This window comes from Dipodomys spectabilis, unplaced genomic scaffold (genome assembly GCF_019054845.1).
Source record: "Dipodomys spectabilis isolate Male_0828 unplaced genomic scaffold, ASM1905484v1 ptg000071l, whole genome shotgun sequence".
Lineage (NCBI taxonomy): Eukaryota > Metazoa > Chordata > Mammalia > Rodentia > Heteromyidae > Dipodomys > Dipodomys spectabilis.
Window position 1 is genome coordinate 391,367 of NW_024870748.1, and position 144,179 is coordinate 535,545.

The following is a 144,179-nucleotide window of genomic DNA, read 5'->3' on the forward strand; positions in this document are numbered from 1 at the left end:
TGGCTTATTTAACTTAATAGAATTTTTTTCCAAATTTTTCCATTTCCTAATGAATGGGGCAATGCCATTCTGTCTGATAGAGACATAGAATTCCATTGTGTATATATACCAGAGTTTCTTGATCCATTCATCTACTGAGGGGCATCTGTGTTGCTTCCATTTTTAGCTATGGTAAATAATGCTGCAATAAACATAGTTGTGCTGGTAGCATTGGTATAACCTTGTTTGTGATCATTTGGGTAAATGCCCAAAAGTGGGATTGCTGGGTCATAGGGAAGCTCTATGTGGAGTCTTTTGAGGAACCTCCATACTGCTTTCCAAAGTAGTTGAACAAGTATACACTCCCACCAATAATGCAGTAAGGTTCCCTTCTATCCACATCCCCTCCAGCATATGTTGTTATTAGAGTTCTTGATTACAGCCATTCTAACTGGGGTGAGGTGGTATCTCAATGTTGTTTTGATTTGCATTTGTTTTATGGCTAGGGAGGTTGAGCATTTCTTCATGTGTCTATTGGCCATTTTCTTTCTTCTTCAGAGAAGTTTTGCTTTTAAGTCTTTAGCCCACTTATTTATTGGGCAGTTTTTTCTTTGAGGATTTGTTGTTGGGGGATTTAATTTTTTGAGTTCCAGGTATATTTTAGATATGAGACTTTTGTCTGTTGTATGGCTAGTGAAGATCTCCCAATCCGTGGGCTTTCTATTGATCTTGCTAGCTATATCCTTTGCTATGCAGAAGCTCTGCAGCTTCATGCAATCCCATTTGTCCAACCTTTGTTTGATTTGTTGTGTTTCTGGGTCTCTATTAAGAAAATTTCGGTCCCTGCCAAGGAGACCTAGGGTTTCTCTTATTCCATTCTGTAATGTCATCAGGATGTCTGCTTTGTCTTCAAGGTCTTTGATCCATTTGGAGTTGATTCTGGTAGAGGGTGATATATAAGGATCTAGCTTTAGTTTTCTACAAGTAGTTAACCAATTTTGCCAGCACCATTTACTGAAGAGGCTGTCTTTCTTCCATTCTATTTTTGTAGCTCCCTTAGCAAAAATTAGCTGTCTAAAGGTCTGTAGGTTCATTTCTGGGTTTTCAATTCTGTTCCATTGGTCCTGAGGTCTGCTCTTGTGCCAGTACCAAGATGCTTTGATTACTATAGCTTTGTAGTAGAGTTTGAAATTTGACATTGATATTCCTCAAGCACTGCTTTTTGTTAAAGATCGTTTTTGCTATTAGGGGTCTTTTATTGTTCCATATGGATTTTTGGATTGCCTCTTTTATTTCCTTGAAGAATGAGGTTGGAATATTGATAGGTATCACATTGAATTTGTAGATAGCCTTGGGAAGTATTGCCATTTTCACAATGTTGATCTTTGCAATCCAGGAGCATGGGAGTTTTTGCCACTTTCTAAGTTCTGTTTTGATTTCCTTTTTCAGGTTTTTAAAGTTTTCATCATAGAGGGTCTTCACTTCTTTAATTACGTTAATTCCTAGGTATTTTATTATTGGTGGGGCTATTATAAATGGAGTTGCTTTCCTAATTTTAGCTATGCTTTTCTCACTGTTGGCATACAGAAAAGCCATTGATTTTTGAGGCTTAATTTTATACCCTGTGACTTTGTCAATGTTTTGAATCAGCTTGAGTAATTTGGGAGTGGAGTTTGTGGGATTCTTTAAATACAAGATCTTGTCATCTGCAAAGAGGGAGAGTTTTACTTCTTCTTTCCCTATTTGGATCCCCTTTATGTTTGCATCTTTTCTTATTGCTGTATCTAGGCATTCTAATACTAAATTGAAGAGAAGTGGAGAGATTCGACATCCTTGGCTCATTCCTGAGTTAAGAGGAAATGGCTTTTGTTTTTCACTGTTAAGTATAATGCTGGCTGTAGGTTTGTCATATACTGCTTTTATTGTATTGAGGAATGTACCCTGGATTCCTAATTTTTCCAGAACCTTCATCATAATGGGGTGTTGGATCTTGTCAAATGCTTTTTCTGCATCTATTGAGATGACTTCGTGGTTCTTATCCTTGCTCTTGTTAATGTGATGAATTTTATTGATTTGTATATATTGAAAAAGCTTTGCATCCCTGAAATGAATCATGTTTGATTGTGGTGTATGTTTTTTTGGATGAATTTTTGAATTCGATTGGCCAAAATTTTGCTCAGAAGTTTTGCATCAATGTTCATCCAAGAAATGGGTCTATAGTTCTCTTTCTTTGATGAGTCCCTGCCTGCTTTTGGGATGAGGGTTATGGTGGCTTCATAGAATGAGTTTGATAGTGAACTTTCTCTTTCAATTTTATTGAAGATTTCGAGGAGTATTGATGTGAGCTCTCCTTTGAAGGCCTTGTAGAATTCCACCATTTACCCATCTTGTCCTGGGCTTGTCTTAGATGGGAGGTCTTTTATTGCTGTTTCTATTTCAGTGCTTGATATGTGCCTGTTAAGATGGTTTAACTCATCTTGGTTTAATTTCGGCATCTGGATATTTGCTAGGAAAAGGTCCATTTCTGCCAGGTTCTCAAACTTATTAGCATGAAGGTTTGAGAAGTGTTCCCTTATAATGTTCTGAATCTTGATTTTTTCTGTGGTGATGTTTCCATTTTCATGTCTGAGTTTATTTATTTGGGTGTGTTCTCTTCTTTTTCTGATAAGATTTGCTAAGGGTCTTTCAATTTTGTCAATTTTTTTTGAAGAACCAACTCTTTGTTTTGTTGATTCTTTCTATTTTTTTGGGGGGGGGGTTCTAATTCATTTCATTATAATTATTTCATTCCATCTGCTGGATTGGGTTTTACCTTACTGCTCTTTTTCAAGGAGGCTCAGATGTCTCATTTAATAGATGGTTCAGATCTCTCCAATTTGTTGATGTAGGAACTCAGAGCTGTAAACTTGCCTCCTCTGAGTACTGCCTTTGCTGTGTCCCAGAGGAGCTGGTAATTTGTGTGTTCATTTTTGTTGAATATCGTGTTCACATTATTCAATGCTCATGAACATTTGAATTTCCTTTCTAATCTCTTCCATGACCCACTGCTGATTCAACAGTCTGTTGTTCAGCCTTCATATGTTACAGGGCTTTTTTGTGGCTTTTAGTGTTGAGTTCCAATTGTATTCCCTTGTGGTCTGAGAGAATGCAAGGTGTAACTTCAATGTTTCTGAATTTGGACAAGTTTGCTTTGTGATCTAAAATGTGGTCTATTTTGGAAAATGTTCCCTGTGCTGCTGAGAAAATCGTGTATTCTGATGCTGCTGGGTGAAATATTCGGTAAATGTCTGTTACATCTAGTTGATCGATGCAGTTATTTAGATCTGTGTTTTCTGTGTTGAGATTTTGCCGAATTGATCTATCTAGTGGGGATAGTCGTGTGTTAAAATCCCCAACAATTAATGTCTTTGGATAAATGTGAGATTTGAGGGAAAGTAGTGTTTCTTGTATAAATTTGGGTGTTCTGTTGTTTAGGGAATAGATAGTTTGAATTGTAATATCCTCCTGAAGGAGAGATTCCTTAATTAATATGTAGCACCCTTCTTTATCTCTTCTCACTAATTTTAATTTGAAGTCTATTTTATCTGATACTTGGATTGCAACTCTTACCTGTTTATGGGGGCTGTTTGCTTGGTAGATTTTGTTCCAGCCTTTCAGTTTCTAAATGTATTTGTTTTTATGGGCAAGGTGTGACTCCTGAATGCATCAGTTAGAAGAATCTTGCTTTTTAATCCAACTAGACAGACTATGTCGCTTAATTAGAGATTTAAGCCCATTAATGTTTTTGGTTTTTTGGGGGGTCCGGTTGTGGGGCCTGAACTCTGGGCCTGGGCGCTGTCCCTCAGCTCTTCAGCTCAAGGCTAGTGCTCTACCGTTTGAGCCACAGCACCACTTCTTGCTTTTTTTTATGGGGCGGTGAGGAATCAGACCCAGGGTCTCATGCATGCAAGGCAAGCACTCTACCACTGTGCCACTTTCCCAGCCCAAGCCCGTTAATGTTGAGAGATAGGATTTAGAGGTATTTGGGTGTTCCTTTCGTTTTATCCACATTCTTGGGGGCTGGGACAACTGGGTTCTTCCTATGGTTCTTTGATTCTCAGTTTAGGTGTGGTTTCTTGGCCTTTATTGTGGTCTTTTTGGTTTTCTATGTGTAGCACATCTTTAAGTATCTTTTGTAGAGCTGGTTTTGTGGAGATATATTGTTTCAGTTTTTCTTTGCTATGGAAGGTTTTTATTTGACCTTCAGTTATGAAGGAGAGTTTAGCTGGGTACAGTATTCTTGGTTGATAGTTGTTTGGTTTTAGGGCATGGCATACATCATTCCAGGCTCTTCTTGCTTTAATTGTCTGAGCTGAGAAATCTGAGGTAATTCTAATTGGTTTCCCTTTATAGGTGATTGATCTTTTCTCCTTGACAGCTTTAAGGATCTTTTCCTTGGTCTGAACTGATCCTGTGCGGATTATAATGTGATGGTGGGATGTCCTGTTCTGGTCTGATCTATTTGGGTTTCTAACATCTTCTTGTATCTGAAAATGCCTATCTTTTCGTGTGTTTTGGAATTTCTGTGTTAGGATCCTGTTAAAGACATTTCCTAGAACATTAACTTCTGTCTCTAGGTGTTCCTCTTTCTCATACCACTCTCGCAATTCCTGTATTACTCTTTGATAAGCTTCCTCACATTCACGCAATTCCTGTAGTTCTCTCTGACTGTTCTCAGCCTGCTCATGCCATTCCTGACTTTCTCTTTGTCTGTTCTCAGCCTGCTCACACAATTCCTATCTCTTTGACTGTTCTCAGCCTGCTCACGCAATTCCGTTATTTCTCTTTGAGTGTTCTCAACCTGCTCATGCAATTCCTGTATCAATCTTTGAGTAGCTTCCTCACACTCATGAGATTCCTGTATTGATCTTTGGTTTGCCTCCTCTCTCTCCCTATCATGCTCACACTGAGTCCTTTGCAGGTTTTCAATCTTTTCATTCACCTTGCTAACCAGTGGTGTTTCTAGAGGTTTTTGGGAACTCTCTTCTGGATTATTCATTATCTGTTCTGTCACCTTATTATCACGAGTGGGAGTTAAGATACCCAGACTTGCCATTTTTCTTGTTTTTTTTTTTTTCCGGCTTGTTCTGCCCATTTGGTATGAAAGTAACACTAGTTTTGTGCTCAAACACTATTTTAAGGCAAGCATCAACCAAAGTCCTGTAATTGCACAGTCAAAAGTCTGCACTCTAGTTCAACAGATATATCTATTTCAACATCAAACAACTATGTATTAATGGGGTATGAACAGCTAAGAAGAATTTGACAAACCAGAAATTATTAGGTTTAGGAAGAAATGTGGGGAAAAATAGGATTAAGGGATGTGGAAAGGTAAAAGGAGAGTGAAATAAACCAAGTCCTTATCTCAAAGAAGGAAATGGATTGGACAGAATGATAGGGGAGAAAGAAAGGGAAAAAAAGACACAAGAAAAAATGGAAGAACAAAAATTTAAATTTAAAAAGTGAAACACTTAAAAATTATGCAATTTAAAAAAGTAATATTGAGAGAAAACTGGGATTGGATGAGAGGAAGGGATGTCTAGAAAGGAAACATGAAAAACTAAAAAATAAATATACTTAAAATATTATATAGGTATAAAGAGATAATACTGCTATTAAGGAATTTAAGCCTAAGACTTTTTGAATGGAGTAATAAATTTCTGGATTAAGTGTGTACACAATAGGGGATAAGGTCTAATAATTGATGACGGGTATATCTGAGGATGAGTAGAACAGCAATTAAGTCATGTAGAAAAGAACGTAAGGGAAGAAAAAGTGAACAGAATAAGAAAGAAAAAAAAGACCAAAAGTTCAGTAGAGATAAAAGAAAAAGCACTCACACATATATACACCTAAAATAAAAATTATAAGAGGAAGAGAAAAAAGATTAAAAGAAACTATTTTTTGAATTGAAAATTTTAAAAATAGGTACAAAAAAAGAGTTCTTTGATTTTTTTGGGGGGGAGTGGGGGGGTGGATGGGAAGATCCTGTATCTCCATTGTGTCCGTAACCAGTCTTTTGGTGGAGTCTCTGGTCTGCTTGTGGTGTTTGGTTTTCCTGTGGCTTGATTGGTTACATAAGTCGGTTTGTTTTCGCAGGCAGAAAAACGCTCTGCTTTACCCAGGACTTTGTGATCCTCCTCCCAGGCTAATTCAGTAGAAGTGAGATCTGCTTTGAGTATCACAAAAGAGGGAGATGGCTGTTTCCTCTATTTTGGAGATGCTGTGATGAGGCTAGGTTCTGGGTAGGATTGAGGCCTTTCAGCAAGCAGTAGCTTTTCCCTGAGGGGCTAGCTTCTGAGACACTCACAGAGCCCAGCCTGGAGCCATTCTCAGGTTTATGTTTACTGAATTTCAATTGATTGTCTAGGCTGCTGTAGGGAGGGGCAGCCTCTGGCTCTGTTTACCCAGTGAAGAAAGTCACTCCTGGGGGTGTAGAGCTTTCACCGCCTAGTCTGAGTGACTTTTCCCTGGGTGGAGCTGAGCCTGGCAGGTCAGGTTAGGTTCCTGTGACCTGCTAAATGACTCTTTTGATTTCTTCCAAGGCCTGAGTTGGAGCTAGCTGCTCAGCTGGGCCTTTGTCAGTATCAAACATGGAAATCTCCTGTGGTGTGTGTGGGGGGGAGGGGAGGCCTTCCCTGCTCTGCTCCCTGAGAAGGAGTGAGGATGTCAGGGTTCTACTCCTGCCTGAGTGTTGGTTCCTGGATTGTCTCTGGTCTGCGACTTGCAGGATGAAGATATCTGCTCCTTGTCAGTTCTTGCTGGTGTTGGGTAGAATCCACTTGCCCGCTTCATCTCACACCTTTTTCCTGGACTTTCTTCTTGCAGGTATGATGGCTATGGCCGCTGCCGCCATTGCAGCAGCGGTGGCTGCTGGCAAGTGCTCAGATCTGTCTCTTTGCCTGGATTTTCCTTCTCTGGCCAAACTCTCTGTACTGTGATGGCCAACTTGTTGTATCTATCTGGCCTAGGACTGTTCACTGGAGCACTAAAACTCCTTTCTATGCGAGAACTTGTTTAGCCTCTAGCTTCTCTTCTGCCATCTTTCCAGTACTGTCTATCTTCTTTTTTTAAATCAAGTTTTCTAAGGTTCTGTCAATTTTGTTTATTTTTCTAAAGAACCAGCTTTCTGTGTGGTGGGTTCTTTCATTTATTTCTGATATAAATTTTGTTATTTTTCTACCTAGTTTTTGTGTTTGGTTTGTTCCTGCTTTTTCAGAACCTTAAGGTGCATGCAATTTCTTGATGTGAGTGCTCAGAGCTATAAATTTTCCTTTAAGCACTGCCTTTGCTATGTCCTAGTGGAGACGATCATTTGTGTGTTCATTTTTATTAAATTCTATAAACATTTGAATTTCCCTTGTAATCTCCTCAATGATCTGACCATTGAATATTGGAGTATTCAGTCTCCATAAGTTAAATAGGTTTTCTGTGTTGTATTCTGCTGTTGCACTCTAATTTTTTTTTCATTGTGGTCTTATAGGATTCAGGGAATAATTTCAATGTTTTTAAATTTGCACAGGTTTGCTTTGTAACAGAACATGTGAACTGTTTTGGAGAATGTGCCATGGGTTGTTCAGACAAATACATATTCTCATGCTGTTGTGTGAAAGAGTCTGCTGATATCTATTATATCTAGCTGGTGGAAGTAGTCATTTAGGTCTTAGGTTTGTTTGGTGAGGTTTTGCCTAGATGATCTATTCAGAGGTGACAAGGATATCACCTTCAACCATCAATGTGCTTTGATCTCTGTGTACTTTTAAGTCAAGTAGTATGTCTTTGATGAATTTGGGTGCTTCAGCATTTGGTGGGTAGATATTTAGAATTGTCATATCTTCTTGTAGTATAGTTCCCTGTATTATAATATTATAACCTCTTTCTTTACTAATTTTAATTTGATATTAGCATTGACACTCTGGCCTGTTTATTGGGGCCATTTGCTTGAAAATTTTATTCCATGCTTTCACTTTGAGAATGTGTCTGCTTTTGTCGTAAGATGTGTCTCTTGTAGACATTGGATGGGTTTTGCTTTTGATTGAAGTAGTTAACCTATGTCTTTAAATTGAAGTGTTAAGTCTATTAATATTGAAGGTAGAACTAAGAGTTGTCTGGTGACACCTGCTATGTTATCTACCTCTTAAAGGGCTCTGGATCCTCTATTCTCACTATGTTTATTTTATTCTCTGATTAGGAGCATTTTCTCTGACAACATAGTTTTCTTTTTGATTTTCTGCATGAAGGACATCTTAAGTATTTTTGGAGTGCTGATTTGGTGGATATAAATTGTCCCAATTTTTCTTTGTTATGGAATGTTTTAATTTGTCCTTCAGTTAGGAAGGAGAGTTTTGGTGGATGCAATATTCTGTGTTGATAATTGTTTGATTTTAGGGTTTGGAAAATATCATGGCAGGCTCTTGGTTTCATGGTCTCAACTGAGAATTCTGTGGTTATTCAGATACATTTTCCTTTGTAAGTAATCAATCTTTTCTGTCTGACAGCTTTTATGATCCTCTTCTTGGTTTTGATCCTGTACAAATTATCATTTGGCAGAAGGATTTTCTGTTCTGTTCCAATCTGTTGGGTAACCTGAATGCCTCTTGTATTTGTATAGGCCTTTGTGGACGTTTGGCAAGTTCTCTGCTAGGATTTTGTGAAATGTTTCCTATCCCTTTGACTATCTCTTCTTCCCCTTCCTGGATGCCTATTAGCCTAAAATTCCCTTTAAGTCTTGTAATTCCTGAAGGGTTCTTGCTCATATCTTGGATTTGTTTGGTATAATAAGCCCCCATCATTTGATTTGATTTGCTCTCTCTTCAGATCTCAGACTCTGCCTTCTGCTTCATCTATTCTGCCACAGAGGCTTTCCACTTTATTTGTTAATTTTCTATTTTCTTTTTGCTCATTTCTAAGAGATTCTACCTCTTTGTTGCAGTCTTGTTTTAGGTATTCTAATGACCTCTTTACATCACTGATTTGTTTCTTCGTATTTTCCTCAATCTCTTTAACTGGATGCCTGATTTTTCATTGGACTCCTTTGTCAACTGTTGGACTTCTTTTAGCTTCTTGTTTGTGGTCTCTATGAATTCTTCCATTATTCTCTGGTTAGCCTCATCCCGCTCACGAATTGACTTGTATATAATTTCAAATTTTTTATTCATTAGATTTATCAGCAATTCTTTAAACACATATTGTAAAATATCTTCTAGGTCCTTATTTTCCTGCTCTCCTGTTTTATTGTTTTCTTTGAGCATTGTATTTCCTTGGATTTGCATATCTCTAGTATTTCTGTGATGTGTTCTGCACATTTAAAGGCCCTTTTGGTTTTATCTTTTGGGAATCTGGGAACTTCCAAATAAGCTGTTTCTTGTTTTTGGTTGACTAGGCAGTAGGTATTCTTATCTGGGTTCAGGTCTTGTAGGGATTGTTGAGTGGAGATGTAGGATTCAGTTGTGCTGTGAAATTGTACTGTGAAAATACGGCTATCATATGAAAGTATTGAAGTTGTGAAGTAAGGTTAGGATGGGGAGGGGTATTTTTCCAGGGTTTGTTTGAGTGGGAAGTTTGCTAGTTTTGGGGGACTTAGAAGAGAAAAGAATAAGAGGACAGGAAACAAGTATGGTAGGGGAAGGAGGAGAAAAGGAAGAAAAGAGAAAGGGGAAAGGAAAGAAAAAGGAAGAAATGAAGAAAACCTTGTATTCTATATTGAGGAAGGAAGTTAAGTAAATAGGTATTGGGTTAAGCTCTCTGAATCCTAATTCTGCCTTCTCAAAAGGGCCTAAAGTAATTGCTGTCTCCTGTCAAATTTCAGCTCTACTTTTGAAGAGAGAAAAATCAATATAAAAAATGAAGGATAGGGCTGGGAAGGTGGCTCAGTGGTAGAGCACTTGCCTTGCATGCATGAGGCCCTGGGTTCCATTCCCCAGCACCACATAAGCAAAAAGAAAAAAGCCACAAGTGGCGCTGTGGCTCAAGTGGTAGAGCGCTAGTCTTGAGCTGAAGAGCTGAGGGACAGTGCCCAGACCCAGAGTTCAGGCCCCATGACCGGACCCAAAAAAAAAACAAACTGAAGGATATTATATGTGTATATATTACCAACAACAAATTATAAATTGTATGAGTACAAATTTCATGTCATTATGTCAGTATACCCAGACTGCAGTTTCTATGGGAATAGCTCAAGTTAGGGCCTTTTCAGAGGAAAATACCCATTTGTGATTTATAATTTGACTGTAGTTGGTACCAGAGTTGTATTCAGTTCTTCCCATCAGAGATGCTGGATTGGGGAATGTAATCGTTTTCAGCCTCTTTTCCTGTGTAGAGCAGTGTCCTGGTGTTGATTTCCCAGGCGTCTCCCTGGTTGCAGATTCTCCAAGAGCCTTGGCTGTGAATGGGTGAGAGTTTTTAGAAAAGTTAAATGTTGTGGTTGGCTGGTGCGTGGGCAGGTCTTGATGTTGCTTTCCCAGGTGTCTCACCGGTTGCCTGCCTCTCCCAGAGGCTTGTTGTCTGCTAGCAATATTTTAGGAAAATTTGGGAATTGTAATTTGCTGACAAGGTCGGTTCTGGTACTGTTTTCCTAGGTGCCCTCCTGCCTGTTGTCCTTTCCTGGGACCTGCTGACTGCTGGTGGGGGTAATGGGAAGAGATGGGAGTTGTAATTTGCTGGCACAGGGGTGGAGCTGTGACCTAGAGTCTTTCTGGGTAACCGCAGAGGGTGCCAGAACACTGTTTGGATCTTTGCCCTCTTCAAATATGTTACCTCCCTCTTAGGCAGGGGATCAAGTCAGAGCACTTTGGGTCACCACAGGGAGCTGGTCCCCCAAGGGAGCGGTCCTGGATGGGCTACTCACAAATTCTCGAACCAGTGTTGAGCTGGCCAGCAGAGTCCTGGTGAGGGGTCTCTACATCTGGATATGGTGCTTTCCAACACCTCTTCCTATTTGTTTCTCCTGGTTGTGTGACTCTTCTGGTGCTTCTCTCCTCTTCCATGCTGTAAGGCAGTGGTAGCAGGCTTGCAGTTGGGGTTCACACACTTATTCTTGCATTCCCATGGATCCCGAGGTGCTCTGTGATTTCTTCAATATTAGAATGGTCTTCTGCTTAAAGTTTGATTGGTTGTGGTTCAGGTGTATCTTTCTGGATTTCTCCTCCCCTCCCCAGCCTGAGCCCCTGCCCGTCCTATGCTGGGATCTGAACACTTTCTCCTTGTTTTCTGTTTTAGTGTTTCCCCAGTGAGATTTCTTCTGTGTTAGGATGAGTCTCTGTTTAAAGTTTGATTGGTGTATATATCTCAGTGGAAAGTGTGTGCTGGGGCTTTAAATCTTTGTTCAGAGACACCTAGGGAATTTGCCTGTGTCAAGACCACCATCGTCCTAGAGTTCTCCTCTGCTCTGTTTTGTTGTTGTTGTTGTTGGTGGTGGTGGTGGTGGTGGTGGTGGGACTTGAACTCTGGGCCTGGGCACTGTCACTGAGCTCTTCAATTCAAGGTGAGAACTCTACCACTTGAACCACAGAGACACTTCTGATTTTCTGGTGATCATTTGGCAATAAGAGACTTGTGGATTTTTCTGCCTGGACTGGCTTTGAACCTCTATTCTCAGATCTCAGCCTCTTGAGTAGCTTGGATTATAGGCGTGAGCCACCAGTGCCCAGTTTGCTGTCTTTTATTCTTTCCTTTTCCTACTTTTTTTTTTTTTTTTGGTCAGTCATGGGGCTTGAGCTCTGAGCTTGGGTGCTGTCCCTGTGCTCTTCAGCTCAAGGTGAGTGCTCTACCACTTGAGCCACAACACCACTTCTGGTTTTCCAGTGGTTTAATGGAGATAAGAGTCTCATGGACTTTCCTGCCCGGGTGGCTTTGAACTGTGATCCTCAGATCTCAGCCTCCTGAGTAGATAGGATTACAGGTGTGAGCCATTAACACCTGGCTTCCTTTTCCTACTTTTTCTAGCTCCCAAAGTTCATTATTAGTTTTTTTATTTGACATTTTTTTTCAATGTATTTAATGTTGTAAGCCTTTCTCTTGACAGTCTTTTCTATATACTATAGATTGTGGATTTTTGTATCCTACTTTTATTTGTTGAAATACATTTAAATTAAAAGAATTCCTCATGGATCCATTGAGTACTCATGAATCATATTGCTAATACGTTGGGTAGTTTGCAAGTGTATACAAATGTATTAGATGAAATACATTAGATTCAAGGCAAAATTCAAACAGTATAATTCCTTAGAAAGTAAAAATCAAATATCAGCAAATTAAACACAAGGAATTGTAGGGTGGGTTGAGGAGAAAGTGATACAAAAATGAAGAGTAGAAGAGGGGGACAATATAGTCAGGTATTCAATATATATCCTACAAAATTGAGAAGAGTGAGGGAAGAAGTAGATAGTCGAGGGATGAATGAGAATGTGGAAAGGAGTGACACTCACCAACATACATTGTATCCATAAACCACTTTGTTAAATGGCAACTCTGTTTTACAAGTAAAAATAATTTTTAAATTGGAGAAAGAAAAGGAAGCATGTCTGTGAGTTATGGTAGTTGCAGTGGACATATTTGTTCAGAAAGAGGATTGTTTTCATGCAGTGCCTTGCTTTCTTCATCTTCTACTCATTTTATCCAGACCCCCAGCCTATTGAATGTTTCTACTTATATTAATGGAGGATGATTTCTCCTCCATTCCGGGCCTGGGTGTTGTCCCTGAGCTCTTTTGCTCAAGGCTAGTGCTCTAACACTTTGAGCCACAGTACCACTTCTGTTTTTTTTCTGGCCTGGCTCATGATTGTCAGATCTCAGCCTCCAGAATAGCTAGAATTATAGGTATGAGTCACCAGTGCCTGACTCTTTTAATCTTTTGGTGCAAAGTCAGTTCTATCTGGTTTAAGTGTGGCTGATTCTGCTTCTGTTCTATTTTAGATTCAATATGCATGGAATTTTTTCCATATCTTTCTTTTCATTTATCCATATCAAAGAAATGAAATGAATTTCATGTAAGCAGCATGCAATTGGGTTTTCTTTATTTTTGTCCAATCAGTGACTCTATGTCTTTTAATGTGAGATTTAAAATCAATTTGCATTTAACGTAATTATTGATAGGGAAGGTCTTACTGCTATAATTTTCTTGTTTCTGGCAGTATGGCTCTTTATTTTATCTCATGATTTTCCTTTGTATTCAATGGATTTTCTCCAGTAGTGTGTTTTGATTACTTGCTTGTTTTTGATGTTTCTATTTCAGGTGTTTGTTTTATGGTTGCTATAAGACTTAAAAAATATCTCTGGAAGCTAGCAACTCACTATTAATTATACTCTTCCTCCCTATATTTTGAATATTTTAGTTGCTACTGTATTATTTGTATTGCCTATTTGTTAATATCATATTTCATTATTTTAATTGCTTGGGTTTTTGTCTTCATTCTAAAAATACAAATGATAAACTAGGCAAGTGATTTATTTTTTAATCAGTCTGCTTAATAGTGAATTATATCCTTCCATTGTCTTTTTTACATGTTTCTATTTATTCATTTCTGCTTGAAAAACTCTAGCATTCCTTTTTTCTTTTTTTTTTTTTTTTGGGTCCGGTCGTGGGGCCTGAACTCTGGGCCTGGGTGCTGCCCCTCAGCTCTTCAGCTCAGGGCTAGCACTCTACCACTTGATCCACAGCACCACTTCTGGCTTTTTTCTTTTTGCTTATGTGGTGCTGAGTAATCAAACCCAGAGCCTCAGGCATGCAAGGCAAGCATTCTACCACTGAGCCAACTTCCCAGCCCTCGAGGATTTCTTTTATGAGAGGTTTATATTTTTATTATCTTGCACTGTCTTTCTGGATTCTTCATTTCTGAGTTATGACTGAGTTCAGTATTGTTAGTTGGCAGTGCTTTTATTTTTTTTCTTTCGCATTGTGAAAATTCCATGCTGCTTTCTTCTAGCCTTTAAATCTTAAGAAGCTTATTACATTGAATTAAGACATCATTTTTATTTTGCACTTTCCTCTTACACTCTTGAAAATCATTTATCTTTCTGAAAAAATTTACAATTAAGCAGTTATACAAAGAAGTTCCATCTCGATAGGTCAGGTTAAGAGTACAGTGCTTCTTGGACAATGCCATCCCTTCTCTTGTTTTCTTCCATTTTCTCCCTATCCTCCCTTCCCACAAGTTACATATTTCACTTTTACATACTGTATTTATTGAATAGGATGATCTCATTTTCTCACCCTTCCTCCCTACATTCTTGTTCTCCATCCTTTATCCCCTCCCAACAAACATGTTTCTATTTCCTGGTGTTGCTTTTGATAAACAGTACTTCAGTTGTTCAGAGGAGTTAAATCTTTATATTACTCCCCCACATATACCTTCCTGTAGCCAGTTTGGTTTTGGTGTATGTGCATTGAGCCCTGTATAAGTTGTAATGCCTAGTTGTACTTTAATCTAGCTTCCACATATAACAGAAAACATGCACTCTTTGTCTCTTTGTGCTTGGCTTACTTCACTTAATGTGATTTGCTCTGAGTCCATACATTTCCCTACAATAATAGCATTCTTTCTAATGGGCAAGTAAAATTCCATTACATATATATATATAGATAGATAGATAGATAGATAGATAGATAGATAGATAGATAGATAGATAGATTGATAGATAGATATATCAAACATATATATATCTATATATATATTATCTTTTACATTTGAGTTTCTGTTATTTCTCTTGTCAGACTTGTTTCACTTAAATGACCAGGGTGATTTTTTGATCTTTGATTACCTAAATATTTGTAGCCTAGGCTTAGGATATTTTCTAGGATTGTTGTTTTGAATAAGCATTCTATTTTCTTGACATTCTCAGTCCCTCTCTAACAACAATGACTCAAATATTTGTTCTCTTAATGATGCCTAAAATTGACTGTAAGACTTCTTTATTTTTATTTTGTAATTCCTTTCTACTCTGTGTATTTTTGAATAACTTCTTTTCATTAATAACTAAAACTTCTCTGATATATACTGTTACTGATATTTTGTACATGCTTAAAATTGCACATTATTATTTATATCAATAATTTCAGTATGATTTTCATTAGTTGCTATAATCCCTTTCCTAAGATTCTCTGTTAAATAATTGAATTGTTTCTCTTTGTTGTCTTTAGGCCTGTTGAGTTACCCTAAAGCAGTGTTTTAAATATTCTCTGAGCATTCACCCATACTGATTACTGGCTGATCTGTTTCTGGCATGTCATTTCAGTTTATATGAGGACATGTTTCCCTCATTGTTCTTCATATGACTAAGTCTACATGTTGAAGGTTCCAGCATTTATTCCAGTCTTTGTAATCATACTTAGTGTGTGCCCAGTCATCCAAACTTTCTATGCAATACGTTTCTTTATTCTAAACCTATGCTCACTGCCTCTATTTCAGCACTAGATGGTCCACTAAATCTATGTTTGCAGCATTTCTACAGTTGGCATATTGTTACTTTTTAATCACCAAAGTGCTGTAAGTTCAAATTTGTTGCAGATCCCTAGCTAACTTGTGGGGTTTTTTTTGAGGGGGGGAGGAGATAAACCCTTGGAATGCTTGAAAATGGCATGTGGTTCCCAAATATCTCATTTGAATTTGCCAGCCTCTGGTCAGGGAGCTCTTTTCTTCTACCCATCTTTAAGTCTCCTTATGAAATATCCAGAATCATGCTCTGTAGCAAAGATTTAGACCTAACTACCACATCTTTGTGTATGTAGATAATGACTATCTTCAGGTTGTAATGCTTGGGGTTGGAGAGAGGATAGGAAGGAAAATATTTGCCTATGACCATATGACTTGCACAATACTAGGATTTTCCTAGAACTCACCACCCAAAGTCTAGTATGATACATGAAGACCAAGGCCACATTGGTGTGGGCTAACTACTGCCAGCATTTCACTATGAGTAGTCAAGTATAATGCAGAATGAGATACAAATCCACCCCACATGGTTGTTCCTAGACAGAAACTCTATCCTTAGCTAGAAATTGGAAGATAACATCCATCATGTTTCGCATGGCTTTCACTATAGTAAGATCCACTTGGACATTGAAGGTTAACTTTTTTTTTTTTTTTTTTTTTTGAGTCCGGTTGTGGGGCCTGAACGCTGGGCCTGGGCACTGTCCCTCAGCTCTTCAGCTCAAGGCTAGTGCTCTACCATTTGAGCCACAGCGCCACTTCCGGCTTTTTTCTTTTTGCTTATGTGGTGCTGAGGAATCGAACTCAGGGCCTCATGCATGCAAGGCAAGCGCTCTACCACTGAGCCACCTTCCCAGCCCGAAGGTTAACTTTTGTATTTACTTCTCTGTCATACCCTTAGTGAATGGCTTCTGTATCCTGGGCTGCCCAAGTTTGGGGAATGTGTGGAGTCAATTTCTTGATCACTACGGCTGATACCACACTAAGTTCATTGAAAGCTGCATTTTTTTTTATTATTTTAGGTCCAGAGTCTAAATTTAATTTCTTCTGCTTACTGAACTGTCTCTCTCTCTCTCTGCATAGCTTAAATTTGGGAGAGGATTGATGCACAAAACTGCTTCTAGTTCTGACTTCTTCAATGCAGACTTTCTTATTGTTATGCAAAAGCAGATAATTTGATCTCACCACATAATTCCTTAGATTTTTGTGACAACAATTTCATGCTTGAATAGCTGTTCAAATTGTTTTCTGGGAAGATAACCCAAGTTCCTACTCTTCTGTCATTGCACAGTCATTTTAAATTAACCTTTTCATCTTCTGCTCCGTTACAACTATTGACAGATTAAATTGATCAATTTTCAAATATTCTGCCAGCTTTGTATTCCAGGAATAAATCCAACCAGTTTGTGGTATATAATCCACTTTCCATATTGTTAGCTTAATTTGCTAGTATTTACTTGAACATTTTCTTCAGTTATATTCAACTAAAATACTATTTGTAATTTTCTTTCATGGAATAACTTTAATTTTCCTTTGCAACTAGAGTAATATGGTCTCATGCAACAGAGTGTAAAGTATTCCATTTGCTTTCATTTTGTGGAAGGAGCTGTAGATAATTGTTATTATTTCATCACTATTATGTAGAATTCACTAGTAAAACCATCTGGGCCTTGTACTTTCTTTTGAAAAGGTTATTTTATTTACAGTGTCTATTTCTTCTTCTATGAGTTTTGATAGTTTGATCTCTCAAGAAATACATCCACCTCATATAAATTATCAAACTTTTAAGTATGGGATTATTCATAAAATTTTGGTTTGAAAATTTTTCAGTCTCAGAAATGTAAGGAATTTTTAATCTGTTTAGATTTTTCTCATAAAATATAAAAGAGACTTAAAGGTCTATTTTGAAGTCTTTATGACTACCTTTAGAAAATTAACTTGTGACATTTTTAATATCATAACAATCTGATGATAAAAATATATCCTCAATAAAATACAAAAGCAAATAACATTTTAATCCAAGTGTTGATAAACATCATGTAAGCATTTTTAAAAAGTCTAAATTTTGGAGGCTTTTGGATTTCATATTTTCCAATTATGCTTCAGTTATTTTATAATACTAGGCTTTTAAAATAGAAATTACACTTTGAGCTGAATATCAAGAATACCTCCATGTGGGACATTGGGGGTGGGAAAGTGAGAGATAGAAGGGAGGGGGTAACAATGTTTGACAAGAAATGTACTCACTCCCTTATGTATGTAACTGTAACCCCTCTGGACATCACCTTGACAATAAAATTAAATAAAAAGAAAGAATACTTCGACATGATCTTTTGAAATCTATCACCTATCATCTCATACACATTGTAAAACAGGTAAAATAATCTTAGCAATGTATTACCTCACATAGTTAAATATTGTGATAAAAATCTATCTTTTACTTGAAAATTTTCAAGAATGAATTGAGATGTCATGAATGTAGTAACAATACTGTACTATATAGCTCTTGAACATCTTTATAATTCTTGTTTTTCATTTTATAGTAAGAAATCTTTGAGTGCTGAGATCATGCACAATGTTTGGAAGGTTAACATTTGAATTTCAGAATTCTCTCATTTCCTACAGCTCCAAATATAGACTTGGAGTAAGTAGGACAAGCACAAAACAATATTGAATAACATTTAGCTGGATATTTAACTATAAGCTTTCTGTAGTTCTATTTACAATGTTTTGGCGCTGAGCCAAAACCATCATCTTTAGCTCAACTACATGGCAGGATATAAATTAATTTTTGTAGTGTTAAGCTAACTTAGTTGTGATTTATTTATTTATTTATTTATTATTGTGAAAATACCATACAAAGGTGTTACAATTACATAGGCAAGATAATGAGTACATTTCTTATCAAGCATTGTTGTCTCCTCCTTTGTTTCCCCATACCATCCCTTCCCCTCCCAACCCCCTATACCCCCTATACCTCCTCCTCCCACCTACCCCCCCCAATGTTGTAAACTTCATTTTTCGATATAACGTCTTGTACATCTCATTGTTGTAATGGGTCCACCTGTAACCCTATTTAAAGTTTGTTTTTTCCCTTCCCATCCACAAATTATATCAACATCAAATACAGTGAAAGTAGGGCTTATACCTTGGCGGAGGGACATACAAAGCAACAAAGAAATCATCTTATAAATATGTTGGAAACAATCACAAGAAAGAAAAAAACATTTGAATCCTTATCTTGGGTTTCATTTCGCCTAACATCAACTTGTATGACAGTTTCTTTTTGTCTCAGACATATACTAGTTATTGCAAATAAGGGAAACCATGGGACCTATATTTCTTTGGGCCTGGCTTACTTCACTTAATATAATATTTTTCCCAAGTCTTTCCATTTCCTAACAAATGGGCAGAAAGAATGACATTGATTGATTTATTTTTGACAATATCTGAAGGATATTCAGGATTCCTGAATGTTTCCAAAATTGCAGCAGTTTAAGACTAAGCTCACGCTCCACTGTGGGAAAAACCTAAATTTCAGGTTAAATACCGTAGTATGTAGTAGACTGAATATTAATGACTACTTTGCATAGAAAGTATGCTCAGTAAAACCTACTTTAAGAAAATATTTCTAAGAACACATAGTGCCTAAAATGTGTGAAGCAATATATCAAGTGGGAAAATATCATCAATGGTAGGATTCAGCAAGGGAACCAATGTATTCCAATCTTATAGCCATAAAATATATTAGAATTGAAGTTCATGGTTTGGTACAATAGAAGAGAATCTATATAGAGGAGGGAAAGCAGAAAGAAATTAGAGATCATATAGGGTGAGAAAACCAGTTCAGAAGCATATAAATTATGTAAACTACTAAGTTTCGTATTTTATGGGCTTTTTCAAATGGAAGTACTTCTAATTGTAAAAGAAACTTGGTAAAGGGAAACAAAGGTGGAGGCAACAATGCTTGATAAGAAATGCACTCATTACCTTGCCCATGTAATTGTAACCCCTCTGTATGATATTTTCACAATAAAAAAATTAGAAACATTATTGCCATAGTGAAAATGCTCTGATCCCAGAAATCTTCAAATGTCTCAGAAGCAAATAATAAGGAACTCCTTTATATGAAGAAATTAGCAGTAAATGCAGGAAAGTCAAATGAGAGGAAATGGCCCCAGGGATATGTCAGAAAAGGTAGGTCTTTTCTTTTGTCAACTGAACTTAAGATAAATTGAAAAGGGCCTATTTTCAGATTTGTGTTTTTTGCTTTGGCTTGAGGACCGGCTGCTTTAATGGACATATAGGGAAAGTCGAAATGAGTAAAATCTGATTAGAAAAGCAAAACATAAGAAATGGGCAATTGTGAATAGTTAGTCAAGATCCAACCATATACTGGGATGTTCTGTTACTAAATGGATTTAATGAACAATAAATAGTCTCCTTTTAGGTCAGCAATAGAGCAAATGTATTTTTATTCTGGTGGGAATTTGGCCTGATAACCCCCAAAATTTCTTCTAACTTGAAGAATAGTGGTTTATATAATTCAGTAAAAGTTAAATATTTCTTTCTTAATATTTTGTTAACTTTAAAGTAGATGTATGAAGGAGTTGCCATTCAACAAATTGGTTTATGAATACAATGCTTTTTGATCATTGTGTCACCCTTTTCATCATTCTAACCCATCCCTCCCAACTAACCCCTTCTCTCATTTTTCTTAATTTTGTAGGATATACATGAGTTCTTGAATGAATTCTCCACCACCCCACCTTCTCTTCATTCATCTACCTCCTTTCCCTTAACCCAGCCAAACGCCTTCCAAGTACCCATTTCCTGGTGATTACTTGTTGACCTTTGATTTAACCTTTCTATGGAATTACATTGTTCTCCCTTAAACCAACCGTATTTCGGTTCATACATGTATTTAGGATTTATGCTTTAAAAATTTTCAGTTTAGTGCACATTCGAGATAAAAAGATTTGCTACATCATCTAGTCTTTTTATATATTGTATTTCAATGATATTTTGTAAAAAAATCTTTTCAAAGAAAACTTTGTAATCATTAGTTGGTAGATTTTGAAAATGAATTATTTAGGATTAAGTATTCCAGAGTATTATTTCAGAATGACCAGAATTGCTGAGTATGGATATCCACAATTTCCCTAGGAATGTAATAATGACACAGAAAGGATGTTCAGTATTAACATTTAGATAGGTATCATAGGAAAGGCAAAACTTAAAAATAACCTAGTGTGGAGAAAAGGGAGGAAAGGTTTTGGTTAAATATTATCAGCGTCATCACTACTTCATCAATTTGAAGTCAGCTTAAGGAATGATGTTGCTTTTCAAGCTCTCAGGAAAATACTTCCTGATTTGTAAAGAAGGCAAATTTATTTATGTAAATTGACTATTTGGCAGTACTTTTGCTTCTTTTAGTGTGTTGACTATTCCTACCTCTGATAAGACAGATCCAATTTCATTTCCATTAAAATGCAATGAAAGCGTATTTATGAATTCAATAATTTCTTGCCAGAGTTTGATAGCAGAATTAAAGTTGCTAGCTATCAAGTGTTATTAATAAATTTTGCTTTTGTTTTAATTAAAATAGACTAAGAGACAACTAGCTGGCCAAGGATGTTTTTCTATAGATTATGAAAAAATTATGAATTGCTGAAAGAAATAGTAATTTGCCCAAGGGTTTGTTTAATTGGACACTCTTGCTTATCTCATTGTCAAATTATTTTCAAACCGAAGCTTTCCCATGCAATTTAAATGTTGTTATGCTCTATTTTGCATAACTTATTCATCTTTGTGAAAGGAACATGAAGCAAATATAAATTTAGGCCTCATAAGAAAACATGCACAGAGAAAACTGACACTGAATATTTTTGCTAAATTTTGTTTCAAAAAGCACTCTTAAAATTTTATATTTTGTTTTACTTATACTTTTATGTATATTTAGATTATAGGCATCATTGTTTCTGATAATATATTTTCTTGATCTATCCATTTTTCTGATGAAGTAGCATTTGGTTTTTTTTATATAATCTGTATACTAAATAACAATTTGCTGTTTAATAGGAAGTGTAAAAATTGTGTGAAAATGTATGAGAAGAGTTTGTAATTTTCTACTTCATCAAAAGTCCCAGTTTCCCCTTCCTAGAAAGAAAAACAAAGCTTATGTTTTTTTGTCAATTGATAGAATTGATAGGTCAGATAGAACAACTTTTTTGGTATTCTGAGACTTATTTATTGAGACAAAATATTGAGAAAATGTTCATACAAACCAGAAACTTGGTTGCATGGAAGCAGAGTTATGAAATTATCTGTTTACCTTTTAATATTTTTGTAAGCATAATTATTCAAAAATCAAATGCTGGCATTATTAACTCTTAATTTCCTTGAGAGTACTGTTACAAATATTAGTTTCAGCCTATACCTTATTAAATGGCCAATAGAGAAATATGAAAGAAAAGGTAAATTATAACAAACTATTTCAGAAGACTTACTATGACTAGAACTTTTAAGTTAAAAATATTTAGAACTATTCATTGGAATTTATACTCTAGATTTTCTTTTTATTATATATTTATTTTTAAATTTGAAATTATGTTTTTACCATCTTTCAACTACAGTGAAAATTTACCATGCTAGTTAAATGTTTTTATCGATTCAGGTTCATACTCAGCTGATGTTCTGTACATTGAATGAGCATCTATTTTAACAACAATGTTGTCACACTTCTTACAAAATTAGTTTAAAATAATATGATATAAACAGATAAAATTAACTAATTGAGTCAGAAATCAGTGGCTCAGGCTTGCAATCATAGCTACAGGAAACCAACACATGAGGATAACTGATTGAAGGCAGCCCAGGCAGGGATGACACTTATCTTCAATTAACTAGCAAAAAAAACCTGAAAATGAAACTGTGACTTAAGTGAAGTTCCAGCTTTGAGTAAAGACTCAGTGCTCAGTCACTGAGTTCAAGGCTTAGTACCAATCCGAAAAAAGAAAGTCAAAGAATGAAGATATCAAGGATAGGATATGGACTTCTTGAGCGAATTACAAGGTAATAACCTTGCAAAACTTCAAGAAAAAAACAGCAGACTTTAGGATGAGGATGAGGGTTATGATTAGCCAAGTCTTTCTATAGACCATGATTTAAATTAGAATTCTTATAGTGTCACTTCTTACCATCTCCTTGAGTGGAGGAGTGGGAAGATTAGTTTGATAGTCGAGACTGGCACAGTATTTTAATAGACAATTGTTCAAATTAATACTTTTTAGCTGCCTGTACATGTTGTCTTCAGGAATAGATCTTCACTGTATTCTTCTCTTTAAAAATCAGTTCCTAATACTCTGTGTAAAATATTTAAAACCGTGTTAGATAAAGAGGAACCTGAAACAAGATAAATGAATTAGATAATCCAATATCAAAACCACACATATTAAAGTTTATAAAGATTATACTGCAACTTCTATTACTTAGCATTAGACACTGAGACCCACAATCATAATCAAACTTTCTTGTGCATTAATATTTTAGGATAAAGTTTTTCTACTTCATATGGCCTGTCCTCAAATGTGTGCAAATAATGAAATACTTTTGTGTGTTACCAACACTGTTTCAGGGGTTTAGGAACATTTGGGTGCATTATGTAATAGGAAATTCAAATTAACTTGTTCTATATTTTCCTTAAGATAGCATGAATTCAATATATTCTTGCTTAACAAAGTAGTATTTCCCTGTCAGTGCCAAGCATTCCTCTCCTTGTATTTATGTTCCAAATTTTATATTTGGAGGAAGGGAGACAAATCTACATGATATTCATAACTGTGGCAAACGCAGCTGAGAAAAAATTTGATACATTTAGGAAGTCATATTCCTTTAAAATGTGCACATATGTAGATCATATGCGTAAGTGTGATGTCAGTTCTTCACATTTCCAATTGGATGCACAATAAAGAATCAAACTTCAAGCACTTTGAGGTTAATATAATTCTGTATATTTAAAGACATTTTCAAAATTTTCTTGTTTTAAGATTATCAATTTAAAACATTGTAATTTTCATTAACTTTTAAAATTAATACTTATTCAATAAACCTTCTATATGGCCTTTTAACTTAATAATTTTGAATAGTATAGAAGAAGAAAACTTCTGAAAGCATATATGAAAATAACTGTATTTTGATATATTAGTTTATATTTATGATCATAAAGTTAAGATACATTTTGGACATGATTATATTTTGTTTTTAATATTTTATGACTATCAATAATAAACTCCTGATGTAAAAAATATTTATTGCATCAATATAAAAGGCAAAGAAGAATAGATTTTATAGAATGAATATTTAATATGTTCATATTTTATTATTCATTGAATTGCTACAAGTTAATCAACAGTAAACAGAGTACTCTTTAATCATTAATTAATTTTCTATACTTTCCAAAATTTTAGTAATGTAAAACAGTTCTATCATCCATATTTTAAAACAGGAAAATATACATATATACATTTTTGTTTAAGCAGTTGTTAACTTATGAGAAATTTTTACATGCTTCCTAAGCCCTTAAATTATTACATTTTTATACAGACTCATTTAAATTATAGTTTATGAAATGTGTTCAAATCTCTTTGATCTTTTGTTTTCAATTCAGATATTTTATTGTTACTTTTGAAAATGTCATGTAAAGATAAAATTACCCAGTCTTCTGTACTACTTTTTTACCTGAAAGTGAATTCTTTTTACCTTTGTTGAATATTTGCCTGCGTTCAGACCTCTTGGCAATTATTGAGGTCAAGATTTCTTGTGTAAGACTTAGGGCTGAGGTCAGTTATAAGGTCATATTACTGAGAGTTTAAAGTAGAATTAAAAGCTCTCTATGGTATTGTTGGCTGAGAATATCACCTGATTCAGATGCCAAGAAAGAAGTAATAGCCAAGTAAGTACTGAGTCTTTGTCTAAAATCAGCTTAATTTTTATTTTTTATTTATCTTTTATTTTTTGTCAGTCATGGGGCTTAAACTCAGGGCCTGGGCACTGTCCCAGAGCTCTTTAGCTCAAGGCTAATGCTCTATCACTTTGAACCACAGCCTTACTTCCAGTTTTTAAGTAGCTACTTGGAGGTAAGATTCTCACAGGGACTTTTCTCTGTGGACTGGCTTCAGTAAATTGTGATCCTCAAATTTCAGCCTTCTGAGTAGCTAAGATTACAGATGTGAGCCATGAACACCCAACTGTAAATAAACTTAATTTAGTGCTTGTCATGCACATAACTTGTGGTAAAGAAATATAAATACTGTTTGTAGTCATGTTGAGCAAAGACCAATATAATCTACTGATATCAAGGAATTCACATTTTGGAAGAAAAATATATTCTATAAAGAGTAAAGTTTCTATAAAAGCTCTAGGAGTTTGGACACTATATTAACATGCAATTCAGAGAACTCAGAAAGGAGTTTGAGGAAGAAGATATGATCACATTTATTGGTGTTTAAAAAAGCAAGAATGTTATACTAAAAGTAAAAGTGCGCACACACAAACACACACACACACAGACACACACACAGAAAGCAAACAACAAAAAAGGAAGAACCTAGTCTGTAAGACCAGACCTAACGGATAACTTATAAGAAGAAAAATCTCCTTTCCTTTTATATTTTGCCCTGAGCTCCTTATTAGCACTGGAGAATAAAAGTCAGTGATAATTCGTATTTTATTTAGGCTCATCAGTGCTATATTCTGTTCGTCTGACCTAAATAAAAGTGTTATCCTCCAATAGTTTTCATTTAGTTCAGGCAACTTGTGGGAAAATCTTTTTGAACTTTCTAGCATTGATGCCATGGTATATTTTAATTTTATTTCTTTTTTTGTCAGTCATGGGGGCTGACTCTGGGCCTGGGCACTATCCCTCAGCTCTTCAGTTCAAGGCTAGCACCCTACCACTTGAGTCATAGTGCCACTTCCGGCTTTTTTCTGCTTATGTGGTGCTGAGGAATCAAACCTAGGGCCTCATGCATATGAGGTAAGCACTCTACCACTGAGCCAACTTCCCAGCCCACTTTTCCTATAATATGTTACCATCTCAATGAAATCCTGGAAGATATCTTTCTTTGTTCTTTGCTTATAATTATATTTTCTGATGTATTCTATAGTTTTGCATGAATAGTTTATGAGATCACTGACAATATAAAATGTATAGCCTAGAGCTCTTTTGATAATATATCCAAATATACACTCTAATGTTCAAGTCATTTCTTAATAACAACTTTGTTAGGGAACCTAGGATTGACAAAGCATCCTAGCATACAGTATATATGTGAAGTAAAAAAAATGTATACATATAAAAAAGTGAACAAGTCATTTTTTCCCCGTAAGAGATACAGAGAATATTTTTCAAATATTTATTAAACAAAGCTATATCTAATTTTGTTTTGGCTTTCTGGAACTTTATCTTCTAGAACTTGATTCAAAATTTGAATAAAAATGTGTCTCATCTTCACAGACATTTGTAGATACTGAGGGAGAATGATCGGACATTACAATAATAACAGTCTGTTAAAAAATACCAGAACTGATACACAACTTCATCTTCATAAAGAACAAATAATAACTAACAAACACAAATATATCCCTAGGAAGACAGCAATAGTAGCACACTGAGTCTCGAAAGACCCTACTCATCTTTCTTTAGTTCCTCTTCTCATGGTAGTTGGAAACAACCAGAATTTGAAAAGTTTAAACCTCCCCAGGATCTGTCAGTTCTGTCATCCATTGGGGTCCTTCTACAGAACTTCTATGAATGTCTCTCCTGGAAACACACAGTCTCCTCATCCCACTTGTAGACTGTAAAAGAGGCCTACATGTCTTTCAGGTTATTGTGGATGAATTGGAATTCTGTATGGACTTGAGAACCTCAGAAGAGGTGGGAATGCTTTTTATGATGTGTGTAGCATAGGAGAGTCGTAGCCTTCCTTGACAGACTTTGTCTGGTAGCTCTGTGCTCAATGGCTACTAAGAAAGCAAAAGAAGGAGTTCATATGGATGCTTTGGATGCCATTGGTGGCTGTTAGAAACATGATCCTCCCCAGTGCAGGACAGAAGATATTGTTGTCCTTGTGTATTGGGGATACAAACACTGTAACTAATATAGACCTGACTTCTATGTATTTCTCACCATTCCTCATCCTCTATGTGGAGCATCTGGGGTCTTATGAAGGTAAGTTGTAGGAGGCTTGGAGTAGATAGATCACATGACTTATGCACAGGTTGATGGTTGATGATATCTTTACAGGCTGTCTAGCTTAGGTGCATTCTTCTGCCTATTCTTGGCAGTTAATACGTATGTATATATTCATATTTTTATTTATTTTGCCACAGGAGTCAACTTGTTCATTTTGATCTAGTACCAAATAGTGAGAAGGGTCTCATTTCTTCACTTGTCTAAATCTTACATGCCAGCATACATTTTCTAGCCTCTCTAGTACTTGTATGCCAAATACTGTGTAGAATCTGTTCTTGGTCCTTGATCTTCTGGTAGGTACTACATATGTGGAATGTAGCTGGCCTTTTCATCTGTTCTTGGTGGGAAATAAGGAGTGGAATCCTAGAAATTGATGAGGTAGTTGACCTCTCCTAGATTCTTCTCTGAGATTCTAGGAGGCTATGAGTGGTGGGAGGAGCTCTAAATCCTTAATATTGCATCTGTTTGTGTCATTGAATCTAAATGGGTATCTTATGTATAGGAGGTTTTTAAAATTTATTTTTCTAATCTACATTATGATTAACAAGATGTATCCATTTAATACTGAAAATAATTACTGATGAAGAATTGGTTACATGTTTTTCATGTCTGTTAATGGTTTTGTGACTTTCCCAATAAATCTTACTTTTATATTTTATTTTAATGGAAATTTAATGGCCATTTTGTTCTCTTGTTATTTCCATTTTTGAATATATACTTTCTGGTTGCCACAGAAAATGTACGAAACGTTCTACTTTATATCAATCCTGTTTCAACTATTATAAACTTTATTTATCCTCAATGGTAAACAAATTGTCTGCTCTGTCTCATTCCTATAAATTCTTTCCATAAAACATTTTATTCATAAGTAATCTCAATAGTAATATTTTATGCATTCAACTTTAAACCCTGTAGGAAACAAGAGATAAAGATAAAAAATAATATATAATAATTAGCTTTTATATTCTTCCTTGTGTTAGCCCTTATTTTTATCATGGTACTGAGTTCTTATTTACTGTCCTTTAGTTTTTACCTGACAGATTCTCTTTCATATTTCATATAGAGTATTTCTCATGATACAGACTCCCACATATTTTTTTCTCTTCATTTTTTTATTGTCACTTATATAATTTAATTTTAAGTAATTGAAACAATGGGTTAACAAAACACCTGATTCCTACCACTGAATGCTTGTGAGCTACTTTGAAAGAGTTTCAGCACACATCTGATGCTAAATTCATTTTAGCATATATTAATTTTTGGATTAGACATCATTATCCAAGAAATACTATAATTCTTGCCCACAGATAATTTATATTTTTAAGAGGATTTATTCCAGGTAGGATAATGTGCTATATTTCCTGGTGTTTTTAATATTTTAATAGTATGCTCATGATCACAGCATTCTTACCCTTGGGTACATAATAATACTTCCTTTCTAAATAAAACGATTCTTCTATCTCTCATCATGACCTTTCCTTGGCATATGAGAATTTCAGTGGCATCTTGGGTCTTGCCTCAATATTCTGCTAAACTCATTGAGTTCTTTTGAGCATATTAATGTCCTTCCTCCCTTTGGTGCACTCTCATAACCTAGTAGCACTTGTTTTATATTAACTTTAGCCATTCTTAAGAAGCTAAGATATACCTCAGTGTAATTTTGATTTAACAGAATGTTTGAGCAAGTATGTCATATATTTTAGGATTGGCTCATTTGTGTTTGTTTTGTTGTAGGGATTTATATTGATACTTCATGTATTGTTGATTGGAAAAAAGTTTTCCTTGAATTTTAAAATAAAATTTCTTAACTATTTTACAAAATCTTCAGCTTTGGACAAATGAAGGAAAAGAAAAGTTGTCCCTTCAACACTGTTCTTATTTTCAGTGAAAAGTGTTAAATTAATAGAAAAAAAATGATCAGGGTTTGAAACAGGGGCAACAAACATTTATTGGATATGTGAAGCGTAGTGAAGCTTATCATTTCTTAGATTGCTATAAAATTAAAAGTTAATATTATATAAGAACAAAGCTGTTTAATAACATATAACCAAATTTAGGCTTTCATATGATACCAAAACTTAGACTATGTCGTCTACGCTATTAACTGACTTGAAAATTCTACTACACTCTACTTTATTAGCATGTCAAAGGAGAATACAATGCAGACACTCTCCAAGCTACAATGCATGAATTACCTCCCTGTGAAATAACTTGTATTTAAACATGGGCGAACATACGTCCCAGGTAGAGAGTTAGTGCTAGAATGTATTATTTTTATTATTCTGCAATATTTCCAAAACTTCTTCAGTATCCTCTTAAAGAAGCAAGACATTTGTCATAGAGCTAACATATATCAGTATGTCCATGTCTACACAATCACCTCCAAATGACTTGGAAAATTATACATATGCACATCACACACACACACACACACACACACACACACACACACTCACTCACTCACACACACAGAGTGTTCTGGTGTGAGATAATAGAACAAAAATAACACTTAAAAAAACTTAAATACTATTGACTTACTTCAACATGTAACTTCTCAATAGTAAAATGAGTGTGTTCTTGTCATTCTTGTATATAATTAAATTACCCAGTATATACTTATTAAGTTATGAATATGGAAATAAAGATTTCTTTTTATTGTCCAGCCTAGTTGAGGATCTGTTCCCCATGAAGAATGTGTAATTTTCTTCTTCAGGATTTTTGTTTGTAAGTCTACAGAAACAGATTAATATAAATGAAATTTGCTCACTTTCTAAAATATTATTTTACAGAACTATTTTATGTGAATAGAATTAAAATACATTTACTTGCTATTATTTTGGTTTGAGTAGGAACACTCAAATATCTGTCTCATGCATAGATAGTTCTTTTTCAAAAGTCTTCTGAACAACATTTGATCAAGAGAGGAGCTGTAAATATACTGATCTCATTTCCTTGTGATCTGAAATATTTTTGGATTCCTAAAGGATCATCAAGGTTGACTATATGATAGATATGATCATCAATACATATGGTACAAAGCGTGCCTATTCCAATGTGAGATAATTCTAGGTATCCAAATGTATTATATTCACGAATTTAGGCTAAAATGGAGTGAGTGTTAGTATGAATACAAGCATTGAGGGTTAGTATGAATAATAACGGTATTAAAATAAAAAACAATCGGACATGAGTAAAAACATAGATAACTATTTGATTCGTTAACAAAATTAAAATTATTCATCTTTTTCTTTTTTTTATTAAAATATTTTATTTTAAACATATAAATCTGTTTTAACTTTTTTAGATATACTTAATATCTTTAAGTAGTTGTACACATGAGTTGTCATTCACTGAAGTAGTTCATGACAAAATTATAAATATCATTCTATTGCCTGATTTACCTTTAAACTCTTTCTGTCACCTGTTAAAGCATATATTAGTGACAGTATCTAAAACAAACTAGATGACATGGACCACAGTTACCCAAAACATTGTCACATAATAGGGATAGGTGCTACACAACTGAAATATAAAACCTGTGGGGGAGTAGTGTATAGGAATATCATAATTTTATCACTAAAGATGGAGAGCTGAATAACAAAACCACCAGAATGAAAGATATAGAGTTTGATCTGCCATTTGGAAATTGTTACTAGAGAGTTTATCTACAGCTTTGAATCAACTTAATGTATTTATACTTACATATATATGCATGCATAGACATGTACATATACATAAACAGACATTCCAAAGACAATAAATTATGTGGGAATATGATGAAGATCCTCAAGTACTATCTATGTGACTAATAACACCACTGCCCTGGACTTTTTCTCTTGTGATTCAATTCTAAAGAACTGAGTTTCACCCTATCTATAAATGGACTGTAGCTTTGTGTTCTAGTGACATTTAGCTGTATTTTTTGTCTTTTTTTGGTACTGGGGATCAAACCCAGGATGTTGCACTTGCTAGACAAGTGCTTTGACACTGAGCTACATCCCAACTCTGTTGTTACATTTTAAGTGGAGAATATTTGAACTGTTTTCTTTGAGTTGTAGCCAGTGTATAGGTAGCTTACTATTCTGAAGACAGGTATTTTATTCCTTTTTAATAATTAATAAGAAAAAATCACAGTTTAAAAACTTGACCTTTGCTATGATTGCCATTATGTGTTTCCAAAGGTGTCCCCTATGGTGTAACAAAATTAGCATTAAATTGAATAACATGCTTTCTTTTTCAAATTGTATGACATGACCTTTAAATAAAATAGCACTTGTTTCAGAAATAAATGAATATTTTTTTCATTTATTGAAAGTATACATTGAATGCTTTATAGTTGTCAAGCACTGTGCTAAATCCTTTCACACTGATCACTTTATATATTTTTTAAAATTTTATCATCAAGTTTATGTACAGAGGGGTTACAGTTACATAAGTAAGATAATAATTTTCCAAAAAAGTATTTGTAAGAGGAAACTAAGTTTTAGACTGATTTTGTAACCTATTTAAATCCTTAAATTTAGTATAAAGCAGAGCAATTATATGAGCATACTATATGAACACTTAAGCTTGAAATTTTGCTACTATTTTCAGTGATTTTCCTCATCATAAAATCCTATCCTGTCTGGGTGCTGGTGGCTTATGCTTGTAACCATAGCTACACAGGAGACTGATATTTGGAGGATCGTAGTTCCAAGCTAGCCCTGACAGAAAAGTCTGACAGATTGCATCTCCAAAATTAGCAACAAAAAGGCAGGTTCGAGCAATAGTTCAAGCAGAGTGCCATCCACGGTCTAGAAAGTTGAGAGTGAAAGACTCTGAGTTCAAGTACCAGTACTATCAAAAACAGACAAAATCTATACCAACTGTAACTCAGTATTTTAATGCATTGTTATGTATAAGAAGTTACAGTAATGCAAGAACCTATATTCCAAGTTCTGTCAACTTGAGAACTCTTGATCTATCGGGCCATGTATAGGTTGATGTTGCTTTTGTTGTCAGCTAAGGAATGTCCCGTAGATTGTAAAATGTTTAGTAGCATCCTTAGTGTGTAACAATTAGGTACCATTGTAATGTCTCAACCATTTTTAATTGTGATAAACTAAAAAGTCTTGAAACAGTGCTTAATGTTCCAGGAGAGGAAAAAAATATAATACCTACTGTTAAGTGCATTGTTGTTGTAGAAAATGAATGCCACATTTCCCCTTTATAATCAAACATAGTATTGTTTTATAGTTCTCCATAGCCTAGTAAAACCAGAAATCCATTATGAATACACTTATTTTCATTGTTGCTATTGTTATAAAACCTAGAATAAGGTCATTTTTATATTGCTTTACATTCCTGGCTGAAATTTTAAGCTACAATAAACCTGTTTAATTAGAAGTATTTTAATACTCAATATCCTTTACATTACAATATCTTAATTTTGTGGCACAATTCGAATTTCTTTTGAAAAAATCAAATACAGTCATGTTCTTGTAAGTGATCAATGTAATCTTAGGCAAAGGTTATGTCACTGTTGAAGTTTTCTTCAAAAATGGAATCTGAGCGGAAGTATGTAGAATTCTTTTCTTTAAAATTGACTTGAAGTCTATTATTTAATGGTATTTAATAAATTGAAATAGTATGCTATTTCATGAGGTATCAATTCAAATATACCAAGTTATAAACTAATTGAATGTGTATTAAAAATCAGCCTGAGCCGTCTGCCAGTAGCTCACACCTGTAACCCTAGCTACTCAGGAGGCTGAGATCTGCTAGCCCAGGCAAGAAAATCCGTGAACTCTTATCTTCAATAAACCACTCAGAAAACTAGAAGTGGCACTGTGGCTCAAGTGGTAGAGTGCTCGCTATGAGCTGAAATGCTGAGGGACTGTGCCCAGGCCCAGAGTTCAATCCCTATGACAGACAAAAAAAATCTACCTGGGTATTACAATTTTTGTTATTTTTATGTAAAGGTGATATACAGAGGAGTTACAGGTACATAAGTAAGGTAATGAGTACATTTCTATTCAAACAATCTTAACCTCTCTCTCATTTTCTCCTGCTTACCCTCCTCCTTATTCTCCTGCCCCTAGTTGCAAAGTTCATTTCCAACATAGTGTCTTGTGAATATCACTGTTACATTGGTTCACGCTCTGTCCTTTGTCTCACCATTTCTGTATTCCCCTTCAAATCCACAAATCAAATAAACTTGTGACAACAAGAAGTAAACTAAAGGGATGAGGAAATGAAAGGAAAAAAATGCACACAGTACACTTTAAAAAATCCCGTATCTCTTGTTTCCATATCCTGGAGTTCATTTTGCTTAGCATCATTTTATATGGTCATATGTATATAGCTATTGAGCTATTGTGATCCTCTGCTCAAACTATCCTAGACATATGCTAATTATTACAAATAAGGGAAACGAGGCATCCTATGTTTCTTTAGGTCTGCTTGCTTCACTTATATGATTTTTTCCAAGTCCCTTATCATTTAAGTATCTTATTAGGATTGCCATCTACTAGTCTTAATTAAAATTCACAGAGTAATTCCACTCTATTCACTCTAGCTTCACTTTGAAAGTTATTCTCATCCTAACACTTAGTAGATAAGTCCTTTGTCCCAGGGAGTAGAGTCTGTTAACAGTTTTCCAAATGTTTTCAAGAATACCTCACTGGACTAAATGGCAAATCAATCCTTATGAAGTATAATATCAGTTTACTCATGTTTACTACATGTCTCGTTTTCAGTGACGTGTACATTTCTAGTGCTATGGTGCACAGAGCCATTTCATTTGCTTTCTAATTTATACATTGAAAATAAAAAGTTTGGTGTACTGAATTAAGATACTATCAATAGTGTACTTTTGAAGCATTAGCTTTGTGTATAAATAGTCAAACTTGAATGTATCCAAGCTTTGCCACCAGAGAATGCAGCCACTTTCCTTACCAGTCTTTGTCTGGAAGGCTCCATTTTATTTTGATAACAGTGTTAATTATTCCCGATTACTGTGTCATTATGCTTCTTTCCCAAATAATATTTATGAAACACTGGAACAAATAAATAAACTGTGTGTTTATTATGTTTATTCAACACTGAGACTTCCTTTCCAAATTGCATGGCTCAGCTCTGACTGCTGCTCAAGCAGAGCCATGGTGCTTTCCAAACTGCCTTGCCAACTTGTTTGTCTTTGCATACACAGGTTTTTTTCTTTGAGACTTGGAGAATAGCAATTAGGCAATTCCAGGTGGTGTGGTTACCAGAAGATAATCACATCTTGAAGCCATTAGAAGCTTCACACATACACAGGCTTTGCAATTCTCAGGGGTATGATTATCTCATTCCTGTTTCTCTTTATGCCATATCAATATCCCCTTCTGTTTTCACAGTACTAAGTTACACATTCTTCAATCCCTTCTCCCCAATTAGGTCCATTCAACCATGTAATCATTCTAAGAACAGTGTCAGAAAACAGCAACTACAAAAACCAAGACAGCATTATACTGAGTCAACATTCTAGGATTTTTTTCAACATTTAATTGCAGTATGTTTTCTATTTCTCAGCAAAGTATTGTTATGAAAATTTAGCAGGGAAATTTGCAGATATCTAAAATCTAGAAAATTAAAATTGTGGTAAACAGTGGCCAAATCTCATTCACCTCCATAGTCCCATATGATCCCCTTCCATTTTCATATGATATACACACAGAGCATGGACAAGAGAGAGATGCAGTAACTGTAAACCAATGAAACACAGGAAAGTCTGAAATAGCTATGAATGTTTCCTTCAAAAATATTTCCAAATTAATCTCTATTTTAGTGAATATAATCCATGACACCAGAGTGTGCCATAACATGTTCACAGCCTATAAAAATCACCAGTTACTCGAATTTTAAAATATCTGGGTTAATAAATTTCATTAATGTTTATAGGTTCTGAGAAATCCTGTTTTCTAGCACATTGAGACTTTACAGTGAGATAATTTTCCAATGAGTGTTTATTAAAATTTATTTTTTGCAATAGAACCTCCTCTTTTTTGCTATTTTCATGGTAGATTATAAAAATAAAACTTCCAAGAAAAAATTCTCATGAACACAACAAAATTTAATAGTTAAAATATGTTTAATTTAAAAGTTTAGACCTTGATGTTTATTCATAAACTTCAAGAGATCAGTGTTGGCATCATTAACTACTGATTACTCTCAGAGGATTTATAACGCCTATTAGTAAGGTATTCATTTCACCAGGAAAGGACTAACTGGAGAAGGTAGCATTTTTATTTTCATTATTTCAGAAATCAGAGATCATAAGGAAAGGTTATTCCAGTGAAAGAACATGGATTAAATAAATGAATAGAGAAAGGTAAAAATGCTTGTTGTTTTAGGCAAGATGCAATGTCTCATTAGGCTTGACATTAGGATGAATTTGATTTTATTAAAATTTATGAGCATGAGCATTACAATGGGAAGTAACATTAAGAAAATAAGTTGGAATCAGATTGAGAAGACTGAACTAATCACCATGATTTGGGCTTTTAACTATTCCACATTTTCTTAATTGTTCATTGCATTCTTTTTAGATGTAATTTCCCACATTAGAAAGTCACAACAATTCAATAGCTATATACATACACATTATATACATATATAAAATGATGATGCCATTTGAAATGAACTCCATGACATAGAAACAAGAGTTTACTGTTTTGCTCTTTTAATATACTGTATAAAGTTACTTCTTTTTGTCTTTCATTTTTCCCCCTTTGGTTTATCCCCTGCTTTTGATTTTCGTACTCTGTGTATTGTATATATGTTTATCTGATTTGGGAAAGAAAGGGGAAATAACAAATAGTAAGACAAGGGACAAAGGGTGAACCAATACGACATCCATACTCACAAGACATTACATTGGAAATGGAATTTTACAACTTGGGAGGGAACGGAGCCAGAGGGGAGTATATGTGGGAGAAAACAAGCAAGGGGTAACACTGTTCGACAAGAAGTGTACTCATTACCTTCTTATGTAACTGTTAACAACTGTGTACATCACATTTGCAACTATATTCATTTAAACTAAAAAGAGGAAGCTGATCATACTGTGTTATCCCAGTACCAATCACTCATACCTGTAATCCTAAGTACTCAAGAAGCTGAGATCTGAGGATCACAGTTCAAAGCCAGACCATGCAGGAAACTTCTTGAGACTCATCTCCAATTAACCACCAGAAAACCAGAAGTGGCACTGTGGCTGAAAGTGGTAGAGTGCTAGCCTTGAGTGAAAAAAGCTCAGGGATAGTGCCCAGGCACTGAGTTTTAACCCTATAACTGACAAAGAAAGAAAGAAAGAAAGAAGGAAGGAAGGAAGGAAAGAAAGAAAGGAAGGAAGGAAGAAAGAAAGAAAGAAAGAAAGAAAGAAGGAAGGAAGGAAGGAAGGAAGGAAGGAAGGAAGGAAGGAAAGAAAGAAAGAAAGAGAAAGAAAGAGAGGCAGGAAGAGAGGGAGAGAGAAAGGAAGGAAGGAAGGAAAAAAGAAAGAAAAATGATAAAAGAATGGTCCAATAAATAAACTTGGGAAGCTTGGATGTAATGCGATGACGATACTAAATTTGGCAGTAGCGGTAAGAATACAGAAACTTTAGGTTTTGCTATAGCAAATATAATTTCACTGATACTTAAAAGTGTTTGAGTTGGAATGGACCTTAGAGAACAGTAAGTTCAAGTTCCTTTTATTATACAAAGGAGACTGCTATTTGTATGTATTATATAAAGGAGGAATGACTGTACCATCAAATACTCCTACTTGATTGAAGTCTTTCTACAGCTGTGCACCTGTGGTTAGGTTTGCAAGTCTGTTGTCATCACGTTTGTCCTACTTACTTTGTAGTTATGTCTTCAGCTTCTTGGGAAGCTAGAGATGGAGCTAGAGACTATTTTCTACTTTTCTCCATATTGCTTTGGAAATGGAACAGGAAGTGGAGGAGGGGAGAGTGGTTAAGAAGGAGTGATGTGGTAAATATGATCTAAGAGCATTATACGCATGTGTGGAAATGTTATGATGAAATTTCTTGCTATGTCAATTTAATATATGCCAGTTTTAAAAAGAGAAAGCAATCACTCATGATTCTGTTATTTAAATGTAACCACAATTGAAAAATTCAAAGCCTGCTACAAATTAGTTATCAGCCATTGAAAAATAATTTTTTTTGTGACAGTCCTGGGACTTGAATACAGGACCTAGATGCTCTGTCAGTTGAACCAAATCCACATTTATATATTGTGATGATAAGAGTCTCATGGATTTTCTTGCCTGGGCTGGATTCAAACTGCAATCCTCAGATCTCAGTCTCCTGAGTAGATAGGATTACAGGCAAAAGCCACTTGTACCCAACCTAAAGTATTTTTAACTTGGAAGTAAAAAGATTGAAATACAAGCAAATGAACCTGTAGCATTATAGATTTTAAGTAACCTTCTGCTGTAAAAAAATTTTAAGATCATATAACAACTCTGAAAAATATAGTATAAGATCATATAACAACTCTGAAAAATATAGTATAAATAATGCTATATGCCTGCTTCTAAAGACTAATACTTTATTCATTTGTCAAATATTTACTGAGCATCTACTATGTGTCTGACTTGGTTATTGACATGAAGACACATTGATGATTTTAAAAAGCATACGTTTTTTTTAACTTTTAGTGTTCAAAATTTATTTAAAAAGAATTAACCTTAACCTATATAGTCAACTTTGTGCCTAGTTAGGATGTACGTACCATTCACCTTCTCATCTTTAAGCATATACTGTATAGGCATGTGCTATCCAGTATGTTAACCCATTCTTCATGTGTGGCTATTTATATTTAAATTAATTAAAAGTGCATATACAGAGTTCATTTCCAGTTTTGAAGGCAATTCTATTGGAAAGTTCCAATCAAGGCTCTGATCAAACTCATTCAGAAATGTAACAACCTGAAATGAGTGGACATATATAGCATGCTTTCTGCCAGTATTGGCCTTCATTTAGTATTGGCTTGGGAAATGAATTTGAAGTTTCCAAGCTTGTACTTTCTGCCAAGTCAGTGCTTTCTTCTGATACCAGGTTTTTGAAACCTCATGCTACATGACTCTTTCTTCATTTCCACAACACTCTGTGCCTATCTCTGCCAGGCACTTACTGCATATTAGAAGCAGTGGTTTACTTGTTCTTCTCTATATTATCTCTCCATTACTTAGCACAGAAGATTATGGAGTAGTTTATCAATGAATAAGTCTTAATGAATATTCAAATGAGATATCAAAATAGCATCCCAAGTTGGTCATTAATAGGGAGATGGCATGAAATATTTGGGATTATGGGAGTTTATTAATTCTACTTCTCCAAACATTTTTGTGTGAGAAACTTCTTATACTTAAAAGTTTATGTTAAATTCATGCTTTTAGAATTGAGTTTGAGTGGAGTGGCAGTGTGTAGTAGATGCAGTGTTCATCCTGAAAGACTATAGAGTCATAAACACAAAGAAGGTGAAATCTCCTGGAGTAAGTACAGAAGGAGGGACAAATGATTTGGTATTTGAGAAGAGAAATGTAGTCTATTCTTTTCCTAAGTAGGTGGATATGAAAATGTATCAGACTTAATTTACTAGTTGAGTCTGAGGTGGAGCTCCCAAGGCAATGCATTGTAGCCAGGCATCCACAATGCATTGTGTTAGTTACCTAAGATTATTGATTTTGATTTTCTTTGTAATGAAATAAATGCACAGAGATTAAGTTGGTAAATAAAACGGATCACAAGCTTGGTCTCAGTGAAATCTTTGGCCTTTCATAAAAACAGAGCTGGCTGACATATACGATACTGGAACACTTGGGATTGCAGATTGAACAACACAGCAAGTATATAGACAAGAAAGCAGCTTTTGGTAATTAACACTGGTCTGCTTGGTTCTGGGAGGTAACAAAGATGGTCTGCTCAGATTTTTTCATGTTTGCCTAAAACATTAAAAACTTTCAACTTTTGTTTCCCAGTTATATCAGTATTTTCCCTGACAAATGAAGCCATGTCTTTAGGTAATGTCTGAATGTAGCTTCACGATCTGATAGAATAATAGTTCTTCACTTTGTCACTATGTTTCCTAAAATCCTTCCCAATTTTAAATCTCCAGTCCTTGCATTTCCATTTCCCTTGTGAAAGCTCAATTCTCACTGTTGTCAGCAGAAACAGTTGCTCAGTGTGGTGCAACAAGGCTGATGGATGGCTTTAATTCACTAGTCCCAGACTGTCTTTACAATTGCTCAGGTCCTGGAGAGAGCTAGCCACCCAAGACAGTAATCACTGCCTCTATGTTTCAACACCTGCCTCAATAGCCTGAAGGCATTGGAATTGGTGCCAAGGAGAAGATAAAGAAACATACATTTGTGATGAGTTCTTCATTACTGAAGTTTAGTGGGGTAGGACAAGTCTTAGAACTGACCACAATTTCCCCTTTGCCCCCATTGAACTCATAGTCATTATAGGGACTGTCGCCTTATCATGAGAATTAAACCTGGCAAAACAGAAGACTTTTCGCTCACTTTAACTTAAGAACATTGTTTAATTTGATACCAACATGCTATCTCTTCTAAAAATGTTTCTATTCTTTTCATTTCAATACTATCTTCTTTCTCATATTTATTCTCTTCATTTTTATTTCCCTTTATTAGTTTTCATATGTTATATTATTTCTGCACACACCCTTACTGTTACACATTTACAAAGATTCTAGGAAACTGACAAACTTGTTTAACCATCTCTATCTCCTTCTAGTTTGCTCACAGCAATTAATGTCAGCTGTATTGAAATAATTTGGGGGACATACATTCTAGTCCTTTAGGGGAGCGATTAGTAAAGATAAAAATTTACAGACAAATTTTTCTCTCAGTATTACAGTTTCTCCAGTGACAGCTCCATAAGTCAGCCTCATTATGGCTTGAGAAAATGAGAGATGTAGTTATGGTTACCTCAACATAATTCAGTTACAATTAAGCTGTGAATTCATAGAGACCTGAAGATCATAAATAGTAGGCATGAATGCTTTCCATTTTGACTTGTAGTTGGGGATTAAATCAGGTTCCACACTACAATGTCCACCGGGGTCTTAATACTTACACAGGATCACTCAGGGGAGCTTAAAGCTCCTCACTTAAAAAAAGAAAAAGTGAAAACAAAAACCAGAAGTTCTAAGGTTTATAATTCAAAGCCTGATATATTTTATTACTAGCTTTCCTCAAAGTTAAATATTAGTAATTCTGATGAAGTACATTTGTATTCAAGTAAATTCTGACAACTCATAAAACATTTATACAGTAGTTAATTGTACATTAATCAGAAATAAAAATCTTTCCCATGCTTTCAAATCAAAATGATTTGAAAAACTAATGAATGTTTCTCATTGTCCCACTAGGAATAACTATGTAGTTTACTTCCATCTTCAAAAGCCTCACACTGCAGTGATTTTTCCTGCTGCCATCATCACTTGAGTAGTTGACAAGTTTTCTTGATGTGCAAAGTGGTTTTACCAAAGTAACTATATTTTATCTCCTTTGTGTACTTAATTGCCAGGTGTATAATCCTTTGTTTTCCTTATCACAGACTTATAAGTAAATTTAGATTTATTTCCAAACTTCTTTATGGTTTTCAACAGAATTAGAATTTAGAAATATTGCTTCTTCCACATATAATATTATCTGTTTTGTTTTGCTTTGTTTTATTAGGGGAAAATTTTGCTGCTCCATAAATCAAAATAATATAGTTGAAGTAAGAAAGATGTTTCAATTCTATTTCCAAATTCCGAAGAAAATGTAGGCAAATTGAAAGTAGGTTGAAATATCTTCATAAAGAATTGACCAAGAGTTCCGGGAAGATGGCGGAGGAGAAGCTGGAGACAAAACAAGCTCTCGCATAGAAAGCAGTTTTAGAGTTCCAGTGAACAGTCCTAAGCCAGAGAATCACACCAACTGTACCATCACAGAACAGAGTTAGCCCAGAGAGGGAAAATCCAGGCAAGGAGACAGATTGGAGCTCTTGCCAGCAGCTGTTGCTGCCGCTGCAGCAGCAGCAGTGGTGATTCTACTCAACACCAGCAAGAACCAACAAGGAGCAGACATCTTCCTGCAGTTCGCAGACCAGAGATGACCCAGGAACCAAGAGGCGTGAGTAGAAGCCTGACATCCTCACTCCTTCTCAGGGAGCAGACGAGGGAAGGCCACCCCTCCGCCCCCCAGTACTGGAGATCTCCATCTTAGATACCAATAAAGCTCGGCGGAGCTGCTAGCTCCAACTCAGGCCATGGAATAAAACTAGGGTCATTTAGCAGGTCACAAGAACTTAACGGCGTGGCCTGCCAGACTAAGCTGCACCCAGGGAAAAGTCACCCAGTTCGGGCGCCAGCCCTAGGAGTGGCTTTCTTCACCAGGTAATCAGAGACAGAGGCTGCCCCTCCCTTTAGCAGCCTCGACATCAGTAAACAGAAACCCTGAGAGTGGCTCCAGGCTGGACTCTGAGTTTCTCAAAAACTAGCCCCCGGGAAAAGCTACTGTTTGCTGAAAGGCCTCAACTCTACCCAGAACCTAGCCTCATCACAGCATCTCCAAACTTGAGGAAAAAGCCATCTCCCTCTTTTGTGATACTCAAAGCACACTGCCCTCCCATTGAACTAACTTGGGAGGAGAATCGCAAAATCCTGGGAAAAGCAGAGCATTTTTCTGCCTGTCCAAACAAACTGACTTAAAAAACCAACCAAGCCACAGGACCACAAGTAGACCAGAGACTCTAACCAAAGGCTGATTACAGACACAAGGGAGATACAGGATTTTTCCCAACCCTCCCAAAAAAATCGAAGAACTTTGTTTTCCTCTTCTTATTCTTTTTTTTAAATACCTTTTACAAAAATTTTTTTTTTCTTTTCTAAAACTTTTTTTAATTTTTACCTTTTTTGAAAAAAATTGTTTTCTAGTTACCTTTTTTTCCCCTTTATAATCTTTATTTAAGGGATACATGCGTGTGTGCATTTTTCTCTTTTTTTTTCTTCTTTTTAAAAAAAATTTCTTTTTGTTTTCTGCTTAGCTCGACTGAACTTCTGATCTTTTTTTTCTTTCTTTTTCATCCTTCTCACCTTTTCCTCTCTTTTGTTCTTCTTTATGGGACTTAATTGTTGTTCTGCACATCCTCAGATAAACCTGTAGTTGACTATTAGACCCTATCCCACATTGTGTACACACTTAATCCACAAATTTATTACTCAATTCAAAACTTCTGAGACTTAAATTCCTTAATAGCAGTACTACCTCTTTATACCTATATATATTTTAAGTATTTTTATTTTTAAGTTTTTCAATCTCCTTTATATCCCTCCCCTTCTCTCATTATATTCACGTTCTTTGAATAGTTTGTTCTTGATATGTATATTATTAATTTTTATTTTTCTATTTTTTCGGGTCTCTTTTTTTTTCCTTTCTCTTTCTTCTTGTTTTCTCTCTCTCCACTTACATCCTATCCAACCTATTTCCTGCTTTGAGACTAGGACTTAGTTAAGTTAACTCTCCCTGTACCTTCCCACATCACTCTATTCCTATTTTTTAACCACATCTCTCCCTAACCCTAATAATTTCTGGTTTACCAAATTCTTCTTTGCGATTTGTAGCCCATTAATATATAGTTGTTTGATGTTGAATAGAGGTATCTGTTGAACTAGATTGTATCTGCAGACTATTGACTGTGCAAATTCAGACTTGGGTTGATGCTTGCCTTAAGTTAGTGTTCTAGCACAAAACTGGTGTTACTTTCATCCCAAATGGGCAGAGTAAGCCGGAAAAACACAAGAAAAATTGCAAGTCCAGGTATCTCAACTCCCACTCATGATAATCAGGGGACAGAACAGATAATGAATAATCCAGAGGAGAGTTCCCAAATAGCTCTACAAAAACTGCTGGCAAACATGATAAATGAAAAGATTGAAAACATACAAAAAACTCTGTATGAGTGTGACAGGGAGAGAGAGGAGGCAAACAAAAGGTCAATGCAGGAAAAGATTGAAAACCTACAAACGACTCTGTATGAGCATGAGAGGGAGAGAGAGGAGGCAATCTAAAGGTTTATACAGGAATATCATGAGCGTGAGGAAGCTACTCAAAAATTGATACAGGATTTGTGTGAGCAGCTTGAGAATAAACAAAGAGAAAGGCAGGAATGGAGTGAACAGGCTGAGAACACTCAAAGAGAACTACAAGAATGGCATGAACAGGATTAAGCTAAACAAAGAGTAATACAGGAATTGAGAGAGCAGGATGAGAATACACAAAGATCACTAAAGGCATTCATGGGATCCATTAACAAAGAGCTGAAGGAAGTTAGGGAGACCAAAAAGGAATGCAGAATGGAACCCAACAGAAGAAATGGGAGTCCAAGGAAACAATAACCAATCAACTAAGTGATTTGAGAATAAACACTGAACACCAAATTAAGGAAATAAAGAAGTCCATACAAGATCTAAAACAAAGCTTCAACAAAGAATTTGAAGCCATCAAAGCTGAACAATTAGAGGGAAAAGAAATAAAAAACAAAGTAGAAAGTCTTGACAGCAGGTCAGTCCATGCAGAAGATCGAATCTCAGGGATTGAAGATAGCCTAGATATTATAGAGAAAGAACACACAACCATCCAAGGCAAGTCCAAGAAAGATGATAGATCTATCCAACACTTGGAAGACACCATCAGAAGGCCTAATCTAAGGATAATGGGTGTAGAGGAGCACCTAGAAATAGAAGTTAATGGTCTAGGAAATTTGTTTAACAGGATCCTAGCAGAGAACTTCCCAAACATACAAAAAGATAGGCCTATTCAGATACAAGAAGCTTTTAGAACTACAAATGGACCAGATCAGAATAGGACATCCCACCGTCACATTATACTCCACACAGGATCAACTCAGACCAAAGAAAAGATCCTTAAAGCTGTGAAGGAGAAAAGATTAATCACCTATAAAGGGAAACCAATTAGAATCACCTCAGATTTCTCAGCAGAGACAATCAAAGCAAGAAGAGTCTGGAATGATGTATGCCATGCCCTAAACACAAACAACTATCAACCAAGAATACTGTACCCAGCTAAACTCTCCTTCATAACTGAAGGTCAAATAAAAACCTTTCATATCAAAGAAAAATTGAAACAATGCATCTCCACCAAACTAGCCCTACAAAAGAATCTTAAAGATGTCCTACACATAGAAAACCAACAAGACCACAATAAAGGCCAAGAAACTGCACCCAAACTGAGAATCCAAGAACCATAGGAAGAACCCAGTGTTCGCAACCTCCAAGAAGATGGATAACATGGCAGGAACTCCCAAATACCTCTCAGTCCTATCTCTTAACATTAACGGACTTAACTCTCCAATTAAGTGACATAGACTGTCTAGTTGGATTAAAAAACAAGATCCTTCTAGCTGCTGCCTTCAGGAGTCACATTTTGCCCATAAAAACAAACACATTTTCAATGTTAAAAGCTGGAGCAAAATCTACCAAGCAAACGGCCCCCTTAAACAGGCGGGAGTTGCACTCCTAATATCAGATAAAATAGACTTCAAATTAAAATTCATGAGAAGAGATAAAGAAGGTCCCTACATACTAGTTAAGCGATCTCTCCTTCAGGAGGATATTACAATTCTAAATATCTATTCGCCAAACAATGGAGCACCCAAATTTATCCAAGAAACACTACTTTCCCTCAAATGCCACATAGATCCAAAGACATTAATTGTTGGGGATTTTAACCCACCAATCTCCCCACTAGATAGATCAACTGGGCAAAAACTCAACAGAGAAACCGCAGATCTAAACAGCTGCATAGATCAACTAGATTTAACAAACATCTACCGAATATTTCACCCAGCAGCATCAGAATACACGTTGTTGTCAGCAGCACACGGAAAATTTTCTAAAATAGACCACATTTTAGGCCACAAAGCCAACTTGTCCAAGTTCAGAAACATTGAAGTTATACCTTGAATTCTCTCAGACCACAAGGGAATAAAATTAGAACTCAACACCAAAAGCCACCAAAGAAAGTCCGGTAATACATGGAGGCTGAACCACACACTGCTGAATCATGAGTGGGTCATGGAAGAGATTAGAAAGGAAATTCAAATGTTCATGCTATTCAACAAAAATGAGCACAAAAATTACCAGCTCCTCTGGGACACAGCAAAGGCAGTACTCAGAGGCAAGTTTATAGCTCTGAGCTCCTACATCAACAAATTGGAGAGATCTGAAACCAACAATATAATGAGACATCTGAAACTCCTTGAAAAAGAGCAGCAAGATAAACCCCAATCCAGTAGACAGAAAGAAATAATTAAAATTAAATCAGAATTAAATGAATTAGAATCGAAAAAAACTATAGAAAGAATCAACAAAACAAAGAGTTGGTTCTTCGAAAAAATTAACATAATTGACAGACCCTTAGCAAATCTTATCAGAACAAGAAGAGAACACACACAAATAAACTCAGAGATGAGAATGGAAACATCACCACGGAAGCAACCAAGATTCAGAACAATATAAGGGAATAAGTCTCAAAACTTTATGCTAATAAATTTGAGAACTTGACAGAAATGGACCTTTTCCTAGCAAATATTGACATGCCAAAACTAAACCAAAATGAGTTAAACCACCTTAACAGGCCCATATCAAGCATTGAAATAGAAACAGCAATAAGAGACCTCCCATCTAAGAAAAGTCCAGGACCAGATGGTTTTACAGCAGAATTCTACAAGGCTTTCAAAGCAGAGCTCACACCAATATTCCTCCAACTCTTCAATGAAATTGAAAGAGAAAGTTTATTATCGAACACATGAAAAAAGAAGCCATCATAAACCTCATCCCAAAACCAGGCAGGGAATCATAAAAGAAAGAACTAAAGACTAATTTCTTTGATGAAAATTGATGCAAACTTTTCAAAAAAATTTTGGCCAATCGACTTCAACAATTCATCCAAAAAATCATACACCACGATCAAACAGGATTCATTTCAGGGATGCAAAGCTGGTTCAATATTCGGAAATCCATTAATATTATTCACGACATCAAAGGAGCAAGGATAAGAACCATATGGTTATCTCAATAGATGCAGAAAAAGCATTCGACAAGATCCAACACCCCTGTATGATGAGGGTTTTGGAAAAATTAGGAATCCATGGAACATTCTTCAATACAATAAAGGCTGTATATGACAAACCTACAGCCAGCATTATACTTAATGGTGAAAAACTAAAACCATTTCCACTTAACTCAGGAAGGAGACAAGGATGTCCACTTTTTCTACTTATCTTCAATCTAGTATTAGAATGCCTAGATACAACAATAAGACAAGATGCAAACATAAAGGGGATCCAAATAGGGAAAGAAGAAATAAAACTCTCCCTCTTTGCAGATGATATAATCTTGTATTTAAAGAATCCCATAGACGCCACTCCCAAATTAGTCGAGCTGATTCGAAACTTTGGCAAAGTAGCAGAGTATAAAATTAACCCCCCCAAACCAATGGCCTTTCTGTATGCCAACAATGAGTAAAGTGTGGTTGAAATTAGGAAAGTAACTCCATTTGTAATAGCCCCACAAAAAATAAAATACATAGGAATTAACTTAACCAAAGAAGTGAAGGACCTCTATGATGAAAACTTTAAAAACTTGAAAATGGAAATCAAAACAGAACTTAGAAAATGGCAAAAACCTCCCATGCTCCTGGATTGGAAAGATTAACATCTTGAAAATGGCAATACTTCCCAAGGCTATCTACAAATTCAATGCGATACCTTTCAAAATTCCAAGCTCATTCTTCAAGGAAATAGAAGAGGCAATCCAAAAATTCATATGGAATAATAAAAGACCCCAAATAGCAAAAACGCTTCTCAACAGAAAGAACACTGCTGGTGCAATATCAATACGAAATTTCAAACTCTACTTTAAAGCCATAGTAATCAAAACAGCTTGGTACTGGCATAAGAACAGACCTCAGGACCAATGGAATAGAATTGAAAACCCAGAAATGAACCCACAGACCTATAGCCGTCTAATCTTCCATAAGGGAGCTAAAATAATAGAATGGAAGAAGGACAGCCTCTTCAGTAAATGGTGCTGGCAAAATTGGTTAACTACTCGTAGAAAACTAAAACTAGATCTTTATATATCACTCTGCACCAGAATCAACTCCAAATGGATCAAAGACCTCGGAGTCAAAGCAGACACTCTGAAAACATTACAGGATGGAATAGGAGAAACCCTAGGTCTCCTTGGCTCAGGCCGAAATTATCTTAATAGAGACCTGGAAACACAGCAAATCAAAGAAAGGTTGGACAAATGGGATTGCATGAAGTTGCAGAGCTTCTGCATGGCAAAGGACATAGCTAGCAAGATCAATAGAAAGCCCACGGATAGGGAGAAGATCTTCACTAGCCATACAACGGACAAGGGTCTCATATCTAAAATATACTTGGAACTCAAAAAATTAAATCTCTCAACAACAAATCCTCAAAGAAATAACTGCCCAATAAATAAGTGGGCTAAAGACTTGAAGAGAAACTTCTCTGAAGAAGAAAGAAGGATGGCCAATAGACACATGAAGAAATGCTCAACCTCCCTAGCCATAAAAGAAATGCAAATCAAAACAACATTGAGATACTTCCTCACCCCAGTTAGAATGGCTATAATCAAGAACTCTAACAACAACAGATGCTGGAGGGGATGTGGACAGAAGGGAACCTTCCTTCATTGTTGGTGGGAGTTTAAACTTGTTCAACCATTTTGGAAAGCAGTATGGAGGTTCCTCAAAAGACTTCACATAGAGCTCCCCTATGGCCCAGCAATCCCACTTTTGGGCATTTACCCAAATGTTTACAAACAACACCACACTAAATCTACCAGCACAACTATATTTATTGCAGCATTATTTACCATAGCTAAGATATGGAACCAGCCTAGATGCCCCTCAGTAGATGAATGGATCAAGAAAATGTGGTATATATACACATATGCCTCCATCAGAAAGAATGACATTGCCCCATTTGTTAGGAAATGGAAAGGCTTGGAAAAAATTATATTAAGTGAAGTAAGCCAAGCCCAAAGAAACATAGGTCCCATGGTTTCCCTTATTTGCAATATCTAGTATAGGTATGAGTCAAGCAGGAAAGGTCAGATAATGTCATGTTAGGAAAATAAACCCTTACATATATAGTTAAATGTTTTTTTCTTTCATGCATTTGTTTCTAACTCATTTATAACATAATTTCTTTGTAGCTTTGTATGTCCCTCCCCCACAGTACAACCCCTGCTTTCACTATATTTGATGTCGGTATAATTTGTGGAGGAGATGGGGAAAAGTAAGTCATTTAAGGATACAGGTGGACCCGATGCAACTATGAGAAGTACAAGTTCTCACGTGAAAAACGAACTTTACAACTTTGGTGCAGGAGGGGGGGATTGGGTTGGGGGGCGGGGGGAGTCTGGGAAGGGATGTGAAGGGTAAACAAAGCAGGAGGCTGCAATGCTTGATACGAAATTTACTCATTATCTTGCCTATGTAATTGTAACCCCTCTGTACAGTATGTTCACAAAAAATAAAAATAAAATTAAATAGAAAAAAAAGAAAATCAAAAAAATGAATAGAAGAGTAATAAGACTCTATACTTAAAATAAGCAGCTCTTTTACTGTACTATTCGTAAATACCATGGGTAAGCTGCAATACATATTTTAATACCTCTATATAAAAATAAATATTCTAAATAAAATAAGGCCTATCTGAGATTAAGTCAATCGATTTTCAAATAATACAATAATAAAATGTCAAGTATGATGTAAAATATAGAGTCTAGAATTGTCAAGCAATCTCACTTATATTTTAATTGACATATGAATATTAAATAGAGAGCATAATTGGCCAATGATAGATAAGTTGTTATTCTCCTTTACTTTGTTTTTCCTTGCTTTCTTTTTTTTCTAAATCTTATTTTTATTTTATTTTATTTTTTTTTGTCGGTCGTGGGGCTTGAACTCTGGGCCTGGGCGCTGTCCCTTAGCTCTTCAGCTCAAGGCGAGCGCTCTACCACTTGAGCTACAGCGCCACTTCCATCCTTGCTTTCTTTACTTTACTTCATACTTACAGTATTTTGTATATATGAGTCTGAAAAGTTTTTAGGGACATTGTCCGCATGCAGTCACTGTTTTCCTAATAAAGACTCCTGTTTTACCTCTCAAGAAATAACTGAAAAAATAAAGAGGTAATTCCAAATTGTTAATATATAAATAATATCATCAATTAAATTTCAAATAAGAGGGAAATGGAATTTTCAATTAATTAATTTTAAGTTATATGTTTATAAGATTGACAAAAATTAATGGATCCTAATAGCAATTACTGGTGAATACTACTGATAATATCAAATGTTATATGTAGTTAGAGAATAATTTGCCAAAATCTAGGATATTTCAAATTTAGATTTCCTATAAAGTTTATGAAGTTTACATAGAATTATCCACACTAGAGAAACATCAAATGTGTAGAGCATATTCATAACACTGCAATGTACTTGTAAAAGTGTAAGTAAATGTGTCCTTATAATATTGTTGTGTTCATTTATAACATAGACACTGCTCTGTTATAAAATTTCTTAAGTCAGTTAAAATTATTCATGTGTTATTTGTTGAGTTGCATTTCATGAAATATGATATTAAGTATATTAAAATATTAAGAATAAATGAAATTTATAAAAGTGCTCTCCAAGTATATTAGAGTCCGATATAAATTTTACAAATTTTGTACTACCACAAACAATTATATATGGATAGATATTTTACCTTTTTGAATGTATAGAAATGACAAAAAAAGAAACCTATAAATCTGAATAATAGTTACTTGCACTAAAAATGTGTCTGTTCATAAATGCAACTATTTAATTAATGTAAAAATTTTAAAGCAGTAAAATTGGAAAACGTTAGTATTTATTGAGTATAATTTACATACATTCAATTTCTTATTAATAAATAAAAATAAATGGAAAATGAAAAAAAAAAAGAATTGACCATGCCTGTAATCCTTGCAATCAGGATGCTGAGATCTGAGGATCATGGTCCAAAGCCAGCCCAGGAAAAAAAGTCCATGAAACTCTTATCTCCAATAAACCACAAGAAAACCTGAAGTGACACTGTAGATCAAGTGGTAGAGTGCTAGCCTTGAACTGAATAGCCGAGGAACAGCACTCAGGCCAGAGTTTAAGCCCCATGACCGACAAAAAACAAAAACAAAAGAATTGACCAAGATGATTGGCACCTTTATGACTCTTTAAAATTCGTCCAGCTTTTAAAATCATAGTATAGTCCAGAGGAAGATGGCAGAGGAGAAGCTGGAGGCTAAACAAGCTCTCACATAGAAAGCAGTTTTAGTGTTCCACTGAACAGTCCTAGGCTAGAGAATCACACCAAGTGTGATAGTTTGGCCAGAGAGGCAAAATCCAGGCAGCTTGGTCAAGGAGAGAGATCTGAGCACTAGCCCTAGCTGGTGTGGCGGCAACGGTGGCAGCGGTTGCTGCTGTTGTGGCCACCATATCAACAGAGAGAGTCTGGGACAAAGGCACCAGATGTGGTGTGCAAGCAGATTCTACTGACCACCAGCAAAAACTGAGAAGGAGCAAAAATCTTCATCCTGCTGATCACAGACCAGAGATGCCTCAGAAACCATGAGGGTTGCATGAGGACCCTCAAGACATCCTCACTCCTTCTCATGGAGCAGCAGTAGGAAGATAGCCCCTCCTCCACCACCAGAGAATATCTTCATCTTTGATACTCGCAATGGCCTAGACTAGCAGCTAGCTCCAACTCAGGCCTTGGAATAAAACAATGGGAACCATTCCATAAGTCACAGGAATCTAAACTGACCTGCCGGACTCAGCTCCGCCCAGGAGAAAATTACCCTTCCCAGGCAGAGAAAGCTCCTCTCCCAAGGGAAAGACTTTCTTCACTGTGTAAACAGAGCCAGAAGCTGTCCCACTCTACAGCAGCCTAGACAGCAGGAGGGTAAAAGACAAACAATTGAAACTCAGTAATCAAAAATCCTGAGAATGACTCTAGGCTGGGTTCTATGAGTGTCTCAAGACCTAGCCCCTCAGGGAAAAGCAAGTGACTGCTAATAGGCCTCAACCTTACCCACAACCTAGCCTCATCACAGCAACTCTAAGCTAGAGAAAACAGCCATCTCCCTCTTTTGTGATACTCAAATCAGATTTCCCTCCTACTGAACTAGCCTGGGAGGAGGATCACAAAGTCCTGGGAAAGGCACCCTTTTTTTTGCCTCAAACAAACTGACTTAAGGAACCAATCAAGCCACAAGAAAACCAAACACCACAAGCAGACAGAGACTCCACTAAGAGACGGGTTACAGACACAGAGGAGCTACAAGATCTCTCCCCATCCCCCCAAAAACAAAGAACTCTTTCTTCTAGCTAATATTTTTTAATTTTTTTAAAAAATGCTTTCTATTTTTTCTATTTTATTCTTTCATAATTTTTATTTTAGAAGTGTGTGTATGTATTTTTTTAATCTCTTAACTTTTTGGTCCCTTCCTTTTGTTTTTTAGGTTTTTGGGGAGGTGACTTAATTGCGGTTCTGCTCATCCCCAGATATACACCCATCGTGTTGAGTATTAGACCTTATCCTTCATTGTGTACCTATGTAATTCATAAATTGACTACTAAATTCACAGCCTCTTAAGCTTAACTTCTTTAATAGTACTATTATTTCTTTATACTATATAAGTTTTAAGTAATCTATTTTTTAATTTTTATTTTTTTCCTTTTTCCTTCTTAATCTCTGTCCTCCTCTCATCCTTTCCTTTTCTTCTCTCAATATCATTTCTTTATACTTGCATAATTTTTAAGTATACCATTTTTTAAGTTTAAATTTTTTATTTTCATTTTTTCTTGTTGCTTTAACACTTTCCTTTCATTCTGTTCTATCCATTTCTTCTGTGAGATTAGGACTTGGTTAAATTCAAGTTTCCTTTTATCTCTCCACATCCCTCTAATATTATTTTCCACCACAATTCTCCCTGTTCCTATTAATTGCTGGTCTGCTGAATCCCACTTTGATGTACTTATCCCTTTAATCCATAGTTGTTTGATGTTGAATAGATTGCATCTGGTGAACTAGATTGTATCTGCAGCCATTTTGACTGTGAAACTACAGGACTCTGGTTAATGCTTGCCTTAAAATAGTGTCCTAGCATGAAATTGGTCTTACTTTCATACCGAATGGACAGAACAAGCCAGAGAAACACAAAAAATGGCAAGTCCAGGTATCTCAAATCCCACTCATGATAATCAGATAAAAGGACAGTTAGTGAATAATCCAGAGGAGAGATCCCAAAAACTCTGCAAACACTACTGATAAAAATAGTGAATGAAAAGATTGAAAGCTGACAAAGAACTCAGTGTGAGATTGATAGGGAGCGAGAGGCAGCAAACCAAAGATTAATACAGGTACATCGTGAACATGATTAGGCTAACCAAAAGTTAATACAGGTATCCCATGAGCATGAGGAAGCTAATCAAAGATTAATACAGGAAATGTGTGAGCAGGCAGAGAATAATCAAAGAGAAATACAGGAATCACGTGAGCATGAGGAACCTAATCAAAGGGTAATACAGGAATTGTGAGAGCAGAATGAGAATAGACAAAGATCAATAGAAGAATACATGGGATCCATAAACAGACAGCTGAAGGAATCCCAGGAGACCACAAAGGGAATGCTGAATGGAGCCAGTCAGAAGAAAAGGGAATCCAATGAAACCATAACCAATCAACTAAGTGATTTGAGAATAAACACTGAACACCAAATTAAGGAAGAAATTCATACAAGATCTAAAACAAAGTTCCAACAAAGAATTTGAAGCCATCAAAGCTGACCAATTAGAAGGAAAGAAAATTAAAAAAAAAAAAAGTAGAAAGTATTGACAGTAGGTTAGAGCATGCAGAAGATCCAATCTCTGGCATTGAAGCAGCCTAGATACTATAGAGAAAGAACATACAACTATCCAAGACAAATCCAAGAAATATAATAGATCTATTCAGCATTTGGAAGACACCATCAGAAGGCCTAATCTGAGGATAATAGGTGTAGAGGAGAACCTAGAGACAGAAGTTAGTGGTCTATGAAATTTCTTTAACAGGATCCTAGCAGAGAACTTCCCAAACATGCAAAAAGATAGGCCTATTCAGGCACAAGACGCTTTTAGAACCCGAATAGACCAGACCAGAACAGGACATCCCATCGTCACATTCTAATCCTCACAGGATCAATTCAGGCCAATGAAAGGATCCTTAAAGGTGGCAAGGAGAAAAGACCATCATACACAAGTGGGAGTTGCAATCCTAATATCACATAAAACAGACTTCAAATTAAAATTACTGAGAAGAGATCAAGAAGATCAAGGGATCTGTCCTTCAGGAGGATATTACAATTCTAAACATCTATTCACCAAAAAACAGAGCACCCAAATTTATCCAAGAAACACTACTTTCCCTCAAATCTCACATAGATCAAAAGACAATAATTGTTGGGGACTTTAACACACCACCATCACAACTAGATAGATCAATTCAGAAAAAACTCAACAGAGAAACCACAGATCTAAACAACTGCATAGATCAACTAGATTTAACAGACATCTACCTAATATTTCAGCCAGGAGCATCAGAACACATGTTCTTCTCAGCAGCACAAGGAATATTTTCCAAAATAGACTACATTTTAGGTCACAAAGCAAACTTGTCCAAATTCAGAAACATCAAACTTGTCCAAATTCAGAAACATTGAAGTTATGCCCAGCATTCTCTCAGATCACAAGGGGATAAAATTAGAACTCAATACCAAAGTCACCAAGGAAAGTCCTGTAACACAAGGAGGTTGAACAACACACTGTTGAATCACCAGTGGGTCATGGAAGAGATTAGAAAAGAAATTTAAATAATCATGATATAAAAAAAATGAACACACAAATACAAGCTCCTCTGGGACACAGCAAAGGCAGTACTCAGAGGCAAGTTTATAGCTCTGAGTTTCTACATCAACAAATTGGAGAGACCTGAAACCAACAATTTAATGAGACATCTGAACCTCCTTGAAAAAGAGCAGCAAGCTAAATCCCAATCAAGTAGATGGAAAGAAATAATTAAAATTAATTCAGAATTAAATGAACTTGAATAAAAAAACATAGAAAGAATCAACAAAACAAAGAGTTGGTTCTTTGCAAGAATTTAAAAAAGTGACGCAATAGCAAGCAAGAAAAAAAAACATTTGAGTCCTTAACTTGGGGTTCATTTCACTTAACATCAGCTTATCTGACCATTTCTGTTTGTCTCAGACATATACTAGTTATTGCAAATAATGGAAACCATGGGAACTATGTTTCTCTGGGCCTGGCTTACTTCACTTAATATAATTTTTTCCATGTCTTTCCATTTCCTAAAAAATGTGGCAATGAAAAGATGTTATGTCGAAAATGAACTTTACAACTTTGGCACTGGGGTAGGGGGGTTAAGGGGGAGATGGGATGGGATGGGAACGGGAAACAAAGGAGGAGGCAACAATGCTTGATAAGAAAGGTACTCATTACCTTGCCCATGTAAATGTAACCTCTCTATATGGTATTTTCACAATAAAAAAATTGACAGACCCTTAGGAAATCTTATCAGAAAAAGAGAACCCACCCCAATAAACAAGTTCAAAGATGAGAATGGAAACATCACCATAGAATCAACTAAGATTCAGATGTTTAAGGGAATACATCTCAAATCTTCATGCTAATAAGGCAGAGAATCTGGAAGAAATGGGCAAATTCTTAGCAAATATGGACATGTCAAAACTAAACCAAGATGAGTTAAACCAACTTCACAGGCCCATATCAAGCATCGAAATAGAAACAGCAATAGGAGACCTCCCATCTAACAAAAGCCCAGGATAGGATGAATTTACAGCAGAATTGTACAAGGCCTTCAAAGAAAAACTCACACTCCTCCAACTCTTCAATGTAACTGGAAGAGAACCTTCACTACTAACTCTTGCTATGAAGCTATCATAACCCTCATCCCCAAACCAGGCAGGCAATCCTCAAAGAAAGAGATCTATAGACCCATTTCTTTGATGAACATCGATGCAAAACTTCTCAACAAAATTTTGGCAAATTGACTTCAACAATTTATCAATAAAATCATAAACCATGGTTAAACAGGATTCATTTCAGGGATTCAAAGCTGGTTCAATATACCCAAATCAATTAATAAAATTCATCACATCAACAAGAGCAAGGATAAGAACCACATGGTTATCTCAATAGATGCAGAAAAAGCATTTGACGAGATCCAACACCGCTTTATGATGAAAGGCTCTGGAAAAACTAGGTATCCAGGGAGCATTCGTCAATACAATAAAGGCTATATATGACCAACCTACAGCCAGCATTATACTTAATGGTGAAAAAAATTAAACCATTTCCTCGAAAATCAGGAATGAGACCAGGATATCTGCTCTCTCCACTTCTCTTCAATTTAGAATTACACTGTCTAGCTACAGCAATAAGAGATGATGCAAACATAAAGGGGACCCAAATAGGGAAAGAGGAAGTAAAACTCTCCCTCTTTGCAGATGACATGATCTTGTATTTAACGAATCCCACAGATTCCACTCCCAAATTACTCTAGCTGATTCAAAACTTTGGCAAATTAGCAGGATATAAAGTAACCCTCAGAAATCAATGGTTTTTCTGTATGTCAACAATGAGAAGAGCATAGCTGAAATCAGAAAAGCAACTCCATTCTTAATAGCCCCACAGAAAGGAAAATACCTAGGATTTAACTTAACCAAAGAAGTGAAGGACCTCCATGATAAAAACTTGAAAAAACTGAAAAGGGAAATCAAAGCAGATCTTAGGAAGTGGAAAAACCTCCCATGCTCCTGGATTGAAAACATCAATATCGTGAAAATGGCAATACTTCCTGAGGCTGTCTACAAATTCAATATGATACCTATCAATATTCTAACCTTATTCTTCAATGAAATAGAAGAGGCAATCCAAAAATTCTTATGGAACAATAGAAGACCTCGAATAGCATAAAAGATCCTAAACAGAAATTACAGTGCTGGAGGAATCCTAATACCAAATTTCAAACTCTACTACAAAGCCATAGTAATCAGAACAGACCTCAGGAACAATGGAATAGAATTGAAAACCCAGGGCTGGGAAGTTGGCTCAGTGGTAGAGCGCTTGCCTTGCATGCTCGAGGCCCTGGCTTCGATTCCTCAGCACCACATAAGCAAAAAGAAAAAAGCCCGAAGTGGTGCTGTGGCTCAAGTGGTAGAGTGCTAGCCTTGAGCTGAAGAGCTGAAGGACAACGCCCAGGCCCAGAGTTCAGGTCCCACGACCGGACCCAAAAAAAAAAAAAAAGAAGTGAAAACCCAGAAATGAACCAACAGACCTATAGCCACCTAATCTTCGATATGGGAGATAAAAAAAATAGAATGGAAGAATGACAGCCTCTTCCATTTACTAATGGTGGTGGCAAAATTGGTTAATCACCTGTAGAAAACTAAAGCTAGATCTTTATATATCACCCAGCATCAGAATCAACTCCAAATGGATCAAAGATCCTTGAAGACAAAGCAGATATCCTGAAAACATTAAAGGACGGAATAGGAGAAACCGTAGGTCTCCTTGGCACAGGCCAAATTTTTCTTAAAAGAGACCCAGAAACCCAACAAATCAAAGAAAGTTTAGACAAATGGGATTGCATGAAGCTGCAGAGCTTCTGCATGGCAAAGAACATAGCTAGCAAGATCAATAGTAAGCCCATGGATTGGGAGATCTTCACTAGCAATATAACAGATAAGGGTCTCATATCTAAAATATACTTGGAACTCAAATAATTAAATCCCCAAAACAAATCCTCAAAGAAACAACTGACAGATAAATAAGTGGGATAAGACTTACAGAGAAACTTGTCTGAAGAGGAAATAAGAATGTCCAATTGTCACATGAAGAAATGCTCAATCTCTCTAGCCATAAAAGTAATGCAAATCAAAACCACATGGAGAGTCTACCTCACCCCAGTCAGAATGGCTATAATCAACAACTCTAAAAACAACAGATGCTGGAGGGGATGTGGACAGAAGGGAACCTTACTGCATTGTTAGTGGGAATGTAAATTTGTTCCACCACTTTGGAAAGCAGTATGGAGGTTCCTCAAACGACTCCACATAGACCTCCCCTATGACCAAGCAATCCCACTTTTGGGTATTTACTCAAATGGTCACAAAGAGGACCATACTAAAGCTACCAGCACAACTAGGTTTATTGCAGCATTATTTACCATAGCTAAGATATGGAACCAACCCAAATGCCCCTCGGTAGATGAATGAAGCAACAAAATGTGGTATATATATATAATGGAATTCTATGCCTCCATGAGAAAGAATGACATCACCCCATTTGTTAGGACATGGAATTACTTGGAAAATACTATAGTAAGTAAATTAAGCCAGGCCCAAAGAAACATAGGTCCCATGTTTCTCTTATTTGCAATAACTAGTGTATGTTTGGCAGAAGCAGAAAAGGCCAAAAGCTATGTACATTTGAATAGATAAGGTGATGTTAAGCGAAATCAACCCCAAGATAGAGACACAAGTGGTTTTTTCATTCTTACTATTGTTTCTAACATATTTATAATGTATCATGTGATTTTTTTGTTGCTTTGTATGTTAATCCCCCACAGTATAAGCCCTGTTTTCACTCTATTTGATGTTGGTGCCCTGCATCTTGTATGTACACTTCTTTAATTTGGGGAGGGGAACGGAAAAAGCAAAATGTTCAAATAGGGATACAGATTGATCCATTGTAACAATGAGATGTACAAGACATTATGTTGAAAAGTGAACTTTACAATTTAGGCGGGTGAGGGGTGTGGGCGGGAGTGTAGTTGTGGAGGTGGTAGGGAAGGGATGGTAGGGTAAAACAAAGGAAGAGGCAACAGTGCTTGATATTAAATGTACTTACTACCTTTCTCATGTAACTGTAACCCCTCTGTACAGTATTTTTACAATAAAAAAACTTTAAAAAATCATAGCATGATGGGTCTGGACTTAGTGAACAAAATCTCTGAAGATTTGTATTATGTATAGATCTTTCCAAATTACAAAGATTACATTTTTCCTTCTTGTAGAAGTTTTTATGAGAACACTGAGCAAAGATGGAGAACAAAATGTCAGGCATTGGGGTTAGCTACTCTTCAAACACTTGTTTGTAATTGAATCTGAATTGTAATGAAGACATAGAAATTGATTCCTGTTCTTACTCACTGTGAGGTGTATTCTTTCCGGCATCAACTGGGAATAATTGGGTATTTAATATATAAAAAAAAGATAGTTTTATACTCAGGCTTTGATTCTTGACAAATATTTTATTTGCATGGAAAAAACTATCAGGAAAACAAGAACACATGTATCACTTTTTTTCTTTACAGATTATAGAAAATCATTATATGTAGTAGGGACTTAGGAGATAAATTTTTTATACCCCTTCATTTGAGGAGATCCAGAGACAGTAAGTCATTTTCCTGGAATACACACTTATTGAAAAGTAGAAGCAATAATTGAATCGAATTTAATAGCTTTTGTTTACCATTTTACTTCCCTCTATCTTATATTGTTGTTGAATAGATTTTACTTGAGGAAAGTTACATAGCATGCTAGAGAACTCTACAGACTTTGCTCCATATTTAAATACAGACTTTAGACTGTGGATGGAATTATTCCTTCTGTAGACATTTGCCAGATATAATTCAATAGACTGACAATTGGGGATGGGAAGGTGGCTCAGTAGTAGAACGTTTGCCTTGCAAGCATGAAGCCCTGGGTCTGAGTCCTCAGCCACACATATGCAGAAAAAGCTGGAAGTGGTGTTGTGGCTCAAGTGGTAGAGTGCTAGCCTTGAGCTGAGGGACAGTAACTAGGCCCAGAGTTCAGGCCCCACGGCCAACAAAAAAAGAATAGACTGACAATGCAGGTCATTTAAGAACTTCATAGGTTCAGATAAGAAAATTCTAAATATTGTAATGCTGTAGTATTCTAAACCAATGTATATTTTATAATCCAGCATTGCTGAATTGAAAATGAGTTTCAAAAGGCCTACTTATCTTTCTGTCAATATATTTTGGATTACTCACTAAGACTATGTAATGAGACAAATACTGAGTGTTCTCTGTGTTGAGTGTAGAATGTCCAACTGAACAAAGAGAAGAGCCTACATTGTATGTTTTTAACATAATAAGTTTTTACATTTTTTTGTTATTGTTGGTCATTGAACTTGAATTTGAGGCCTGGACACTGTCCCTGAGCTCTCTGGCTCTCTTGCTCAAGGCTAACACGCTACCATTTTGAGGCACAGTTCCACTTCCAGTTTTCTGGTGGTTAGAGATAAGAGTCTCACAGCCTTTCCTGCCCTGGCTGGTTTGACCCTAGATCCTCAGATCTCTGCTTCCTGAACTAGGATTACAGGCATGAGCCGCCAGTGCCTGGCAACTTTTTTATTATTTTATTTGGGATCCAAGCATATTGGAACAGTTTGTTTTAAAGTAAGTTTTCCTTATGTATTATACAACTTTTAGGTGGAGATGGGAGTGAAGAATGGGGAGAAAAAGAAGGCAGGGGTTACATTGTCCAAAAAGAAATGTATGTATTACCTAACATGAATAACAACAAAAAGAAACAAAACAAGTTTAAGTATTTGGAGATGCATACTAATTTAACCATTTAATATTTGCAAAAGAAATTATAGTAGTGAACAGGGATATCTAGACTGCTAGTTTCCAAAAATATTTCAATAAAAGCCTTGTTAAATAGAATAATAACATCCAGTAGAGCTTAATCTTGTTATCTTACTTGAAGCAAAAGCTAGAAATCTGTAAATATAATTTACAAGTATTGCTGGTGTTTCAGAATTCTTTGAAAACCAACTGTATAAATCTTTAGTTTACAGATTTAGAACATTAATTAAAAAATATCTTTCTATGGCTTGTCAATGTGTCAAGGGAAAATGTGATACTGAGTCCTGGGTACAAACTCATAACAATTTAGTGCTGTTTATTATATTGTTTAATTAATATTGAAATATCAAGTTTTGAATGATTTAGTAGCTCATAGTACATTGCAGGTCTTAAAAGTGCTCTTTTTCAACTAATATGCGAAGTTAAAGTAATAACAAATCTGTGAAAATTACAGTTTTTCCTACTTTTTCGTTATATTTAACCATATCAGATACTTATAGTTGATAGTTTGTGAGCTCCTAATGGAAAGTTTGGGGAATAATTTTACTTTCCTTATTTTTAGCCTTAGGGAAAAATAGAGATTGAATTTCTTTCGATTACCAAAACAATAAGTACCTATATAACATCATTTTAAAATTAATATATGCTTTATATACATAAACACCAGATTTAGAACATCGTTCTTTTCAGATTGTAGTACGCATAGAATTATAAAGTGAAAATAGTCCTTGTATAAAACATTTGAATTACAGCCTAAGTTCTGATATTGCTGTTCCTATGCAAATCTCAACTTGAGCCCTCCCAAGCAGTGGTGTGCTTATAGTCTCATTAGATTCACCTTTTTCTGGAATGTCAAATAACCTTATCTAGATATTACTTATGCTTTTCTTTATTTCATTGTAAAATGTTGTAAGAGGGGTTGCAGTTCTATGAATAAGACAATGAGTACATTACTTGTCAATCATTGTTACCACTTCCCTTGTTGTCCCAATATCTCTTCCCTCCCCCACCACCTCTCACACTCCCCCCTACCATCCTCACCCCTACCCTCTTACCCCCACCCAACATTGTAAAGCTCATTTCCAATATACGGTCCTGTGGGTATCCTTGTTGCAATGGGTTAATTTCTGGGTCTTTGGTTGTATTCTGTTGGTCTTCAGGTCTATTCTTGCATATAGAGTGAGATATCGCCTGAGGGATTTTTCCATTGGTTATCTAATTTTTTCTGGACATTTGTTGGAGACAACATATTTCATGTGTTTAATTAATATACATTTTTACCATTATTAACTTATACTCCCCAAATATTGGAGCATCCAAATATGTTAAGTAAGTACTCTCAAACTTACAGAATAAAATAGATCCAAATATTATGATACTAGGAGACTTTAATATACCACTCTCGCCAAAGGATTGGCAAAGAAACTACCAAATTAAATGAGGCCATATTTAAAGTAGAACTAATTGACATCTACTTAGTTTACCACCCTAAAATGACACAGTACACGTTTTTCTCAGTAGCTCGTGGAAGTTTCTCCAAAGTAGAACATATAAATAGTTCATAGAATGAATTTAAGCAAATACAAGGGCATTGACATAATCCCTCCTATCCTTTCTGATCACAGTGTAATCAAGTTAGTTCTCAATAACAAAGCATACCGTAAAAATCACTTAAATACATGAAAATTGAACAGTACACTTCTAAGCAACACCTGGGTAACAGAAGAAATTAAAGAAGAAATTAAAAAGTTCCTACAATTCAATGCAAATGAATGCACATCACAAAGAAACCTGTGGGACACAGAAAAAGCAGTCCTGAGGGGCAAATTTATCACCCTTAGTGCCCACATCAAGAAAATAGGGACAGACCAAGTAAATAATCTCCTGTTGCAATTAAAACTGCTAGAAAAACATGAAAAAATGGAACCTAAAACCTACTAGATGGTGCCAGATAACCAAATTAAGAGCTGAAATTAATGAGATAGAGATTAAGAAAATTATAAATAAAATTAAGAAAATGAAAAGCTTGTTTTTTGAAAAAATAAATAAAATTGATAGACCTTTGGCAAGATTAATTTAGAAGAGAGGAAACCGAAATTAACAAGATCAGGGATGCCACAAGAAAAATCACAACAATTACCCAAGACATCCAAACAATTATAAAGAAATATTTACAGAATCTATATTCTCTAAAGAAAGAAAATCTGGCAGAAATTCAAGCTGCCCAAACTGAGCAAAGAAGAAATGAATCAATTAAATAAGCCAATATCTTACAGTGAGATACAAGAAGCAATCAGTAGTCTTCCAACAAGGAACAGTCCAGGACCTGATAGATTCACTACAGAATTGTATAAGACCTTTAAAACACCCATAATCCTCAGACTCTTCCATGAAATGGAAAAAGAGGGATCTATCCCAAACTCATTCTACAATGCCAATATCATACTCATCCCCAAACTACGCAAAGACTCAACAAAAACAGAAATACAGACCAATCCCCTTAATGAATACAGATGAGATCATCCTTAACAAAACGCTAGCCAACAGAATCCAGAAGCATATAAAAAATCATACATGCCAAGTACGCTTCATCTCAGAGATGCAGGAATGGTTTAACATATGTAAATCAATAAATGTATCCAGCTCATCAACAGATCCAAGATCAAGAGCCACATGATTATCTCCATTGATTCAGAAAAGGCATTTGATAAGATACAACATTCATTCATTTCAAAAGCTCTGGAAAAATAGGAATGGAAGGAACATTCCTTAAAACAACAAAAGCCATGTACGACAGGCCAAAAGCCAATATTATACTTAATGGGGAAAAACTACAACCAATTCTCCTAAAATCAGGAACAAGGCAAGGATGCCCATTGTCTCCACTTCTCTTCAATGTAGTCCTGGATCCCTTAGTCAGGACAATAAGGCAAAAAGACATTAAGGGGATCCGCATAGGGAAGGAAGTTAAACAATCTCTTTTTGCAGATGACATGATACTCAACCTCCATGATCCCAAAAACTCCACCCTCAAACACTTAGAACTTATAAACCACTTTGGCAAAGTAGCAGGATACAAAATCAACACACAAAAATCAGTTGTCTTCCTGTATACCAACAATATACAAGCAGGAAGGGGAATCAAGGAAACGACCCCATTCACAATAACCCCCCTCCCAAAAAAATATTTAGGAATTAACCTAACCAAAGATGTAAAAGAACTATTTAATGAAAACTATAAAAACCTAAAGAAAGAAATTACAAAGGACACCACGAAATGGAAAGACAATCCTTGTTCTTAGATAGGCAGATTTAATATAGTTAAAATAGCCTTACTGCCAAAATTAATATACAAATTCAATCCAATTCCTACTAAAATCCCAATGATGTACATTACTGAAATACAGAAAATAGTCCAAAAATTCATATGGAACAAGAAAAGACCTAGAATAGCCAAAACAATTCTAGGCAAAAAAGAAAACATGGGAGGGATCTCGATGCCAGACTTCAAACTCTACTAAGACAGCCTGGTACTGGCACAAAAACAGACCTGAAGACCAATGGAATAAAATAGAAGATCCAGAAATAAAACCACACACCTACAGTCAGCTGATATTTGACAAAGGAGCCAAAGACATACAGTGGAAGCACATCCTCTTCAACTACTGGTGCTGGGGAAAATGGGAGGCCACATGCAGAAAACTAAAAGTGGACCCCAGCCTATCACCATGCATCAACATCAACTCAAAATGGATTAAGACCTTAACATCAAACCTGAATCTCTGAAACTACTGCAGGACAGAGTAGGAGAGACACTTGAACTTATAGACACAGGCAGGAACTTCCTGAATAGAGTTCCAGGGTCACAACAAATTGGAGAGAGACTTGACAAATGGGACTACTTTAAAATAAAAAGTTTCTGCACAGCTAAAGACATAGCAACCAAACTAAAAAGACAGCCAATAACTGGGAAAAAATATTTACCAGCAATATATCAGTATACACAGGGAACCCAAGAAACTAATCCCTCCCAAACCCAACAAACCAATTACTAAACGGGCAAGAGAACTAAAGAGAGATTTCTCAGAAGAAGAGATTAAAAAAATGGCAAAGAAACACATGAGGAAATGTTCAACATCCCTGTTTGTAAGGGAAATATATATTAAGACAACCCTGAGATACCATCTTACCCCAGTTAGAATGGCCCACATCCTAAGGTCAGCCAACTACAAATGCTGGCAGGAATGTACGGAAAGAAAAACCGTATTACACTGCTGGTGGGAATGTACACTTATACAACCACTTTGGAAAGCAGTCTGGAAGGTCCTCAGAAAGGTAAACATTGACCTCCCTTATGACCCAGCAATATCACTCCTAGGAATCTATCCTGAACAACAGGAATCAGGATTCAAGGATACATGCACCTCCATGTTTATTGCAGCACTGCTCCCAATAGCCAGGATATGGAAACAACCCAGATGCCCCACTACAGATGTATGGATCCAAAAATTGTGGTATCTATATACAATGGATTATTATGCAGCTATTGGAAAGGACAAAATAATGGCATTCACAGGGAAATGGATATAACTAGAAGAATTTATGTTGAGTGAGTTAAGCCAAGAGCAAAGAGACAAACAGCACATGGTCTCCTGATAAGTGGATGTTAAATCCAAAATGTAAGGTGATACAACAAAGTAAACAAGACTCGAGAAAAAAAGGACCTCCACTCAGATCACATATATGGTATATATGTGCACATCAGAGGGAAACTAGTAGGAGGACAGAAAATCAGAGGGAAACAGGAGAAAATATAAAACAGTGGGACCCATCAGCTTCATTGGATATTGATCAAAACGAACCAAACATCTCAATGTCAGCGATGGGAGGGAGGGAATGAGTGGGAAATATGAAGAGCTGACACTATGCAAAAGGAAAGGAATGTACATATCACCCAATGTGGAAGAAATAACTGTATAGCCAAAGCTCATAGAATTCATAAACTTTATAGACCACAATAGAAAATTGCTCCCATGAAGGTTAGAATGTGTTTGTGACTTTAAATAAGCATCATTATCCCACACTACTGTGAAATTTGTGAAATTATGTAATCACTTAATCACAATAAAAATATACACCTTGGTATAAAACCAATCAACCACAAAAGCTATCTGTGGCCTGGCCAACAGCCTTGAGAATGAGAGTTTGACAAAAAAAATGCATTCATGCTAGATAATTGCTGTTCAGAAGTCCTCCTTTAGGGAGCTGAAATGAAAGTTATTAGAAAACAGATAGGCAGGGGCTGGGAAGGTACCTCAGTGGTAGAGTGCTTGCCTTGCATGCATGAGGCCCTGAGTTTGATTTCTCAGCACCACATAAGCAGAAAAAGCCAAAAGTGGTGCTGTGGTTCAAGTGGTAGAGCACTAGCCTTGATCTGAAGAGCTGAGGGATAGCACCCAGGCCCAGAGTTCAAGCCCCACAACCAGAAAAAAGAAATATATATATATATATATATATATATATATATATATATATATATATATATATATATATATATATATATATATATATGGAATATATATATGGAAATTAGGTAGACTAAAGAAAACAATAGACAGAATATAGAAAAGAGTCAGACAAAATAGAATTAGAGAAATTGAAAGTATGAACAAGCAGCAGGCCATCACTGTGAGCAGAACTAGAGCTGAGTAATGAATCTCTAATCTGAGGACAAGGTAGGACTGAATGGTTAATGCTGGGCTTTTGCATATTGTATTCTGTTACCTGTGAAAGTGATTTAGTTGTTCTATTCAAAAATTTCCTATCCTTTCTAACTTTCAGTATTCTTAATATGAGTTAGACCTATGTGTAAGTACTGTATTACCTTATATCCAAAAAGTTCTAGCTAAAAACATTTAGTGTATATGAAAACTAAGAATAAAGCCTGGCATTTCTATATGATATTCTGTGTATTCACAGATTAAGTATTTTTTTAAAATTGATGATATTAGGGACCAGATATTGAGAGGGATATTTTCTTATAGAGTTTCTGAATTACAGCTAAGAAATAAAAGTATATGTACTCTTGATATATAAAGTGATGATTTGATATGCATATATGTTGTGGAATGATAACTATACTCCACTTAATTAACATGCCCACCACCTCAAAATTTTAATGAGTGTGTGTATAAGGAAACAATTTTTTTAGCAGATTTCAAGTATACAATACATTTAGAACTTAGTTTTATAACATAATATTTGTCCCTGTTGATTATCTTGCTGTTTCTCCCATCTCCCAATCCTGGTACAACAATTCTATTCTCTGCTTCAATCAGTAAGAATAATATACATATTACATATAGGATTAATTGTTCAGTATATTTAATTTTGTTCCAGATTAAATTTGTTTAGCATAATACCCTCTAGTTGCATCCATGTTGTAAAAAGCTTCAGGATTTTTTTAAGGTAATGTTCAGTTGCATGTAGATACCATAGATTTTGTATCATTCAATATATATTAAATCACATAATTAGTTTTGATCAACTAGTCTGATCAATTTAAATTAAAATATTTAAACATATTAAATTAGTAAATGTGACATTGATGATGATGCATTATATACATAATTTGACATGTTGAATCGCAACCCTTTTGTACAACTATTTAAAAACTTTCTAATTAGGACTATTAGACTGGGTGCTAATGGCTCATGCCTGTAATCTTAGTTACTCATGTGGTTTAGATCTGAGGATTATGGTTCAAAACCAATTGAGGCAGGAAAGTCTCTTTATCAACTGTTATCAACAATAAACAACTTGAAAAAAGAAGTGGAGCTGTGACTCAAGTGGTAGAGTGTTAGCATTGCGTGAAAGTCAAGAATAGCACCTAGGCCCTGAGTTCAAAAAACAAGGCTGGAACCAAAATAAATAAATAAATAAAGTTATAAAGTTATAAAAATAAACTTATCTGGTATATAATAGCATATATATGTATACATTAGTGAAATATCATACAATGATTTGATGTATGTATGTAATTGTGTCTTATTTAAATCAAGTTAATTATATTTATCACGACAAGCATTTTATTTCCTTACTTAAAACTTTCCTGATCTTTCTTTCTAGTCTTTAAAAAAATGTTCAGTATATTATTGTTGCCTATACACACTGTACTGTACAATAGCACATGTACTGAATAATAGCAGACTCTTTTTTATTGTAAAGATGATGTATAGAGAGGTTAAAATTTCTTAAGTCTCTAAAGAGTACATTTCTTTTGGACAGTGTTACCCTCTCACTCATTTTCTCCAAGTTTTTCCTTCCTTCCCCATTCACCCCAATTGTATAGTTCATTTCCAACATAATGTCTACTGAGTATAACCACTGAATTCGTTCACACTTTGTCCCACTGTTTCTGTGTTTGTCCTTCTCATCTCCAAGTCTGATAAACTTTACATATATGACAAAAGGTACAAAAATGAAAAAGTAACCACAGGAAAATGAACAAATAAAAAAACAAAAGAACTGAAAACAGTATAATAAGAACCTCTTGTTTCCATTTGTTGGAGTTCATTTTGATAAGAATCATTTTATTTGGTCATATGCACATGCTATTGAGCCACTGTGATCTTCTCCTAAGAATGTCCTCCTGTGTTCTCTCTGTGCAAATGCTAACAGTGCTGCTTAATCATGTCCAAGTGTATTTATTTGTCATTTACTATCATTTGGATTAACTTTTAGATTTATAGACATATTCTAGTTATTACAAATGAAGGAAAGCATGCAGCCATTGTTTCTTTGGGTCTGACTTACTTCAATTAATATAATTTTTTCCAAATCTTACCATTTCCTTATGAATGGGGCAATGCCATTCTTTCTGATGGAAGCATAGTATTCCATTGTATATGTATACCACATTTTCTTGATCCATTGGTCCACTGAGGGAAATCTGGGTTGATTCCATATCTTAGCTATGGTAAATAATGCTGCAGTGAACATGTTTGTGCTGGTGGCTTTAGTGTGACCTGATTTGTGGTGCATTGGATAAATGCTCAGGAGTGGGATTGCTGGGTTACAGGGAAAGCCTATGTTTAGTTTTTTGAGGAACCACCATACTGCTTTCCAGAGTAGTTGAACAAATTAAATTCCACAAAAACAAATCCCCAAAGAAACAACAACCCAATTAATAAATGGGCTAAAGACATAAAGAGAAACTTATCCAAAGAAGAAATAAAAATGGCCAATAGATCATGAAGAGATGTTCCACATCTCTGCCCATAAAAGAAATGCAAATCAAGACAACACTGAGATTCATCTCACCTCAGTAAGAATGGCCATTATCAAGAAAACTACCAATAACAAATGCTGGAGGGATTGTGGCCAAAAGGGAAGGCTACTACAGTGTTTGTGGTAACAGCAGAATCTTGCTCTAATCTAATTTTAACATAGTACACATTGATTGATCATTTTGTATTCCTTTATTCTCCCTAATATCTCCAATCTGGTAACTAATATTCTCCTCTAAATTTCCATGAGATCAGCTTCTCTGGATTTTACATAGATGGTTTTTGTATTTCTATGCATGCATTATTTCACTTAACATACTTATTTCTAGTCGAATTATGTCACAAATGACAGGATTTTATTTTTGTATGTAAATAATATTATGTATGTATGTATATATATATATATATATATATATATATATATCACGTATCAGTTGTTGGAAATGTTTCTCTTTCTTAGCCATTGTGAATACTGCTCCTATAAACATGGAAATGTATTTGCCTCTGAAGCATACGGACTCATTTGGTTTGCACACACTCCCAGGGGTGGATTTTCTGAATCATATGATATTTCTATTTTAAATATTTTTTGAGGAACATCTGTTTTCTACAGAGGCTGTAATAGCTTATATTCACATCAACAGTATGGAAGCATTACGTTTCTACATCTCTTTACCAGCACTTGTTATATATAGTAATAGTTATCACAAAACGGGTGCTGGTGGCTCATATCTATACTCCTAGCCACTCAGGAACCTGAGATCTGAGGATTACAGTTCAAAGCCAGCCATGTTAGATATATTTTCAAGACTTTACCTCCAATTAATAGGCAAAAACACCATTATGTACTGCTTATTTCTGCATTGGGCTTGAGTTCTAAGATTTCTACAATTGTTTCTATGTGTTAGAGTTCATTTTGCTTAGCATCATGTTATATGGTCATATGTACATAACTATTGAACTGTTGTGACCCACTTCTTGGACTAGCCTAGACATATACTAATTATTAGAAATGAGGGAAATCATGGAGCCTATGTTTCTTTGGGACTGGCTTACTTCACTTCATATGATTTTTTCTAAGTCTTTCATTTCCCTACAAATGTGGTGGTGTCATTTTTTTCTGATAGAAGCATAGATATACCACATTTTCTTGATCCATTAATCTACTAGGGGGGTGGCAATCTGGGTTCCATATCTTAACTATGGTAAATAATGCTGCAAAGAACGTAGTTGTGCTGGTAGCTTTAGTACAGTCTTGTTTATGGCCATGTATCTGAATTGGGGAAGAAAAGGGTGAAACAAAGAATAAAGAGCACAGCAATGCAAAAGCAATACTCATAAGACAATACGTTGGAAATAAACTTTACAACTAGAGGTGGTAGGGGGAGAGAAAGTTCGAGAAAAACCAGGGAGGAAGTACTCATTGCCTTACATGTATAACTGTAACACCTCTGTACATTACCTTGACAATAAATTAAATTAAAAAATAAAATTAAAAAATATTTCTACAATTGGCTACATACAATTTGTATCAGCTGGAAAAGAGTTTATGTGTCTTTTCTTGGCACTGGAGATTCATATTCCTCTAATGCTTTTTAGCCACTCATCTGTTGATGAGAATTTTTGTTTCCATATTCTGGTTATTATAAATAATTTTGCAATAAACACAAGTAAGCAAATATCTGTTCAAGGTACTTATTTTATTCCTTAGCTTCATACCCAAATATGGAATTGCTAGATCATATAGTCATTCTATTTGGAACTACTTGTGGAACCTCCAGTGAATTTACCATGTTGACTATACTAATTTACATTCCTCCCAACAGTTTCCAAAAGTTCTTTTCTTCCTATTTTCACCAACATTTCTTGAATCTTGTATTTATAACATAGCTAACCTAAGACATGTTATTGAAAATGTCATTGTGATTATGATTTACATGTCCCTGATAATTAAAGCTATTGAAGGTTATTTTTAATAACTATTTGCCATTTTTATATTTTCTTTGGAAAACGTCTAGTAAGGACCAATGCCTATTTGATTGAATTATTAGCTATTTTTTGTTTATATTATGAATTTATTCTACATTTTGACCTGAGTCCCTTATTATCATACAGTTCGCAAATATTTCCTCCCATTCTGTGAGTTATCTTTTTTAATTGTTTCCTTTTCTACATAGATACTTTATAACCTGATGTAATCCCCCTTGTTTATTTTTACTTCTTTTACTCATTGACTGCAGTATTAAAAAAAAGAACATTAGCAATACAAAAGTCATTGAGGGGGCTGGGAAGGTGGCTCAGTGGTAGAGCACTTGCCTTGCATGCTCGTGGCCCTGGGTTCGATTTCTCAGCACCACATAAGAAAAAAGCCGGAAGTGGTGCTGTGTGGCTCAAGTGGTAGAGCGCTAGCCTTGAGCTAAAGAGCTGAGGGACAACGCCCAGGCCCAGAGTTCAGGCCCCACGACTGGACCCAAAAAAAAAAGTCATTGAGGTTTCTTTCTGTGGTCCCTTGTACTGTGTGTGTGTGTGTGTGTGTGTGTGTGTGTGTGTGTGTGTGTGTGTGCGCGCGCGCGCACGCGTGCTATTATTAAGGCTTGAACTTGAGGCCTGGGCACTGTCCCATAGGTTTGTTGCTCAATGCTGGAAATCTACTACTTCTAGATCTTTGGTAATTCATTGAAGATAAGAGTTTCACTGACTTTCCTATCCTGGCTGGCTATGAACCACAATCCTCAAATCTCAGCCCCCTGAGTAGGTAGGATTACAGGTATGAGCCACTGGGGTTCAGCTGTATAATACCTATAAGTTGTCTCAACATTTTTTGTTCTTCTTTATATTTTTATATGTAAAGACACAATTATACTGACTGATTTCCAGCTCCTAATTACATTACCAGTTTTTGTAATTTCTGGATATATTTCAGTTGAAATATATGTATATGTATGTATATATATATACATATATATATCTTCTTTCCATTTTGTGTCATAATGAGATACCACCTCACCCCAGTTAGATTAGCCATTATCAAGAAAACAAATAACTTCCTGCTTGTTTGAAAGTATGGAAACTTGTATTGAATTCCAGACATTGTGAATTTTACTTTGTCATGAGCTCAATATTATTATACTTATATTTATAACGTTGAACATTTTGTGGAACACAATTACATATTTTCCACATTTTATTACTCTGTGAAGAATTGAGGGAAGAATGATGGTGTCTTGTTGACCTTGACTATTTATTCTTATTTCTTGGTCTTTTGTTCTTTATTGACTTCACAATTTCATGTCATGTTTCTTCTGTGGTTTGTGCACTTCTCAAGTTACTGCATATTATCTGTAATAATTCTTAATGTGGTATTGATTATGAATGCCAGAGACACTAGCAAAACCATTTAAAGTAGAATGTTTTCTTCTTCTAGTACATATCAACCACAGGTAGGGTTCTAATTTCTTCTGTGAAGTCATGTGACCAACATTTGAACAATTATAGTTTTCTACGGAGATAAAATGTTGTGATTACACTGGGAAACATGATATGAAATAATCATTTTAACAATAAAACACAAAACAATAATATAATAATACACTGTGAAATAGTAATATTAGAATGGTAATTTATTGTGTAAAATTAATTACATTGTAACACTTAAGGAAAGCAACTTTCAAATATATGTCAGGAAGCATAAAATGTTTACATTTATGACCTAGAATTCTAATTTTGAAGTTTTTGTTCATATTCACTTATGTATGTAAAAGTTTTGGTAAAGTCATAATTATTTTTTATGCATTACAGTTTATTACCTCATATCAATTATACAAGAGGAACATTTTGTACTTCAATCTCTACAATCAAAATTATACCCCTTCTAACATACTTACTACCTCCCTTTAGGGCATGGTTATTATACGCTATCATATAAAAAAGAAAAAATGGAAATAATTTTATAGTCTAAGATTAAGGCATTGGCTAAATAAGATATGGAAATTTTGTATGAGTATATACTATTTCTTTAAGTATTATTCCAAAAATTGTCATTTTAATTCATTCAAATTTCTATTTCAATAATAAACTTGTATGTAAAAGTTAGAATCAATTGATATAATCAATAATCTGGCTAAATGGAAAGGCTCACTTATGGTTTATTAACAATCCTAATTTTTCTAAGGCTATGACACTTCTTTCAGGTAGGGTTTATAGTGAAAAACTATGACAAGCTGGGGCAAAGTTATTTGACACCCTAACTTTACCAGACAGGAATTACACGTAGGGCACAAAGATTCATTCAACACTACTAATCTTCTGTTCTTTGGATTAACATATATTTCTTGATAAACTAAACTAGAAAATGAAACTACTCTTTCACATAAGCTATAAAGATCAACCTCCGAAACAAGAGAATGGTTGAAGATCAAATTAGGGACTCGAGTCATGGTTTAACACTGAAGCACCTGCCTGGCAAGTGTGACACCCTTAGTTCAAAGCCCAGTACCATAAATAAATAAATAAATGCAAATTAAGAGAGGTAACTAAAATGTACAATCAAATCATATTCATGAAGTACATTATTATTTAAATATACTTGTAGAAATACATCTTTTCTAAAGAATAACTTTGCATATTTTTATTGAATATGAATAAAACAAATCATATTGGTTTAAAAGCTCTCATGGCATTAATGTAGAACATGCTTTCTTTTTTAACTCTGTGTGTTGATATGTGTGTGTGTATGTGTGTGTGTTGTGTGTATTTGAAGATTCGGGCCCAATTCTTATATAAAATATCTCATAGCCAAAATGTGTCTATGCCACATGGTTTGTTTTACTTCTCCCTTTACTCCTTTATTTCCTTGAAAAAAAATCTGATAAAGTTTTTATTCTAGATTCAACAGTTTGGGCAATAATACATCATAGATGATGGTTTTCAATTTCTATTGTATCACATCAAGAGACAGACATAGTTTTTCTTAATGTATTGTTTTGAATGGTGATCACTGGATTTTGATTATATTGAAATTATTCCTTTATTGTGAAATTTCTTATGAATCTTCATCTAATGACTTCATTCATTGATGAACGCTGTCAATAAATAATTTCAATATGGATTTAACTCAATTTATTTTCTAATTCTGGAATTAAAAAAATTAAATCAGGAGAAATTATCACTGTCTATTGTCTAGATTGAAATTAAAGTTTTGGATTTCTATCTAGGTGGAAACTGCTTTTGCTTTCTCTGTTTGAGTATCACTATTATTATGGCCTTTAATGTAACCAATTGAATATTTATTATCAATTAACTAAATAGAGCATGGAATTTCTGGAGTTCTAGTGAATTACTTCAGATGAATTAGGTATAATAGGAAGTGGACCGACTTTTATATAATAAGGAAAGGAAATTTCCAGTTCATTTTTGCCTTCCTACTATGATTACCAATACCCCCTCATTCCTCTTTAATTGATTCTTAGTGTAGATGATAAATTCTGTATATCATTAATATTTGAACTTCCTTACATTGACTGTGTCCTAAAGTTTCTGACAGAATTCCAAAAATAATTCTTATAAATTATATATAAAATGAAAGAGTTAGTTGGGGAAGTATAGGTGGAAATACTCATGGTTCTAGATAGATGCTCTGGAATACTTTCAGTCTTAGAAGTATCAAGATTTTTTAGGACTTGTTAGATGGTATATTTATGTATTAGACATTAGAAAATACTTTTTATACTATTTTTTTGATGCTTGCTATTGTTAGTGTTGCATTTCTGAAGTACCGAATTACTTGTCAAATCCAGTTCATTTTGTTCTTGCACAACTTCTAATGACCAGCATGTGCCCATGGAAAGTCAATTCAATTGCCTCACTGAATAACAAGGGCAAAGATAGGCACAGTGTTCTTTCCTTTAAATTACAGGCCATTTTAATACTTTAGCTCTAGAAAAGAAGAAAGTTTAAACTTGTAAATAGCAAGTTACATAATGTTCTAGTTAAGTAATTTACAAAGACACTGTCTTCTAAGAAGTTTTTTTAAAAATGTTACTTATAATTTAGTAAATTTTCTGGAATCATGAATTACTTTTGTTAGGATTCACAATATGAAGCAATGCTAATAGATGTAATGAGATTATATCAATGCCTAGACATGACTGGAGTATGCATTGATTTCAATGTTTTCTCTTTGTTATAGTTTGGATATGAAATATTCTCCCAAAGGCCCATGTGTTAAACTCGGTTCCCCAACTGATGACTCATGAGTTCAGTCATTGACTGGTGATTAGATTATGAGGTGCCAGACATGAAGGCATCAATCCACTGAGTGATTCATTTATTGGGATTCATTAATGGAAATGATGGAAACTTTTGGAAGTGAGGCCTAATTGGAAGAAGTAAGTCATTTAGAGGTGTTTGAAGAATACAGTCGTAAACACACTCATATACACACATATAGTATATCTACATCTATATATCTTTATCTGTATGTATATGGTCATTCCTGGAGTTTGAACTCTGGGTCTAACACTTGCTGGGATTGATTACTCAGCTGGTGCTCTACCCTTTAAGCCATCCTTCAAAGTCTTATGTGATTTTTGCCATGTATGTCTTTGAAGTTCCATCCTCTAGATCTCAGTCTCTTAAGTAGCTAGGATTAGAGACATGATCCACCACTACTAAGCTAAAGTATTTTGTTTTAGTCTTGTCTCTGTTGCTCTTGTTCTTAGCTGTCATGAGGTACATAACTTGTTCTACCAAACATTTTTACTGACATGGTTTTCCACCATTTTTCTGCTTCACCATGGGCACAAAGCAATGAAAAAAAATCGTGTACTGAGTCCTCTGAAAACATGAGAAAAAACTATCTTTCTCATTAAGTTATTCTCTCAGCAATTTGTCACAGTGGTAAAAAGTCTGACGAGCATACTCCTCTTCTATAAACACTTTTAAGTTTCTCTTTAACTCTAACTTTCATCCTCCTAACAAAGATTATGAAATGTCACTTCTCAGAGTTATGAGAAGGGAATAGTATCTTGCAGTGAGACAAAAGAAACAGGTGATCATGCCAGGACCTAAAATTATATGTGCATAATTGGACTCTTTAAAAAAAGAAAGCCAGTGTAAAACAACTAGCATTAAATAGATAATTATTTAGTGTATTCAACAAGCATAATATTAAGAACTCACTACTTACTAAGCATTATTCTGGGCTCTGGGAATGCATTAATGTGATATTATAAAACTTTAATAGGAAAATACAGATTATAACATGAATAAAAAGTATGAATCAAAGGTTGTACATGCTAGTGTTGGCTAATGTGGAACCATCTGCCACAATCTATTTTCCCCAATTGAACACAACTGCAAATTCTGTACAGAATGAAGAAAGAAATTTCCCAGAGAGGCTGATGAGTAAACATGGCAGTCAAATTTTAAAAATTTAAATATTTCCTTTCTTTATCTTCTGGCTTTAACTTAAATGTGAGCTTCATTCTAGCAATAAAGTTTGAATGCAAAAAGTAAAACTTACAGAAATCATCTGTTTCTAGCCAATGAGTAGTGAAAAGGGAACCCTGTAAAATTTTTTCAAGTGTGTGTACAATCCTACAATTGTTATATTTTATTTCCCCCCATATCTCCCCTATCATTGATTTGAGAAAAGTTTAAGAGAAGCCAAATGGGTACAGTGATATAGATAGGCAAGATAAAACACTTAAAATCTTAAGGAAAAAAACTCTTTCTAGAAGAAGGACATCTGTCATCTAAATATTATGTGAGGTATTTCGAAGAGCAAAGAACTAAAAAGTAAGTCCCCAATTTGCCTTGTGAAGGTTAAAATGTATTTGTGACTTTAACTAAGTATCACTATTCCACAATACTGTGAAATATGTGAAATGTATGCAAGCACCTAATCTCAATTGTTTAAAAAAAGAGGAAAAGAAAAGTGAGAGAAGGGGTGGGTTAAGAGTGATGGGTGACAATGTTATCAGACCCTTTGTATTCATACACTGGTTTTAGAACGGGATCTTCTGTGTACAACCACTTAAAGATAATAAAAAAATTTAAAATAAGTCTCCAAATTATGTGTATGAATCAACACGTTTGGATTCATCCCTAAGCTACACATAAATTGAGCAGATCCAAAGACATATTAAAACTGCTTTAAGAATTGAATAATGAATTTTAACCAGAATTGAATAGTGATACACAATGCTATTCAAATTCCAAATTATCCACTGAGATGCTTGTGTGCAAGATAGATCTGAAGAATTTAGTAAAAGCTTTGAAAACGGCACAAGCATTGGAACCTGTGCCCACATATAGTGAGAAGAAGCTTACTCTCTGGCCAAGTTGTTTGCCAACTAACAAAAACAAAGACATCCTGCAGAAAATCTCAGCATGATCCAAAATTTTACAAAAAAATCCTGTATGTACTCCCAGATTAAATGAAATATTAAAAAACCTAGAAAATAGGTACAATTCTGTTTATGTCTCTGTCTCTGTCTCTCACTGTCTTCTCTTGCAGACAATTTTTCATGGAATTCTAGGTGCCTATATTGCTTCTATGTCCCTATAGACACTAAGCATCTTCTCTGAGGCATGCCTTAGCAGTCTAGCTATTGAGTTTATATTCAGTGAAAATCAAATTAGCATGTTGAAGAGAGATAGAACTCCCATAATTTTAGTTGTAGCAGTGTTCACAAGAGCTAATATCAGGAATCAATGTAAGTGCCCATCAGTGGATGAAGAAAATTTGGTACCAATGTACCAATACAAAATAGGACATTATTCAGTCTCAAAAAATGAAACATAGATAAAAATGATAATCATTATTTTTAATAAAATGATCCAGGCACAGAAAAATAAGTACTGTATAACGTCACTTACAGTAGCATCTGAATAAGTTAAATTCATAAAATCTGAATAGAATGGTAATTACTAGCTACTGGTCAGGTTACCGAGATTCAAGTCAAAATATTAAAATGATCAGATACAAGACATGAGCTTAAGAGATCTATACAAAATAGAATGGTTGTAGTTAATAACAACATATTATTTAATATCAGCAAGACAACAAACTTACTGTTCTACTACACTAAAGAAATGACATATATAATAATGTATATGTTAATACTTTACAGTGTACATATGTCAAAATATCATGTTTGCTATGACAAATATGTTCAATTTCATCAACTAAGGTAATTATTTGTACAGGGTATAAATGAGCAGACATTCCATAAATAAATGTTGTGCAGTCAATCAGAAGCAGGGCAAGAAAAGAACCATAAGAAGAAGAATCCTGAGCACTAAGAGGAATACAAAAAGGCATAGGTTCATGGACACAAAATGAAAAGTGAATTTCAAGAATAACATAATGGTCAGTGCTTTAATGCTGCATAGAAGCTGAGGGAAGACAGGTTACCTATTGAATTAATTAAGTGGAAGCCATTTTTGAATCTCAAAAACAGTTTAAATGCAGTGTCAGAAATAAATCTTATTTGAATTAGGATGATGGATAAATTGGGGTGAGGATTATTAGCTACTACTGCATTAGGAAAATAATGAATATTGGCCAGGTTTTGAAAAAAATGGGAAGAAGAAAGGAAATTAGGCAGTGTTATGTGGAGAATTTGCTATCAAGGGAGAGTACCAGATGATGAAACTGGATAGATCAACATAAAAATCTTAAGTCTATGAGTTTGGAGGAAGATGGCGGAGGAGAATCTGGAGGCTGAACAAGCTTCACATAGAAAGCAGTTTTAGTGTTCCAGTGAACAGTTCTAGTCTAGAGAATCACACCAAATGTGCCATCACAGTACAGAGAGTTTGGCCAGAGTGGGGAAAATCCAGGCAAGGAGACAGATCTGAACACTTACCAGTAACCACAACTGTGGTGGCTGCTGCGGCATCAGCGGCAGCCATAGCTTCCACACCTAGAACAGAGATAGTCTGGGACAATGGCACCAGACACAGGGAGCGAGTGGATTCTACTCAACACCAGCAAGAACTGACAAGGAGCAGATATCTTTGTCCCGCATATCTCAGACCAGAGATGGCCCAGGAACCAAGACTCTTCATGAGTAGAACCCTGACATCCTCACTCCTTCTCAAGGAGCAGAGGAGGAAAGGCCGCCCCTCCACCCTCACCACCGGAGATCCCCATTTTTGATACTGAGAAAGGCCCAGCTGAGCAACTAGCTCCAACTCAGGCCTTGGAATAAAAAAAGAGTCATTTAGCAGGTCACAGGAACCTGACCTGACCTGCCAGGCTCAACTCCACCCAGTGGAAAGTCACCCAGACCAGGCAGAGAAGTGACTTTCTTCCCCCAGAGAAGTGACTTTCTTCACTGGGTAACACAGCCAGAGGCTACCCTCCCTACAGCAGCCTAGACAAACAATTGAAATTCAGTAAACATAAACCCTGAGAATGGCTCCAGGTTGGGCTCTGTGAGTGTCTCAGGAGTTAGCCCCTCAGGGAAAAGCTACTGTTTGCTGAAAGGACTCAATCCTACCCAGAACCTAGCCTCATCACAGTGTCTCCAAACTAGAGGAAATAGCCATCTACTTCTTTTGTGATACTTAAAGAAGATCTCACTTCCACTGAACTAGCCTGGGACAAGGATCACAAAATCCTGGGTAACACAGAGCATTTTTCTGCCTGCTCAAAGAAACTGACTTAAGAAACAAATCAAGGGAAACCAAACACCACAAGCAGACCAGAGACTCCACCAAGAGACTGGTTATGGACACAAGGGGAGATAAAGGATCTTCCCATTTCCCCCCACCAAAAAAAAAATCAAAGAACTCTTTTTGCTACCTTTTATAAATTTTTTATTTATTTTTAAAGTTGTTTTCTATTAATCCTTTTGTTCCTCTCATAATTTTTATTTTAGTTGTATATGTGTGTGCTTTATTTTTTTTTATCTCTTTTGACCTTTTGGTTCTTTTCTTCATTCTTTTCATTTTTTCCTCTTTCTTTTTCTTGCATGACTTGATTGCTTTTCTGCCAATCCCCAAGGATATACTAATCATCGATTATTAAGTTGTATACCCATTGTGTACATACTTAATCCAGAAATTTATTACTCAATTCACAACCTCTTAGGTTTAACTTCTTTAATAGCAGTATTATCTCTTTATAAATATATAATTTTCAAGTAACTAATTTTAAGAATTTTTATTTTTTAGTTTTTCATGTCTCCTTTCTATCCCTCCTCTCCTCTCATCCTATCTTGTCTTCTCTCAATATCATTTCTTTAAATTTACATAATGTTTAAGTGTTTCACTTTTAAAATATAAATTTTGGTTTTTCCATTTTTTCTTGCCTCTTTTTTAATCTTTCTCCTATCATTCTGTCCATCCACTTCCCTCTCTGAAATTAGGACTTCGTTAAATTCACTCTCCTTTATTTCTCCACATCCCTCTAATACTATTTTTCCCAACATATCTCCATAAACCTAATAATTTCTGGTTTTCCAAATTCTTTTTTGCTGTTCTTAGCCCATTAATCCATATTTTTGATGTTGAATAGATTGTATCTGTTGAACTAGATTGTATCTGTAACAATTTTGACTGTGCAACTACAAGACTCTGGTCGGTATCTGCCTTAAAATAGTGTTCTAGCACAAAATTGGTGTTGCTTTCATACCAAATGGGCAGAACAAACCGGACAAAAACAAGAAAACTGCAAGTCCGGGTATCTCAACTCCCGCTCATGATAATCAGGTGACAGAACAGTTACTGAATAATCCAGAGGAGGGTTCCCAAAAAGCACTACAAACATTATTGGTAAATATGGTGAATGAAAAGATTGAAAACCTGCAAAGGACTAAGTGAGAGCATGATAGGGAGAAAGAGGAGGCAAACCAAAGACTAATACAGGAATCTCGTGAGTATGAAGAAGCTACTCAAAATTAATAAAGGAATTGCGTGAACAGGCTGAGAACAGACAAAGAGAACTACAGGAATTGCATGAGCATAAGAAAGCTAATCAAAAAGTAATACAGGAATTGCGAGAGTGGGATAGGAATAGACAAAGATCATTAAAGGCATTCATGGAATTTATAAACAGATATTTGAAAGAATGCAGGGAGACAACAAAGAGAATGTTGAATGGAGCCTGACAGAAGTAATGGGAGTCCAAGGAAACCATAACTAATCACCTAAGTGATTTGAGAATAAACACTGAACACGAAATTAAGGAAGTAAAGAAGTTCATACAAGATCTAAAACAAAGCTCCAACATAGAATTTGAAGAGATCAAAGCCAATCAATTAGAAGGAAAAGAAATAAAAAACAAAGTAGAAAGCCTTGACAGTAAGTTAGACTATGCAGAAGATCGAATCTCAGGGATTGAAGACAGCCTAGATATTATAGAGGAAGAACATACAACTATCCAAGACAAATCCAAGAAATATGATAGTTCTCTTCAACATTTGGAAGACACCATCAGAAGGCCTAATCTGAGGATAGTGAGTGTAGAGGAACACCTATAGACAGAAGTGAATGGTCTAGGAAATTTCTTTAACAGGATCCTAGCAGAGAACTTCCCAAACATGCAAAAAGATAGGCCTATTCAGATACAAGAAGCTTTTAAAACCCCAAATAGACCAGACCAGTGTAGGACATCCCACCATTACATTATAATAAACACAGGACTAATTTAGACCAAGGAAAAGATTCTTAAAGCTGTCAAGGAGAAAGGATCAATCACCTATAATGGGAAAGCAATTAGAATCACCTCAGATTTCTGAGCAGAGACAATTAAAGATAGAAGAGCCTGGAATGATGTATGCCATGCCCTAAATACAAACAACTATACACCAAGAACACTGTACCCAGCTAAACTCTCCTTCATAACCAAAGGTCAAATAAAAACCTTCCATAGCAAATAAAAACTGAAGCAACATATCTCCACCAAACCAGCCCTCCAAAAGATACTTAAAGATGTCCTACACATAGAAAACCAACAAGACCACAATAAAAGCCAAGAAACCGCACCCAAACTTAGAATCCAAGAACCATAGGAAGAACCCAGTTGTCCCACCCCCAAGAAGGTGGATAACATGGCAGGAACTACCAAACACCTCTCAATCCTAGCTCTCAATATTAATGGACTTAATTCTCCAATTAAGCAACATAGACTGTCTAGTTGGATTAAAAAGCAAATCCTTCTAACTGCTGCCTTCAGGATTCACACCTTCCCCATAAAAACAAACAAATTTTGAAAGAGAAAGGCTGGAGCAAAATCTACCAAGCAAACAGCCCCCATAAACAGGCGGGAGTTGCAATCCTAATATCAGATAAAATAGACTTCAAATTAAAATTTCTGAGAAGAGATAAAAAAGGTGCTACATACTAGTTAAGTGATCTCTCCTTCAGGAGGATATTACAATTCAAAATATCTATTCGCTAAACAATGGAGCTACCAAATTTATCCAAGAAACACTACTTTCCCTCAAATCTCACACAGATCCAAAGACATTAATTGTTGGGGACTTTAACACACCACTTTCCCCACTAGATAGATCAACTCGGCAAAAACAGAACACAGAAACTGCAGATCTAAACAACAGCATAGATCAATTAGATTTAACAGACATCTACTGAATATTTCACCCAACAGCATCAGAATACACGATTTTCTCAGCAACACAGGGAACATTTTCCAAAATAGATCACATTTTAGGAAACAAAGCAAACTTGTCCAAATTCAGAAACATTGAAGTTATACCTTGCATTCTCTCAGACCACAAGGAAAGAAAATTAGAACTCAACACAAAAGCCACCAAAGAAAGTCCTGTAACACATGGAAGCTGAACAACACACTGTTGAATTACCAGTGGATCATGGAAGAGATTAGAACCAAAATTCAAGTTTTCATGATATTCAACAAAAGTGAACACACAAACTACCAGCTCCTCTGGGACACAGCAAAGGAGTACTCAGAGGCAAGTTTATAGTTCTGAGTTCCTACAATAACAAATTGGAGAGATCTGAAACCAACAATTTAATGAGATATCTGAACCTCCTTGAATAAGTGCAGCAAGCTAAACCTCAATCTAGCAGAAAGAAAGAAAGAATTAAAATAAAACAAAAATAAACGAATTAGAATCGACAAACACTGTAGAAAGAGTCAGCAAAACAAAAAGTTAGTAGTTTGAAAAAATTAATAAGGGCTGGGAAGGTGGCTCAGTGGTAGAGTGCTTGCCTTGTATGCATTTGGACCTGGGTTCGATTCCTCAGCACCACATAAGCAAAAACAAAAAAGCCGGAAGTGGCGATGTGGCTCAAGTGGTAGAGCGCTAGCCTTTAGCTGAAGAGCTGAGGGACAGTGCCCAGGCCCAGAGTTCAGGCCCCACATCGGGACCCCACACCCCCACAAAAAGAAAAAATTAACAAAATGACAGACTCTTAGAAAATTATCAGATAAAGAAGAAAACATACCCAAATAAATAAACTCAGAGATGAGAATGGAAACATCACCACAGAAACAACAAAAATTTAGAACATTATAAGGGAATATTTCTCAAAACTTTATGCTAATAAGCTTGAGAACTTGACAGAAAAGGACCTTTTCCTAGCATATATCAACATTCTAAAACTAAGCCAAGATGAGTTAAACCATCTTAAGGCCTATATCAAACATTGAAAAAAGAAACAGCAATAAGAGACCTCCCATCTAAGAAAAGCTCAGGACCAGATGGATTTATAGGGGAATTCTACAAGGACTTTAATGTAGAGCTCACACCAATACTCCTTCAACTCTTCAATGAAATCAAAAGAGAAAGTTCACTACAGAATTCATTCTATGAAGCTATAATAACCCTCATCACAAAACCAGGCAGGGACTCATCAAAGAAAGAGAACTATAGACCCATTTCTTTGATGAGCATTGAAGCAAAACTTCTCAACAAAACTTTGGCCAATCGACGTTAGCAATTTATCCAAAAAATCACATATCACAATCAAACATGATTCATTTCAAGGATGCAAAGCTGGTACAATATATGCAAATCAATTAATATAATTCATCACATCAACAAGACCACGAATAAGACTCTATCTCAATAGATTCAGAAAAAGCATTTGACAAGATCCAACACCCCTTTATGATGAAGGTTCTTGAAAAAAAAGGAATCCAGGGAACATTCCTCAATACAATAAAGGTGTATATGACAAACCTACAGCCAGCATTATACTTAATGGTGAAAAACTAAAGCCATTTCCTCTTAACTCAGGAAGGAGACAAGGATGTCCACTCTCTCCACTTCTCATCAATTCAGTATTAGAATGCCTACCTACAGCGATAAGACAAGATGCAAACATAAAAGGAATCCAAATAGAGAAAGATGAAATAAAACTCTCTCTCTTTGCAGATGACATGATCTCGTATTTAAAGAATCCCAGACTCCACTCTCAAATTACTCAAGCTGATTCAAAACTTTGGCAAAGTAGAAGAGTATAAAATTAAACCTTGAAATCAATGGCCTTTCTATATGCCAACAATGAGAAAAGCATGGCTGAAATCAGGAAAGTAACTCCATTCATAATAGCCCCACAAAACTTAAAATATTTAGGAATTAGCTTGAACAAAGAAGTGAAGGACCTCTTTGATGAAAACTTTAAAAACCTGAAAAAGGAAAACAAAACAGAACTTAGAAAGTGGCAAAAACTCCCATGCTCCTGGCTTGGAAGGATCAAAATCATGAAAATGGCCATATTCCCCAAGGCTATCTACAAATTCAGTGCACTATCTATCAATATTCAAACCTCATTCTTCAAGGAAATAAAGGAGGCAATCCAAAAATTCAAATGGAACAGTAAAGGACCCCAGTAGCAAAAACTATCCTTAACAGAAAGAACAGTGTTGGAGCAATATCAATACCAAATTTCAAACTCTTCTACAAAGCCATAGTAATCAAAAGAGCTTGGTACTGGTACAAGAACAGACATCAGGACCAATGGAATAGAATTGAAAACCCAGACTTGAACCCATAGACCTATAGCCATCTAATCTTCGATAAGGGAGCTACAAAAATAGAATTAAACAACAACAGCCACTTCAGTATATGGTGCTGGCAAAATTGATTAATCACTTGTAGAAAACTAAAGCTAGATCATTATATATCACCCTGCACATGAATCAACTCTAAGTGGATCAAAGACTTCAGAGTCAAAACAGACACTCTGAAAACATTACAGGATGGAACAGGAGAAACCCTTGGTCTCTTTGGCACAGGCCAAAGTTTTCTTAAAAAATTCTCAGAAACACAAGAAATCAAAGAGAGGTTGGACAAATGGGACTGCATGAGGCTGCAGAGCTTCTGCATGGCAAAGGACATAGCTAGCAAGATCAATAGTAAGTCCACAGATTGGGAGAAGATCTTCACTAGCCATACAATGGACAAGACTCTCATATCTAAAATATACGTGGAACTCAAAAAATTAAATCCCCCAACAACAAATCCTCAAAGAAACAACTGCCAACAATTAAGTGGGCTAAAGACTTACAGAGAGAGTTCCGGGAAGATGGCAGAGGAGAAGCTGGAGGCTAAACAAGCTCACGCATAGAAAGCGGTTTTAGTGTTCCAGTGAACAGTCCTAAGCCAGAGAATCACACCAAGTGTGCCATCACAGGACAGAGTTAGGCCACAGAGGGAAAATCCAGGCAAGGAGACAGATCTGAGCACTTGCCAGTTGATGTGGCTGCAGCAGCCACGGCTGCTGCTGTAGCCGCCATACCTTCAACACAGAGATTCCGGGAAAAGGCGCCAGACACGGCAGGCAAGCAGATTCTACTCAACACCAGCAAGAACTGACAAGGAGCAGACATCTTCATCCTGCAGTTCTCTGACCAGAGACAACCCAGGAACCAAGACTCCAGTGGCGTGAGTAGAAGCCTGACATCCTCACTCCTTCTCAGAGAGCAAAGGAGGGAAGGTGACCCCTCCCCCTCCCACTACTGGAGATCTCCATCTTTGATACTGACAAAGGTATGGCTGAGCAGCTAGCTCCAACTCAGGCTTTGGAAGAAAACAAGAGCCATTTAGCAGGTCACAGGAACCTAGCCTGACTTGCTAGGCTCAGCTCCACCCAGGGAAAAGTCACCCAGCCCAGGTTGCCAGCCCCAGGAATGGCTTTCTTCACTGGGTAAACAGAGCCAGAGGCTGCCCCTCCCTACAGCAGCCTAGACAAACAATTGAAATTCAGTAAACATAAACCCTGAGAATGGCTCCAGCCTGGGCTCTGTGAGTGTCTCAGAAGCTAGCCCCTCAGGGAAAAGCAACTGTTTGCTGAAAGGCCTTAACTCTACCCAGAACCTAGCCTCAACACAGCATCTCCAAACTAGAGGAAACAGCCATCTCCCTCTTTTGTAATACTCAAAGCAGATCTCTCTCCCATTGAACTAGCCTGGGAGGAGGATCACAAAATCCTGGGTAAAGCAAAGCATTTTCTGCCTACTCAAATTAACCGACTTAAGAAACCAACCAAGCCACAGGAAAATCAAACACCACAAGCAGACCAGAGACTCCAACTATAGACTGGTTACGGACACAAGGGATTTACAGGATCTTCCCATGCCCCCCCCCCCAAAAAAAAGAAAGAACACTTTTGGTACCTTCTGTAAAAAAAAAAAATCTTTTTTAAAATTTTGAATTTTTAACTTTTTATTAAATTTTGTTTTCTATTAACTTTTTCTTCCTCTTATAATTTTTATTTTAGGGGTATAGGTGTGTGTGCTTTTTTTTCTTCTTTTTTTTTCGTTTTCTTTTTTTCTTTTTTTAAATTTTTCTTTGTTTAGCTCCACTGACCTTTTGATACTCTTTTTTCATTCCTTCTCATTCTTTTCACCTTTTCTTCTCTTTTGTTCTTCTTTGCATGACTCATTTGCTGTTCTGCTCATCCTCAGATATACCCGTAGTCAATTATTAGACCTTATCCCCCATTGTGTACAAACTTAATCCAGAAATTTGGTATTCAATTCAAAACCTTTTAGACCTAAATTCCTTAATAACAGTACTACCTCTTTATATCTATAAAATATTTTAAGCATTTTTATTTTTATGTTTTTCACATCTCCTTTCTATCCCTACCCATATTTTATCCTATCCACATTCTTCTCTGAATATTACATTTTTATTTGCATAATTTTTAAGTTTTTAAGTGTTTCACTTTTTAATTTTTAATATTTTTCCATTGTCTCTTTTTTTCTTTCTCTTCTTCTTTTTTCTCTCTCTACTATCATTCTAACCAACCTACTTCCGGGTTTGAGATTAGGACTTAGTTAACTCACCCTCTGCCTTTCCACATCCCTCTATTCCTATTTTTACCCACATGTCTCCCTAAACCTAATAATTTCTAGTTTGCCAAATTTTTCTTTGCGGTTCATAGCCCATTAATACACCGTTGATTGATGTTGAGTAGCTATATCTGTTGAACTAGAGTGTATCTTCAGACTTTTGACTGTGCAACTATAGACTTTGGTTGATGCTTGCCTTAAGATAGTGTTCTAGCACAAAACTGGTGTTACTTTAATCCCAAATTGGCAGGGCAAGCTGGAAAAACACAAGAATAATGGCAAGTCCGGGTATCTCAACTCACACTCATGATAATCAGGGGATAGAACAGATAATGAATAATCCAGAGTAGAGTTCCAAAAAGTTCTACAAACACTACTGGTAAACTTGTAAATGAAAAGATTGAAAACCTGCAAAGAATTCTGTATGAGCTTGATAGGGAGAGAGAGGAGGCAAACCAAAGGTCAATACAGGAATATCATGAGCGTGAGGAAGCTACTCAAAGATTGCTACAGGAATTGTGTGAGCAGCTTGAGAACACTCAAAGAGAAATAAAGGAATGACGTGAGCAGGCTAAGATCAGTCAAAGAGATAGACAGGAATTGAGGGAGCTGGCTGAGAACAGACAAAGAAAAAGTCAGGAATGGCACGAGCAAGCTGAGAACACTCAAAGAGAGCTACAGGAATAGCATGAATGTGAGGAAGCTAATCAAAGAGTAATACAGGAATTGAGAGAGCAGGATGAGAATACACAAAGATCACTAAAGGCATTCATGGAACCCATAAACAGAGAGCTGAAAGAACTCAGGGAGTCAACAAAGGGAATGCTGAATGGAGCCCAACAGAAGGAATGGGAGTCCAAGGAAACCATAATCAACCAACTGAGTGATTTGAGAATAAACACTGAACACCAAATTAAGGAAGTAAAGAAGTTCATACAAGATCTAAAACAAAGCTCCAACAAAGAATTTGAAGCCATCAAAGCCGACCAACTAGTAGGAAAAGAAATAAAAAAACAAAGTAGAAAACCTTGATAGTAGGTTAGACCATGCAGAAGATCGAATCTTGGGGATTGAAGACAGCCTAGATATTATAGAGAAAGAACATACTACCATCCAAGACAAATCCAAGAAATATGATAGATCTATTCATCACTTGGAAGACACCATCAGAAGGCCTAATTTGACGATAATGGGTGTAGAGGAGCACCTATAGACAGAAGTGATTGTTGTAGGAAATTTCTTTAACAGGATCCTAGCAGAGAACTTCCCAAATATGCAAAAAGATAGGCCTATTCAGATACAAGAAGCTTTTAGAACTCCAAATAGACCAGACCAGAACAGGACATCCCACTGTCACATTATAATCGACACAGGATCAATTCAGACCAAGGAAAGGATCCTTAAAGCTGTCAAGGAGAAAAGATCAATCACCTATAAATAAAAACCAATTAGAATCACCTTAGATTTCTTAGCAGAGACAATAAAAGCAAGAAGAGCCATGAATGATGTATGCCATGCCCTAAGGACAAAAAATTATCAACCAAGAATACTGTACCCAGCTAAACTCCACCCTTCCAAAAGATTCTTAAAGATGTCCTACACATAGAAAACCAACAAGACCACAGTAAAGGGCAAGAAACCACACCCAAACTGAGAATCCAAGAACCATAGGAAGAACCCAGTTGCCACCGCCCCCAAGAAGGTGGATAAAATGGCCGGAATTCCCAAATACCTCTCAGTCCTATCTCTCAACACTGACAGACTTAACTCTTCAATTAAGCGACATAAGCTGTCTAGTTGGATTAAACAGCCAAACACTTCTATATACTGCCTTCAGGAGTCACATCTTGCCCATAAAAACAAACAAATTTTCAATGTGATAGGATGGAACAAAATCTACCAAGCGCGCCCCCATAAACAGGCCGGAGTTGCAATCCTAATATCAGATAAAATAGACTTCAAAGTAAAATTAGTAAGAAGAGATAAAGAAGAGTGCTACATACTAATGAAGGGTTCTCTCATACAGGAAGATATTACAATTCTAAACATCTATTTGCCAAACAACGGAGCACACAAATTTATCCAAGAAACACTACTTTCCCTCAGATCCCACATAGATCCAAAGATATTAATTGTTGGGGACTTTAACACACTACTTTCCCCACTAGATATGTCAACTCAGCAAAAACTCAACTGAGAAACTGCAGATCTAAACAACTGCATAGATAAACTAGATTTAACAGACATCTACTGAATATTTCACCAGCAGCATCAGAATACACGTTTTTATCAGCAGCACATGGAACATTTTCTAAAATAGACCACATTTTAAGCTACAAAGCAAACTTGTCCAAATTCAAAAACATTGAACTTATACCTTGCATTCTCTCAGATCACAAGGGAATAAAATTAGAACTCAACACCAAAAGCCACCAAAGAAAGTCTTGTAACACATGGAGGCTGACCAACACACTGTTGAATCACGAGTGGGTCATGGAAGAGATTAGAAAGGAAATTCATATGTTCACATTTCTCAACAAAAATGAACATACAAAATACCAGCTCCTCTGAGACACAGCAAAGGCAGTACTCAGGGGCAAGTTTATAGCTCTGCGTTCCTACATCAACAAATTGGAGAGATCTGAAACCAACAATTTAATGAGGCATCTGAGCCTCCTTGAAAAAGAGCAGCAAGATAAACCCCAATCCAACAAATGGAAAGAAATAATTAAAATTAAATCAGAATTAAATGAATTATAATCCAAAAAAAAGAAAGAAAGAATCAATAAAACAAAGAGTTGGTTCTTCGAAAAAATTAACAAAATTGACAGACACTTAGCAAATCTTATGAGAAAATGAAGAGAACACAACAAATAAATAAACTCAGATATGAGAATGGAAACGTCACCACAGAAAAAACCAAGATTCAGAACATTATAAGGGAATGCTTCTCAAAACTTTATGCTAATAAGATTAAGAACATGACAGAAATGCACCTTTTCCTAGCAAATATTGACATGCCGAAACTAAACCAAGTTGAGTTAAACCATCTTAACAGGCCCATATGAAGTATTGAAATAGAAACAGCATTAAGAGACCTCCCATCTAAGAAAAGCCCAGGACCAGATGGTTTTACAGCAGAATTTTACAAGGCATTCAAAGCAGAGCTCACACCAATACTCCTCCAACTCTTCAATGAAATTGAAAGAGAAAGTTCACTACCAAACTCATTCTATGAAGCCATCATAATCCTCATCCTAAAACCAGGCAGGGATTCATCAAAGAAAGAGAACTATAGACCAATTTCTTTAATGAACATTGATGCAAAACTTCTCAACAAAATTCTGGCCAATCGACTTCAATAATTCATATAAACATCATATACCACGATCACACAGGATTCATTTCAGGGATGCAAAGTTGGTTCAATATACAAAATTAATATAATTCATCACATCAACAGGAGCAAGGAAAAGAACCACATGGTTATCTCAATAGATGCAGAAAAATCATTTAACAAGATCCAACACCCCTTTATGATGACAGTTTGGGAAAAATTAGGAATCCATGAAACATTCCTTAATACAATAAAGGTGTATATGACAAACCTACAGCCAGCATTATACTTAATGGTGAAAAACTAAAGCCATTTCCTCTTAACTCAGGAACCAGACAAGTATGCCCACTCTCCAGTTCTCTTCAATCTAGTATTAGAATGCCTAGCTACAGCAATAAGACAAGATGCAAACATAAAGTTGATCCAAATACCGAAAGAAGAAATAAAACTCTCCCTCTTTGCAGATGACATGATCTTGTATTTAAAGAATCCCATAGACCCACTCCCAAATTACTCAAGGTGATTCAAAACTTTGGCAAATAGCAGAGTATAAGATTAACCCTCAAAAATCAATGGCTTTTCTGCATGCCAACAATGAGAAAGGTGTGGCTGAAATTAGCAAAGCAACTCCATTCATAATAGCCCCACAAAAAATAAAATACCTAGGAATTAACCACACAAGAGAAGGACCATGGGAAGGGATAGGAAGGGGAAACAAAGGAGGAGCCTACAATGCTTGATAAGAAATGTAGTCATTATCCTGCCTATATAATTGTAACCCTTCTGTACAGTATTTTCACAATTAAAAAAAATAATTCATCTAGCAAAAAAATAAATAAATAAACTAAACTAAAATAAAATACCTAGGAATTAACTTAACAAAAGAAGTGAAGGACCTCTATGATGAAAACTTTAAAAACTTGAAAAAAGAAATCAAAACAGAACTTAGAAAGGGGCAAAAACTCCCATGCTGCTGGGTTGGAAAGATCAACATCGTGAAAATGGCAATACTTCCCAAGGCTATCTACAAATTCAATGCGATACCTATCAATATTCTATCCTCATTCTTCAAGGAAATAGAAGAGGCAATCCAAAAATTCATATGGAGCAATAAAAGACCCTGAATAGCTAAAACGATCCTCAAGAGAAAGAACAGTGCTGGAGCAATATCAATACCAAATTTCAAACTCTACTACAAAGCCATAGTAATCAAATCAGGTTGGTACTGGCACAAGAACAGACCTCAGGACCAATGGAATAGAATTGAAAACCCAGAAATGAACCTACAGACCTATAGCCATCTAATTTTTGATAAGGGAGCTAAAAAAATAGAATGGAAGAAAGACTGCCTCTTCAGTAAATGGTGCTGGAAAAATTGGTTAACTACTTGTAGAAAACTAATGCTAGATCCTTATATATCACCCCTGCACCAGAATCAACTCCAAATGGATCAAAGACCTCCGAGTCAAAGCAGACACCCTGAAAACATTGCAGGATGGAATAGAAGAAACCCTAGGACTCCTTGGCACAGACAGAAATTTTCTTAATAGAGACCCAGAAACACAACAAATCAAAGAAAGGTTGGACAAATGGGATTGCATGAAATTGCAGAGCTTCTGCATGGCAAAGGACATTGCTAGCAAGATCAATAGAAAGCCCACCGATTGGGAGAAGATTTTCACTAGACTTACAAGAGACAAGAGTCTCATATCTAAAATATACCTGGAACTCAAAAAATTAAATCTCCCAACAACAAATTTTCAAAGAAACAACTGCCCAATAAATAAGTGGGCTAAAGACTTAAAGAGAAACTTCTCTGAAGAGGAAAGAATGATGGCCAATAGCCACATGAAGAAATGCTCAACCTTCCTTGCCGTAAAACAAATGCAAATCAAAACAACATTGAGATACCACCTCACCCCAGTTAGAATTTTTATTTAATCCTTTTTGAATTTTTAATTCTGTTCCTCTTGCAAAAAAAATGTTAAGACTATGTTGAAAGGGGTGACATTGATCATGTTACATCGTATTCATAAAATGGTTTGTTAAGTAGCAATTCCTTTGTACAATTACTTAAATATAATGAAAAATAAAGAAGTGAAAATTATAAATAAAAATTTTGTCTAAATAAGAAAAGTAGTAATCTAAAAATTGATTTTTTACATTGAACCTTATTATCTTTTGCTCTTCCTATTGTTTTACACATTCAAGTAACTTGGTAGCTTTAAGCTACACCACAGATAGCATTACTGAAAAAGAATAAACACCTTTACATAGGCTTCTCTGAGGAGTAAAGGTATTAGAGTTTATAATTCTTCATACATATTAACCACGACTATGCAGAAGGCACTACTATAAATTTTTTAAAAAAGAATAACATCATATTTTACCCTAAAGTAGGTAGGCTATAATTCTGTATAAGTAAATAAGATGAATGTAAATAACTAATACAAATGTGAAGTGCATCTCATATCTTTCTGAATTCTCTTACATTCTCCATTTTTGCTTTTCAATAGATTATCATTCTTCAGAGGGCAAGAGGTATGTCTTGCTATCTATAAGCATTTGCTTCAATTCACAAACAATACTGAGTACTTACTTTTAGTTCCTCATTGATTTGAACTTAATGAACTCAATTTATACAAAACATAGTGGAAATATTGGTGGAAAGGTTATTACATATTCTAGAAACACTTTTTACTTTGAAAATATAATTGAACATTAAATAATTTTATATATATATTTTCACTGATGAGTAACAAATCTGAAGCTAAAATTCAATGCTTTTGACTGTAGCAAGAGATGAAATTTATAATATAATTTGAACATATCCATCATTGAGGTATCTACCCACTAGAATCAAGAGAGATATTACAGTAGTCTCATATATCTGTTTCTTAAAAATATAAGTAGATTATGGCATTCCTTTTTTCTGTTGTGGCACTCTTATTTTGCTGTGTATTTGCAAAATAATAAGTGGTTTGAATTTTTTGTTCTATTTTTGCCTAGTTATAGTAGCATCATATGAATATAAGCTATGCTTCATTTCTGAATTTAGTTAAAATTCTTGGTTAAAGAACAGATTGGAAACTTGTAGTTAGTCTCTGCCTTAATGTATGAGAAAGAACTGACTGAAATTATTTTAAGCTAAATATTAACAAAATTGTGAATTTGAAAAGGGCTAACATAAATATTATAAGCAAAATACAACCTATTTAACAATTATTGGGCTGGAAGAAGAGAGAAAAGAATGAATTTATTTGAAAATTTGAGACAAATCTTCTCTGTGACTTTTAACTGTTCTGAAACAAAATATGAAGGTTTTCTAATCCTCTTATACAAGTTTATGGGCCAAACAGCATTCTAACTCATGATGCTTTCATATAAGTGAATTTAAAGACATATGTTAGGAGGTGGGCAGGGAAATGGATTCTGTTTCAAGATATAATAAGATGAAGAGCTATTTATGTAAGTGCTTCCTGGTGCTTATTAGAATTTTTGGTAGTGGGAAGTGGGAATGTAAAGGCAAACTCCAGGGGCTTGGGAACTGGAAACTCTTGGCTGGCAAAGGCTTTGTTCAAACATTTTGACTAGAAGTAAAGGTGGTTTTTATATGAGACTTAGTATAAAAGGACCTGCTGAACTTATCAAGACAAACCAGGATGTGGGGTTTTTATCCTTTTCTGAGAGATTGGCAAATAGAGATGACTAAGAAAATTTCTGCTTTGCACTTTTATATTTAAACATTCAAATTAAGAGAGGTTTGAATATTATTGGAACTTCCCGTGGCTTTCAAAAAGATAAGAAATAAAGTAATAAATACCTTTAGTTCTAATATTTAAAGAAGCCCGATAGCAGGAGAAAACACCTTTCTACCATTGTCGGCAGTTCTAGCGAAATAATCCAAAAGATCATACATGTTAGACAAGCACTGTATCACTGGGCTCCATTTATATTTCATTTCCCATTTACCATTACAGAGGAATGAGCAACATCGTTCCCAATCCATTCACTGGTCAGAAATTAATGATGGCAGTACATGTCCTTAGTTCCAGCTATTTAAAAAGCTGAAGGAGGAGAATCAATTACTTGACCCAAAATTTCAAGGCCAACCTAAGCAATATAGCAAGATTCTAGAAAGGAAAGAAAGAAGCAATGAAAGGAAGGAAGAAAGACAGACAGAGAAAAAGAGAGAAAGAGAAAGGGAGACAGAGAAAGAGAGAAGAGAGAAAGGAAAGAAAGAAGTAAAAAAGAGGAAAAGGAAAAGAAAGAGAAAGAAAGGGAAAAGAGAGAAAGAGAAAAGGAAAGAAAAAAAGAATACAGCAGAAGCGAAGAATGAAGAAAGGAGAGAAAGAAGAAAGAAGGAGAAACAAAGGAGGAGGCAATAATGCTTGATAAGAAATATACTCATTGGGCTGGAAAGGTGGCTCAGTGGTAGAGCACTTGCTTTGCATGCCTGAGGCCCTGGGTTCGATTCCTCAGCACCACATAAGCAAAAAGAAAAAAGCCGGAAGTGGCACTATGGCTCAAGAGGTAGAGCGCTAGCATTGAGCTAAAGAGCTGAGGGACAGCGCCCAGACCAGAGTTCAGACCCCACGACCAGACCCCCCCCCCAAAAAAAGAAAGAAATATACTCATGACCTTGTTAATGTATGTAACCCCTCTGTACAGTATTTTCACAATAAAAAGAATGACATGATCCTGTGACAATGAAACAGTTTATGGGAAAGAAGCCACTATGGAAACATGCCCAAATACTTTGGATGCTAATGGTCATACTTTTTCATGGTGGACACACAATCTTTCTGTTTACATAAGCTTAAACTTGGTCTTGGAAAGATAGTATTCTAATTACCCAGGGAGTAATAATAGGGTGTTAAACTTAAATAAATTTGGGAGGAATTTTGATTTTGACAAGAGAAGCCAAAACATGACATAACAAATCTTTTATAGACAGACCCACCCAGAAAACTATGGAGTATTTGTAGAAAATATTTCTTTAAAATATGATCAAAATAGCTATATCTCAAAGCAAGATACTTATATTTTATTTTCTCTTCAAAACTCAGAATTATATTACTTTTAATAAATAAGCATACAATATGAAGCTGAGAAATGACTAGTATTCTAATGAGTAATTTATAAGGAATGATTTGTTTCCATGGAAAATATGCTCTGAGTTCCTGTGTGCTAGAAACTTTATGCTTAGGCTTCTCATTTAATCAACAAAATACTCAAAATGTCTAAATGCACTAGCAGTATTTAAGTGCTAACTGTCAGTGTGATTCATTTCTATGGGTCAAATTGGAGTTACAATTTAGTATGTCACAAATGCTATTGGCCAATTCTGAAAATAACAAACAACTAAGCCTGAGTAGTTCCATGACTGTTGTGAAATGGTGAAAATAGCCCAAGCATTTGTCTGTGTAAAAATATGTAATATTTTGGAGAGTCTTGAAGTGATTTATTTGGATTTCATTTCTTATTATTCAAAGGCATTTAATTTTAGTTATAAGTTTTCTTTTGCTAGTAAAAGAATTATTTCATCAAAAGATTTGCTATGAAATGTTTCTTTTGCAGTGTGCCAGTGGTTCATACCTGTAATCCTAGATACTCAGGAGGCTGAGTTCTGAGGATCCGATTCAAAGTCAGCCCTGGCAGTAAAGTCCATGAGACTCATACCCAATTAACCACCAGAAAACCGGAAGTGGCTTAACTAGTAGAGTGCTCTCCTTGAGCTGAAGGGCTCAGGGATGGCAGCCAGGCCCTGAGTTCAAGACCCATGACTGACAAAAAAAATCAAGATTTTCCCCTAGACCCCAAGCTCTACCATGTTCATGTTCATCAAACACATTCTCTAGGTTTCTGTAAGCAACATGAACTATTATACATATCTCTGAAATATATTGGAAAGTATTGGCTGGCAGGCAAAGTACATAATTATCTGGACTATAAAATAGTTAGAGATTATTACATAAAGAAGTAATGGTAGCAATGGAATATTTTTCAAAAGAGTACACTTTCCTTGTATCTTGTTCTTTAATGAAAAAAATCTCATCTAGCAGAATATTAAACAAACATATATTGTGAAATGTACTTGGTTTGAGACTACACATATGAAGAAGTGGAAGAAAGAGGTCCAAGGAAGATACCAATGTTATGAGCCAGGATGACTGATTCAGCTTATAATTTGGACCCTATTTCTAAGGATGCCTAGACTTGAAAAAATACACTGATTTAATTTTGATCCTTTGTTGAAGTTGCCACCTACATTTAACTCCCATGAAATAAATCATGTAGATGGATTGAGTTGTCATTTGGAGAACTTAAACCTATTCACTACTCATGAGATCTTTATCTGGAGACAGTACATTTGGGTTTTTGTGGGCTAAATATATGAGGAAATGAGATAGTTTAGAGCTGTGTCTCTATGATAAAATCAAGAACCTCAAAATTTCTAATCATTAAATTACATAGAAATTTTAATACTGCTGAGTATGTAGGTTGGTATACACAAAGCATTGAAGCAAATAATTAAAATTTGATTAAAACTTAACTGGTGTTTCAGCATTAAATGCAATGCAGATATTTCTATTCGGAAGTATCAATGTAAATAAAGTAATTAGAAACTTTTAGTCTTTTACATGTCATCATAAAAAGTAAGATTCACAAATATTTAAGTAAAAATATATTATTTTGAAGGTCGAATCTAAAATGAATAATCCACTTGCTTCTCTGATACAACATTACCTAACTATTTGTATAAGGATAATTATAACAGCAATAATTATAAAAATACTTTAGGTCATTTTAATATGTCTAACAAAGAGAAAGCTATGGGATGCTATGAGACTGTTACTTAAGAAAACACACACTGTCAACAGGATTCCAGTTCATACCTTCTACTCTGTCATCCTTAAAGCATTCTAATTACTATTCTTATATTTGAAAAATGGTTGCTTCAACTCCAGGAATCAGATTCTCATGCATTTAGCTTTACAAAAGTCCCTTTCTCTGAGCATGCAAATCCATCTCAGAATAGCTACTCTCATATTTATCTTTGAGAGTTGAGGTTTTCTTTGCTGATTTAGATTAATCATAATGTATCCACTAAGTTCAAAAAGAGGAGAACTCTGAAGCATTTGATGACTCAATAGTTAAAAACTTGAGGGTATGAGTTACATAAAAGGAAGAATGATTGCTGAGTGGGCAAACAATAGAACACATGGTAATACATGGATTACATACTGTATTAGATACTGAAATATGTTTCATAACCACTGATTCTGCTTATAAAAAGACCTAAAGCACATATAATATTTGTATTTGTATGGCTATGTCAGAATAACTGTTAACTCTCAAATATTTCATTTATTAGGCATGAGCATTTAAGGCAAAGAAATATAGCCACACTTATTTAAATTTCTTGAGACATCTTCTATTTTAATGAATATAAAGCTGATATTCAGAATTGGTGAATGATGAAAAATGGAATGCTTTGATCTGACCTAATCTTACCTCTATCAATTCCAGTGGGTGTTCGTTCTGACTGTTCTTTTAGGATTGATCAATTTATTGACAGGAATAAAATTAGGCTAAATTTTGTTTTTCAGCATAAATGGAACCAGCATGGTGCTAAATATTTTAATGTGGCCAGTGGATTTAGTACAAGGTCAAGAGAAGAAATTGAAATACAGAAAAATGTAAAATGTGCTGTAAGAAATGTTCTTTTTCTTTCATGTACTCAGAAATACTAAGTCTTTTAAGAAAAGAATAAAATCCCATTCAAGCAGTTAAGTAGCTCCCCAATACTGAGTTAGAATGTTATTCATATGGGCCACTGAGAGAAGAACATGAAATTTCCCTCAGGCGGTCTCCAGAAAGTTAATAGAGCATCCATTCAGGATATTCTGACATGGAATAGCAGTTATTTCCATACATATTTGACTTTCAAACAATCCTATATTCCTCAAAATATGCATTTCCCTGGTCTATGGCATTATCTTCCTTTTTTTCTAATGTTCTGAAACTAGAATATTCATTAATCATAGGTTAAATATATTTTGTTCCTCTGGAACATAAGGAACAAATTAAAAAATGAGAAATAGATGCCGTGAAAAATGGTGGAGATTAAAAGTTTTTAAGTCAGAGGAAAGGAAAAAAAATCCTAGATCTATAAAATAGGAAACTACTTGATTTTGTAGATTAACCTAATTTCTTTATTTACATGAAAAAATGATATTTAGAAGAGATGATTATGTATAGAAAGTCATGATCTACTTTACTATTGGGCATGTCCTTTCTTTCTTCATTGTTTTGCTAAGGACTTCTATTGGGTGTAATAAATAGCTACTGCAGTAGCATCTGAGCTTTTATAGAAGAGGGCCCCATTGCATGAAAGAACAACAGCTGCAGGAACAAACACCAGCCAGCAAAATAGTGCGCTGCAGTAACCAGCCCACAAGGCTTCCTTTTGCCAATGGAAGTTCCTTGCCAGGTGTTAGAATTAGCTGCTTGTGATGAGTCATCTGTTGACTTTGGTGAAGGAAATAATTCTGCTGATGGAGCCTCTCTTTTTCTATTTCTTTTAGTAGAGTCACTGATTACATTTTCATACCCATACTGGGGTTGTGACAATAATACCTGGCATATTAATGTTTACTCAACACCTAAACTGTTAAGGTCATCACAAATAGTTTTCTGCTGGTCCCAGAAAAGATTTTCAGACACACACACACACACACACACACACACACACACACAAACACACATACACACACACAAACACACACACACACACACACACACAAACACAAAGATTTCAATGGAATGGCTAGATGAAATGAAGATTTTGTTTTCTTACTGTTGAAAAACAATGTTATAATTGATACAATACAACTAGCAATATCCATGTATTTGAAATAATGAGAAATTCTGCATATATTTCAGAGCAGTCATAATAAACATCTCCCCATTATTTTTGAAAATGTGACTTGATACTAATCTTTATTCTTTTAAGTTTTTCTAAAATATAGACAAAACATATCATTAATAGTTGTTAGTTCTAAATTGCACTATTATTTTAATCATTGCTTAGTTGCTTTGCCAAGCCAAACAAGCTGGCTATTTCATATATGCATATGGATGTGCCATAAGGTTTTGATAAACATAAAAACTCCATTCTCTGAAGTTTCTATGGAAGCAATGCTTATTTGTAGATGCAAATTTTGCAGTGTAATTTCTCACATCCTAGAGCAACTGAAGCTCATATTCTGCAAAATGTCTGAGAATTATATTTCTGTACCTGTTTAGCAATCATCTGAAAAATTTCAAGATAATTTTTAATGAGCTACACTATTTTAAGAGCTAATGCCTATTACTAAACTAAGGTTTCTAAGCTACTATGCTGTTTTGAGCAAAGCCAAAGTAATATATAGATAACTAAAGACAAGGAAAGCAAAAAGTTTGATAAACATAGTTGAATTTTGTAGCTTTATATTGTTGGAACTAGGTTATATGTGAAACATGTTGGGAAGATCTTGATTTCACATGACATTTACAAAATTAGTAGATGCACTAAAATCTATGTTAGTTTAAAAATTGTATCCATACATAAAAAATTAGGGGATATAAGTATGGGGCACTGATTTGAAACTTGGTCAACTTTTATCTCCAGGAAATAGCACTTACTGAAATTTTCATTGCTTATTTTGATAAATATGTTTTGATAAATATATTATGGTGGCAGTAAACTGCAATAATCCTACTTTGTGAAAGAAACATGGCTAACACTTAAAATCAGAAGCAAGAACTTGGTGTAATATGCTTTGTCACATCTGTAAAAACATATGCATTTCCAGATAATTATGACCACCCTTAAAGGAGTAACATGGGTTCTACTAAATTCAAACAATAAGTTATAACTATTGAAATACAGATTTCCCTCAATTCAGACCTCAGAAAAATAAAGCAATAAGATCCTTTAAATGAGTGTGATTTTCACTGAATTGATTTTGAAAGACAGGAGAACTAGTTCTCATTTGGCTGTGGGTTTCTTAATTCTGCTTAGTTTGAGCCTGAAGTTAATGTTTAAGCCGATTTCTAATGGCTCCCTTTTGTTATGTGTTGAATACTTTTGTTTATTAGGATAAGTCTAAGTGATGTTCCATAGTTACACTATTTCTGGTAATTTGTACATAGAAGCACCTATTTTCAAAGGGGCAGGTGTTTGCAGATGGGTTATGAAAAATAATTCTTTAACCTGGGGAAAAGCTTAGAACCCAACTTAATTGATGAGCTATTGTGTAAGAACAGAATTCACAGATAAGTAGAAAGATCAGCACTTTTTAATGCGTTTCTTTTCTTTGGCACTATGGAGAGAGAATATTTACATCAGATATTACCAGCATTAAAATCATTACCCAGTATATGGGCAGATGGACAGCTGATAATTTTTATAAGGACAGATGGCACTTCCTTGTACCCTCTTTCTGGTTTCTGTGTTTTTAAAGCTCAGCAGTTGCAATGTGAAGCCTTCATATGATCATAAAATACAAACCACTTTAAATAACTCAGAACCAGGATTTTGAATGATGTGCTTAAAAGAAATAGTCACAGTTTGAAACTCCATCTGCAGAGATGCTAGGTGTATGGTCCTACAGGTTATAATTTATTTTTTCATAATGCTCAACCTGTATCCTTGTTTCAGCATTTTGTTAATTCCCTTCCCCTATCCAAATTAGAAAAAAAATATATATATATACAAGATTCAGGGCACCAGAATCAGATACAGTGAAAACAGGGGTTATACCATTGGGGAAAATATATAGAAGAAACAAAAAAATCACATAGCATATTATAAGTATATTAAAAACAATAGCAATAAAGATAAAACCTCTTTTGTCCCTATCTTAGGGTTCATTTCACTTAGCATCATCTTATATGGTCATATGTACATAACTAGTATATGTCCAGGTTATAATTTATAACAATACCAATCTTATTTGGACTAGGTCTATAAACAGATATACAAATTTGCTTAAATGAAATGAGCGGGTGAATCCAATGATGTATTTTTTTACCCTTCATTAGACAAAGACAGCATTTTGGACAATATCCAATAGTCAAATATCAGTGAGCATCAAGCAATTGGCTAGGATTCATGAGAGGAACAAAAGGTTTACCAAGAATTAACCACACCGAATGCTACTACACTGTTGGTGGGAATGCAAACTTGTTCAACCACTCAAGAAAGCAGGGTGGAGGTTCCTCAAAAGACTCCACATAAGCTGGGAAGGTGGCTCAGTGGCAGAGCATTTGCTTTGCATGCATGAGGTCCTGGGTTCGATTCCTCAGCACCACATAAGCAAAAAGAAAAAAGCCAGAAGTGGTGCAGTGGCTCAAGTGGTAGAGCACTAGCCTTGAGCTGAAGAGCTGAGGGACAGTGCCCAGGCCCAGAGTTCAAGCCCCATGATCGGACCAAAAAGAAAAAAAAAGACTTCACATAGCTGGGCGCCCGTGGCTCACACCTGTAATACTAGCTACTCAAGAGGCTGAGATATGAAGATCATGGTTCAAAGCCAGCCCAGGCAAGAAAGTCCATGAAACTCTTATCTCCAATAAACCACTAGAAAGCCGAAGTGGCACTGTGGCTCAAGTGGTAGAGCTCTTGCCTTGAGCTGAAGAGCTGAAGGACAGCACCCAGGCCCAGAGTTCAAGCCCCATGACCAACAATAACAACAAAAAAAAGACTCCACATAAAGCTCTCCTATGACCAAGCAATCCCACTCCTGATCACAAATGATCACAGCAAGGCCACACCAAAGCTACAAGCACAACCATGTTTATTTCAGCATAATTTACAATAGCTAAGATATGGAACCAACCCAAATGTCCCTCAGTAGATGAACAGATCAAGAAAATGTAGTATATATACACAATGGAATTCTATGCTTCCATCAAAAAGAGTAACAGCACTCCATTCGTAAGGAAATTGAAGGACTTGTAAAAAATCATATTCAGTGAAGTAAGCTAGGCCCAAAGAAACATAGGCTCCATGTTTTCCCTCATTTGTCATAATTAGTATATGTCTAGGATAGTCTATCAGATGAGCAGTATAGCTAAATATCTATGTACATATGATCATATAAGATGATACTAAGTGAAATGAACTCCAAGATATGGAAATAAGAGGCTTTCCTTTATTGTTGTTGTTTTTAATGTACTATATGATTTCTTTTTTCATATGTATTTTCCTATGGTGTATCCCCTGTTGTCACTGTATTTGATTTTGGCACCATAGTTATTGTTTATATGTTCATCTGAATTAGGGAAGTGAAAGGGAACAACAAAATGGTGACACAAAGTACAAAGGGTGAACCAATGCCACAGTGATATAAGAAAATATGTTGGAAATGAACTGTGCAACTTTGAGGGGGTGGAGGAGGGAAAGTGGGAGAAAAATGAGGGAGGTGTTAACAAGTTCAACAACAAATGTTCTTACCTCTCTGTACATCACCTTAACAATAAAATTAAATAAAAAAGATTTACTTAGACCTTAGTTGGCTGCCAATATAAATGAGTTGGGAAAGGATAGACCTAGAGATCATTGCAGTATAATAGAATTAGAGAAGATCAAATAAGGTGATCACCTTGCATGTGAATGATTACTTAAGTTGGATAGGTATATGCTGAGCAAAGAAAGAATCAATGGTTTTGCAAATGGAAAGAATGTTATGAGGGACACACATCAGGGAGACACACTAAGGATGAACAATCTGTGTTCTTGTGTGCAGTATTTTTCTTTCTTTTAGGTCAGACTCCTTTCATAATACAGTAAAACATGCTAATTGACAGACCTCTTGTATTAGCATAATATTTTAAAGAGTAATAGCTGATCCTAAATATACTGGAACTTGACTATGGGGCTACTGATTTTACTTGTTGTCCTAAAAATAACTGTGAGGGCCAATGAAATTTTAAGTATATATGCAGAATGTGAAAATGGCATTTATAGGAAAATTTTCTCCTAATCATGTGGAGTTCATTGGAGAGAGACAGGATATAGACTACTGCAATACTTAAGTCAAAAGCACTAAAATATAGTGGAAACTATGAGGAAAGAGAAGAAAGATAATAGATATTGTGAAGGAAGAGTAACATAATGTGATGACTTCTTGCTTGAATAGTTAAAAAAGGGGCAGAGGTTACCTCAAATATTTACTGCTTGAGTACTTAGAGAAGCTATTTTCTGCTTCACTAAGGGAATTACAAACACTAAGATGAGAGAGGGAGTGGTACATTTGAAATAATGTTTAAAATGCTATTGAAAAATCAGATAGAGATGTACAGAAGTAAAGTATCATGGAGAAAAGAAAAATCTTGAGGTAAATATTATGGAGCAATAGTGGAAATAGTAAAAATAGATGAGATCACTAAGGGGAAAGTTTATAAAGGGAAACAACTGTATAATGAAAATTAAACTAGAGCAATATCTATAACTTAAAATTAACTTTGAAATATCTGTTTTCAGAGTGGAACTCAACTCATATCCTTAATAAATGTGTGTGTATTTGTGGTGTGTTTGTGTGTGTGTGTGTGTGTGTGTGTGTGTGTGTGTGTGTGTGCATATCTTTGTGGTATCTGAAGGTATACACTTATGTGTGTTTCTTCTTGATGAACATAGAATATTTTTCTTAGTATCCTATTTGAAATGAACACATAAAATCTGCAGGCAAAGTTTTTCTTTGACTGGATGTTACATTAACAAGAGATTTCCAGAAAAGCAAATAACAACAAGCCACAGCAAATAAAAACATGTAAATTGTATGCTTGCATCAGCAGAAAAAATATAGTTTTGATCCAACTGAAAATTTCTTTTGAATTTTAAATGAAACAAATGCTGTAGAGAAGCAGTGTTATATCTTCTAGCTTATTTTTCCTAAATGATTCTTATCAGAATCTAAAATAATGAATTTTACAGTAATTTTCTTCTTATTCTTATCTGTTTTCACTACAGTTGAAGTCTACTCCAAACCATTAGAATCTTTGCAAGGTAAGAAATTCAGGAGGCAGGAAGGGTGTAAATATAACTGCTCCTAAAAATCAGAGATGGAGTCAATTCACCTTTAAATATGTGACTAACAAAATTTGAGGAGAAACTGTAACATCACTACAGATTTTCTGAATATGAAGGTGGATGCTGCTGCTTATTCCCTTGGGCATGACACAAAATACATGTAGTTCTTGGAACTGAAGGGAAGTGTAAAGGATGAAATGAATTATCAGTTACTTTAAGTATTTATCATTGTATAGAATTTCAAAGGATTTAGATTATAATCTTATCCATACTTTGTAGGTTTTAAAGAGTAAACAAAAACCTAAGTCTGATTATTCAAAGTAATATGGAATCACAAGTATACAACCTGACTCATCATCTTTACAGGACATTGGTTAGGAGGAAGTTGCTGACTATATTGCGCTCAAATTATTTTTCAAGTGTGAATGACAGATTAACTTTATACAGACAAAACATAAAAATGTTAATGATGCTGATTGTCAGGTCTGACCAGCAGATTCCAGGGCAGCAGAAGAACTGTTCTTGCGGTGATTAGTCATTTGCTTCATAGGGCAAGGAATAGGTTAATGGACAGACATAATTAAACCTAAGGTGTCTCCTTAACCTCTGCTTTTATCAACTAAGATTGTCCTGGTAGCTTAAAGTAATTGTGGGAAAATAAACAAAAGGGCATTTTCCAGGAGGTAGATAACAAGAAATCAAAAAGTATTGTGATCTGATCCAGGATGGCAGGAAACACTGAGATAAGTAAATACAGGGACTCCTCCTATCTTTTGACAGAATTTCAGAGTCTCTTTCTCTCTGTCTCTGTCTGTCTGTCTGTCTGTCTCTCTCTCTCTCTCTCACTCTCTCTCTCTCTCTCTCTCTCTCTCACACACACACACACACACACACACACACAAATCCAGAGTTTTCCCCTGGTATCATTGAAACACAAGTCAATGCTCCTGCAGACAGTCACAGTGCACACAGAGCTCTAGGGTTCCCACAGATAATGATGATGATGATGGTGATGATGATGATGATGTTGATGATGAAAAGTGGCATAAATGTAAAAGGGACTATTAGGTGGGGATCAATGGGAAAATGGAAGAGAAAAGGACACAGGAGTAAAGAGGATAGTGTATACACATATCATATATATATATATATATATATATAATTGATTATATATAATTAAGTATATTATTTCTTCATTAGCATACTTTTAAAAATAGATATTTCTGTAAAATTTCATATTGTGTATATTTAAATATAAATACTGGAGCTATCCATAAAATTTCAAATCTAGATTGTTCCTGAGATTTTAATGCCAAGAGATATATTTTCCTTGAATTGTATGTTTTTATGTTAAAAAACAATCACATAATCTATTGGAAACTCATTTTCTCATTCTATGTAATCTTTTTTCCCCATATATATTGTTATTGTAAAAATACTGTACAGAGGGGTTACAGTTATATGAGTAGGGAAATGAGTACATTTCCTATCGAGCATTGTTACCTCCTCCTTTGTTTTTCTCCTACCATCCCTTCCCTCCCTACTTCCCCAACTCCTTCCTCCCACCCAAGTTTTAAAGTTCGTTTCCAATATAGTATTTTGTATACCTCATTGTTTAATTAGGTCAACCAGTTTCCTTGTTTCAGCATTTTGTTATTTCCTTTCCCTTCCCCAAAATAGAAACATGTATATACAAGATGCAGGGCACTGGAATCAAATACAGTAAAAACAGGGCTTATACCTTGGGGGAAGAACGTACAAAAGAAACAAAAATATCACATGGTACATTATAAATACATTAAAAACAACAGCAAGAAGGACAATACCACTTGTGTTCCTACTGTGGGGTTCATTTTGTTTAGCGTCATCATATATGGTGACATGTACATAGGTTTTGAATTTTTCTGCTTGTCCTAGACATATACTAGTTACTGCAAATAAGGGACACCATGGGAGCTGTTTCTTTGAGCTTACTTCACTTAATATAATTTTTTTTCAAGTCTTTCCATTTCCTAACAAATGGGACAATGTCATTCTTTCTGATAGAATTCCATTGTGTGTGTGTGTGTGTGTGTGTGTGTGTGTGTGTGTGTGTGTGTGTGTGTAATCACATTTTCTTGATCCAGTCATCTATTGAGGGGCATCTAGGCTGGTTCCACATCTTAGCTATGGTGAATAATGCTGCGATAAATATAGTTGTGCTGATAGCTTTGGTATGATATTGTTTGTGATTATTTGGGTAAATACCTAAAAGTGGGATTGCTGGGTCATAGGGGAGCTCTATATGAAGTCTTTTGAGGAATCTCCATACTGCTTTCCGAAGTGGTTGAACAAGTTTACACTCCAACCAATAATGCAGTAGAGTTCTCTTTCGCCATATCCCCTCCAACATCTCTTGTTACTAGATTCTTGATTGTAGCCATTCTAACTGGGGTGAGGTGGAATCTCAGTGTTGTCTTGATTTGCATTTCTTTTATGGCTACAGAAGTTGAGCATTTCTTCATGAGTCTATTGGCTGTTCTAATTTCCTCTTCAGAGAAGACTCTCTTTAAGTCTTCAGCCCACTTATTTATTGGGCAGTTGTTTCTTTGAGGATTTGTTGTTGGGGGATTTAGTTTTTTGAGTTCTAAATATATTTTAGATATGAGGCCCTTGTCGGTTATACAGCTAGTGAAGATTTTCTCCCAGTCCATGGGCTTTCTGTTGATCTCACTAGCTATGTCTCTTGCCATGCGGAAACTCTGCAGTTTCATGCAATTCCACTTGTCCAACCTTTCTTTGATTTGTTGTGTTTCTGGGTCTCTATTAAGAAAATTTCTGCCTGTGCCAAGGAGCCCTAAAGTTTCTCCTATTCCTTCCTGTAATATTTTCAGGGTGCCTGCTTTTATTTCACGGTCTTTGATCCATTTGGAGTTGGTTCTGGTGGAGGGTGATATACACGGATCTAGCTTTAGTTTGCTACAGGTGTTTAACCAATTTTGCCAGCACAATTTACTGCAAATGCTGTCTTTCTTCTGTTCTATTTATCTCCCTTGTCAAAGATTAGGTGGCTATAGGTCTGTGGGTTCATTTCTGGGTCTTCATTCCTATTTCTTTGGTCCTCAGGTCTGTTCTTGTGCCAGTACCAACCTGTTTTGTTTACTATGGCTTTGTAGTTGAGTTTGAAATTTGGAGTTGATATTCCTCCCGTGCTGTTCTTTCTGCTAACGATTGTTTTTGCTATTCAGGGTCTTTTATTGTTTCATATGAATTTTTGGATTGCTTCTTCTATTTCATCTAAGAATTAGGTTGAGATATTGATAGGTATTGCATTGAATTTGTAGATAGCCTTTGGCAGTGTTACCATTTTCATGATGTTAATTCTCCAATCCAGGAGCGTAGGAGGTTTATCCACTTCCTTAGATCTGCTTTAATTTCCTTTTTCAGGTTTTTTAAGTTTCATCATAGAGGTCCTTCACCTCTTTAGTTAACTCCTAGGTATTTTATTTTTTGTGGAGCTATTACAAAAGGAGTTGCTTTGCTGATTTCAGCCATGCTCTTCTAGTTATTGGCATATAGAAAAGCCACAGATAAATTTTTTTTTGCATGTGTGTCAGTCATGGGTCTTGAACTGTGGGCTTGGGCTCTGTCCCTCAGCTCTTCAGCTCAAGGCTAGCACTCTACCACTTGAGCTACAGCACCACTTCCAGTTTTCTGGTTTCACGGAATTTCCTGCCCGGGGTTGTTTTGAACCACAATCCTCATATCTCAGCCTCCTGAGTAGCTAGGATTAAAGGTGTGAGCCACCAGAGCCCGGCAAAGCCATTGATTTTTGAGGGTTATTTTTATACTCTGCTACATTGTCAAAGTTTCAAATTGGCTTAACTATCTTGAAAGCATTCCTCATACATTAATAAACAAAAATACATTAATATTATGCCCTAACTTACAATGTAGCTATATTATTTTGGAAAAGAAACCTAATCTTTAATGATTCAATAATAGCTGAAAAGAGATTTTAGATCATATTTAAAGGGTTTCAAATTCTGAAGGAATCTGGAACAATTCATTGGGTATGTTATCTCAGTACAGTTATGATAAGGAAAGGAAATGAAGCTAACACAATTATATTATGATTGATGCCTTGATTTTCAATTTGACCCAAGATTTCACTGTTATGAATAAATACCAAGATAGTAGGATTATTATGTGTTTTTACAGAAGAGCTCTTGATCAAATTTAACATCCTGATAAACAGAGAAAGCAACTTTAAGTCTCATGGAGAAGCCGAGTAGAGGCAAAATGTGGAATTGTCATTTATGTAAGTTTATTCTTTTTGAAGAGGGGAAGGGGAAGCACAGAAATGGTGGGACAAAGAGTGACTGAATTTAGCAGTGGTACTCACTAGACACTATGTTGGAAATGAACTATACAACTTGTTGGGGAAGGGAGTTGTGAGGGAAAAAATACTGGGAGAAAATGAAGGAACAGATGACACTGTCCAAAAAGAAATGTACCCATGTACATAAATAAAATTTATAAAAGAACAAAAGAAGTAACACTGATCAAAAAGAAAAACAAATATCCCCATTTACTGTGTGATAGCCTAGAACATTAGAAAATGGCATCTTCAGGAATCTGTGATAGTGAAAACATCAAAAAGAAATTCCTCAAATTTCAGGAATTTTTTTAAAAAAATTATGCATATGAAAGAGGGCATGCAATCACTTTTTAAACATATTTTTTAATTTAATTATATTTTTTTATAAAGGTGACATACAGAGTGGTTACAGTTACATAAGTTTTGTAATGAGTACTTTTCTTGTCAAATGTTGTTAACCCCTCACTCATTTTTGTCCCACTACCCGTCCCCCCGGCTTCCCCACCAAGTTGTAAAGTTAACTTCCAACATAGTGTCTTATGAGGACCACAAAAAACGGTGACTAACGGGATAAACCAAAGGGAAAAAAAGAAAGAACGTAATAGGGTACGTTAAAACAACATCAACCACAAAAAAAAACCTATTGTTTCCATCTGCTAGGACTATCCTAGACATACACTAATTATGACAAATGAGGGAACCCATGGAGCTTATGTTTCTTTGGGTCTGGCTTACTTCACTTAAAGTGATTTTTTTTTTACAAGTTCTTCCATTTCCTTGTGAATAGAGTGTATATACCACATTTTCTTAATCCATTCATCTACTTAGAGGCATCTGGGTTGGTTTTTTATCTTAGCTATGGTAAATAATGCTGCGATAAACATAGTTATGCTGGTAGCTTTAGTATGGCCTTGTTTGTGATCGTTTGGCTAAATGCCCAGGAGTGGGATCGCTAGATCATAGGGGAGTTCTATGTTTAATCTTTTGAGTAGCTTCCATACTGCTTTCCAGGGTGGTTGAACCAGTTTACATTCCTACCAACAGTGTAGTAGTGTTCCCTTTTGCCCACATCCCCACCAGTATCTACTATACACATATAGAAAACTGAATTGAAATCCTTATATATCACCTTGTGCCAGTATCAACTCCAAATGTATAAAATAACTCTAGGTAAGAGCAGATACCCTAAAAATATTACAGGAAGAGATGGGGGATGTATTAGGGCTCCTTGGCAAAGGTTGAAACTTCCTAATATAGATCCAGAAACACAACAAATCAAAGAAAGGTTGGATAAATAATATTGCATTGAACTGTTGAGCTTCTGCATGGCAAAGGATGTAGCTAGCTCAATAGAAAGCCCACAGATTAGGAGAAGTTCTTTACCAGTATACAACAGACAAGGGCCTTATATCAAAAATATACATAGAGCTCAAAAAATTAACCCCCCAAATTAAAAAATCCTCAAAGAAACAATCACTAAAGATGAATTGAAAAGAGACTTCTCTGAAGAGAAAATAAGAATAGCCAATAGACACATGAAGAAATGTTCAACATCTCTTGCCATAAAAGTAATGCAAATCAAAATCACATTGATATTCCACTTAACCCCAGTTAGAATGGCTTTTATCAAGAAAACAAATAATAGTAGATGTAATCTCTTTTATAGCAAATATTTAGTGTTACCCAAAATGATATGAGTAGTACTGGAAAGGTTCTTAGGAAAGGTGGTGCAATAACTGGTATCTAGATATGTCAGTAAGAGGAAAATTGAACATAACCATGGAATTTAATATTAATTCATGTCCAAGCATGAGATGACTTACTCTGAGACCAAGAGCACAAACTCTCCCACCCATACAGGCACAGGCCCCATCCATTTGTATCCCAATTCTCATCAATTCAACAATATTGTAAGATGCATATAGACATATAGAAATATATGTGATTAATACATTTAAAGCATTTATAAGGAGAAAACTATGAAGATACTAGTGTAAAATAAATTTCAGCTAATTTTTCTTATTTTTTATATGCCAAAAATATAGAGCTTATTGCATATCAGTATGATAGCCACTACTGTTAGGATTGTCCATTTAAGACATGAACAAACATCACTTTTATCCCCCTTATCATTATACTTTATTTAAATTAATGTAATCTGTTGGGATGTTTAGGGTGGAATCGGGTCTTCCCTGGGAAACGAGCCTACTCAATGTTTCCTTTTGTCAGTAGTGGGGCTTGAACTCAGGTCCTGAGTGCTGTCCCTGAGCCTCTTTGTGCGCACAAGTAGTGGTGTACCACTTGAGCTACAGCATGACTTCTAACCAACTCAATAAAGTTAGGAGAAAATAAACCTGTCCAGTAGCCAACCTTATGTCTTGACTTGCCTTTTATAAGTAGTATGATTTCCATATAATCTCAAAACTTGTTTCATTTCATCCCTTAGTAACAATTACTGTCCTTTTTTCTCATCTCAAGGTCCAGAGTATATGGAAAACTTCCTACATATATGTTTAATACATATTTCACATATTGAGGAACTTCAATTAACAAACATTTCACAACAGTTCAGTCTATTATTCTATCTTGTACATTCCCAACTGTAACTTCAAGAAATTGTTCCTAGTAGTAAAATATCATATATTTTAAGAATGCCCTGAGTCTTCCTACAATGTCTATTTTACCATAGATACAGCATTTTAAAATTTGGAATGGAGACTACCTGTTTACAGTATGTCTCATTGGAAACATTGTAGAATATTGATCATTGTTTAAAGAAAGGATAATTATCTACCTTTTCCATGACCTTTCAGATTTGACAGAATATTGAGAACACCAGTCCAAACTGTGGCAACCTCAAAATATTCAGTCAGTATATTTAACATCTCATTAAAATAAAATATGAGACCTGATTAAAACAAAGCAACCTCAAAGTACTTGGACAGTATATATAACATATCATTAAAATTCTCAAAATATCAGACCTGATTAAAACAAAGATTTCTTTTGGATTGTATAGGACCTTGGAGATCATGTACCTCAAAAACTTTCATTCTTTACTGTGCAATAAGGAGAAGGGAATAACCATGTCTCATTTATCTTTATCACTTAAATACCTGGAATAATGCACAGCACAATGTTAAATACATGTCTGTGTGGCTGCTTCATAATGAGAATTGAAAGTAAACTGTTCAAGAGTACATAGTTGGCCGGGCGCTGGTGGCTCACGCCTGTAATCCTAGCTACTCAGGAGGCTGAGATCTGAGGATCGCGGTTCAAAGCCAGCCCGGGCAGGAGAGACCGTGAGACTCCTATCTCCAATAAACCACCAGAAAACCGGAAGTGGTGCTGTAGCTCAAGTGGTAGAGCGCTTGCCTTGAGCTGAAGAGCTGAGGGACAGCACTCAGGCCCAGAGTTCAAGCTCCACGACCGACAAAAAAAAAAAAAGAGTACATAGCTGGCCATGGAAAAGACTTGATCAGATACTTCATTTAATTGATGTCTACTTCCTATGCACCTTGTTACTTTGGCCTAATTTCAAAGTCACATTCTGAACCCCTGCAATATTACCCCATGTAGCATGTATCTATGCAACACTACATTGGTGGCAGAACTTGAAAATTTACTCTTAGCCAATACCCTTAATTTTTTCCAAGCAGAAAGGCCACATAACTTCCCAATCTATAACTGTGAAACTCAATTTATTTGGGAATCATTCTTGAAAATATATAAACATAACTAAATTTGTCAGTAAAGGATAATGTCCTCATACTCTTTATTCTCTAAATATTTGGGGTGGGAAAATATAAACCACCAATTTGGCCACAATTATTTATTCTGACAACACTACATATTTCACCTGAGAAAGCGTACAAAGAAAGTGTAGAAAGCAGGCCAACTTATGAGAAGGCATATTGCAAGAAGCCAGGGGCACTTAAGGGAATAGTCACACAGTCTCAGTGTGCTCTCCCAAGTTCATATTATTGAAATTAAGTACTGTGTTGAATCTAGGAGGAACTACTTTGCACATGACAGGACTCCTGTGGTTAAGTGGAAAGAAATGCCATATATTACCAAGCAACACACGTAACTAAGGAGTCCAGGCAGGGATGGGAAGGATTTGAGGCAATTTGAATATTTGTTCACCAAAGAAATAATATGTGTCAGTCTTTGTCTTTCTGAAGTTCTAGCAGCAGAAGGTTTGTGAAATTTCTACCAGAAGAATTAATAGTGGTATTTCTTGGGTCAGTCATTATATAAGAAAGCAGATGTTGATGAATATGCCAGCACTTGCAAAGATGAACACTTTTATCGTTACAATATCCCTATAGGATAGAGAATATTTTCTATTTTACAAAACACAAAAGAGAAAAAAGTAACTTGCTCATGCAAGTATCTTTTTTTCCCCATTGGAAAATTTTTATGTTGGTTATTTGTTAAAAATAAGTTTTTTACTGTGAAAATACTCTACAGAGGTGTTACAGTTACATGAGCAATGTAATGAGTACATTTCTTATCAAGCATTGTTGCCTCCTTCTTTGTTTTTCCCCTGCCATCCCTTCCCTCTCACCTCCTCAACTGCACTCCCACTCCCCCCACCCAGCCTAAATTGTAAATTTCGTTTTTCATCATACTGTCTTCTACATCTCATTGTTGCAATGGGTCAAACTGTACCGCTATTTGAACAATTTGTTTTTTCCCTTCCCCTCCCCAAATTATACCAACATCAAATACAGTGAAAACAGGGGTTATACCGTGGGAGAGGGACATCCAAAGCAACAAAAAAATCACATGGTACTTTACAAATATATTAGAAACAATGACAAGAAATAAAAAAATACGCTTGTGTCCCTATGGTGGGGTTCATTTCGCTAAACATCATCTTATCTGAGCTTTTCTGCTTGTCTCAGACATACACTAGTTACTGCAAATAAGAGAAACCATGGGGCCTATGTTTCTTTGCGTCTGGCTTACTTCACTTAACATAATTTTCTCCAAGTATTGCCACTTCCAACGGAGGCATAGAATTCATATATTATATATATATATATGGATCAAGAATATATGACATATATATATATATATATGGATCAAGAATATATGAGATATATATATATATATATCACGTTTTCTTGATCCATTCATCTGCTGAGGGGCATCTGGGTTGGTTCCCTATCTTAGCTATGGTAAATAATGCTGCAATAAACATAAGTGTACTGGTAGCTTTATTATAGTCTTATTTGTGATCATTTGGGTAAATGCCCCAAAGTGGGATTGCTGGATCATAGGAGAGCTCTATGTGGAGTCTTTTGAGGAACCTCCACACTGCTTTCCAAAGTGGTTGAACAAGTTTACACTCCCACCAACAATGCAATACGGTTCCCTTCTGTCCACATCCCCTCCAGCATCTGTTGTTATTAGAGTTCTTGATTATAGCCATTCTAACTGGGGTGAGGTGAAATCTCAATGTTCTAATTTGCATTTCTTTTATGGATAGAGAGGTTGAGCATTTCTTCAAGTGTCTATTGGCCATTCTTATTTCCTCTTCAGAGAAGTTTCTCTGTAAGTCTTTAGCCCACTTATTTATTGGGCAGTCGTTTCTTTGATGAGAAGTGCAGAGAGTGGGCATCCTTGTCTCGTTCCTGAGTTTAGAGGAAGCGGCTTTAGTTTTTCGCTATTAAGTATAATGCCGGCTGTAGGTTTGTCATATACAGCCTTTAGTGTATTGAGGAATGTTTCATAGATTCCATTTTTTTTTCAGAGCCTTCATCATAAAGGGGTGTTGGATCTTGTCAACTTTTTCTGCATCTAGTGAAATAACCATGTGGACATCCTTGCTCTTTTTGATGTGAGGAATTATTTTAATTGTTTGCGTATATTGAACCAGTTCTGCATCCCTGAAGTGAATCCTGTTTGAATGTGGTGAGTGAGTTTTTGGATGAATTGTTGAAGTCAATTGGGCAAAATTTTGTTGAGAAATTTTGCATCGATGTCCATCAAAGAAATGGGTCTATAATTCTCTTTCTTTTATGAGTCCCTGTGTGGTTTTCAGATAAAGGTTCTGATGGCTTCATAGAAAGAGTTCAGTAATGAACTTTCTCTTTCAATTTCATTGAAGAGTATTGGTTTGAATGCTGCTTTAAATAATTCTGCTATAAATCTACCCATTCCTGGGCTTTTCTTAGATGGGAGGTTTCTTATTGCTGTTTCTATTTCGATGCTTGATATGGGCCTCTTAAGTTGATTTAACTCATCTTGGTTTAGTTTAGGATGTCGATATTTGCTAGGAAATCATCCCTTTCTTCTAGATTCTCCAACTTATTAGCACAAAGGTTTAAGAAGTATGCCCTTATAATGTTCTGAATCTTGGTTGTTTCTGTGGTGATGTTTCTATTCTCATCTCTGACTTTGTATATTTGGGTATATACTCTTCTTTTTCTGATAAGATTTGCTAAGGGTCTATCAATATTGTTAATTTGTTTGAAGAACAAACTTTGTTTTGTTGATTCTTTCTATGGTGTTTTTGGATTGTAATTCGTTTAATTCTGATTTAATTTTAATTATTTCTTTCCATCCACTGGATTGGGGTTTATCTTTCTTCTCATTTTCAAGGAGATGCAGATGCCTCATTAAATTTTTTTTCAGATCTCTCCAATTTGTTGATGTAGGAACTCAGAGCTATAAGCTTGCCTCTGAGTACTGACTTGCGTGTCCCAGAGGAGCTGGTAATTTACGTGTTCATTTTTTGTTGAATATAATGAACATTTGAATTTTGTTTCTAACCTCTTCCATGACCCACTGATGATTCAACAGTGTGTTGTTCAGCATCCATATGTTACAGGATTTTCTTTGATGGCTTTTGATGTTGAGTTCTAATTTTATTCCCTTGTGGTCTGAGAGAATGCAAGGTATAACTTCAATGCTTCTGAATTTGGACAAAATTGCTTTGTGACCTATAATGTGGTCTATTCTGGAAAAAAATTCTGTATGCTGCTGAGAAAAATGTGTATTCTGATGTTACTTGATGAAATACTCTGTAGATATCTGTTAAATCTAGTTGATGTATGTAGTTGTTTAAATCTGCGGTTTCTCTGTTGAGTTTTTGCTGAGTTGATCTATCTAGTGGGGATAGTGGTGTGTTAAAGTCCCCAACAATTAATGTCTTTGGATCTATGTGAGATTTGAGGGAAAATAGTGTTTCTTGGATAAATTTGGGTGCTCCGTTGTTTAGCGAATAGATATTTTGAATTGTAATATCCTCCTGAAGGAGAGATCCCTTAATTAGTATGTAGCGACATTCTTTATCTCTCCTCACTAATTTTAATTTGAAGTTTTACTTATCTGATATTAAGATTGCAACTCCTGCCTTTTTATGGGGGCCATTTGCTTGGTAGATTTTATTCAAGCCTTTTCCTTTCAAAATGTGTTTGTTTTTATGGGTAAGGTGTGACTCCTAAAGGCAGCAGATAGAAGGATCTTGCTTTTTAATCCAAGTAGACGTTTTATGTCGCTTCATTGGAGAGTTAAGTCCATTAATATTGATAGTTCAGACTAAGTCGTGTTTGGTAGTTCCTGCCATGCTTTCCATGTTCTTGGGGGCTGTGGCAACTGGGTTCTTCCTATGGTTCTTGGATTCTCAGTTTGGGTGCAGTTTCTTGGCCTTTATTTGGTCTTGTTGGTTTTCTATTTCTAGGACATCTTTAAGTATCTTTTGTAGGGCTGGTTTGGTGGAGATGTATTGTTTCAATTTTTCTTTGCTATGGAAGGTTTTTATTTGGCCTTCAGTTATGAAGAAGTGTTTAGCAGGGTACAGTATTCTTGGTTGATAGTTATTTGTTTTTAGGGCATGGCATACATCATTCCAGGCTCTTGCTTTAATTGTCTCTGTTGAGAAATCTGAGGTGATTCTAATTGGTTTCCCTTTATAGGAGATTGATCTTTTCTCCTTCACAGATTTAAGGATTCTTTCCTTGGTGTGAATTGATCCTGTGTGAATTATAATGTGATGATGGGATATTCTGCTCTGGTCTGGTCTATTTAAGGTTCTAAAATCTTCTTGTATCTGTATAAGCCTATATTTTTGCATGTTTGGGAATTTCTCTACTAGGATCCTGTTAAATAAATTTCCTTGACCATCAACTTATGGACATAGGGAAGAAACAGGCTCTTCCCATTCCCCTCTCACCCCCCCAAAAAAATCAAAGAACTCTTTTTTGAACCTTTTTTTTAATTTTTAATTTTTTAAAATTGTTTTTTGTTTATCTTTCTTTTCCTCTCATAATTTTTATTTTAGTTGTATATGTGTGTCTGCTTTTTTATCTCTTTTGACTTTTTGGTCTTTTTTGAATTATTCTTTTCATTTTTTTCTTTCTTTCTTTTTTGGGTGACTTAATTGCTGTTCTAGAGGAGCATCTAGAGGTAGAAGTTATGAGTAGGAGTTGAGAAACCAGGACTTGCCTGTTTTCTTGTTTTTCTCCGCCTTGTTCTGCCCATTTCTTATGAAAGTAACAACAATTTTGTGCTAGAGCACTATTTTAAGGCAAGTATCAACCAAAGTCCTGTAGTTGCACAGTCAAAATGGCTGCAGATACAATCTAGTTCAACAGATACAATCTATTCAACATCAAACAAATATGGATTAATGGGCTAAGAACAGCAAAGAAGAATTTGGCAAACCAGAAATTAATAGGTTTAAGGAGAAAAATAGGATTAGAGGGACGTGGAGAGATAAAAGGAGAGTGAATTTAACCAAGTCCTAATCTTAGGGAGGGTAATGGATTGGACAGAATGATAGGAGAGAGATTTTTTTTAAAAAAAAAAAAAGAAATATGGAAAAACAAAAATTTAAATTTAAAAAGTGAAACACTTAAAATTATGTAAATTTAAAGAAATGATATTGAGAGAAGAAAAGGATAGGATGAGAGGAGGGGAGGGATAGAAAGGAGACATAAAAAACTAAAAAATAAATATTCTTAAAATTAGTTACTTGAAAATTATATGGGTATAAATAAATAATACTACTATAAAAGAAGTTAAGCCTAAGAGGTTGTGAATTGAGTAGTAAATTTCTGGGTTAAATATGTACACAATGAGGGATAAAGTCTAATACTTGATGACGGGTATATATCTGGGGATGAGTAGAACAACAATTAAGTCATGCAAAAAAGAAAAAAGAAAATAAAAGGTCCAAAATTTGAAAAGAGATTTTAAAAAACACAGTCACATCCACACCTATAATAAAAATTATGAAAGAAAAAAATAAAATACAGTTTTTAAATTAAAAATAAATGGGTAAAAAAATGATTTCTTTGATTTTTTTGGGAGGGGGGAAGATCTTGTATCTCCCCCGTGTCTGTAACCAGTCTCTTGGTGGACTCTCTGGTCTGCTTGTGGTGTTTGGCTTTCCTGTGGCTTGATTGGTTTCTTAAGTCAGTTTGTTTGAGCAGGCAGAAAAATGCTCTGCCGTACTCAGAACTTTGTGATCCTGAATTCAGTGGAAGGGAGATCTGCTTTGAGTATCACAAAAGAGGGAGATGGCAGTTTCCTCTAGCTTGGAGATGCTGTGATGAGGCTAGGTTCTGGTAAGGTTGAGGCCTATCAGTAATCAGTAGATTTTCCCCAAGGGGCTCACTCCTGAGACACTCACAGAGCCCATCCTGGAGCCATTTTCAGGGCTTATGTTTACTGAGTTTCAATTGATTGTCTAGGCTGCTATAGGGAGGGGCAGCTTCTGGATATGTTTACCCAGTGAGGAAAGTCACTCCTCTGGGGGCGGAGCTTTCCCTGTCTGGGCGTGGTGACTTTCCCCTGGGTGGAGCTGAGCCTGGCAGGTCAGGTCAGGTTCCTGTGACCTGCTGAATGGCTCCTGTTGTTTTCTTCCAAGGCCTGAGTTGGAGCTAGCTGCTCAGCCAGGCCTTTGTTAGTATCAAAGATGGAGATCTTCTCCAATGGTGGGGGAGGGGCTTCCTTCTCAGCACTACTCCGTGAGAAGGAGTGAGGATGTCAGGGTTCTACTCATGCCAGACTCTTGGTTTCTGGGCCGTTCCTAGTCTGCAATCAGCAGGATGAGTATTTCTGCTCCTTATCAGTTCTTGCTGGTGGTGAGTAGAATCCACTCATACACCATGTCTGGTGCCTTTGTCCCAGACTCTTTCTGTTGATATGGTGGCTGTAGCAGCTGTCACCACTACCACTGCTGCTGCCGCAGCTGCGACTACCAGTCATTGCTCAGATCTGTCTCCTTGACCATGCTGCCTGGATTTTCTCTCTCTGGCCAAACTCTCTTTACTGTGATGGCATACTTGGTGTGATTCTCTAGCCTAGGACTGTTCACTGGAACACTAAAACTTCTATGAGAGAGCTTGTTTATCCTCCAGCTTCTCCCCTGCCATCTTCCTCTGGCCCCCATGCAAGTATCTTAATTGAGAGTTCTAGCTAATAATATATACATGTCTCTCCCACAACTTATTTCTTACACACAAAATTTACATAGCTTTGTGTATTGTATATACATTTATCTGAATTAGGGAAGAGAAGGAGAACAACAAAATGGTAAGACAAAGGATAGCGATCCTCACAAGACAACATGTTGGAAATGAACTTTACAACTTGGGAGGGAGCACTGGAAGGGAGGTAAAGTGGGAGAAAAACAAGGGAGAGGGTAACAATGTATGACAAGAAATGTACTCACTACCTTATTATGTAACTGTAACCCCTCTGTATATCAACTTAACAATAAAATTAAATAAAAAACTTTACATAGCCTGTACTTTGTCTAAAATCAACTGTCTCATTAGTAAAGCAGTACGAATTTTCAAACATCATTATTATTGAAGAATAGATCCTTTGACACTTATATGTTTGTGCAAACCTTAGGTTAAGTCTCTCAGGCAAAAAAGAAATACTTTAACCCTTATGATTGTTAAAATAATGAGGTATTGAAATTGACAGTATAGGGGCTGGGAAGGTGGCTCAGTGGTAGAGCTCTAGCCTTGCATGCATGAGGCCCTGGGTTCGATTCCTCAGCACCACATAAGCAAAAAGAAAGAAAAGCCAGAAGTGGCGCTATGGCTCAAGTGGTAGAGTGCTAGCCTTGAGCTGAAGAGCTGAGGGACAGCCCCCAGGCCCAGAGTTCTGGCCCCATGACAGAAATTGACAGTATAGATTTGAATATTGGTTTTAGGATGAGTAATAAATTGTGCCATAGTAATAATAGATATTGAAACATGCCATATGTTTTATCTTAACTTTTTTAAAGTGCTAATGATCAATTTCAGGCCTCATAACAGCTAGGAAGTAATGAGCTCTATCATTGAGCTATACCTATCCCTCACTTCTTACAACCTCAAACTTGAATTAACATTATTATTATAGAAACTTAACTTTTTGTGGAGTAATTTATCTAAATGCTTTACTTCACAACAATTATGAAAGTACACTGAAGATAAGTATAACATAATAGCAGTTATTATCAGGCAAGTTTTCATGTACTGAGGCTAGGTCAAGCCACAGATTTCCTTGTATATTTTTTGTTCAATAAATAAAAAACTAAGTTATCTCTTTGTAAAATAATTTTTACCTTGGTTTTATGAGATGACTTGTTTATTTATATTTTATTCATTTTATACAACTTATTTTTGTTTTTACTCACATATAATTCCCTTGTAAACCTTTAGTTTTTATTTTGAGGAATTTTTATTAGGGCACATCACTTCTCAATAAATAGTTTCATTGTGATGTTTCCATACATATATATAATGTATCCAGACCAAACTCATTCCTTCTATCACTCTCTCTTTCCCCTCTATTTTCCTATATGCAAGTAAAATACTTTGAACATTCATGCTCTTCATTAGCCTTCCCCTGTCTTGCTTACAACCCCACACTGAGCTGTTCAAATTTTCTTCTCATTTATTTTTTGTGTGTATTAACTGTATGAATGGATTCCATCATGGCATTTTATATGTGCATTTGTTATATCCTAATCAGACTTTTTTCTGTCTATTGCTCTTTTCCCACCCTAACCTGTTCTTGATCAATAGCTTTCATTGATATTCCTATGCCATCTCCATACATAATTGCAATATATTTTGAAATTACTTTCCATCTTTGCTTTTCCTTCACACACACAAATACACACATACACATATATGTATGTGTGTATATGTATGTATATATGTGTATGTATTTGTGCAAAATGTAGGTAAATCTCTCAGCAAAAGAAGTAGTACCTTATTCATATGGTTGTGAAATATATATATGTCTATATTTATGTATATATGTTCATACATATATAGAGACACAGGTATGTATAGATCTGTGTGTATGCATATGTACAGGTAAATGATTATATACCTACTTGTGGCTAGCTTGACATATAAGGGAAGATATGTGATAGTTGGGTTTTCTGTAGATTGATTTACCTTGTGCAATGTGAACAAGGAATTCTTGCTTAAAACTTCCTGGCTTCTTTTAATGTCTTAGCATTTGACTTAAGTTTGCCACATTTATTTTCTTTTTGTATATTTTTATTGTAAAATTAGTGTACAGAGGGTTTTCAGTTACATGAGCATGGTAATGAGTACATTTCCTATCGAGCATTGTTACCCCCTCCTTTGTTTTTCCCCTAACATCGCTTCCCTTCCCACCTCCCCAACTCCTCCCTTCTCCAAACCCAAGCTGTAAAGTTCGTTTTCAACATAGTGTCTTGTACATCTCATTGTTACAATGTATCAACATATATCCTTATTTCAGCATTTTGTTATTCCCCTTCTCCTCCCCAAATTAGAAAATAGTATATACAAGATGCAGGGAACCAGAATCAAATACAGTGAAAACAGGGGTTATACCGTGGGGGAAGAAGATACAAAAAAAAAAAAAAAATCACATGGTACATTATAAATACATTACAAAAACAACAGCAAGAAAAATAAAGCCACTTGTGTCTCTCTCTTGGGGTTCATTTTGCTTAGCATCGTCTTATGTGGTCATATATACATAGCTTTTGAGCTTTTCTGCTTGTCGTAGACATATGCTGGGTTTTGCAAATAAGGGAAACCATGGGACCTATGTTTCTTTGGGCCTGGCTTACTTCACTTAATATTATTTTTTCCAAGTCTTTCCATTTCCTAACAAATGGGGCAGTGTCATGCTTCCTGATTGAGGCACAGAATTCCATTGTATGTGTGTGTGTGTATATATATGTATACCTCTATACATATATCTATATATATATCACTTTTTTTTATTTATTCATCTACTGAGGGGCATCTGAGTTGTTTCCATATATTAGCTCTGATAAACATAGTTGTGCTGATAGCTTTAGTATAGCCTTGTTTGTGATCATTTGAGTAAATGCCCAAAAGTGGGATTGTTGGGTCACAGAAGAGCTCTATGTGGAGTCTTTTGAGGAACCTCCATAGCAAGCAAGATCAATAGAAAGCACACATATTGGGAAAAAGATCTTCACTAGCCATACAACAAACAAGGTCTTATATCTAAAATATATGTATAACTCAAAAAATTAAATCCCTCAACAACAAATCCTCAAAGAGACAGCTGCCTGATCAATAAGTGGGCTGAAGACTTAAAGAGAATCTTCCCTGAAGAGGAAATAAGAATGGCCAACAGACCATGAAGAAATGCTCAACTTCTCTAGCCATAAAAGAAATGCAAATCAAGACAACATTGAGATTCCACCTCATCCTAGTTAAAATGGCTAAAATCAAGAAATCTAATAACAGATGCTGGAGGAGATGTGGCCAAAAGGGAACCCTACTGCATTGTTGCTGTTAGTGTAATCTTGTTCTGCTACATTTATTTTCATAGTTCTCAGGTCTTATATTTATCTTTAATGCATTTGAGCTGAATTTTGTAACTGATAAGAGATAGGGGTTTAATGTAGTTTCATTCTTCTGTATGTGGACACCTAACTTTCCCTTTGACATTTATTTAAGGCTGTCTATTCTTCAATGCATATTCTTAGCAACTTTGTTTAAAAAACAAATGAACAGTTGGCTTGAATGCTTGGGTGTACTCCTAGACTCAATTTAGATCAATAATTAAATAAAATACAAATATAACTCATGAATCATATTCAATTCCAGTTACAGTATTTGTTTAATTGTTTATTTTTACTGAATCAGTTATTCATCACATATTTACTCCTTTTCTCCTATTACCATTCAGTTATAGCTGATATTCTGAATGTAGTGTGCTGTGTTTGCAGGTAACACTTACTAGTAGAGCCTTTTCTATTCTCGAGTCCATGAGATGCCCAGTTGCTTTCTTCTGCTTTGTTCTATACACTTTTGATATCATGCTGTTCTTTAAGTGTCAGTACATCTTGCCCATCTGCTTGCATTCTGAAATTGTGAGTTTGTCTTTCACCTACATTTGTTGTGTTTCTCATACATTTTTAATTTTGACATCTTGTTCTATTTCTGAGAATTAATGTAATTCAAAATCCTATGCTGCTATTTTCTCTATCTTTCCCAAATCTTTTCTTATCATTTTGTACATCTGCAATTTGACATATGAGGAGATGAAATTACTTGCTTCCTACTGCAGAGTAGTTATCAAAACCAGATTTCAAGTCCTGGAAATTTAACTACAGCCTAAGTGAAAGCTTTCTTTACTGCCATGTCAAGAAAGTCTGTCTTCAGCTTTAATCTTTCTGTGATTCCTACCTAGGACTTTTCATAATGGAGACTTTTATTCTCTTTGCTTGGGCAAGAAAAAGAGGAAGAGGAATTTGGGAGAGAAAGTACATAGTTTATTTGTATTGTATTCCTACATACTGCATCCCAAAGAATATGTTTTTTCATTTTTTTTACCAGAGAGATAATATATATTTATATCTTAATATAAATCTTAATATATTTAGCTTTCTTTGATATCTCTCCCTCTCCTTTCTTCTGTTTTTCTTTTTTGCCTTTTTTTGCACTTAGATCTCCTATGCTCAGACAAACTGGACTTCATATGAAGTCAATACAGTATAAGACGATCCAGCCTAGGAATACTGTCTTGGCAGTCCAACAATTGTTTTGTTTGCTTTCTCATTCATGAATCTGAAACAATAAATTATGCCAGCCTTTTATTAGAGGTCAGTCATTTGAGTTAGATTTGGTGAGAGAGTAGAAACATTATTTTCAGATTAAGATCCAAATCTAGTTTTCCAGTGTTGATTTGATCACAGATAAAACATTATTTGAACCTCATTTGGCTTCTTGTGACTCTCTCTCAATCCAATATAGCAATAAATATTTGGCACCTAAAATGCCATCATTACCAAATACAGCAGTACAGAGTGTTAGTACCTGAGACAAATGCTTATTTGCTTATCTGTGTCTTGCCCAAACAATTTTTTAATGGTTTGGTGACCCAGTAAACTCCTTAGAACACAAAACAGCAATTATATGAGTATTTCCTCGGTAAGAATGGTTTGCATGTTTTACCTTTAAAGACATTTTTACCTTTGGTCTATTTTTTTTGTGCCTGTCCTGGGGCTTGAACTCAAGGCCTGGGCACTGTCTCTGAGCTTTTGTGCTTAAGTCTAGCACTCTGGTACTTGAGCCATAGCTCTGCTTCTGGATTTTTGGTGGTTAATTGGAGATAGTCTCACAGACTTTCCTTTCCAGGCTAGCTTCAAACCACAATGCTCAGATCTGATCCTCCTGAGTATTACCACAGTCTGGTCCCTTTTGCCTATTAAAAAATAAATATTCAATACTTAAGAATCTGAATATTATGTCAGACACATTTGTAGCCTTGAGATCTTGATAAGCTATAGTGTTACTCATTTACCATTAAAATAAGGCTAATCATAGCCTTATAATAATAATTTCTCATGAGTTTTAAACTAGAACATATGTATAGAAATATCATAGAATTTCTCAAATTAAGGAATAAGAAATATTTCCCTGAGTACTTTTACTTGGAATTAGCATTTTACTGGCTCATTTAACATATATACTTTGGTGTTAGGTGTTAATTTTCCTGTGCACTTGTATAATTAGCATTACCTAGAAATAATGTTAAGTTGGAAGTACAGATTTTTACCAGATGCATTGCCTCACACTTATAATCCCACCTACTTAAAAAGAGGAGATAGAAAGATTAAAGCAAAATGGCAGACCATATCTCAAAGAACAAACCTGATGTGGCAGCACACTCTTATCGTCGTAGGTATAGAAGTGGCATGGTGAAGAGTGTCATGATATGAAACAAGCCCTGAGAAAAATTGTGCAATGTTATCTTGAAAATTAGCTAAGTGTTAAAGGGCTGAAGGCATGGTGTAAGTTACAGAGAACTTACCTAGCAAACCCAAGGCCATGAGTCTAAACTGCAGTCATGCCCAAAATAAGAAAAGAAAAACAAATATAGATTTTTCAGCTCCCATCCCAAAATATTCTGATAATCAGTATGTTAAAGATATCCCCAGGGAAATGTATGTGTATTTAAGTGTGAGAAGCACTGATTTATCTGACTATGATATTCTTCCTTACCTTTTAAGGGTACACCACACATCAGTAGAAGAATCTACATCTTTGCAAGACTAAGTTGTCCAGAGGCTATGTCAGATAGGTAATACATGAATGAAGTGGGTAGTAGAGGAAGAAAGCTGAAATAAAACTGAAATTTAAATGTACTACCAGAGAAAAGGGTAATACAGGCTTCATTTCTGAAAGAGGTGATGATCATGACATGGACCAGGAAGTAGAATCAGCAGCTCAATGTCCAATCAAGAACAGAAAAAATCAAGGTAATGATATAAAAATATCAAGCTACCCAGAGCAAATGAGTACTCTGGTGCCTTAACAGGCACCTGTCTATTTCACCTGGAAATTGATTATCTTGCATCAATATTTCTCTGGATTTCCAGGAAAACATCAGAGATGGTATTGTGGTCGTGTAATCATTTTTTTCATAGTGGCCATGAGGCATACTATGAATCATTAATGGAGACATGAGTATAGAATTCTTGTCAGTTACTGCAGGACTAAAATACAGAGGCCTTATTAGAGCTTATAAAAAGCTCAGTCTTGATCTGGTCTTTGATTTTCAGGTGACAAAAATAAAGATTATATAAGTGTGGATTACTTGAAACAAGTGAGCAAAAACTGAAGGCTTTAAGATTTTTTTAAACAAAATCTAGCCACAATATTAATCAAGTAATGGAGTACTGTGATTTAAAAGTTGTACTACATTGCATTTATGATACATATGGTGTCTGGGCTACTGTAACTGAATCATGATCGGCTGTGCCTTATTTTACTCTATAGTTGTATATATTTGCACAGATCAGGTTTACATGTTGTTGGTCTTTCGTCTGCCCTGTGAAAGACGGATGGGGTCCGAGGAAAGGTAAGTGTGCTGCTCACCCATTTCCCAGCCTCCCTTAGCCCCAGAGACAATCAGACACAGCAGGTAGTCAAGTCAAGCAAGAACTCGTTTATTACCACACAGCAAGCACCTTTTAAAGCAAAAAACCACGTGGCAGAAAAGGGGAGGAAAAGGAATCAACCAATCACTGTAAACCTATCATGCGCCTAAGCTTTATCCAATCAGATTTTAATGCAAACAACTCGGGCTCTGTCCACTCAACTTCCTCTCAGCGCAATCTTTGCTGCCCATGTGCCCCACAACATGTGGAGTAAGTAGGCAGTTCATATATGGCAACTCAAAAGGATGCATATATGGCAATCTTGGAAAGACCCTAGTATAAAAAGATACCATTTATAAAGGAATGTAAAGACTTGGAAAAATTATGTCAAGTGAAGTAAGTCAGGCCCAGAGAGATAAATAATGCATGTTTTCTAAACTTAGCTTATACACTTATAATTAAATACATTGGGTGGTATGCAAGTGTATAGAAGTGTATTAATAAGGTAGATTCAAGGGAAATCTCAAATAGTGCGATTCCTTAGAAAAGCAAAACCAATGCTCAGCAAAATAAAACGCTAGGAAGTGGACACTCAAAAAGGGTGAGATGGGTAAAGGAGGGAGGGGTAGACAAAGGGAGAAGAGTGGGAGAATGCAGTCAAGAATCCACTGTAGTTCCTAGGAGGTTTGGGTGAGAATGTTGAAAGGGTTTACATTGTTCAAGATACATTGTATTCCTAAATTCTGTTGTTAATGGCAACTCCATTGTACAACAACTTGAAAAAGATATTATTGCTATCTCCTGCTGATAGCAACATTCTTTATCTAGACTTATAATGCTTTGATTTGAATGGCAAAAATGACATGAAATGGAAAAAAAAATGACCAAAATCAGTGAGAGAAGGAGGTAAGAGTTAGATAGCCCAGAGTGAGTCATGATATTCAAGGATAGATGAATTATGTGTCCTTATTTGATTGGAAAGAAATAGAATGTCTAATGCATGCACACACACACACACACACACACACACACACACACACACATACACACCATCTTTTGGCTTTGAGTTTAACCCATCATTTTTCCATCTGTATGTTAAGGAAGATTCCATTCAAATTTATGTCTAATCCAGCACTGAGCCAAAAACCTATAGTGAATATTCTCCAACCTCCACATGGAAAAACATTTGCCCTAATAGACAAAAATCAAACTGGCACAAAACTAATGTTTCAATAGTTTCAGTGATGACTTTTTTGGCCAGCCCAACCAACAGGAACCTATTTGATTCTGAATAATAAAACTAGTAACATAAGTTTAACAGCTAGATCCAACAGAAGTAAAATATTTAGAATAGAAGTGTATAGAGAAGAAAAATAAGTAAAATGAAAAGAAAAAAAAAGCTATTCCAAGAGTTAATAAGTCTTCTGCTTATGTAAACTCTGGCTTGGCATCCTTCTCAGTTTGTTCTCTACTTTCTTTCTGGAGTTGAGAACAAAATTGTAAGTGAAATCAAGGTCTACCACCACTTATGTGTTCCATTTAAATAAAGAACTCTTGAGCCCCATTGTGATTTTGAATTTTATATGTGTATTCATGTTCATGAATGTATTAGTTCACTGTCTGGCACATAATATGCAACTATTGGCTACTGTTATTTTCCTTTTTTTACTCTCTTGAATTTACTGCCTTGATGAATGTGAAAGTGGGAGAGACAGCACAATTTTAATTATATCTAAGTGTAATACTGTTTCAAACCTCATTACCTGTGTGACTATAATTGGCTTACTTACTCTCAATGAACATCAGCTTCTTATTTTTAAAAATGGGGATCATTTTATTAAAATTTTATTATTATTAAGAATCATAAGCACAATCATATTTGTGAGTATACAAATTTTCTGTTCATTCTTTCTCCAAATCCCATGGGACCTTCATTTTAGAAATTAAATTATATTTTGTCTCCATTATTTAAATTCTGTATGCCATCTCGCATGCATATATTTTAAGGTCTTCTTGTCCCTTTGAATTCTTACCTCAATTCCAATGTCCAACCTCAATTCCTCCATTTCGTTGGGTTTTAGAGCTCTTTCAATCTGAAACCTAAGGGAAAAGAATCCAGGATTGGTGTGGCATTCTCATCTTGGAATGAGGTGCTAGGCTAGAAAAGCAGTGAGCGATTGGGCTAAGTAAAGATAGAACTATAGAGAGTATCCAGTCTGACTTAGGGTCAAGCACTATCTTCCTCAGGGATTCTAATCCTTCTTGTCAACAACTGGAAACTTTCTTTCTAAAGCTATATAATTGTTGACAAGACATTCTGCAATGTTTTCCGAATACATTATCACTCTTTTTCTCATACTTACTTAAATGGGCATTTTGTAAGAAGTTCTTTTCTGAATGATTCTATCTTTAATGCCTCTGAATACATAATCTAGACAGCATCAGTGTTTCTATAGATTACCATGAAACCATACCTGTAAGATCCCATAGGGTCTGCTGAAACCTTAAAGATAAAAAAAAAAAAACCTTTAAAAGCAAAAAACAATGGAAATATGTGTTTTTGAATTCTCTTATTAAGAGAATGGAGTTGGCTTAAGTATTTTTGTTGTCCCTTTCCCCTACCCCACTTGGATCTTGAACTGTAGACCTGAGTCCTATCACTGAGCTCCTTTTGCTCAAGTCTAGCACTCTACCAATTTTAGCCACAGCTCCACTTCTGGCCTTTTTGTGATTAATTGACAATAAGAGTCTCATGGACATTTCTTCCCTAGATGGCCTTGAACCACAATCCTCAGATCCCAGCCTCATGTGTAGTTAGGATAACAGGAGTGAGCCCCTGGCACTTGCCTTGTGCTTAAGTTTTGTAAATGTTGCTAAACCCTCTGGATTGCATGACAAAGGTTCAGAATATTCAATTAACAAAATGATCTATTCCAATGTCTTCTGGAAGGCCATAGATGGACTGAATTAGATTAGTCTACTGTAAGAATCTGTTATTGAATAATATTGGGCTTGATAGAAACCTGCTGCTATAATATATACTGAACAGAAAAAAGCCTTCCTGGAACAGAAGGTGGATCATTTTTACATGTGCTATTAAAAGGATATATTTACTCAATGGCTTTCAATATCTCTGTGAGTAAACGTAGGTTTAAATAATATTCTACGAAAGCCTCCCTTAGGAAAAAAGCATGTGATGTAAGTATATACACAAGTATCTCTTTTGTATTGGATCATAGAGAAAACCTACTCCATCCTATTATTCCATCCTATTTCTTCAAGTTAATTCTTCCTGGCTATACAACAGCTTTGATTTCAATCATTGTAATCAATATTCTGTTTATTTCTATTTTTACTTACAGTTTTCTTTCTGCCTTCAATGCCTTTGTTTTTCCTTCTGGCTGCTTAGCCAAATCTTAATCTTTTGTGAGACATTTTAAGATGTTTCCTTCAAGAAGTTTTATCTGATATCTACAACTTCACATATATTAATCCTTTTGTATAAAACATGCCTTTTCACTCGTCTTGTCTGGGTAAGGTCTGCATTGTGATCAACATTTTTCTATATCAAGGAGTTGTTTTCAACCATACTAGACATTTAAATTTTCCTGAAAGTAGAGCAGTATGTTCTGTCATTTCCCTATTTAAAATCTAATTTAACATTACCTTACTCATGTAACTGTAACCCATCTGTACAGTAATTGTATATATACAGTAATTGTATATATACAGTAAATGTATATAATTTACAATTATATACATAAATAAAATGAAGAAAAACCAATTTAACTTTCCTGTGGTCAGTGAACATACTTAGTATGATTTTCCATGTTTAAAATTCATTGAGACCTACTTTATGGCCCAGCATATGGTCTACTTTGGTAAATGTTCCATGCACTCTTGGAAATAATGTGTATGATATCATTTTTCAGCTCAATGTTCTATAAATGTCAATTAGGTCATTGTTGGTAATTGTTGCACAGATGCTGCTGGTGCTTCACCCATATCCTTGGGACAGTACCATACTCTCTGCCTTACTGGCAATTAGAAGTACTACATGTGAGGACTTCATACATAATGGGGGAGGGTCATGATTTTTATATGCATATTACAAGCCAACTGTGCTGGATATTTAAACACCTATGATGCAGCTTTTAACTGATGACTCTTGGAAAGAAGTACATAACTATTCTCAGTCTATTATCACTGAAATCTTGGTTAAGATAATAGTGAGGACATTTAAAAGACAAAACAAAGCTGGATACCAGAGGCTCATGCCTACAATCTTAGCTACTCAGGAGGCTGAGATCTGAGCATTGTGATTTGAAGCCAGCCCCAGCAGGAAAGTCCTTGAACGCTTATCTCCAATTAGTACTCAAAAGCCAGAAATGGAGCTGTGAATCCAGTTGTAGAGTGCCAGCTTTAAGAAAAAAATAAGGTTCAGGGACAGAATCAAGGCCATAAGTTCAAGCTCCAGGAGCGACACACATAAATTTAACTTTTTTCTCTCAGAAGTGACTGAAAGAAGTAATCTCTATTGTAATCAGCTGGCATTCCTTTCCTTTAACATTTCTCCACTCTAGTCGCCACATTCCAAGGCAATGACTAGTATTTAAATGCTTATCTCTAAAACTCAGTTTCTCTTTAAGCAGAATTTAGGAAGTGGAAAAACCTCCCTTGCTCCTGGGTTGGGAGGATTAACATCGTGAAAATGGCAATACTGCCAAAGACTATTTAAAAATTCAATGCAATACCTATCAATATCCCACCCTCATTCTTCAAGGAAATAGAAGAAACAACTCAAAAATTCATATGGAACAATAAAAGACCCCGAATAGAAAAAACTATCCTTAGCAGAAAGAACAGCGCTTGAGGATATCAATACCAAATTTCAAACTCTACTACAAAGCCATAGTAATCAAAACAGCTTGGTACTGGCACAAGAGCAGATCTGAGGAGCAATGGAATAGAAATGAAGACCCAGAAATGAACCACAGACCTATAGCCCCCCAATCTTTGATAAGGGAGCTAAAAAAGTAAAATGGAAGAAAGATAGCCTCTTCAGTAAATTGTGCTGCCAAAATTGGTTAAACACCTGTAGTAAAACTAAAGCTAGATCCTTATTTATCACCCTGCACAAGAATCAACTGCAAATGGATCAAAGACCTCAAAGTATAAGCAGACACCCTGAAAACATTACAGGAAGGAATAGGAGAAACTCTAGGGCTGCTCGGCACAGGCCCGAATTTTCTTAATAAAGACCCAGAAACACAACAAGTCAAAGAACGTTTGGACAAATGGGATTGCATGAACCTTCAGAGCTTCTGCATGGCAAAAGACATAGCTAGCAAGATCAATAGAAAGTCCACAGGTTGGGAGAATATCTTCACTAGCCATACAATGGACTAAAATATGAACTTAAAACTCAAAAAATTAAATCTTCCAACAACAAATCCTCAAAGAAACCCAGTATTTATGAATTTTTAAACTATTTTTGGTGCATGAACACCGAGAATTATTTCTTACAGTTGAATAGTCATGTTATCATGATGAAATTTATTTTTCTTCTTTTCCCTATTTTCTTATCTTAAAGTATCATATTAGCGTACTTGTATTCATCTCCTTTGAGTTTGTTTACGACTATTGTATTTTTGTACTCAATTGCTTTTCAGTCTTAAATCTCCTTGTATCTAAGTCTGTTCCTGGTAAAAAGCATGCATTTGGATTTTGTTTTCATTCTAAGACTGAAAATATTTGTCTTTAACACATGATCTTATGCAAAAGCAAGAGAAGCAATTGCAAATATTTGTTTTGATACCTTTCGTCACTTTTGTTTAATATAGTTGCTGATGTATGTGGGTTTATATCAACAAATTTAGCATGTACTTTGTTTTTGCTCTTCTTCCTCAAATTCTTTTGGATTATTGAGATGCTTTTATTCTTAATTTTATTATCTTATTAGTAATAAATATTTGTGTTGTTTTATTATAGTCATAAAACGTGTTTCAAGGACTCTTTCCTCATTAAAGTATAATATAATTTTGTGACTTTACTACTTCTCAAATAATGCAAGGACCTTCTAATAATTTACTGATTTTCAGCTTTCCCTTAAAATTTTGACATTATTGTCAAGAATTTTGATTTATCACATAATTTAAAGCACATTAAATTAACTAAAAATAAAATTTTATAGAGAACTACAAACTAAAAGTTAAAGATCATATGTATATTCTCAAAGTTGAAAATAAGTTAATTCAAAGTAAGAATGAAAAACAGTTTTTAGGTTTGTATTTTAGTGCTATTAACTGGACTTGAACTCAGGACTTCACATTCACTCAGCTTTTTCCCTCATAGCTGGTATGCTTTCCAGTTGAGCTACACCTCCAGTCTGGATCTTTTGCTGAGTAAATGGTAGTAGTGTCTTGTGTATTTTTCTTACCATTGCTACCTTGGACCTCTGATCCTTGGATCTTAGTCTCCTTAGTAGCTAAGATTACAAGATTACAAGTATGAACCACTGCTACATTGCTAACATTATTACATCATTTCTCTCTCTCTCTCTCTCTCTCTCTCTCTCTCTCTCTCTCTCTCTCTCCCTGTGTGTGTGTGTGTGTGTGTGTGTGTCTGTCTGTCTCTCTCTCTCTCTCTGCCAATTAGAAAATTGTTGCTTAATACTTCAAACATTATTTGGAGTCCTTTGCTTATAATCTCAATTCCAATTACACATGTAATAAGCTTTATTCTAATTTTTCTATTCTTAATTTTGTACCTTTTCTAAGGACCTAACTTCCAGTTCACTATTCATCTCATCTAATCTGATATGCTTTTAAGTCTATAAAATTGTAAAATTGAACTAATTCATTTTTTTCTAGGCTATCCATCTGATTCTTTTAATGGAATTTATCTGTACAATTCTCTCTTATTTATATTCTTGAACAGCCAGCTATATCTGATAACTTCAATACCACAAATGGGTATTATCCTATCAACTGACTTTATTCTAGTTTTTCATTACATTTATCATGTCTCATGCCATGCCTCTTAAATTTATTGAGTACTTATTGGACATTTGGACATGGAAAATGGTGGGGGGATGGAGGCACTGAGTCCTGTTATCTTTCATTGGGAAGGGATTTCTTTAATATGAAAATAATCAAATCACCTGTATATTTATATTTTCTTTCTTTTCCTTGTTTCCTTTCTTTCCTTTCTTTGTCTCTTTTTTCTTTCCTTTGTTTCTTTACTTCTTTCTCTCTCTCTCTCTCTCTCTCTCTCTCTCTCTCTCTCTCTCTCTCTCTCTCTCTCTCTCTCTCTCTCTCTCTCTTGTATATCCTTTTCATAGTCTTACCAGCAAGTTTTGGTCACTTGCCAGAATATTGGTCCTTAACAATCTATTAATTGTAATTTTTTCTTAGTACCATAAAACGACTGAAATATCTGCTTTATTCCTTACTTCCAAACTTTAGTTTGTTTTCTCAGAATATGCCTGCATGCAAGTACAGATCAGAATTCATAAAAATGCCTCAGGAAAATTGTGTATAGACCTTTGGGAGAGTTCTCTGTAGTTCCCTTTATTTCTGAGAGTTGACCCCTACATAATAACTGTGTCAGTGACCCTAAAATCTATTATTTATTTCCTAAGCCCATTAAGGTAGCTGCAAGATCAACAAATCTACAATCTGATAAATTTTATGTTCTTTGCTAGAACTGGCAAATATTCTAAAACTAAATCATAATAGTTTTAGGATTTACTTTAATATGTCTTCTTTCTCTTTTTTAAATTTTATTTTATTGTTTTATTTTTTAATTGAAAAGGTGATGAGCTGGAAGGTTACTGTTACATAGATAAGACAATAAATACATTTGTTTTTAATAATTATTAACCCATCCCACTTTACTTGCTACTTACCCCACCCTGTCCCCCAATTTGTAATGCTCATATCCCACATAGTATCAAGTGAGTATCAATGTTGCTGTGGTTCATACGTTGTTCTGCTGTTTCTGTGATTCCCTTTCCCTTTCACATATTACATTGTCTATTATGTAAAGCACGAGGTACAAAAAGCCAAGAGAAATGAAGAACAAAAAAAGCAATGGAAGAAAAAGAACAAAGTATATAGAGGGTCCAATGAGAGCTTCTTGTTTCCATAAGTTGTAGTTCATGTTAATATGCTTCATTATATATACTCCTTCGAACTAAGCATTTGGGATCTTGAGGTCCTCTGTTTAGAGTATCTTCTACATATTCTAGTTATTACAAATGAGGGATATCATGTGACCTGCTTTTCTTTGGGTCTGACTTACTTCACTTAATATAATTTTGCCCATCTTTCCATTTCCTTATGAATGGAATAATGTTATTTTTATGATGGAAGCATAGAATCCATTGTGTGTGTGTACCACATTTTCTTGATTCATTCATCTACCAAGGGGCATTTGGGTTGGTTCCATATTTTGGCTATGGTAAATAATGCTGTTATTAACATTGTCCTACTGGTGGGTTTAGTGTGGCCTTGTTTGTGGACATTTGGGTAGATTCCCAGAACTGGGATTTCTGGGATCATAGGGGTGCACAATGTGTAGTTTTTTGAGGAAGAAATAGGGAGAAACACTAGGGCTCCTTGGCACAGGTTGAAATTTTCTTAATAAAAATCCAGAAACACAACAAATCAAAGAAAGGCTGGATAAAAGGGATTGCATTAAATTACAGAGCTTCTGCATGGCAAAGAACATAGCTAACAAAATATATCGAAGCTGCATAGACTAGGAGAAGATCTTCACCACCCATACAACAGACAAGGGTCTCATATCTAAAATATACCAACAGTTCAATGAATTAAATTTCCCCAAAACAAACCCCCAAAGAAATAACCACCCAATTAAAAAGTGGGCTAAAGACCTTAAGAGAGACCGTTCTAAAGAGGAAATATGAATGGCCAAGAAACACATGAAGAATTGCTCAACATCCCTGGCTATAAAAGAAATGCAGATCAAAACAACATTCAGATTCCACCTTACACCATTTAGAATGTCCTTAATCAGGAAATCTAACAAGAGATGCTGACAGGAATGTAACCAAAGGGGAACACTACTACACTGTTGGTGGGAGTGCAAACTTGTTCAACCACTCTGGAAACCAGTGTGGAGGTTCTTCTTTCTCTCTTATTGATGTTTTATGTTGCTGCTTGTTTCATTTTTCCCTCTTTTATTATTGAACAGTAAATATACAATTTAGAGCATTTCATATTGATATTTCCATACATGCATACACTACACTTTCATTATATTTACCCCTTCTATTATTCTTCTTATCCACTACATAAACTTCTTTTTATATTTCTTAGAATTTTTTAAATGTGTTTGCTATTAATTTTAAGTAGCTGTACAAAGAAGTTTCCATTTAACAAAGCAGTTTATGAAGACAATGCATCTTGATCAATGTTATCCTTTTCATTACTATCCACCCTTTAATCCCCTACCCTACCCTTTCCCTCACTATTCTTAATTTTTTAGAATATACATTGGATTCTTGTCTTCATTTTCTCCTCTTCATTCATTGCTTCTTCTCTTCTTCATTGCTTTGACCCCACCCCACTCCTTTCGAGTACCCACTTCCTCGTGTTTAATTTTGCTAAACTTTTTGATTTTGGCTTTCTAAGGAATTACACTATTTGAGATCTCCCTTGAATTTACCATATTTCAGTTAATTTGTATAGACTTATATATCATACACCGTGTTTATCTATGAGTTTGTAAGCTGAATCTAGATTTCACATGTGAGGAAAAGCATGGTACTTTTGTTTATCTGGGTCTGACTTAGTTCACGTGGCATAGTTTTTCCCAAGCCTTTTCTATCTTTCATAAATGATCCAATATTATTCTTTCTAATAAGTGAATAAAATTCCATTTTGTGTATATATACAGTACATCTTCTCAATCCATTCATGCATTGAGAGGCATCTGGTCTGATTATATACCTTTTTGGTGAATATACATGGTTATACTGGTGGCTTTACTGTATCCTTGTTGTAATCTTTTGGGTTAATGCCCAGAAATAGAATTACTGGTTGAAATGTAAACATTTGCAACCCCTTAAAACATTAAACACAGAACTATCCTACGTTTTCATTTCTCTGTCCTTAAGGATAACTTTTTTTTCACATGAATCATTAAGTAACTACTTTGTTATTCATTTTTATCACTTCCACTTTCAAACTTCTTTTCTTTTTGGTGGTGGTGGTGGTGGTGGCGTTGTTTATGTGTGTGTGTGTTGAAACTGTAGCTCAAACTCAGGGCCTGCCTGGTGCTGTAATTCTGCTATTTTCATTAAATGCTGTAGCATTCTAGACTTGAGCCTCACACCCATTTCTAGTTTTTTATGGTTAATTAGAGTAAGAGTCTCAAAGACTTTCCTGGTCAGGCTAGCTTCAAACCGTGATCCTCAGATGTCAGCTTTCTGAGTAGCTAGGTTTACAGTCATTTGCCATCAGTGCCCAGCTAAACTTATTTTTTCATTCATGCTTTCAATTAACTAATTTTTAACTTCAAGAATTTATACATGGTTCTTATATTTTAGATTTTAGTTCTCTCTAAATTTTTGTTTTTAATTTCTTTAACAATAGTAGTCATAATTATTCCATGGTCACTATTTTAAAACTACAGTATAGGAATCACCTATGCTTTTATTTATACAGCGATTTTTGTTTTGTCTAATTATTTTCATCTATATTTGGTTATAATTTATTGAGAGATGAAGAAATGCACATAAAATTAAAGAAATTTTTGTTTTTCCCCTCCAGAGATCATTTAATTTTGATTCTGATAAATATGTAGATAAGAGCACTCATATAACATATTTGTAATCTAATGACCATATAAGTGACCTCGTGAAGGCTTAGCTCATCAATTCAATCTTACTCTAAAGCGTATTTCTTCAGCTTCCCAACTGAATGTCTGAATTGCCTAACAGAAAGCTTACTTTTTTATGAGCATTGAATTCTAACATAATTTGCCTAACATATAATTATCCATATTCTATTTGTGTAATTTTGTCCTACAAAATTAATTATTAATACTACAAATGTATTAATGCCATAAAAATTATTAATACAGATAATCTATTACTTTTATAATAGATTACCTAGATTTTTATCTGTTGTTATAATAGATTATCTAGATTTTATAAGTGTCTTCATAGAGGACTTAGTAGAATTGTTCTGAAAATAATGAGTCTGCCATTGTAAAAAACATGCCTACCAAAACCTATTGAATTGAAACTGAATAGAAGTTGTAGAACTGTAAACAAATCTGTACTGCACAATTTCACAATAAGTAAAATTGTATTTGCAAAGGGCAAAAATCCTACAGAGTAAGAAAGAAAAATGTGTATAAATAAGGTATTATTATTACTATTATTGTTATTATTATCTGGAGGTATTCATAGTGGACCCATTGCAACAATGAGATGTACAAGTCGTTATGTTGAAAACGAACTTTACAACTTTCATGCGGGGGGGGGGGGGGGGGGGGGAGGGGGCGGGAGGGTTGGGTGTGGGGGATGGGGGGGAGGATGGGAAGGGACGGGAAGGGGAAACAAAGGAGGAGGCTACAATGCTTGATAAGAAATGTACTCATTATCTTGCCCATGTAATTGTAACTCCTCTGTACAGTATTTTCATAATAAAAAAAGAAAAAGAAAAAGATATATTAGTACATTTAAATGTTTGTTTCAATATATTTTAGTTTTAAATAATTTTTAGTTTTTTAAATTAATGTTCCAAAAATAAAGTTGTGTTTCTTCCTTAAAAAAAAAAGAAAGTAAGAGTTGATAAATGACATATACTTTTGATTATTTTTCCAGGCCTGGATGCTATCCCTGAGAATTTTTGCTCACTTCTAGCACTCTAGCAGTTGAGCCACAGTTCTACTTCCTGCTGTTCTTTGTTTGTTTGTTTGTTTTTGTTTGTTTGTTTTTGTGCTTACCTGGAGATTAGTCTCATAGACTTTCATTATAGTGATGAGTTCAAACTGCAATACTCAGATCTCAACTTCCTGAATGGCTAGGACTAAAGGCATGAGCCATCAACACCTGGAAGCACATACTCTCGTAAACCATTGTTTTTTATTGTTTCCATTCAGACATTTTCATATAATTCCATTTTTTATTTTTACATTGTATATATAAGAAAACATCTTTTCTGTCAATAAACTGTGGAAACCCTCTGACATTGAATGTTACATTACTATAAGAAATGCATCTGTTTAGAGCCGAAACCAAACGTTAGGAACTGCTTTATATGGACATAAAGCCAACAACTAAAATAAGTTGCTAAATATCTAGGAGTGAATAAATGGATTTATAAGTTCTAGTCTTATAAAATCTAATTATAAAAGTAGTAGTAACTTGCATACTTGATTAAAAATTAGAATTTTCTTTTTTCTGTAAATAATATCAGTTACGAAACATCTGTAATGCATTTTAAAACTATTTTCATAAGTTTTGTAAACACTTCTGAAAAACTGATACCCCATTTTAGAGCTGAGGACCCAGGAAATAAAGCGGCTTCACCAGAGATCAAAATTTTAGTATAAATTAATATTATAAAGGTTTTATTGTGATATTTAGATGCATGAATATATTATACTTTGAATAAATTAGTTTCCTCCTCATTGATCTTTTTAAAACTTGTTTTCTTTTCTTTTCTTTTTTTTTTTTTTTTTGCCAATACTAGGGCTTGAATTCTAGGCCTGTGCACTGTCCCTGAGCTCCTTTTGCTCAAGGAGCAAACTTCTCTAATTCCAGATTTTTCTCTGATTAATTGGAGATAAGAGTCTTACAGGCTTCCTGCCCAGTCTTGGCTTTGAACCACAATTCTCAGGCTTCAGCCTCTTGAGTAGCTAAGATTACAGGCGTGAGCCAACAGCACCAGGCCTTTTAAACATTTTTAAAGTGGACTGTACTATACTATTTTCATACATGTACTTACTTTATATTAATTTCTTTTGACATGTATTTCATAGAAAGCTAGTTCACCTGAGAATACGACTCATTACTACAGCCACATTAGACCAATATAATGACAAATAGTCCTTTCCTATATGTTATTGGTAACCTCATAAGAACTGAGAAAAGGCTATTTAAAAAAGAAGCATTAATTCCCCTGTAATAATGACTCATTTATTGAATATGTATGTACGGAATAACTGTTAATGTGAGGATTTTATATAAGGGTCTATGGCTAAAAAAATACATGGCCCTATTATCATGTTGTCAACTAATTAAAACAAAACAATAGAAAATCATAGGAACAGATGACATTTTCATAGAGTCCAGAGATGGATAAAAAGTAAAGCTATGCCAAGTGTACTTTGTTTATCTGGAAGAAAACATGGTAGTCAATAAAATGCCTATGTGATTAAAAGAAATTGATTATCATGAATATGGTCATGCATTAATTTCATCAGAAAAGTTGCAATAAAAGGAATTCTTGATGTCAGAGTGGGATGGGAGTTTTAATTTTGTCATTCCTTTACAGTTTTATGTGGATCAGACTATAGTTAACTTTTATATCTTGAGTGCTTTGAAAACCAAATTTCTTCTTACCACAAATTTCTTCTTCTTTTGCAAATTAGTGTCCTCAAGTGGACTTTGTTAGGTGAGCATGAATTTCTATTTTTAAACAATTTTATTGTAAGGGTGATTCCCAAGGGGTTACAGTTACATAAGTAAGGTAATGAGTACATTTCTTGTTGAACATTGTTACCCCCTCCCTTGTTTTCTCCAACTTAACCTCCTCCCCAACTCCCTTTCCCCCTAAATTGTAAAGTTCATTTCTAGCATACTGTATTGTGAGTATTGCTGTTTCATTGGTTCACCCTTTATCGTTTATCTCTCCATTTTGTTATTCCATTCCCTTCCACAAATCAGATAAACGTACATACAAGACACAGGGTACCAAATAAAAAACAGTGACAACAGGGGATAAACTAAAGGGGAAAAATAATGAAGAAAAATAATAACTTTGAGGCATACATTAAAAACCAAAAAATAAACAAAAAACCCTCTTGTTTTCATATCTTGGAGTTCATTTCAATTAGCATCATTTTATATGGTTATATGTACAGAGCTACTGAGCTATTGTGATCCTCTGTTAGGACTATCTTAGATATACACTAATTATTACAAATTAGGGAAATAATGGAGCCTATGTTTCTTTGAGTCTTATATATACACAATAGTATTCTGTGCTTCTATCAGAAAGAGAAGAATACCATCTCCCCATTCATAAGGAAACGGAAAGACTTGGGAAAAAAGCATATTAAGTGAGCATGGATTTTTACAATAAAATCCAGGTTTTTGGTATTACCTCAGATTTTGGTGTTCAGCCAATACTTTTGTATTCAACTCCATGAAAGGGTATTCTCTCTTATTGGTAGTAAAACTGGTTTTATTAGACAAATGGACGTATGAGTTGTGATTAAGGCAATCTTCTTGCCAGTGGCACTACTACATCCAAATGCAAGGATCAAGGATAAAGCTGACGATTTCTGCCAGGCGCCTGTGGCTCACTTCTGTAATCCTAGTTACCCAGGAGGCTGAGATCTGAGATTTGCGGTTCAAAACCAGCCCAGGCAGGAAAGTCCGTGAGACTCTAATCTCCAATAAACCACTCGAAAACCGGAAGTGGCGCTGTGGCTCAAGCGGTAGAGGGCTCGCCTTGAGCTGAAATGCTGAGAGACAGCACTCAAGGCCAGAGTTCAAGCCCCACAACCAACCAAAAAAAAAAAAAAAGCTGATGATTTCTGACTTTGAAAATATATAAATGTGTCCCTATCTTGGGGTTCATTTTGCTTAGCATCATCTTATCTGGTCATATGCACAAAGCTTTTGACCTTTTCTTGATTGCTATTGCTTTTACTGTATGTTTAATGTACTATGTAATTTTTTTTTTGTTTCGCTTGTATGTTCTTCCCCCATGGTATAATCTCTGTTTACACTGTATTTGATTCTGGTGCCCTGCATCTTGTATATACATTTTTCTAATTTGGGGAGTGTAAGGGAAATAATAAAATGCTGAAGTAAAGATATAGATTGACCCATTGTAACAATGAAATATACAAGACACTATGTTGAAAATGAATTTACAGCTTGGGGGGGGGGGGGCGGAGAGAAGTTGGGGAGGGAAGGGGTGGTAGGGGAAAAACAAAGGACCCCGCAAAAGGAATGCTTAATAGGAAATAACAATGCTCAATAGGAAATGTACTCATTACCTTACTCATGCAACTGTAACCCCTTTGTACAGTATTTTTAAAATAAAAAAATATATATTTAAAGAGGAAAATACAAAAATGTGGTGAAGGAAAATGAGAGTTAAAATTTAACACTGATCTTGTTTAGAGAGTTGGCGTTTCAATCACTCTGGTGAATGAAACACTTTTTCTTGAGACACAAAAGTGTAGGCATATTTTCATCATTCCTTTGGTAAACATGTTAGAATTAATTTAATGCTTGAATTACTTTGCCATCTTCTCTGACTGTTTCTCATTCTCTACTAAAATGGTCTTTCTTCATTCATGGCTGATCTCTTATCTAAGACTGCTTTAAAAGTGGCTTGACAGTTTATATCACTTGTTATATTACCCTAGATTAATTTTCATTTCATTCATGACGTATGATTTTCTTATTTTGCTTTTTCAAAATTCTTCTATCCTTTTTGATAGTCAATATGAAGTTTTCAACCATATGCTGGTGGTCTTACTTAAAAATATGTTATTTTAAAAGAATCACAGGCATTTAAAACAGAATTTACAGCAAAGACCATATAATCTTTACCACTTCTACTCTATCAAAATTTTAATTCCTCTTTGGTGTTAGTGTGTCACACCTATGTTCAGCTACTCAGGATGCTGAGAAACAAATGATTATAGTTTGAAGCCAGACTGACTATAAAAGCTCATGATATTCCATTTCCAAATAATCAGCATAATTCCAGACTTGAGGTAATGCTCAAATGGTAGGGCACTACCCATGAGCAACAAAGCCAAGTGAGAGCATAAGACGCTGAGTTCAAGCCATAGTACCAGCACATGGAAAAACTGAATTCTCTCTTCAGTATTACAAGTACTTAGTACAAATAATGTTTAGTACAGCGGATTAGTATCACCAAAAATATATTTGACATGATTACAGTAAATGCATCCCACTATTTGACAGCTTTTTAAATCAAAAACTACTTCTTTATCTCTCCCATTCAGTCTTTAGGCCATGTATGACGATACATCACTTTTTCTTATTTACCTATAACTTTACGTATTGACTCTCATAAAATATTGAATGTAAAGAAGAAATGATAGCAGTTTCCACATTTATATAGGGAAGTTTATAATGTTGTTTCTAAAATATTGTCTAAGACATATGTGCTTAAATCTTTTTCTATCATTTTTTTCTAAAATTTAAATTAAATTTCTTTGTCAAGTGTGAACAACATTTGTCTTTTGGTTCGACCTTGAAAGTTCTATATCCTGAGAACCTCTTCAGTCTCCAGCAAACTACAGGAAAAGTTGTTGTAGTTTGCCAATTATTTTGGTCACTTTGTCTTAAATATATCCTAGTATAGCACAGCCTTTGAAATGCAATGCCCAGAAGTAAACATAATGCAACTCACCATAGATTCCACCATAAATTTCATATTATCCAATAATTTGTGCAAATAATTGAAAAAAGGTCATATTACATTTGAGCACAAGGCCAAAATTATTCACCAATTATTTTTCTTTGTCAGACTAAAATATGAGATTGTAACTAAAATCAGTGTAGGCAGTAAACTGCATTTATTGGTAGCATTTTATTAGAGTCTACCATCCTCATGTTTTTATTTTCCAATATTATTATGAAAAATTATTAAATCTAAGGATTTCACTAAATTCTTGATGTTATCATTAGATTTCTGATGCTAGGTAGAGATGTTTGGATTAAATTTCCTATTGAAACTTCTAAGTGGAAAATTTACTGTTTAATGAATTCCTTCAGAGTATTCTAGGTATGGGTATTCATGGAAGAGCTTAGATTTCTGCATGTAAACTAGAAGTAGGTTCAGACATTTTGCCATTTTTTAACTTAACATAATTTTATTGTAAGAATGATGTCCTAGGGGGTTACAGTTACATAAGTAAGGTAATTAGTATATTTCTAGTTGAACATTGGTACCCTTCCTTTGTTTTTTCCCACTTTCCCTATGTTAGTTATGGTAAATAAAGCTGCAGTGCATACAGTTATGCTGGTAGTGTTATTGTGGCCTTACTTGTGATTATTTGGGTAAATGCCCAGGAGTGAGTTTGCTGGATCATAGGAGAACTCCATGTTTAGTCTCTCTCTCTCTCTCTTTTTTTTTTGGTTGGTCGTGGGGCCTTAACTCTGAGTCTGGGCGCTCTCAGCTCTTCAGCTCAAGGCTAGCACTCTACCACTTGAGCCACAGATACACTTCTGGCTTTTTCTGCTTATGTGGTGCCGAGGAATTGAACCCAGAACCTCATGTATGCCAGGCAAGCACTGTACCACTGAGCAACCTTTCCAGCCCCTAAGTATAGTCTTTTGAGGAAGCGCCATACTATTTTCCAGAGTGGTTAAACCAGTTTGCATTTTCACCAACATTGTAGTAGTGTTCCCTTTTGGCCACATCAATACTAGCATTTGTTATTATTTGTTTTCTTGATAATGCTTTTGCCAATTTTTTGATAAATCATTACCAGATTGAAGTGATGTTTTCGGCTTTTTTGTCATTGTCATACTGAAATCAAGAAAATATCAACTGAAAATTAAAGTTCTGGATTATATATCAGTTCCTAGATCATTGTCACATTAAAACTGTCTGTGATGTGTTGAATTTAAAATTCATTTAAGCTATTAAATAATCTGTGTATATAGCTTACTGGTAGAAAAACTAGCACATGTAAGGCTTTTGTGTTTTATTCTTAGTACTAATTATGTCTGTAAATGTTTAAAGCAGAGATCACAAACTGGCAGCCCATAAGCAAAATCTAAGTATTTATTTTGTGAGTCCACACAGTAATGACATTTTCAGTAGTATTTTAAAACTTCATTGAATTATTTGCCACAATTGATAAAACCATACTACCAAAACCAGTATATCATGGTTATATAACTCACATTACAATTCCAATGATATTCTTCACAGAAGTAGAAAAAACTATCCTAAATATTCTACACTTATTAATATAGAAACACAGAAGACCTCAAAGAGTCAAAGTAAACAAAGGAGAAATGCTGGGGGTATCAAAATAGTTGACTTCAGAACATACTACAGAGCCATAGTAACCGAACAGCATGGCACAAAACACAGGCCAGTGAAATAGACTAGAATATTAAGGAATACATCCAAGAAGGGATTGCTATGTACTTCTTGATATAGAAACCAAAGACAGACACTGGTGAAAGGACAACATCTTTAATTTGTATGTTTTATATTGTAAAAATGCTGTACAGAGGGGTTACAGTTACATGAGCAAGGTAATGAGTACATTTCCTATTGAGCATTGTTGCATCCTCCTTTGTTTTCCCTCTACCATTCTTTCCCTTCCCTCCCATCTCCACAACTACCCCCCGCCCCCCTCCCACTATGTTGGTTTTCAACATAGTGTTTAGTACATCTCATTGTTACAATGGGACAATGTATACTTATTTAAGCATTTTGTTTTTTTTCTCTTTCCCTCCCCAAATTAGAGAACTGTGTATACAAGATACAGGGCACTAACATCAAATGGAGTGACAGGGGTTATACCATGGGAGAAGAACATAGAAAGAAACAAAGAAATCACATGGTACATTATAAATACATTAGAAACAAT